The 144,179-nt window shown below is 40.0% G+C and overlaps 1 protein-coding gene across 4 annotated transcripts; it reads right to left on the bottom strand.

Annotated features, from left to right (window-relative positions):
• Positions 1-1,034: 1,034 nt before the first annotated feature.
• LOC132825671 (zinc finger protein 85-like) lies at positions 1,035-93,256 on the bottom strand. 4 transcript variants are annotated; one of them, XM_060841047.1, is made up of 22 exons: positions 93,216-93,256; positions 70,540-70,877; positions 69,916-69,966; positions 63,008-63,091; positions 60,106-60,192; positions 59,912-59,995; positions 48,758-48,814; positions 41,647-41,739; positions 40,057-40,203; positions 35,591-35,677; positions 35,306-35,392; positions 34,151-34,225; positions 32,523-32,618; positions 29,323-29,397; positions 26,783-26,956; positions 26,121-26,204; positions 19,086-19,178; positions 15,021-15,098; positions 13,638-13,811; positions 7,335-7,424; positions 1,329-1,418; positions 1,035-1,132 (listed from the first exon to the last, which is right to left on the bottom strand). In XM_060841047.1, the coding sequence occupies exons 2-21, from the start codon at positions 70,736-70,738 to the stop codon at positions 1,366-1,368; spliced, it is 1,968 nt and encodes a 655-aa protein (XP_060697030.1). In that variant the 5' UTR covers positions 70,739-70,877; positions 93,216-93,256; the 3' UTR covers positions 1,035-1,132; positions 1,329-1,365. The 4 variants fall into 4 exon arrangements, with proteins under 4 accessions (XP_060697030.1, XP_060697031.1, XP_060697033.1 ...); XM_060841048.1 differs by lacking the exon at positions 93,216-93,256 and adding an exon at positions 93,017-93,049; XM_060841050.1 differs by lacking the exon at positions 35,591-35,677.
• Positions 93,257-144,179: the final 50,923 nt, after the last annotated feature.

Raw genomic sequence — 144,179 nt, forward strand, 5'->3', positions numbered from 1 at the left:
GATCTTGGAGTGCAGGTTCATAGTTCCTTAAAAGTGGAGTCACAAGTAGATAGGGCAGTGAAGAGGGCACTTGGTATTCTTTCCTTTATTGGTTAAAGTATTGAGTATAGGAGTTAGGTAATGTTGCAGCTGTACAGGACATTGGTTATGCTATTTTTGGAATATTGTGTGCAATTCTGGTCTCCCTTCTATTGGAAGCATGTTATGAAACTTGAAAGGGTTCAGAAAAGATTTACAGGCATGTTGCCAGGATTGGAGCATTTGAACTATAAGGAGAGGCTGAAGAGGATGGAGCTATTTTCCCTGGAGCATCAGGGGCTGAGCGCTGACCTTATAGAGATATATAAAATAATGAGGACACAGATAAAGATGGACGGACATCTTTCCCTGGGGTGGGGAGTCCAGAACTAGAGGGCATAGGTTCAGGATGAGAGGTGAAAAATTTAAACGGACCTAAGAGCAATTTTTTCATGCAGAGGGTGGTACGTGTATGGAATGAGCTGTCAGAGAAAGTGGTGGAGGCTGGTACAATTAAAAGGCATCTGGATGGGTATATGAATAGGAAGTGTTTAGAGGGATATGGACCAAGTGCTGGCAAATGGAATGAGATTAGTTTTGGATATCTGGTCAGCATGGACGAGCTGGGCCGAAAGGTCTGTTTCTGTGCTGTACGTCTCTTTGACTCTAATACTATTTATTAGTTCCCATCCACTCTTTCTTAACCATCTCATCCCAGCAACTTTATTACTCTATTCTCTCTGCAAATTTTCACTTGTTATTGTATCTCACATTCTATTCTTCATGTTGTGTTCATCCAGCTATTTCACCCCAGGAGTTGTTTAAACTGGCATCAGGTCCTTTTTGTTTCTCTTCAGTGTATTCAATTGAACCATACTTAATTTTAGAGCTTTGATACAGATTAGCTACAGAACTAAAAAAAAGCTACTTTTATCGAGAAGGGATACATGCAAAACGTTGATTCTCCACCTTCTGATGCTGCATGGCTTGCCATGTTCTTCCAGCGTCCTGCCTATCTATTTTGGATTCCAGCATCTGCAGTTTTCTTTTTGTCTCTCAACACATTCCTTCATCAGCATTTATCCGAGAAAGTTCCATGTTCAGGTCCCACATGCTTCAGACGTGCATCATAATAAACAGGCTTATTAGAAATATCTAGTAAGGAAATAACTGAGGGCACTTTGCATGAATGTAACAATGAAACACAATTTTTATTTTCCTAGCAGTATGTGTCTAGCCAAGTCATTGTGACAGAATGCTTCAAGTAAGCCAGTGATTTACACAAGATTCACATTTCTTAGAATACTTACTCTGTGTCACATTATTTCAGTGTTTTTCCATGTGTCTTTAAAATTGCAATTTGTTACCCGATAGAAAATCACAGTGAGTGCAAGGGAATTCTATGTTAAAAAAATGTATAAAGTAAGTTTTTAGCTTTGAGTAGTAGTCATTACATAACCTTTACAAGAAAAAGCATTGCATAAGCAACAAAAAGCATAAAGTCTCATCTAAAACTCTACATAAACACTACAAAACCAGACACCTTAGTCTTAAAAAAAGATTTCTCACTGTTACAACACTGAGGCAGACAGCCCTTCTACCTCCGTATTTGCAATACAGTAAGATTAAACCATCATAGACAACCCCAATAGTCTCTCCAATGGCTCCTAACCAGATTTGAATAATTTGAATAACCAATGCCAGTCTTTGTGAATAATTAATTTCCAGACACTGGTTGTCTTTTGTTTAAGATACAAAACAATACACTAACTTTAGCAGAGAGAAAATTGGTACAACACAGTATTCTAATTAATGTCTGTGCTTTAAACTTGATATTTGTTTTCAGCCCCATTCACGTAAAAGAGAAACTGATAAATAAGATGAAATAATTAAAGTGACCAGATTTACCTAAATATCTTTTATAATATGTTGTTTGACAAATGTACACGTGTACTTCTTGGTTGCTTTATTGGAACTGCCAATTAGGATCATCTCAGTACATCCAGGCAAAAGCAACAATATTGATAACTAGGCTTTGTAGTCTTTGGGCTTCCAAAAGGAAGGGATCTTCAAATCTTTTATGTTGACTTGTCAGCAATCAAGTTGGTTTCCACCAAAACACAGTTATTACAAAATAAACCCTTGTTCCACCCTGTTAGTCGAAACATCTTCCTGAGGTCTCAATTACTTTTCAATGTCTGCCATCTCCTTGGATATAGTCTCTTTCAGACTTGCTGGAACCAATTCCCAGGTACTGAGCTAGTTAACAGCCAACTTTTATCTGTTTAAACGCAATTCTCTATCTGGGGTCACTATGTCTGGTTGTAAGTTTGCTCAATGAGCTGGCAGGTTTGTTTTCAGACATTTTATCACCATGGTAGGTAAAATGATCAGTGAGCCTCCGGTGAAGCACTGTGTACTGTCCCGCTTTTTATTTATGTCTTGGTCTGTTAAGGTGAGTGATATCATTTCCAATTCTTTTTCTCAGAGGTTGGTTAATGGGGTCCAAATCTGTGTGTTTTTTGAAGGAGTTCCAACTTGAATGCCAGGTTCTGTGTGTGTCTCTGTTTAACCTGTCCTAGGATGAATGTGTTGTCCCAGTTGAAGTCATGTCCTCCTTCATCTGTAGTAAGGATACTCGTGATACTGAGTCATGTCTTTGGGTGGCTAGTTGGTGTTCGAGTATCCTGGCAGCTAGTTTTCTGCCTGTCTGTCCGATGTGGTATTTGTTACAGTCCTTGCAGGGTATTTTGTAAATGACATTTGTTTTGCTGTTTGCTCGTATAGGGTTGTTTAGCTTCATCAGTAGCTGTTTGTGTGTTGGTAGGTCTGTGGGCTACCATGATGCCAAAGGGTCGGAGTAGACTCGTAGTCATCTCTGAGATGTCTTTGATGTATGGTCGTGTGGCGAGAGTCATTGGGCGTGTTGTGTCTACTTGTTTGGGTTTGTTGTTTAAGAATCGGTGGACTATGTTTACCATTCTTCTTGAATACACTGTATAGATATTTTCCTTTTGCTACTCGTAGTTCCTGGTTGCTGAAGTGTGTTGTGGCCCGTTTAAATAATGTCCTCATGCAGCTCCATTTGTGGGTGTTGGGATGATTGCTCATGGTAGTTAAATATCTGGTTTGTTGCTTTCCTGTAGATGCTGGTCTGCAGTTCTCCACCAAGTGTTCGTTCCACTGTGACTATGTTTGAGTCCTTTTAATCAAGACTCAGCCTGCAATTAGCCTCCACACCTGTCCTCACAAAGAAACCTTGTTTGGTCTGATCTTTTCCTTTAACACAAGCTGTTTCAAAGTCTACAAGTGATCCCCAGATAACAGTTCCTAGTACACAGCGCCAAACCAAACTGAGAATGAAAAATCAGTGAGGGTTCTAATACCAGTCAAGAACTAAGCTGAAAACTTAAGAGAACAATGCTATAAAAACAATCAGGTGACAATTATTATGCAAAAATATCAATTTTAAATTACAGCAGTTGCCAGTTTGCTAATGAATGATTATCAGTCTAGTTGGGACAACTGGAAACTGCTAATATTTATGTACAAATTTATAAATACTAACTGAAACCATTACTTTTCATGATTTTAAATGGAAAAAAGTATCAGATTGCACTTTCTTCCAATTTTTATTGAATTCTTTGGGAAAAGGGGGTGGGATTTATTGTTGGAATGGCTTGTGATTAACGACTGATTAGAGAAAATAACGTGATTTTCTTGGAGTACTGCACCTAATTTTAAAAATGAATCCGAGTCCAGAACAAAGTTGGGTTCACCTCAAATGTTCACAAGATTGATTGGTTCAAAATTGAGCAACACGAGTTCTGTGTAAATAGGAATAGTCATCCAGTAAGGGATTGTCAACATAAGGAAACAGAAAAGAAAAACTAGTTAAATGGGAAAGACGAGTAAAAGCTGCCTCTGATCTCCTAACAAATCGTAAATGAGCATTATTAAAGAACTTTGAACCCACAAAAAGGTTGAAATAGCGTATGATTGATTTAATTTTGATCGCTTTCAATTGTCAAGTATCTGCATGGGACTAAGCAGCAGTTCTGATCCACAAGGTTTGTGAAAGAGAAATTCCTCAATGAAAGCAACTATTGCTGGATTAAGTTAAAAATCACCAGGTTATAGTCCAACAAGTTTAATTGGAAGCACACTAACTTTCGGAGTGACGCTCCTTCATCAGGTGATAGTGGAGGGCTCAATCGTAACACAGAATTTATAGCAAAAATTTGCAGTGATGTAACTGAAATTATACTTTGAAAAATTGGTTGTCTATTAAGCCTTTCATCTGTTAGAATACAGTGATAGTTTCACTTCTTTGTGGGCGGCACAGTGGCACAGTGGTGTTGCCTCACAGCGCCAGAGACCCGGGTTCAATTCCCGCCTCAGACAACTGTCTGTGTGGAGCTTGTACATTCTCCCCGTGTCTGCATGGGTTTCCTCTGGGTGCTCCGGTTTCCTCCCATAATCCAAAAAAAATGTGCAGGTTAGGTGAATTGGCCATGCTAAATTGCCTGTAGCGTTAGGTGAAGGGATAATGTAGGGAAATGGGTCTGGGTGGGTTATGCTTTGGCAGGTCGGTGTGGACAGGAGGGTTCCCTCCCAGTTGGGGAACACTTCAGTGGTCCAGGACATTCAGCCTCGGACCTTCGGGTGACCATCCTCCAAGGTGGACTTCGGAACAGGCAGCAGAGGAAAGTGCCGAGCAGAGGTTGATAGCTAAGTGTGGTACCCATAGGGAGGGCCTCAACCGGGACCTTGGGTTCATGTCACATTACAGGTGATCACCATTGCACTACACACACACGGACACAGGTACACACAGACACCCACACGCACCCTTATAGACACACATACTCCCACACTCCCACGCACCCCCTCACAGACTTAAGACACTCTGCACTCACTACACACACACATGCGTGCGTACACACACACACACACACACACACACACACTCAACCCCCACCCCAGACAGACAGATACACACACAGACAAAGACCCACATGCACACATATATTTTGAGGGGGGGAATTTGTATTGCAGAGTTACATTGCTCAAAAACTGCATACATTCATGTAGAACTCTGAGCTCAAAAACTGCATGAATTTATGTAAAACACTGTTATCTCACTATTTAATTAGAATCAATCTAAACATCAGGTCATAGACAGAGAACACAGGGGGTTAACACCTTCAACATATTGTCTAGCTATCACCATTGTTAACAGCTAACCTGAGAATGCAACTTTTAAAAAAGAGGTTTTGTGATTTACACATTAAAGAAGTGAAACTATCACTGTATTCTAACAGATGAAAGGCTGAACAGACAACCAATTTTTTAATGTATAATTTCAGTTACATCACACTACAAATTTTTGCTATAAATTCTGTGTTACAATCGAGCCCTCCACTGTCACCTGATGAAGGAGAGTCGCTCCGAAAGCTAGTGTGCTTCCAATTAAACCTGTTGGACTATAACCTGGTGTTGTGTGATTTTTAACTTTGTACACCCCAGTCCAACACCGGCATCTCCAAATTATGACTGCTGGATTAGACACTGTAGGGCTACAAGCATCACATAGCCAAGGGAAAAAGCAACCAACTGCTTAACATGAAAACTTCATTGATATAGAAGAGATCAAAGTGATAAGAGATCAGCAACATAACCAGAAACTTTTAAGTTTGAAATTCAGAAAAAAAATTGTTAGATATTACCAATCATAGTGAACAAATAAATCTCCTTGCCAGTAAATGTAAGGCTTCAGAGGGATCATGATCAATGCTTGCTCAGAGGCAAATAGATTTGTTTTGGATGAAGTCTGGCTGGAACAGCTGCATGTCATTTTCATCTGAGGACTTGCCCAAATAATGGCTAATGTATTTACCACAACTTTAGCTGAAGTTTTAATTATTGCCTGAAAAAATATTTAATACCTTTCATAATAAATGTTTAAATAACTAAAATATGAAGTGAAAAGGCATCAAGATTAACGATGAGAAGATAAATTGACCTCAATCTTAAGTTTAATGGTGCACTAGTATCCATAGCCAAGCTCTAATCAATATTTGAATCCAGTTTAATTCCTCATTCTTTGTTCAGTAAGATAATTTAGTCCATTCCTCTTTCATCATGTGGCGTGAATTGAATTGCCTAAGGTGGGGTGGTGGGGTGGGGAGGAGGTGGTGAATGCATTCTCCTTTCAGCATTCTGGTTAAAGATAATTGGAAATACTTCAGTTTTTCTCACAATGAGGAGGATGGTGATATTTGTGGAAACCTTACCTCCTGTTAGTTGTTCCTTGCCAGTCACAACTGGATTTGGAAAGACTATAGAGCTTTGAACTGCTCCATTGTTTGCAGGATCACTCAACGCTGTCAAATGCTGCCTCTGCTAATTGGCAGTAAATAGTCCTTTCTTGTAACTTCATCAGGAATGACAGCTCATTTTTAAGTTTGCTTGGTGATGCTCCTGGCATGCCCTCCTGCATTCTTCATTGAACCAGGGTTGATCATCTTACTTAATGGGCCAAAAGGATATAGGTTGTGATTGAATATAATTCTGCTCCTGATGGCCCACAGCACCTCAATTAGATGTCCAGTTTTAGCTACTATATCTTCTGGATTCATCCCATTTAGCACTTGGTAATGCTGCACAACACAAGGGTATTTTTGGTGTGAAGACAGACTTAGTCTCCATAAGGACTGTGGTAGTTATTCCCACCAATATACTGTCTTGGACAGATGAATCTGCAAAAGGTTAACTGGTGAGGACAAGGTCCAGTAAGTTTCTTTTCCCTCTTGTTATCTCGCTTTACCACCTGTCACAAGGTCCATTCTGGCAGATTTACCCTTGGACAGTTCAATTAGTTGTATTGCTACTGTGCCATTGTATGTCATGACCATCGCAGTCTCCCACTCTAGAGTACATTCTATGTTCTTTCCACCTTCTGCTTCCTCTAGGTGGTATACAACATGAGGAACACTGATTTAAGGAGAACAGTAAATGGTAATCGATAGATTTCCTTGCCCATGTTCGAGTTAATGTCAAGAATGTTCGTGGGGTCCAAAGTCAATGCTGAAGACTGCCAACGCGATTTCCTTCTGACTATACTACTATGTTGCCATCTTTGAAAGGTTTGTCCTGGCAGTGAGGTAAGACATATCCCAGTGTAGGGAAATAAAATTAAATGCATTTAAAGTACTCATAACAATAGCACACTGTTGGTAGTTATCCAAATGAACAATGCTTTTATTTTTACAAAGCAAAACCTTATTACTGATGGCAAATTTAAGTTTTCTTACTTGGGGAGTGGTACTTTTTGATGTGAGTCTGCAGTGCAGAAGCTGTCTCTGTGTTTCTGTTACAAATTCGACAAATAAAGTTCTTCAAATCTGAAAATTAAAGAAATCTGACATTAAAATACTCTAAATTCTCTCCTCAGTTGCTGCTAGCTTTTCCAACAATTTCTGGTTTTATTTCAGATTTCCAGCTTCTGCAGTTTTCATTTTTTTTAAACTGTTCTTATCATAGTTCATGCCTTTGAAGGACATGCAAAATTAAACAATTAGTTGAGAGCCTAGACTATGTTAAAACCAGCTTTCTGATTGCACTCTAGTCTGAAGGCCATTTTTGTTTTGACCAATTGTATACTTTGCAGTATACTGTGGAAGCAGTTAAGAGATCCTGAATATATTGTACGGTCAATCACCTGAATAATCTGAAAGTGGTAATTATTACCTCATGTTGACTTTCTTTTTTGGCTCCTATATGCACTTTGCATGTCTTCTGTCAAAGACTAGAAATATATTCTAGCACAACTGTGCCTCAGGTTTAGCCCCATAAGTTCCAGAATTATTTGTATGTCTTGCTTTCTGCCTTGTTCTCATCACAATCAGGTGCTGTCTGCAATGGGGCAGGTTCAGTACTTGGGTAATACTATACTATCAACTGATGGAAGCCTGGCATGGACTGGACTAGATGTGCAGGCAGTGCTATTGAGACCAATGATGCCAATTCTCCAGAACAACCAGCTGTTGTTGTTGTGAATTTTGGAAACCTGGATTGTTTGCTTAGATTGTTTGCTCAGATATTTCTATACTGAATGTAACAGCTTGTTTAACTTCATAAAAATGCAATGATTTCTGTAGGTGTTTTTAAATTAATTATCCATGCTATTTCTGAGGTTTACAAATAGCCGTCAAACAGATTTTAGAAAACATCTTACAAGTTATTCATTAGCTGTAACTGGAACTGTGCAAAATTGCCTTTTGGACATATCATAATGCAATCTGGGGCATTCCAATTTGTGCCTTGTACCTAGCATTTTATCAGGACACCAAAATGCTGTTTGCAACTTAAATGATTAGTTTAGTTTTGTGACTGCGAGGGACCTGGTGTTTTTAAAAAAAAATGCAGTATTGCTAACAAAACTGTCTGTATTTGAAAATGTACTTCCTGTGAACCCCTCTGAGCTATCCTGAGAACTCAAAGGTATTCTATGATGCAAATCTGTTTTACCTTTAACTTGAGTTATGACAGTGCTGGCTGTTAATATTTTTTAGTAATCATGTCGAAAGGATTGTGAAAAATCAGTCCATTTACAATACTGAGGAGATACCTTTTTTTTTTAAAATAGAGAAGGGTCACTGAATAGAGACTTTTGAAAAACAAAGTCACAGTTGAACTTAGATATGAGACTTCCAGCAAAAGAGTTTAAGGCTGTCAGGAGTAGTGACTGATTTGTTCTGGAATTCTGTTCACTGTAGCACGTGAAGAGACCTCCAATTCAGCATTTTGCATCTCTCTGATAAATTTCTCTGGAGGACCCAAAGATAGACCTGAAAATTTGAAACACCACCTCTCCAAGTCTTCTGAAGATTTCCTCTTGACAACTTCTAAATGGACTGTTTCTGAAGAGAATTCAGTGACAAGTGAATGTGTCGAGTGACATACATCCATGTATGCAAGGACACCAGACTGAAAGTCATCTGGATCATTTCATATCTTATCATTTTATTCTTTCGCAACTAACAAGTCAAAGTTTTTTTCCAAAATTAAATTCTGCGGAGGAAGTTTCTTTATTTTTACTTTAATGGATGTGTTTGTGTTGGGTTATTTGTAGGGGTAACTTTTTAACTTTTCACACAGCATTTAAAATTGAATATGGATAATATAAATCATTGACCATATTTGTGACACAGTGGAACATTTAATCAAAAGCAAAGTACTGGATTCAAGATGGCGGTGATCTGAATAGATCAGCCTTGCTGAACTCTACACCCCAACCCAAGGTAGTAATAGGTTTCACCCCTACCTTTGTTTTATCATTTAACAATAATTCTTTCCAAACAAAAAACCTATTGTTTAAACCCTTTTTTGAGCATGCGGGAATCACTAAGAGGAAGCAAACAGCCAATTTTCGATACTGGGGACACTCAAACAGCGGACAGGCCCGAGACTGCAATTGGGGAAGCAGTTGCAGCTCCCACAGCAGCTTTGAAAGAATTGTTTGTGCAGCAGAACATCATGGAGGAACTCAGTTATCCAACAGCTGATCCAGAAGATGAGGGAAGAGATTCGTAATCAATTGGAGCCCATCTCAAATATGCTGCAAAAGAATGAGAAGGAGTTGGAAGGGCTCGGGAAGAGAGTTAAAGAGGTTGAGTGGCAGACTGCGGCATCGGAGACAGAGGTCGAGTCTTCAGCAGGGCAGATCCATGCCCTTGAGAAACAGGTTCAAGCCCTGCCTAAGTAAGTTGACCTGGAAAATAGAGGCAGAAGGAAAGATATCCGGGTCATTGGCCTGTTGGAGGGAATAGAAGGTGGACAGCCAGCAAGTTTATTTTTGAAGACCAGTTGACACAATTTGTTGGCTGGGATGCTGAGGCAGACTGGGTGAAGGTTGATAGAGCACACCGGGTTGCGGTGCGCAGATCTGGTCAGGGTCAGCACCTCCACCCAGTTATGATACAATGCTACAGGGGCAAGCAGAGAATCATGGAAACTTCAAGATGATTGGGGAGAGATCCGCCAAGTAAATACTTGGTATATTTGGTAAGGAAGAAGAATGCCTCCCAGACTATTGCTTCTATTAGGGAAGGGAATGGGACTCTTACTTACGATGCTAAAAACATCAATGAGGCGTTTCGGAGGTTTTACTCTGAACTTTACCAGTCTGAATGCTGTGAGGACAGATGGGATAAGATGGAGTCTTTTTTTTCGGAATTTGGATCTTCCTGTGTGTCTGCTGATCAGGCGTCTCTCCTTAACAGCCCAAGAGATATAAGAGGCAGTGAGGCAACTTCAAAAGTGGAAAGGCACCCAGCCCTGATGGCTTGCTCAGTGACTTTTATAAAGAATTTGTAAACGTACTGTCAGGATCGATGCTAGACATGTATAACTATTCATATAGTTGGGAATGCCTCCCATCATCCTTGAGGAGGGCTAACATCTCTCTTATCCTCAAGAAAGGGAAGACCCTGCTTCTGCTTCTTACAGACCCATCTTACTTTTAAACTCCTGATTTTAAAATTTTGTCTGACTTTGTCATTGAGGTTGGAAAGGGTTTGCCCTCTACTGGTAGGGAGGATCAGATGGGCTTTGTAAAGAGTCACAGTTCTTCTAATAATGTAAGGAGACTGATAACATGATTGCAGTGTGCCAGCAATGGTCAGTTCAAGTGTTGGTAGTTTCTTTGGATGGAAAGAAGGCATTTGACTGGGTGGAATAGCCATATCTTTCTTATACCCTAGAGCAGTTTCGCCTGGGTGAAGTGTTTACTAGATGGATAAGGGTCCTTTACAGTGTTCCTCTGGTGGCAGTTCTCATTAATGGTATAAGGTCTGATAATTTTAACATTGGTAAGGGTAGTGAGCAAGGCTGTCCCCTCTCACCTTTGCTCTTCATTTTGATGATTGAACCTCTGGCAAAGGCCACTCGTGGGGACCCTAATATAGCTGCCCCAAAGGTCGGGTCAAAGTTGCGTAAGATCATTATACCCGGAGTTTCGGTGCCCCAGTTGATACAATGTATTAATTCATTTGGCTTTTTCTCACGTTACCAGATCAATGTTTCAAAATTGGAGGCTATGCCTATGGAGGGTCTAAGGGGAATACTGGACGTTGAAGGTAGGTTCCACTTTAAGTGGGCACAAGGAAGCTTTCTTTATTTAGCCTCTGTTACTCCTAGTTTTGATCAGTTGTTCAAGGCTAATTTTGTTCATTTGTTTGACAAGATTAAACAAGATCTTCAAAGATGGGGGAAGGGCCCTTCCAATATCATGGCTAGGTCAAGTTGCTCTTATTAAAATGTTCTTCCTCACTTATTATACCCTTTGCAGATGCTTCCTTTGCTTTTTCCTAGACAAATGTTTCAGAAATTAAATGGTTGGTTTATTTCTTGATAAGCAGCCTCTTATCAAGCTAACAAAATTGCAAATGCCCCAGGGGTTGAGAGGAATGGATCTCCCGAATGTCAGAAGATATCAGTTGAGGTCCCTTTTATGTTGTGAGTGTAACTGGGCCTATGAGGATTCAGCATTGATATGGTGGGACATTGAGGCCTCCCAGGCTTAGTGTCCTCTTATTAACTTGTTGTTTCTGGACAAAATGAGGACAGTTGCGGAACATTACCACAATCCAGTAGTTATTAACACTGTCAAAGCGTGGAGGACAATGTGACAGATGGAGGATAATATGTCTAACACATCTTTCCATTCTCCCATAGTTGGTATGTCAGGTTTCCGGCCAGGGACAATGGATCCTGAGTTTAAGTCCTAGGTGGATAGGAGAGTCTCTTGTTTGGCTGACCTGTTTGAAGATGAAACGTTAATGTATTTTGCTCAAATAACTCAAGTATGGAGTTTTGAGCAGGAACCTCTTCCGTTCTTTTCGGATCAAAGATTCTTTTCTGAAAACTGACTACACGTCTGACTGAGTGTTATTAATCTGATACAAAAAGAGGGTGCTTCAGGCTAAGAGCACTACTTCAGTGAGTACTCTCGATCATTTGTTAGGGGGAGGTTCCTCGGGTGACATTGAGCGACTACGGGAGGTCTGGGAGAGAGATTTCGGGGTGGAGCTCAATCTGGAAACTTTGGAGGACATTTATGAGAGTGCGAGGAAGATTTTGATATGTAATAGGACCCTGCTATGCAGTTAAAGATTCTTCATAGGGCTCACCTGGCCCCAGATTGTCTTGCAAAATTTAAGCAGGGTGCATCTTCAATGTGTCCCAAATGTAAAATAAATACGGGTACCCTCACTCATTGTTTGTGGTCCTGCCACAGGCTCTGTACATACTGGAGCGCAGTGGCAGGAGTCATAGAGAAGGCTTGTGGACCTAAGTCAAGGTGGATCCTGTTTCTCTTCTCCTGGGTTTGCTGAAATTATCTCCCTTAGAAGATAAGGGAGAAAACATTTTTAGCATCCTCACCTTTTGTATGAGGAAGAACATTCTGATACACCCGGGGGTTCTCAGACACCCGCATGTCGGGTCAGCAGAAATTAATTATGGAACACATTCCTTTGGATGTTCTTACAAACATGGTGCACCAGAAAATGGACAATTTTTATAAGGCATGGCAGCCCTTTTAAAATTATTTGGAAGCAGATCTGTCTGCCATTTTAATTAGGACTTTTGTCTAGCCATGGTGGTTTGGTTTAATAAGCTTAATGTCCTGAGAGGATGAATTTCAAGCAAACATGGGTTTAATAATTGATGCTCTTGAAGATTGAGAGCCGAGGTCTTTTATGCTGTGCGTGTTATTTATTTACTTATTTATTTATTGATGAGTAATGAGTGCCATTGTGAGTTCTTTTGTAGAGTAGTATAGTAGTTGGTTTAGTGTCGTTATAATGTTATATTTTCATATTTTTGTAATTTTATAATGTTGTGAAGAAAAATAAAAATATTTTTTTAAAAAGCAAAGTACTACAGATAATAGAAAAATTCAACAGATCTTGCTTCATATGTAAAGGCAGAAACAAAATTAATATTTTGTATTCATTACAGTTCTTATTCAGAACAGAAACATTGAAACATTATGATCAGTGGAATAGTGGGACAGGAGAAATACAATACACTCCTCCAACCTCTGTTGTAACACGTGGTTCATTTAATTTTGGATGTGGGTGTGCAAACAGCCCTGCTCAAGTTCTTACACTTCATCTGCATTAGCCTCAAACAGTAACCAGCATTTTGATGTCTATCCCCTTTCCCTGTGAAACCATACATTCCTAGGATTCCAGCACACCTTTCAAACATCATAGACATTGTTTCCTAACTTTTTAAACCGAATAGCAAGGAACAAGTACTATTCTGAAACTCTACCAGGATTATTGAAATAAATCTGTATACAACAGCAGATTATGCTCTCCATGTTTCATGTTCGTTCCATCCAGGGCAGATAAATGCTGTTATGAATCATAAGATGATATTAGTGAATATTCTGGATGAATAGAGCAGGTAGACTTAATGGTCTTCCTTATTTGTAATTATCTAAAGATCCAGGAACAATTTCTAACCTCTATTAACGAATTCTGATCTAAAGATTTTTTTAAAACTCTGAAGCAGCAAGTCCTAGCGTATCATTGATGAAGATCTACCTGTATGCCTAATAATGATGTGCTTTTGAGCATCAATAGGTCGATTGAAACCTTTTTCACAGTGTGGACACTTGAACTTAAAGGCCTGAAGATGTATTGACTTGAAGTGAATGTCCAAATCCTTTGACTTGAAAAAGCCTGATCCACACAGTAGGCAGAAATGTTTCTTTTTCCCTGCAAGTTAAAATGTATTTCTTAAATTCATACACATTCATAAGCTGTAAACTTGAAGGTTAAAACATTTTATTATTATTATATAACCACATTAGTTCCTTGACTAATGCTGTGTGTGTCTTGGAAACAAGAAAACTAAAGTTTAGTCTAATATAATTTCAGGAGACATAAAAAGTTGATATCAGCTTGACTAAATGTAATAAGTCACTGGATGTATGGTTCATGTAAATTATGAATTACTACTAGAATAAAAAAGTCACAGAGCTCTACAGTACAGAAGAAAGGTTCATCACATCTGCACCAGTCAAAAACAACTAGCTAATATTCTAATCCCACTTTCCACCATTTGGTCCATAGCCTTGTATGCCTTGGCTTCACAAGTGTTATGAGTGTTTCTGCCTCTATTCCCCCTTAAAGGCATAACGTTTTAGAATCCCACCATCCCTCTGGATGAAAAAGTTTTTCCTCACATCTCCTCTAAACCTTCTGCCTTAAATCTCTAAACCTCACATCTCTGCTAAACCTTAAATCTATGCACCCCGCCTTCCCCACTCCCTGTCACTGATTCCTCCACCTGTGTACCCTATCTATACCCCTCATCATTGTACACATCTCAAATCATGGTTCCTCTCAAACTTCTTTGCTCTAAGGAAAACAACCCCAGTCAATCCAATCCCTCTCCATAACTGAAACGCTCCAGCCCAGAGGTCCCATTTTTTACTTTCCTGTCTTTGCTCCGTTTGGTTCATGTTCAACATGCCTTTCTATGGTTGAGGTGTGGCCAGGTGGCCCACTTGCACACCTCCCAGTGCTGACTTTCTTTCAGCTGGTAAGTAAACAATGGCAGCATTGATCTCATTGACTTTTCCTACTCACTTCTAAGAAATTTTAATTCAGCGTTGTGAGGCCTCTGACAAAAACCCAATCCAGTGTTGGGAGTCAATAGTGATAAAACACAGGAGAAAGTTTCAACCATCAACATGGGAGACATCAGATCTCTTTGTTAATCCTGAGAAACCCAGAATCTGTTGAACATATTTTGGGAAGTAATCACAAGAATTCACACTTGCTAAGCTTTCTTTACAGGGTTAGTTTTATTAAAGAAACTAAATGCTGTAAGTGTTTGTAAATAGTGAATTTGCCATTCATCACATCAGCCAAAAATTAATTTAATATCTTAAAAGTTGAAAGATTTGAAGTAAAATGTACCTCCATGCATAAGCCTGTGTTTCCAAAGAGTAGAATAATACAAGTACTTGTTCCCACAAAGGCTGCATCTGTGCACTCCTGAAAACATAAACATGACAGCAAGAGACCATTAGGCTATAGATTCTAAAACAAACATGAAAATACATTCTTGCTGCATCACTCATGTTTGTAAAAATAACATTAAAACAATGCCTTCTTAGAAAATTCAGATTTTAAAATCCCAGTTTTAAATGACATGCAGTCTCCTCAGAAAGGTTTGCGACTCAAACTATGAGGCAGAATAGACATTTGGAGTGAATTGCTTACTCCCTTGAAATTTGCAAATATTGAAGGCCAACTTAGATCATTATTGAGGGTGTACATGGAAGTGCCGAACTGACTAAGATATTCTGCAGGTACAATGAACAGAAAGCGGATAATCAGGCTAAGAGTAGGGCCCATTAGAGATCAAGGGGACAATCTGTGTGGTGCCACAGGTCACTGGTAGGATGTTAAATCAAGCCTGTCTTCATTTTGGGGGAAGGAGGGTGTAGGTACCAAATTCTGGAAGAGGAACTATGAGGTTCTTGAGAGTTTGACGTAGGAAAGGAGTGAAGAGGTCATGGAGGCCTGAGCGATCTTAAAAGTAGACAAATTTCTGGGTCTGAATGAGTTGTATCCCGGAGTGCTGTAGGAGACCAGGGAAGAAATTAGAGGGGCTCTGGCCACAGCAGAGGTACCAGAGGACTGCAGCTTAATGAATGTGATTCTGCATTTCAAGAAGAGTGATAGAGATAGACCAGGGAATTAGAGAATTGATAGTCTCATATCCATGGTAGGGAAACTTTTGGAGAAAATTCTGATAAGCTTGGGTTTTTTATCCTTCACAGCAGAGAAAGGCAAGAGGGGACCTGATTAGATGTGTAAGATTATGACAGGTGGAAAGAAAACAGCTATTCCCCTTAGCTGAAAAATCAATAAGCGACAGCATAATTTTTAAGGTGAAAGGTAAAAGATTTAGATGTTATTGTCATGTGTAGTCGGGTACAGGAGTACAGTGAAAAATGTACAAAGTTGCGATTCTCCAGTGCCATCTTAGTATACAAAAGACAAGATTTTTAAAAATAGCCAAAAGATCACTTCCTGCCTCCACATGAGTCCTCACCACCAGAAAAAGAAAGCCACAAAGTCTATTCCTCAGTCTGTGAACATTCAGGTGCCCCTAGTCTCCACACGACACACAACTGGTACACCATCACCTCCGCCATCAGGTAGTTGGGCCCTAGCCATGGACTGGACCTGTGTTGCCAGTCTTTGGTGCCATCTTGCCTCACCGACGTCATCAAGCCATGAGGCCACATTGGGCTGATCTTGGCAATGCAGCCACTGCTGAATCAGCTGGGTCCCAAACTTGAAGTTGGGCTCACCACACTGAAGATACTAGTGCCTCGTTCAGGCTTACATTGCTATCCCTGTCGCCTCCTGGGACCACTATTTCAGCAAAGGAACCTTCCTCTTAGAGAGGATACAAGGAATATTTATTTAACACAGAGGGTACGAGGAATATTTATTTAACACAGAGGGTAGTGGGAATCTGGAAAATTAAAACTTAATTGGACGAGCACTTAATATCAAAAGATTCAGGTCTATAAGCCAAGTTTTGAAAAATGGGTGTTGTTTAGTTTTGTTCAATGCAGATTCAATGGGCCTTTTCAATACTGTGAGATTCTATGAAACAGTACATATATATTCTCTCAGTGATTTGGGTGAAACTCCTGGAGAGGAAATAGTGTTTAGAAGTTCTCAACATTAGGGATTTGTTCAAAAGAATTCTTGGTAAATGAGACTTTAGATTCTGTACAGGGATGACCAAAGAAAACTGTTCAAAAGATTGCACTGTCAGTGTGGCGCGAGATCAAACAGTGGCTGGATGAAACAAAGGGGCAGAGATTCCTGCAACCTTACTTATTCTTCTGCTTTGTATTTAAGCTTCTGTACCTTGGTAGTTTTGTACCTAAGATGGCGCCGTAAATGGTGACTTGTAAGTACAAGTGATAAAGCTAATTCTAAGTTCACAATCTCAACCACAGTGTGTAGAAACAAAACAGGAAAAGTCAGTAGTCATCAGTGGGGGAAGAAAAATTCTAAGTTAAGCAGAGTCTGCGGTAGCATTCCTCTTAAATGTCACAAGGAGCAATATTGTATTGAACTGGAGTCGATAACTGAACAATGTTCGCGTCAGTTATTCCTTTTTTAGTGATGGAACATTTATAGTTCAGATGGATATTCATTTGGTGAATGAAAGACCAAAGCAGGATATGATTTGTGCATGCTATATAATTTTCAACCTTAACTGAGGAGGCAGCATTAAGTTTAAACTGAGGTGAAGTATTTGTAATCATTAAGGAAGAGCAACAAGTCAATGAATCTTGGGAAACTGTGCTTTGGTATTTTCAACAAGCAGTTCAGGAACAAGGCATTCTCCATCTGCATATTATATTGGGAAATATTCCATTGTCCGCAACTCAACAAAATCAATTTTAATGTCCATAACCCTAGGTTAGGGAAAGAAAACAAATATTTTAGCCTTGTTGCTAAATGTAGAACAGAAAATCATGGCAAGGATGTTGGGGGTCTATCCCACCTGACTGGTACCTCAGATCATCATCAAAAACAGAAATTGCTGGTGAAACTCAGCAGTCTGGCAGCATCTGCTTTTGTTTCTGATCTCTAGCATTTGCAGTTCTTCGTTTTATTTTCTGAAATTTTGTAATAATTTGTAACATTCACAGCATCCTTTTTTCTGTAAATAATTGTAGTTATATGACACAGCATAGGAGTCATCCAGTTTGCCAAGCTACAAGAACAAAGGTAGCTCGAGTTTTGTAGAACAAAGTCTGACACAAAACAGAAAAGAGAAGTTTGGAATATCAAACAAGCAGTTTTCAAAGCAGCAAAATTCAACATATCAGTAACACATTTTTCTGACGCTATCACCTTATCAAAAAAATAATTCATTAATCAAAGTCAGAATGTTGACTTGGCAAAGTAATGTTCAAGTTGATTGCAGGATCAAGCAACAGGTCAAAGGCAGATCCTGACAAATGTAATTCATGATTCCAGGCACCTTGAAAGTCTAATTTTTTTTTTAAATCTACTTTGCTGAAACGACAGACATAAGAAAAAGAGTAACTGGCCAGTTTTGTTGGTTTCTTTGCTGAAGAATTAAGAATGTAGAATTCCCCAGAACAAAATCTAAAATTAGACATCTCTCCATTTGGAAATATTTTGAGCAGGATTTTTTCTTTTATTATTGTTATTCAAGAGATGTGTCTTGATGGCTACACCAGTATTTGTTGCCCATTTCCTAAAAACCCTTGAACAATTGGTGAATTGGCTTCTAAAGCCCATGGTTCATTCAGTGAAGGTACGTGCACAGTACTGTTTGAAGAGAGTTCCAGGAGTGTGACCAGACGATTGTGACAGTAGAGAAAGCATTTGCCAATTTAAATCATTTAATTCCAGTTAAAATAGTAGATAACTAATTATCATATAAATACTTCAGTGTGTTAAATAAAAGCACTAAATAAAATTGAAGACTAATTTAAATATATAGAAGTGATCATCACACAGTTATGCTTAGCAATTTATTAAATCATTTATTACTGGATTAACATTAAGATTTTGTTTGGTCTTTGGAAAATTAACATGAAACATTAGTTAGAAAAATATTTTTGGCCACTAGGTCCTTATACAAGGAAAGGAAAAATCCAGTGACTCTCAATGATACAAAAACAAAGTTCTGGAGAAATTCATCAGGTCTGGCTACTTCCCTGGAAAGAAAAATAAAGACAATGTTTCAAGTCCAACGACCTTTTGTCAGAATTCTGAGTGGTAAGTGTGCCACTGTGGACATTGATAAGGGTACAATTTCAGCTTTCCTGTGATTTCCTTGAAAGCTCAATGGTCTGTCTGGCTTTTTAATGAAAAGTTGCTGCTTAAGCAAATACCAGGGCAACTGCCAGAGAGTTTCAGATAAGGCCAAACTTTGAAGATTGTAAAGAGAGTTGAGAAAATTTAACTTACTCTTAGGTCTTTTGATTGCCTTTTTGTTTCTCTCAGTCCTACTTCGGCCAGTTTTAACCTGATTGATAGCATCTTTGACAAATTTCACTTCATCTGCAGGTCAAGAAAATGTGCAAAGTAAAAATAAAATACTGTAATTAAGCTAAAGAAAATTATTTTGTGTCCTTCCTTTTGAAAAATATCCTGTGTGTTTAAACAAAGCAGACCAAAAACCTACCTGATAATTTCTGTTCACCATTTTCATCGATGTTGGATTTGACCAAAAATGTAACATTATTTATTTGAATCTTGGTGCTGCACAGGGTTGGGGGCAGGGGCGTGGTGTTGGGGGCAGGGGAGGTGTTAGACGGGATTGAGGGGACAGTGTTAGATGGTGTGGGAGAGGTGATGCACGGCGTGGGGTGGGGGCAGGGTTGGGGGTTGGCGCCTCTGGCGCTGTATGCTTCTGCAATCTCCTGAACGAGGAACGGACATTAGAAACTCCGAGGGGAAAAGCATTTAATCGATTATCTGAAGAATGAAATAGAGCCCGCCCATCACGTTAGAATACTCGAAGTTTCCCTATATATGAGCATCACAGTAAAATTCTCAAATGAGCAATAGGCAATGTGTCTAACTCAGTCAGTTCTGATCAGAAGAAAACAATGAAACTCATGGCTGAAGTACTGCTAATGGTCCCACAATTAATCTTCTACAACACAAGAACTAGGAGCAGGAGTTGGCAAGTTCAGCCCCTCAAGCCCGAAGCCTGTTCTGGCATTTAAAATGATCTTTGTAGATCTCATCTCTGAACTCCACTTTCCTGCATGTTCCCCATAACCCGTTAAGCCATTACTAATTAAAAATCTGTCTCCTCAAAATTTATACAGTATCCACTGCAGTGTGGGATAATGAATTCCAAGAGAGAAGTTTTTTTTAAGATGAAATCATCCAAATTAAAGCTAAAATATTGGGTACAGGTTGACAAAACGTTTCTGATTATGTTTACCGAATAATTTGATAGTTGAGGAGCTTTGACAGGACATTGGCAGACAATAAAATCAATTACTAATTGGTCAAACATTTTTTTTGAATACATGTAAGACACTTATTTTCAGAAGCAAGTCTGAAGTATTTCATAGTATATGTTGATTTTAAATAAATGCTGTGTCTTAATATTACACTATCATAATTATCACGACCGCTTTCACCTAAGTTTAAGATAGTTTTGTGAGATTTTAAAGAAGATTTGCTGCTCGGGTTGAGATTCAGGTTACAAGTTTACTCACTGAGCTGACAGGTTTGTTCTCTGATGTTTCATCACCAAGCTACATTTCATCATCAGTGAGCCTCCAGTGAAGCACTGGTGTTCTGTCCCGCTTTCTATTTGTGTCTTGGTCTGTTCAGGTGGGTGATATCATTTCCCGTTCTTTTTCTCAGAGGTTGGTAAATGGGGCCGAAATCTTTGTGTTTATTGATGGAATTCCAGGTTGAATGCCCGGCCTCTAGGAATTCCTAGTGTGTCTCTGTTTAGCCTGTCCCAGGATGGATATGTTGTTCCAGTCGAGTGCTGTCCTCCTTCATCTGTAAGTAAGGATATTAGTGGTAGTGGGTCATGTCTTTTTGTGACTAGTTGGTGTTCGAGTATCCTGGTGGCTAGTTTTCTGCCTGTCTGTCTAATGTAGAGTTTGTTGCAGTCCTTGCAGGATATTTTGTAAATGACATTCGTTTTGCTGGTTGTTGGTATAGGGTCCTTTAGGTTCATCTGTAGCTGTTCCAGTGTGTTGGGAGGTTTTTGGGCTACCATGACGCCACAATGCAATGGGAAAATTTCGCGCCAAAGTACTTTATACATCAACGCGACAGGCCATGTATGGACAAGCACACTAGAACAAGTCATCAGCATCAAACAACAGGAGACCAAGAAAAATTGGACAAGCTCTCACACAAAAAAAGCATCACAAACACTTCAGAAGCTTGGATTAAAAACCTATCGGACCAACCACTAACAGATGCTGACAAAGCCGTCCTCGTAAGAGGGATGATGTACAACTCCCGAGATGCAGACATAAAGGACTTCTTAGCAGCGTTAGAATCAACCCTGAAAGACAACGGACTCACAGAAGAAACCCAGCAGACCATCAGACAGACAGTAGCACCAACACTAAGCAGGAAGAAAGAAGGGAACACCCTCAATACACAGGAAAAGAAAGCCCTGGAAGGACTCAGGGGAGAAAGTGAGGTCTGCAGATGCTGGAGATCAGAGCTGAAAATGTGTTGCTGGAAAAGTGCAGCAGGTCAGGCAGCATCCAAGGAGCAGGAGATTCGACGTTTCGGGCACAAGCCTTTCCTCAGGAATGATTCCTGAGGAAGGGCTTGTGCCCGAAACGTCGAATCTCCTGCTCCTTGGATGCTGCCTGACCTGCTGCGCTTTTCCAGCAACACATTTTCAGCCTAGAAGGACTCAGAAAAGACTATCATTGTAAGCCGACTGGCAGGCAAACAGCACATGACCATCACTCTGAACAGAACACAGTACATAGAAAGACTAACTCCCTGCTTGCAGATACGACACTTAACAGATAGACCTGACTCCACAGCTAGAAAACTGGATCACAGTTGGATTGAAGAAGCTTCATAAATCAGGCCAAATTAACAATACAGATCCCCAAAAAAATGAAAACCAATGGATCCAACACACGCCACTTCTATGGATTACCTCTGGTACACAAACCATGGCCCTCCTCAGACTCAATAGTCCTACTCCCTGGCACACCGACGTACAGACTATCAAAAGAAACTCCACCGCAAACTGAAATATCTAGAAGACTCATGTCACATTGTCCACTCCACCCAAGAATTCCTGAACGTCAAAGACACCAAGCTAGAAGAGGATGAAATAATGGTCTCCTTTACCGTAATAGCCCTATTCACATCAATTACCGTCAGCCTGGCCATAGAAACACTGACTGCACTACTAGATGGACAAACAATCCAAACACCAGACAGCACCAACTTCTTCAGCAAGGACAACATCTTCAAGCTAGTAGACCTGTGCCTCACTACCTACTTCACCTTCAATGACAAGACCTACAAACAAATCAAGAGAACACTCAAGGGATTACCAATATCAGGCTTCTTAGCTGAGGCAGTAATGCAGAGACTCAAAAAACCAGCTCTCCCCACAATCCACCCCAAACTTGTGATCCGCTACATGGAAGACTCCTTTGTCATCATAAAACAGAACAAATTAGAGGAAACCTATAATATCATCAACAACATCCTTACTGGCATAAATTTCAAAAAGAGGAGGAGAACACCAACAGACTCCCTTTCCTAGATTTCACAGTAGAATGGATAGTTAATGGAGAACTGCAGACCACTGACTACAGGCAAGCAACACACTGACCAGATACTCAACTACAGGAGCAATTATCCAACACCCACAAATGGAGCTACATCAAAATATTATTTAAGTGAGCCACAACACACTGCAGCACCCAGGAACTATGAGTAGCAGAAGAAAAATACATACATAGCGTATATACCAATTCAAAGTTTGGGAGAAGATTTGTAGCTCGGGTGCTCGTTGTTGTGGTTCTGTTTGCCGAGCTGGGAGTTTGTGTTGCAAACGTTTTGTCCCCTTTCTAGGTGACATCCTCAGTGCTTGGGAGCCTCCTGTGAAGCGCTTCTGTCATGTTTCCTTCGGCATTTATAGTGGCTTGTCTCTGCCGCTTCAGTCAGGTGCTGTCCGCTGCAGTGGCCTGTATATTGAGTCTAGGTCGATGTATTTATTGATAGAATCAGTGGATGAGTGCCATGCCTCTAGGAATTCCCTGGCTGTTCTCTGTTTGGTTTGCGCTATAATAGTAGTATTGTCCCAGTTGAATTCATGTTGTTTGTCATCTGTGTATGTGGCTACTAAGGATAGCTGGTCGTGTCGTTTCGTGGCTAGTTGGTGTTCGTGGATGCGGGTTGTTAGCTGTCTTCCTGTTTGTCCTATGTAGTGTTTTGTGCAGTCCTTGCATGGGATTTTGTACACTACCATACATCAATGACATCTCTGAGATGACTACCAAACTACTCCAACCCCTTGGCATCATAGTAACCCACAAATCTACCAACACACTGAAACAGCTACTGATGAACCTAAAGGAAATTGAATGTCATTTACAAAATACCTTTCAAGGACTGTAACAAACATTGCATTGGACAGACAGGCAGAAAACTAGCACCAAGATACTTGAACACCAACGGGCCACCAAAAGACATGACCCACTTACACTAGTATCCTTACACACAGACGAAGAAGGATGTCACTTCGACTGGGACAACATATCCATCCTAGGACAGGGTAAACAGAGAAACACATGGGAATTCCTAGAGACCTGGCATTCAAAGTTGAACTGCATTAATAAAAATATTGATTTGGACCCCATTTACCAACCTCTTGAGAAAAAGAACAGGAAATAATATGACCCACTGTAACAGACCAAGACATGCAAACAGAAAGTGGGACTGAACACCAGACCTTCAGCAGAGGCTCACTGATGATGTTACCTACCATGGTGATAAAATGTCTGCGATCAAACCTGTCAGCTCAGTGAGCAAACCTACAAGCTGAGTTTTGTGAGATTTATTCATGTGTAATAGGTTAAACTATAAGAAATAGGAACAGCTTGCTTTGATGTTCCTCATTTCCACTTTCCTGCCCACTTCTAACCAAAAATCCATTTTGCCTTCCTTGGTGGTGTAGTGGTTAGGAATCAGCACGCTCACCACTGCGGTCCGGGTTCGATTCCCGCTGAGGGAGTGTGAGTTTTCCTCTGCTCATTTATCATGGTGACAGTGTTCCAGAAGCAGGAAATAGTGTGTAGCTGTGGGCAGCATGATGGCTCAGTGGTTAGCACTGCTGCCTTACAGCATCAGTGACCCAGATTCGATTCCAGCTTCGGGTGTGTGTGTGGAGCTCGCACATTCTCCCCATGTCTGCGTGGGTTTTCTCTGGGTGCTCCAGTTTCCTCTCTCATTCCAAAGATGTGCAGGTTAGGTGGATTGGCTATGCTAAATTGAACAGAGTGTTTGGTGCATTAATCACTAGGAAATGTGTCTGGGTGAGTTTCCTCGGAGGGTCGGTGCAGACTTGTTGGGCCAAATAACCTGGTCTCCACACTGTAGGGTATCTCATCTATCTCAGCCTTAAACATACATAAAGTATACTACTCCCACAACTCTCCTTGGCAAGGAGTTCTGAAGATTTTCAACCCTCAGAAGAAATTCTTCCTCATCTCAGTCTTAAATTGACATCCCTTTATCCCGAGACCTTGTCCTCCGGTTCTAGACTGCCCCATGAAGGGAAACATCCTCTCAGCATTTACCCAGTCGAGTCCCTGTGGAAGTCTATATGTTTCGATAAGATTTCCTCTTATTCTTCTAAATTCCAGTGATTGAAGTCCAACTGATTTAGTCTTTGCTCAAAAAGATGATTCTTTTTACCAGGGCTCATCTTAGTCAACCTTCTCTGAACCTCCTCCAATGGAATATCTTTCCTTAAATAATTGGACCAAAACTGCTGAAGTACTCCAGATGTGGTCTCTCTAGCACCTTGCACAGTTGTAGTAAGACTTCCCTACTCTTATACTTCAAACCCTTTGAAATAAGGGCCATGATTCCATTTGCCTTCCTGATCACCTGCTGCCTCTGTGTGCTCGTTTTCTGTTATTTCATGGACAAGTAACCCCCAAGTCCTTTTGTATAGCAGCTTTCCTCCATTTAAATAAGTATTCTTTTGTTCTCCTTTCCTAAATGAACTTCACATTTTACCTCATTATGCTCCATTTGCCAAGTTTTTGCTCACTTGCCTAACATATTTCTCAGTAAACTTTTTGTATCCCTTTGCAGCCTGTTTTTCCACCTATTTTTGTGTTGTCTGCAAATCCGGCAACATTACATTCACTTCCTTTCTCCAAGTCATTAATATATATTGTAAATAGTAACTGTCTCAGCAATGATCCCTGTGGAAACCCACAAGTGATAGCTCGCCAACCTGTAAAAGGAATCTTTTATCCCTACTCACTCTCTCCTGACTCATTAGCCAATTCTCTATCCATGCCAAGGTACTATCTCCAACACCTTGGCTCTGATCTTATGACTTATCTGTTTGTGAGGTACCTGTCAAACACCTTCTGGAAGTCCAAATACAACAGGTTACTTTGTTATAACTCCAAAGATAAGGCTTCAAAGGATGCAATAAGGAGTCTGAGAAAACATTTCAGCAACGCCTCTGACTTGAGCAAATTGTCTCCATTTCCAAATGAAACAAACAGAAATTGTTGGAAAAACTCAGCAAGTCTGGCAGCATTTGTAGAGAAAAAGCAGAGTTAATGTTTTGGGTGCAATGACCCATCTTCAGAACCTCAGAATGTTAAGAAGAATGACAGCATCAGAATGTTGAATGTAGGGAACTGCAACACCCATTTGGCACATAGTTTTGTTGATTTTTGGTATCTTTCTATCAACTAAACACTTTTTAATTGTGTTTATTATGGAATAAATACCGGCCAGAGTACTAGGAGAATACAAGTTCTATAACTAATTGCATCAAGGAATCTTTACCTCAGTCTAATGGGGCAGAAGCATTTAAAGACAACACTTTTAATAATGCAACCTCCCATCATTCCTTAGAGTTTCACTCTGGTTATGGGCTGAAATGCGACTTGAACATGAGACCTTCTGACTCAGACAAGAGTGTTACCAGTGAGCCAAGATCACATTTGCAGCTGTGATCTCCAGCATCTGCAGACCTCATTTTTTACTATCTAATGGTTAACATTAGCATTCAAAGATCAACAATATAAATAACAATTTACCATGAGACAAGACACTCACAGACATGTCTCTAGCTGTCTCATTCACACAGGTTGCTCTTTTGAGAGATGCTGCTGTAGGACAGGAAACCCACACAAAAAAAAAATCAGAAAGGCATTGTAAAGATATTACATATAAAAGGTATTCTGCATGCCTTGTAACTTTAAACAAAGCAGATTGGTAACATACCTGGTGATTTTAACAGCCCATTTTCAACAATGCACATGCTTTTCACAGATTTAACATTGCTAATTTGGACATCAGTTAAGCAATCTGTAAACCAGACACAATGTACAATTTTACTCCAAGCTCAAACAATGAACTGTATTAATGATGCAAACCAAATTTTCAAAGTACTAAGTTGCAAAGATAAAACAAATAAATTACATTTAATATTTGTATAAGTCTCTAAAAATTAATTAAATTTAACTTCGGTAACATAACTCAGTTAAGTTTCTCGATGACATTTCAATTAAGGTGATTATTTTTGAATTTAAAGGTGTTAATCCGAGAAACTCAAAGGAAAAATACTTGTAATTAGGATCTACAGGCATTATTGGCTTTTAATAAGGAAATTAATTACCAAACAATAAAACCTTAAATTATTTTGACCTGAATAGAAAGATGACCAATTCTCTTATGCAGGAAAGACATTTGAATTACTAGTTTAAAGTGTAACTAAATTGGGAATAACCCTTTCATTGATGTTTTGTAAAAACATGAAAAAGAAAGACCGTAGAATTGCTGGAATTATTTGGCACAGTTCCAGCATTCACAGTGAATGGAGTAAACTAGCAGAAATTGTTGGCAGAATGTCCGAGATGGACTTTTCTGTTGAAGATGAGACTCACTGTCATGGTGCCGTTCAACATGTCTCTTGAGTTCTGATGGTCGTCGAAACTTTTGATCACACAGTATGCATACATGGGGCCTACACCTCTGATGTACAAACTGAATATGGTCTGCCAAGCCACTCTTTCGTGAAAAGATTACTCCACACAATTGACAGATATTATTGAACTGACCTATAAGGAAAATAATGAATGCGTTAGGCTCTGATTATGGAACACACAGTTTGTAGTGTAATGGCATAGCAAATAGAAACAGAAATCACCGCAGGCTTTTGACCATCTGAGAAAAAGATAGGTTTGCTCAGCATAATAGCCACTACCTGTTCCAAACAGAATTGTTTTTCCAATGTGTTTTGTGTCAAATATCCAGCAGCTGCTATAGTGCTGAAACATGGATTTTCTTTCCAATAAATCACAGGAAAATTTACTCCACATAAAATTCATCACCAGCAGAAAATATACAAGATCACTTGTCATTGGAAATGTATTTGATATGTGTTGCATGCTTCTCTTAAGAACGATGGTATCACATGGCGAGCCAACAAAAATGGAGTAAATATTGCTGAAAAAAAACATTGTGGAAGCTTCTTGTTTGGCAGTCATCAGGACAAGGTGCAAGAATACTAATCTGAAAGAGAACAACATTGTCCTGTCTGAGCAAAGTGTGCTAATTGGTTGGCAAGTTAGTTAATGAATTCAGAGTTAACTGCCATACTATCTTTAAATTTAAATTTAAACCAGGCAAGTTGACTCTGATTTTGCACCTGTTCCAAAGAATGGCAACAGCCATTCTCTGGTTAATTTTTCAAGGCTATTCACAGTCAGATATCATATAACTACGTTCTCCACAGGGACTTCCCCACCAGAAGCAACCTGCAAACATTGAGCTCATTTTGTTCATACAGTATAAAAATGTTGTTCCCCTTTCCATTAATTTTTTGCAAACTGTCCTGATGAATACAAGTTGAAAAGCTTTGACAAAACATATCCTTTGTCAATAAAACAACTACATGAATGCTGGATTTCCAGAGGACACCTTGTGGAGTGGGTTGATACGTGGCAGATGAAATATATTTCAAAAAATAAGATTTCGGTAGTATGAATAAAGAACAACTAAACCAGGTAAATGGTACAATGAGAAGAGGTACAAGCAAAAAGGACACCCTTGTGTATCATACATAAATTCTTGAAGGTATCAGGATATATGAACAATGTAGTTGAAAAAACAGAAACCTAAAGTTTATGAACAAAGGAATAATATACAAGAGCCAACAAGCTTTACTAACCTGGAATACTGTCTCCAATTCTGGTCAAAACACTTCAGAAAATGCATGATGCTTTGAAAAGTATACAGAGCACATACACTAGAATTATTTCAGGGGTTAAACATTAGTTATTGGATAGACTAGAGAAGCTTGGCATGCTCTCATTTGATAGAGTGGGGTCTAAAATTATGAATGGCTTGAATAGAATAAATAAAGTGAAACTGTTCTAATGGTCCACAGGTTTAATAAAAGGAGTACTGAGATTTAAGGTGGTTGGTAAAATAAAAAGGAGGTGACAGAAGGAAAATTGTTTCTTTTTAAATGCAACAAATGTTTAGGATTAGGAATATATTGTCGGGTTAGAGTGGTTAGGGAAGGAAAGGCGAATTTGGTCATAAGGGAGTTAGACCAAACAAGCAGCAATATGCAAAAAGAATAGGACTGGCAGACAACTGGATTGCACTTTGAAAGCCCCTGCACATTCTTAATGGGTCACGTAGTTCCTTTCCATGTAGTACTCTTTTTTGAATCTATGCCTTTCATTTGACAAGCTTCACTGTCTGTTCGTACATGAACCATGGCTATTGTTGTAAACAGCAGAGAGTTGTTTATTTTTGGAAGGTGTTTAAGCTTTGCTTTAATCAGAGGAATAGTTTAAATTTAATCTCAACTTGAATTTGAAATCTTAAGACAACTTCAGTCTTGTTTTGCAAAGTTTGACAAAATTATTGTTTAGTCAGAAAAAAAGCAAAAATCAAATGATAAATTCACTGCTTTTTTTAAAAGTTCATAGAAAAATGTTCATAAATAATAAACTCGCACTTGAAGACAACTGAAAGATTATTTTGCCATTTCAACTGACAATTTTGCTTTCAAGAATTGAAGCCAATTGACTGATTAAAATTGAAATTTTTCTCGCAAATTTTAATTTATTAACTATATTCTCTTAACACTGCATCACTAATAATATAGTCTGAGTTTATAATTGTTTCTGTTGCACTTATACTAAATGGTAACTCGTTAGCTTTTCATGTGGCCTGCAGTGGTCTCACTGCTTTTCCTAGAGGTATATACTTATATATTCAATATACTTTACGTATTCATAATCAGAAGAGAGTAACCCTATAACAACTTTACTGAAGAGCTACCCATGTGTAGTAATTGTCACCTTTCCTAGCAGGGGCTGGATGAAGCAGTTAATGATAGTCATTATTACTTATTAGTATAAGACAGTTTGAAAAAAAAGCTTAAAAATATAAGGAAATTCAACTTTACCTATGGATAAGTCTGATTCACAAATGGGATCGTTGTGAAGCCTGTGCTTGTGGTCAAAATCAAGATGACATTGTTCTGCAATAAAAGCATTATATGGAGAAATAAAAGAACTTGAAGAAAAATAAGCTGCATTTTTTTTATAACTCTTACTTAACAGGTATCACTTATGTAAAGGTAAAATCACCATAGTCTTACCAGACCGTTGGGCTGCTCTCTCATTAACCTGAGGGTCACCAGGAGAGGTTGAGAAGGACAGTCTTTCATGATAACCTCAGCTGGTCTGGGAATTAAACCCGCATAGTTGGTATTACTTTGTATTGCAGACCAGACATCCAGCCAACTGAGCTGGCCACACATATAGCACTTAATCATCTATCAGTTTTCTTAAACTGCAGAACTTTGATTATGTATAATGAGATCATAGCACTAACAAACAGGGAATGTTGAGCAGATACTTTTGGCCTTGCTGCCACGTGGAACCCCTGAAAATACTAATTTAATTCTTCCCACTATCCTGATTAGATATACTAATGACACACCTCTGTGGCAGGTGGGATTTGAACTCAAACCTTCTGGCCCAGAGACAGGGACATTACTATTGCACCACAAGCTTCTACAGTATCCTTTCTGGTGGTTAAATTTAAACAGTATTAATTGGTAAACAGGCATGAGGTAGTCCAAGTAGCTACTTTACCGATGTAATCATTGGAAACCTGATTTAAGGGAAGTTCAAGAATCAATCACTACACATGGTAAAGCCTTGGACCTTTTCTGGATGAAAGCTAGCAATACAAAACATATGCACAAAAACACATCTAAATTTCACTTGTCATTCAAAGATAGTCATATCTAGAGGCCTTGAATTTAGATGGAGAAAGTGAGGACTGCAGATGCTGGAGTATCAGAGCTGAAAATGTGTTGCTGGAAAAGCGCAGCAGATCGGGCAGCATCTAAGGAGCAGGAGAATCGACGTTTCGGGCATGAGCCCTTCTTCAGGATTCCTGAAGAAGGGCTCATGTCCGGAACGTCGATTCTCCTGCTCCTTAGATGCTGCCTGATCTGCTGCGCTTTTCCAGCAACAGATTTTCGACTTGAATCTCGATGTCTGGAACTTGCATTGCTGGTAGCCTCTCAAAGCAGGGATAGAAAATTAGCTGGTTTCTATGAGGCAAATCCTCATTCAAATAGCTTAGACCAAACAACATTTACCAAGTTCCTAAATGTGCAAACACCACAAAACCAAATTGAAATTAGGAATGGGAGTAGGTCAAATAGTATCTTAAGCCGATTCCACCATTTTATAAAATCATGACTGATTTGACAGTGGCCTCAACTCTACTTTGCTGCCTATCTCTTAAACCCTTTCACACTTCGGTCAGTCAAGAATCTAACTCTGCCTTAAAAATATTCAAGGACTCCATCTCCACAATGCCCTGGGAAGGAGCATTCCACTGATTCACAACCCTTCGGGAGAAAAATACTTTCCTTCTCTCAGTTTAAAAAAAAGACATGTCTCATTTAAAACAATGTAACCCCCAAGGTCTACCTTGTCAGAATCGTATATGTTTCAAGAAGATTACCTTTCATTTCTAAACTCCGATGGATACTAGCCAAGCCTGTCCAAGTTTTCTTTAAAAGATAACCCAGTCATCCCAAGAGTGGAGTGAACTTTCTCTGAACCACTTCTGCTTATGTTGTTTTTTTTTAAAAAGTAAGACAACCAAAACTGTACACACCAGGAGACAATTTTTAAAAGTAAGTAGTTTCCCACTTAATCCTCAGAGAAAAATTATCATCTTTGTATTATTAGTCTGTGGTATTCTCTTCCCAGGCAGCAGAGCAAACAGGGTCACTGAATACTTTGAGTCTGAATTAGATTTTCACCAGTTAAGAGAGTCAAAGGGTATTGGCGGTGGGCAGTACAGCTAAGTAGGAACCACAATCCAACCAGCCGTGATTTTGTAAAGTCACCTCCTCCTAGTTCTTATTTTGTTCACATTTTTATGTTTAACAATGCCCTACGCAATTAATGCAAAAATCCCCACTTTTACATTCTTTTCCCCTTCCAATGAATGATAATATTCCAGTTGACTTCCCAATCACTTGTTCACACAAACATTTTGCATTTCATTTACCACAATATCAGCTCCCTCTGTACAGCAGCATTCTGAAATTTCTATTTAAATAACATATCATTTTTCTACTCTTCCTGCCAAAACAGTCAAGTTCACAATTTCTCACATTATGCTTCACCTGACAACTACTTTCACCAATCATTTAACTGATTGATATCCTTTTGCAGACTCTGTTTATTGTCTTCACAACTTACTTTGCTACATTTCTCAGCGCATCTGCAATTGTAGCAATGCATTAGATCCTTTCACCTCAGCCATTGACAGAGATTGTAAATTGTTGGGCCGCTAGCACAGATCCCGGTGACACCTTACCAACATAAATGTGACCAAATATTGTCTATTCACTGCTTCCCGCTGTGCAACCAACTCTATCCATACTCATTTGTTACATCTTATACAGTATTAATGTGGCATCCAAATTTATCACATCAGCAAGTACTTCTTATCTACTTTGCTTTCCTTCAAAGAACTCCAATAGTCAAATACAATTTCCCTTTCACAAAACTATATTGACTCTGCGTGACTGCATTCTCAGTTTTCACCCTGCGAAGCATCCTTAACCTCAACATGATGTCTTACTCCTATACTCAAAAGACTGAGCAATAAAGACAATTGGTTAATATTGTCATTATAATTTGTTTGAAACTGGATTCTTGTGACTTCAACTTGTAATTTTGTCAACTGAGTTTCCAGATGAGATTTTGCTCAAGGCTGTAATATACAGAACAATTGAGTATTAATTGGATTGGATTGCAATGATGCTTCACTGTGTCGGAAGTGAATTTATTTGAGACTACTGATTGATGACTTGTCAATCCCAGCAGAACGCAGCATCAGGAAATGGTGAGAATGAACACTGAGCATTTTACTATGTGAGGCCACTGGGAAATTCCAAAAGGATGACAGTCATCCTGGTCCACTTCATACAAATTCTGGAACTACTCCAAAGTCAGGATCATCCAGTAAGAAAGCTTACCTCTGTACACTGACAGGATGGATCAGACAAAAAGGTGAAATGTGCCTTAAATAAAGAGAGTGATGATGACAATTATTTATGCGACTTACTGTTGGCAGTCTGCACTTGCTGTTTGTCGTCTCTTATAGGCAGCGAATTATAATGTTGGTCATCAATTACAACTTTTCTAACCAATCGTTCAGTATCTGTAGAAGAGAATACATTTAACTATTTTATATTATTTACATCACACCATTGTCATTAAAAAACTGATGAAGCAATAATTCAGTGTCAGCACATGCACAAATAAAACTATTTAATGAACTTAACAATGGCAAGAGGAAGTTACTGAGTTTGCTTAACTGACTTTGAGAGTGACGTAAATCCAGTTTTTGCAGAAATGTAAAAGAGCAGTTTCTAGATGGATCCAATTTTCGGAGAAGTCCCCTTATCACCAGTGAGATTAAATTGGTGTTCAGAGGCAATAAGTTTGCAAACAAGCAACAATTCCCAGTACACTCACTTAAGAACAAAAGGAAGTTAATTTATAGAAATATGAATAATCCATGGAAATAAATAGAAAAGTGAGAGTGAAAAGGCAAATGTGTAACATCCACATGTTTACAAGTGTACAAATTGGAACCAAAAGCTGTTCAAAGTACAGGCCTCTCCAGAACAAATGAACTCTGATGGGAAAATTTGTTTGTTTTGCTTCTGAAGTGAAATTAGTCATTGTGCAGCACTGGTAATTATCAAAAGACAGCAGACATAAGGCAGCATGTAATCCTTCACACACCGTTTGGTGAATTAAGAATTACTAGAAAACGTAGTCTATAGAGCCATACAAAAATAGCACATCTACTTCTCACTGCTTATTACTGTCATTTGACTTACACAGTGAAAACAATTCTCAAAACACAAATTACTCAATGGAGTGGAAGATTGCCAAAGGTTAAGACCCTTAGACCCAATTAAAATCAATTACATTCTTTCAGTTCATTTTATAGTCTGAATTTCTTTGAAAAGTATTTTTCATGACCCTTTTAACACACAGATATTTCTTGGTACACCCTGAGCACTAATCTTCTTCCAAAGTCCAGGTTCTAATCCCTGGTTTCACTTGCTTAAGAAAATCATTCTATGTGTTTCTGAACAGGAATCCAGTATACAAGAGGAAACGTCAGTGAATTAGACTGTGATGATTACATCCAAGAGAATAATATTTTTAATGTTCCCTAGCTATGTCTTAATTTCAATTCAGTTTGCCATAACCTGCCAACATTTTTGCGAGATAAAGTAGAAATTGCTGGAAAAGCTCAGCAGGTCTGGCAGCAACCGTGGAGAGAAATCAGAGTTAATGTTTCAAGTCGAGTGATCTTTCCTCAGAAATCAGAAGTTTTTGCTAGTCTGTACATTATTTATGCAAATGGAGCTTCTCCTAAATGTAATTTTTTAATAAAAGAGTCTGGTATTCTATTTTGTAATTGCAGTTTGGGTATCAGCTGCTTGATTCTTCTATTTTTAGAGCCAAAGAAAATGAAAAACTTTAGAAGTAAAACACTCGGGGAATATCTTTCTTCTGCAGAGCATAGCTAAAAAAACTGGTCTTTGGACAGCTTGATGCTGGCAGTGATGAAGAAAATGAAAAAAAGTGCTTTATTTACCCGCTTTTAGCAAATTACCAAAACCTGGAATCAAATCAGGTCATTATAATTAGTTTCAACTGTAGCAGACTCACTATCAGCTTGTTTCTCAGTCAGCTGTGATCCAGTTATTTGATGCCAGCCTTGATCTGAAACTGTACTATCAACAACTAGAAAAGGAAAACACAGGGATAGTTCAACAAAACAAGCAAAATTTAAGGCAACGTGGCATAGAGTGTTAAACAAATGTTTGAACTATTTTTTCAATCAGCAATTGAAAAATTTACCATGAATCACTTTGTTAAATTGAAGCTGAACAAGACGATGAAGGAATAATTCCAATAAGGAATAAACTAGCATAAATAATGCATCATATACAAACAATATTAAGCATAAAGCTAAGAATAATAATTTTAACATGCACACCAAAATATTTTTCTAGAAGAAACAGCAGCTTCTACTTATTCAACACCTTTAACAATAAAAAAAATTCAAGGTGCTTTACAAACTTTATCAAACAAAATTGGGCAAGAAGCATGCAAGATGATCTTGGAACAAAAAGCCTAGTTAAAAAGGTCGGTTTCAACCAGTTATTAATGGAGAGATTTAGATTAGATTAGATTACTTACAGTGTGGAAACAGGCCCTTCGACCCAACAAGCCCACACCGACCCTCCGAAGACCAACCCACCCAGACCCATTTCCCTTCACCTAACACTACGGGCAATTTAGTATGGCCAAATCACCTAACCTGCACATTTAGGAGAAGACTGCATAATTTAATGCTAAAGCTACACCATAATAATGCTCGATGCCACATTTGGTAGAGCAGCGATGTTGGGGGCAACAGGAGTGGGGACAGTGAGTTAAGACTGGAAGAAAACACAGATAGAAAAGGACAACAGCAAGTAAGGATTAGAAAATCTAGGCAGTATATAATTGGGAACTCATGCAGGTCAGCAAACTCAGACGAAATGGGTAAAAAGGGACTTGGTGTGAGTCACGATATTGACAGCAGTTTTAAATAACATTTGCAGAGGGAATGATGTATAGGTCGGCTAGGAATGATATGAAATCGTCCCTTCAAACATCAAAACAAAATCACAAGCGACAAAAAATAATTTAATAAAAGGTCTCTGATCCTACTGGCCAGAAGTACAATGATACTGCATTATATTCCACCACTCCGTCCTCTTTCTCCAAAATGATTCCAACTCTCCCTCCTTAAAAATTCAAGTGTACCATACTAACCATAGTTTTTATGGTCTTCAATGTGCTTCCAGAAACTGGATTTGTATTTGTACTTCTTCCCACAAAAATCACACGAAAAAAAGTAATCTGAAGAATACATGAATGAAATATTTTAGAGCTGTTACCCCCTTGAATATGCATTTAGAGAGCATATAGCTCTCAGAACGTACGAAGATGGAACATATCAGCTTGTAACCCCAAATAAACTTTCAGAAGACTTTAACTGTGCACACTACATACAAAACAAACAGAATAGAGCGATGTAAGAATTATAGTCTTTATTACCTGGAAGTGGCCTTGGTTGGAATGCAGGGAGATGATCACTTGAGGTAATGTTGAAATTTGATGGAGGACTTACTTTTCCCATTATACCTGGATTTGTAAAAATTTTGATTATCAATCTACACACCTTATATCTTCCACACAGCAGTTAGGGGATCTCATGAAGCAGAGTTCACAGTGAATCAGACCTGAAGGTTTTCTATGATCTGGGACCACCACGTTCCGTTGGAATCCTCTACTGGCTTTTAATGGAACAGAAGATTAATGTCTTTCACCAGTAGCTTTTTCACTTAAACCATTCTCCAAGCTGGATCTTGCCTTTAATTTCCCTTATTATATTCCACATTTCCTCAACAATCTTTCTCTCTATACATTTGCTCAGATAATGTCTTCTTCTCTTAGATAACTTCCAACAAAGTCCCTTTCCCCTCCCCATCAGAATCAGTATCTATTTTTCCCCTTGTTCCCTGCCCAACCGGTCTTTTCCATCCAGTTCTTTCCAATGGGAAGTTTGCAGTAGGCAAGGCCCATGGAGTACTAGTAGAGAACGTCAGGGCAGTATAGACATAAGAAAAGTATCAAAATCGTAAAGCAATGGAAACAACTGATGCTTGGGAAATTATTTATTAAGCTTAATTTTTCAGCTAGATTCAACTTCTGAGTAATGCTAAGGTACCTCTTTGCAATTATTGGGGAGCACAATGGAAAATTAATGTTTCATTTGAATAAGTTTTAAGACACAAGGCTGAATTTTCCCATAGTTAGACTAAATGTTATTTTCAGGGTATCTCACAGCAGCTGTTCTGTCATGGCTCATGAAGACTTTTCTCTTATTAATCTTCTGCTGCTCACCTCATTCATGATGAATCCTGGTTCTCTAGCACCGGTAGTATTCATTCATGCAGCAGCAGAGGTGAGTGTACTCGTCACTGCAGGAACTGTGCACCCTTCGTGTCAATGATGCCATAGTGAAACTCCAGCTGCGCAGCATTTTGAATGGTGCAAGCTGGGAACTGACTGCCACACTATGACTCCAACTTTATCATAAAGGACATGTCCCAGGATGAGAAGTTGGCACCCACTTCGCTGATAAGAACCTAGCCAACAGTGGGGGTGGAGAACAGGGCCATCCTTCTTCCTGTAGACTGGAAAGGAGATCACCCACCTGACTCAGCCAGTTGGACCCAGATAGCGACCCAGGTCAGTGCAATTTTCTGGGCCAAACAGAACTCCCAGCAGTACAGAAAGTTCATTGATTGTCTATTCTCCATAAAGGTAAATGCCACCATCTTCTTTCTGCTACCTTACACTCACTCTAATTCTGCCACTGCACAGTAATATCACCAAGGCTAGCAGATCATAACTCTCACTACGACATGCAGCACCTCCACTCAAAAACTCTCATTCACTTCATCCTCCCTTCCTGACCTATGCACTTCGTACTCACTCACTGGGGTCACCACAACAACTCTTCCACGTCTACACAATTGATGTCTTATTCAATGCTGTTGTCTTATAAAGAGCAAAACCACAAGAAATCCTCTGAGCACTGGTTCCAGATCAGCTGTGAAGCTGTACAGAATGTCAGAAATAGAACAGTATTTCAGTAACAGTACTCCTGATTCCTCATGTCCATTGATATGAAGTGACAATTGATGACATTGTGTGGCATGGAGGCTTCATCTTCACAAGGAGGCAATGGTTCCACATGGATCTCTGAGCTTTGTAAGTTTATGCAGATGTAGTTGCAGATATTTTCACTGGAAAAGTTAATTTCACATCCACATTGACCTTCATAAAACTCACTCCAAAACAAAATACCCATGAACATCACAGACCATGTCATTGCAAAATTACAGCTAGGTGTGACAATATGGCACCTCCAAATCAATGTATTGAATGCCAGGTATATAAAGCAAAGCAGAAATTACAAAGCCAGATCAAACGCTTAAGTTAGAGTCTCCATGGAGTTTCATATCTCACATGACAGGGGCAATTATGCAAAGTATGTAATGGCCACGACTGCTTCACGCTATCAATAATATTAATTATGGCCAAATGAGTAGTCTTTCAATGAGATCCAATTTGAAGGCAGATGGTTGGCATTGCAGGCTCAATGCATTCAGAGCAGGGTGTCATGTGTCATCCCTGAAGAGAAAACCATTACCTTACATCTGTGCACACTACAAGTGTTGCCACCAGCTTGTCGCATTATAACACAACAACCCTCTGCAGTAAAGAATTACAGAGATTCACTTTCCTGTCAGAGAAGAAAATCCCTCTTACCTAGGTTTTAACACCTGCACCAACAGATTCAAGAACAGCTTTTTCCCATTAAAATGATAAATCAACTCTAACATCAAATAATGCCGAACTTGTTAATGTTGATCTTGTCTAACGTATGTCCTGTGCGGTGTAACCTATATGCCTTACTCTGCCCAAGTGTTCTTTTTCACCCTATGGTCTTGCTTACTATGATCTGCCTGTACCACTCGCAAACAAAACTTTTCATTGTACTGAGGTACACATGACAATAAATCAAAATCAAACAATCAATGTGTGAGCCCTCATTTTCAGATTAATCCTTCACACATTTTCAGATTAATACACTCACACAAACGGGAGACAACCTCACTGCATCAATCTTGTTAAGCCTCCTAAGAATCTTGTGTTTCAACAAATTCTTCTGTCATTCTTTTAAAATCCAATAAGTATGAAGCTAACCTGTTCAAACTTTTCTCTTAAGAGAAACCCTTTCTTACCTGGGATCAACCTCATAAACCTCCTCAAGACTGCCTCCAACGTTAGTATATTATTCCAAAATTGTTCACCATATTACAGCTGTGGTCTAACTAGTATCTTATTCTGTTTTAGCAAGACTTCCCTAATTTTAGGCTGAGCATTTACTTGATGAGTTTCATGTTTGTAAGTTCATAAGTGAGTTCATTATTTCTGAGCATATTCTTGTTTAAGTCTGCAGTGAAACTTCCAGCAGAATGAGAAATGTCAGGAGAAATTAAGAAAAGTTCTTCATCATGTTCTAGCCACACAACAAATGATCATTTACAAAGAAAAACAGAAATTGCTGATAAAGGTCTGGGGGGGGGGGGGGGGGGGAGTCACTCCACCCGAAACACTAACTCTGAGTTCTCTGACAGATGCTGCCAGATCTGCTCAGCTTTTCCAGCAATTTCTGTTTTGGTTTCTGATTTCCGACAACCGCAGTTCTTTCAGATTTTCAAATAAATCATTTATTTTCATATGTGCAAAGAATCCTCTAAGTATTAATTTTCTACCTTTTTACTTTCTTCCAAAGGACTATCTTTAAAAATAAATAATTCTATCCTGGTAGAAAGATGACGTGCATGTCTATAGCACCTTTAATGACATCAGGACGTCCCAAAGTACTTTACAACCAATCTGATCATTGTTGCATTGTAGAAAATGTGGCAGTCAATTTGAGCACAGTAAGCTCCCACAATACTTACTCCAGTCACTACTGTGCTTAGAAAAAGGAATTCGATTTTTTTCTCATTTACTGGACGGCTGCTACTGGTACTTTACTATAATTTTTCCCCAATTGTGTAATTTCTTCACAGAAAATGGTTTCATGATAATTTTAGAAAAGTGCAAGGCAAAACATCAAATTTATTCTGGATCATGAATTTTCATTATTGCAGCCAATGCTGACTTTGGCAATTGTGAACGTGCAACTAGCTGAGTCTGGCTTAAACTAGTCAAGCTCATATCAAGATACCCACTAGGTACTGCCGAAGGTGTAAGCAGTCACACTGATCTATGACACAAAACCTTATGCTTTTTTTTCCAAAGAAGCTACAAGATTAGCAAGGATATCATTCTGACCTTATACACTAAGGAGTCTTTCTGGAATGAAATGCAAGGAAAACATGACACATCCAATTCTCTGTTTGCTGAAGAATGATACAATTGGAAAGCTACTCGGACCAAACTTAATAAACACAGAACTAGTCTTAATTAAACACTGTCGAGTACTGTGCACTACTCAAAATTACACATTTGTCCTTTTTATTAAAAAAGGATGTTGCCTTGTGCAAAGGAAAGTGCAACCAGAAAAAAAAAAGTCGTCGTACTTCTTGATTTGTGGCAGTCATTGCCATTGAGGTAAGTTGCAGTCTCAGAAACGTGCAGTGAAAAAATAATTCGGACTTGGGATCACTAGGCATGTGTGGTATTTTATTGTTAACTTGTAGGTCTGTTTCTATTTTAAAGATTTTGAGACAAGTTTTGGCAGTAACGGAGATGAGTGAAAAAGCTGTAGCTTAAGTTTCAGTGCCAAAAATGTACAGCATAAAATGATTTGTCAATTACCTTATGTTTCATCAGGATTTATGGTCCTCAAATAATCCAAAATAGATTATTAACGTCATCTTTTTAAATCAATGCCAATGGCTACTGAACAGAAATTATATTTACTTTATAGAACTTACAATAGGGAATAGCTTCCTCTGTCTTTATAACGGATGGCCTGATGGCCACAGAACTGCATCCTTTGTTGTGAAATTTCTCTTGCCATGAATCTGAAAGAGGCCAATTTCTGTATGAGCAGAAATCAAACTGTGGCAAATGATGAAAATCTGAAAGAAAACCAGAAAGATGGAAATAATTAGGAGATGCACCATCTGTGGTGAAAACAATTAATTAACATTTCAGATGAAAACTCTTCACAGAAGTGACACTTGCTCTTTACAGCTTGCTCATTTTTGCTGTGATGTGTTTTCCCTCTAGCCGAGGTCTGTTTATTGTTCACCATTGTTTTCTCCTAAAATATTAATCTCATCTGTTCGCTTGCACAGATGCCACGTGATCAGTTTGTTTCCTGAATTTATGTTACACTCTGGTGACAGACTAATTTGAAATAGTAACTGGCATAATTGTATAAATGTTGATAAAGCTTTGTAAATTACCGCCCTTAAATTAAAATTTAAAATATATTTTTCAATACAATATCCACATTATAAAAATGAATAAATCACTTTTTGGAGTGATGACAACATCTTGCATTCTCACATAACTATTTAATACAGATAAAATTTCTTAGAAATGTAAAATTTGAAATTAAAAATAGACCCTGTGCCAGAGATATTTGGCAGCCTGAATAAACTTGGGTTTAAGAGTAGTCTTGGAGAAGATGGAGATCGAATTTCAAAGCTTGAGGACTAGACAATTAAAGGTTTACTTCCTGTGGTGAGGCAAAAGGGATTAGGGGGCAATAACATCCCAGAGCCAGAGCATGCTGAACTGGGGACTTGGGGAGGTAGGTCAGCATGGATTGAAAGCTTTTGATGAACAAGGCTGGGTGTGGGACAACTAACAGCAACAATTGAATGAGCTGAAGTTTATGGAAGTTGGGAGATTTGCTCAAACAGAACAAAGTTTCTTTTAAAATGATAATTGTATGGATGAGAATTTTAGCAAGCTAAGGCAGAGATGGAGGAGAATTTGATTCCAGATAAAGGTGGACAATTTGTGAAATGAAAATATGGGTCCATAAGTTCAGCTCAAGGTCAGTTAAGATCCTGACACTACAAATGATTTGTTTCACCCTGAAGGCAGGGAGAAGGCTGATAGAATTGGTGAAGCCATTAACCTTTTTGACATTTCAAATGTTTAGCTGGAGAAAAATGAAGGCAAGGTGAATATGACGAAGATGACCATATATTTGGCTTTCATAAAAGGGGGAGCTTGCAGAGAGGAAGTTGGTTGGTGGGTAGGGTGTGAGATACTAATGCCAAATTCATGCTTCTTTCTAGAGATAACAGTGCAGGGGTTGGAAAAGAAACTACTGCCTGCTACAGCTTAATTGGAAAGACTGAAATGAAGGTATATATACTGAGCTGAGCTGTACAATGGAGGCATGGTGTTGAAGGATGAAATTGTGTCAAGAGAAAATCTTTCAGAAACTGTTGCCTTTCTAAACTGATACAAAGATAGTATGCATTTGACGTAGATTGTGGAAAAAAAATCCGAAGTACCAAGCTAAGGTTTACTGAAATGCAGTTTCAGTTTATGAGGCTTACTGGTGGGATTAGCTTTTTCCATCTTCATCATAAGTGGCTTGAATCCTGACTCTGGGTTAATTTCCCTTTGAGGACATAATCTTCTAAATCTATCTAAAACATGGAAAAAAGATTTAAAGAGGTGTTAAAAAAACAAACTGATAAATATTAGTACCAGCAAATGTTTCTGCACAAGCAGAAATTACTAGACAAAGAAATTCGACATTTCCGCTTTGTGTATTCTAGAGGAGATTAACATTTGGAAAAATAGAACTCCTAACAACTTGCCAAAGAGTTTCTGTGAAATCAAAGCTTTAATACTGGGAGCAGAAGAAAACAGCATTCCTGTTAATAAGTAAATATAAACAGTTAATTGGCAAAGGTTGCATGATTTTATTTACATTTCAACTTCATCTTAATTATATTGAAGGGCAATTAATGAATGAGTGAGTCACAATCTATCATGGGTTGATGCTTCAGATTATGACATGATCCTTGTTACTATTTCGTTAACACATAGAACATAAAACATTACAGCGCAGTACAGGCCCTTCGGCCCTCAATGTTGCACCGACCAATCATACCAATCTGAAGCCCATCTAACCTACACTATTCCATGTATGTCCATATGCTTGTCCAATGATGACTTAAATGTACTTAAAGTTGGCGAATCTACTACCATTGCAGGCAAAGCATTCCATACCCTCACTACTCTCTGAGTAAAGAAACTACCTCTGACATCTGTCCTATATCTATCACCCCTCAATTTAAAGCTATGTCCCCTCGTGTTTGCCATCACCATTCTTGAAAAAAGGCTCTCCCTGTCCACCCTATCTAACCCTCTGATTATCTTATATGTCTCTATTAAGTCACCTCTCAACCTTCTTCTCTCTAACGAAAACAGCCTCAAGTCCCTCAACCTTTCCTCATAAGACCTTCCCTCCATACCATGCAACATCCTAATAAGTCTCCTCTGCACCCTTTCCAAAGCTTCCACATCCTTCTTATAATGCAGTGACCAGAACTGTACACAATACTCCATGTGCGGCCGCACTAGAGTTTTGTACAGCTGTAGCATAACCTCATGGTTCCGGAACTCAATCCCTCGATTAATAAAAGCTGATTCTGAAAGATACCAAGGGCTGCATTTTACCAGATACCAGCTATGTGTCAATTTCATGGAGTTTCATGAAGCTTTTCTCTCTGCTAGCCCTAGGTAGCTCTCTAGCACTTGTGCCATCAAAAACTCACCCCACCAACTATCTCATCGAATGCTAGACCAATTTTCCCACACAATGCAGGTGAAAGTGCTCACTATAGCTGGGATATTCTGAGATCCTGCCACTGGCACCATCTTCAAACTAGAGTAGTATACCCAGTCAAGTGCTGACAGTTCAGGATTGCCCCTCACTGTCAACATACTGGCACAGTTGACACAAACAAATGCTTCTCACAATGTTTCTCTTACAGAGGTGTCATAGTTTGTACTTACAATTGCGCATTCCTCTCCCAGTCGCTATTTAAAGAACAGGCCACATAGCTCAGCTGTCCTTAGCTCATCCTTAGTCTCTCTTACAACCCTCTACAGCATTGCTACTCTTTCTCCAATGCTCATCACAGCCAAGCATCTTATCATTGTTCAATGATAGTGCCTAAAAACTGATTTTCACTATTCACTTTGCTAATGAAACGCCTGACAATTTTAGACTCACCATCTCATACACTCTGGTTGATCGTAGCCATTTAAGAAGGAAGCTTTCCACCACTCTCTCAAGGAGTAATTAGGGATAGGAAACTAATGCCGGCCTAGCCAGCAATGTCCACAACCATAAAGTGAAAAAAAATAAATAAAATTATTTTGGTAAGTAAATAGATCTGTTTTGCATTGCACACAGAAATCTATAGATCATCCTTTGTTCTGAATTGTTAAACACAAAGGGAAGGAATTGGCACAATTTAAGGTTAAGATACTACTAAGAATATTTTTAATGTCTTTATTATGCCTGAACAATCTTCCACATAATATTTGTGTTGCAGACATTTCGTCCCCTGTCTAGGTGACATCCTCAGTGCTTGGGAGCCTGCTGTGAAGCGCTTCTGTGATGTTTCCTCCGGCATTTATCATGATTTGTATCTGCCGCTTCCTGTTGTCAGTTCCAGCTGTCCGCTGCAGTGGCCGGTATATTGGGTCCAGGTCGATGTGCTTATTGATTGAATCTGTGGATGAGTGCCATGCCTCTAGGAATTCCCTGGCTGTTCTGTTTGGCTTTTCTTATAAAAGTAGTGTTGTCCCAAGTTGCTTGTCATCTGAGTGTGTGGCTACTAAGGATAGCTGGTCGTGACGTTTTGTGGTTAGTTGGTGTTCATGGATGCGGATCACTAGCTGTCTTCCTGTTTGTCCTATGTAGTGTTTTGTGCAGTCCTTGCATGGGATTTTGTACACTACATTGGTTTTGCTCATGCTGGGTATCGGGTCCTTCGTCCTGGTGAGTTGTTGTCTGAGAGTAGCTGTTGGTTTGTGTGCTGTTATGAGTCCTAGTGGTCACAGTAGTCTGGCTGTCAATTCGGAAATGTTCCTGATGTATGGTAGTGTGGCTAGTCCTTTGGGTTGCGGCATGTCCTCAGTCCATTGTCTTTCCCTTAGGCATCTGTTGATGAAATTGCGCGGGTATCCGTTTTTGGCAAATACATTGTGTAGGTGTTCTTCTTCCTCTTTTTAGTAGCCACACACTCAGATGACAAGCAACAGGAGTTCGACTGAGGAAAAGGGCTCTGGACAGGATGAGCCAACTGACCAAGGCACCATGGTGCAGAAGGCCATTCAAGAGGGGGGAGCTAATAGACAAATAGTGGTTATAGGGGATTCTATAATTAGGGGGTCAGACAGTATCCTTTGCAAGCCAGATCGGGAGTCTCGCATGGTGTGTTGCCTGCCCGGTGCCAGGGTGCGGGACATCTCCGACCGGCTTGAAAGGATATTGGAGCGGGAGGGGGAGGATCCAGTTGTTGTGGTCCACGTTGGTACTAACAACATAGGCAAAGCTAGGGTAGAGGACCTGTTTGGGGATTACGAAGCACTAGGCAGGAAATTGAAGCACAGGTCCTCAAGGGTCATAATCTCTGGATTACTGCCCGAGCCACGTGCCAATTGGCATAGGGACAAGAAAATTAGGCAAGTAAACACGTGGCTAAGGGATTGGTGTAGGAAAGAGGGATTCCACTTCATGGGGCATTGACATCAGTTTTGGAACGGGGGGATCTGTACCGTTGGGACGGTCTCCACCTGAACTGATCAGGTACCGATGTTCTAGCGATGAGGATAAATAGGGTGGTCAGTAGGACTTTAAACTTCTGAGTTGGGAGGAAGGGAAAGTGAAAGCGACAGGGAGTATGGCGTTAAATGGAAAGATAAACAGCAGGATAGCATGTTTCCAGGCGGATTTAAAATTGAGGCAGACTGAGAATGCAGAAAAAAGCAAGGATAACTTAAGACATCATATGACTTCCAACATCTCTAATGATAAGAAAGTTAGCATTAAGGCACTTTACCTGAATGCTCGTAGCATTTATAACAAAGCAGATGAACTAATGGCACAGATAATAGTGAATGATTATGATGTGGTAGGTATCACAGAGACTTGGTTACGGGGGGTCAGGACTGGCAGTAAAACCTCCATGGTTTTTCAACTTATTGAAAAGACAGAGGTGGGCAGAGAGGGTGGGGTTGCCTTGTTAGTTAAGAACAAAATTAAATCAATGGTATTGAATGACATAGCATCGGATGATGCGGAGTCTGTGTGGGTGGAATTGAGGAACCACAAAGGCAAAAAAACCATAATTGGTGTTGTGTATAGACCTCCTAACAGTGGTCAGGACTAGGGACACAACATGTACCGGGAAATAGAGAAGGCATGTCAGAAAGGCAAGGTCACATTGATCATGGGAGACTTTAATATGCAGGTGGACTGGGTAAATAATGTTGCTAATGGATCCAAAGAAAGGGAATTCATGGAATGCTTAGAGGATGGCTTTTTGGAACAGCTTGTCATGGAGCCCACAAGGGAGCAGGCTATTCTGGACCTAGTGCTTTGCAATGAACCAGACTCTATAAAAGATCTTAAAGTAAGGGAACCCTTAGGAAGTAGTGATCATAATATGGTAGAGTTCAGTCTGGAGTTTGAAAGAGAGAAGGCAAAATCGGATGTAATGGTGTTACAGTTAAATAAAGGTAATTATGAGGGCATGAGAGAGGAACTGACAAAAATAGACTGGAAACAGAGGCTAACCAGGAAGACAGTAGAGCAAAAATGGCAGGAGTTTGTGGGTATAATTGAGGACACTGTACAGAGGTTCATCCCCAAGAAAAGAAAGATTATCCGGGGAGGGATTAGACAACCATGGCTGACAAAGGAAGTCAGGAAATATATTAAAGAAAAAGAGATATCCTATAAAGTGGCTAAGAACAGTGGGAAATCAGAAGATTGGGAAGGATACAAAAACAAACAGAGGATAACAAAGAGAGAAATAAGAAATGAGAGGATCAAATATGAAGGTAGGCTAGCCAGTAATATTAGAAATGATAGTAAAAGTTTTTTTCAGTACATAAGAAACAAACGACAGGCAAAAGTAGACCTTGGGCCACTTCAAACTGATGCAGGAAGCCTAGTGATGGGAGATAAGGAAATAGAGGAGAACTTAACAAGTACTTTGCGGCAGTTTTCACAGTGGAAGACAGGAGTAATATCCCAACAATTAAAGGGAGTCACGGGGCTGAGTTGAGTATGGTTGCCGTTACGAAAGAGATAGTGCTAGAAAAGTTAAAAAGTCTTAAAATTGATAAATTTCCTGGCCCCAATGGGATACACCCTAGAGTTCTGAGAGAGGTGGCTGAGGAAATAGCGGAAGCATTGGTTGAGATCTTTCGAGAGTCACTGGAGTCAGGAAAGGTCCCGGATGATTGGAAGATGGCTGTTGTAACCCCCTTGGTCAAGAATGGATCAAGACAAAAGATGGAAAATTATAGGCCAATCAGCTTAACCTCGGTTGTTGGTAAAATTCTAGAATCCATCATTAAGGATGAGGTTTCTAAATTCTTGGAAGAGCAGAGTCTGATCAGAACAAGTCAACATGGATTTAGTAAGGGGAGGTCATGCCTGACAAACCTGTTGGAATTCTTTGAAGAGGTGACAAGTAGGTTAGACCAGGGAAACCCAGTGGATGTGGTCTATCTAGACTTTCAAAAGGCCTTTGAGAAAGGTGCCACACGGGAGGCTGCTGAGCAAGGTGAGGGCCCATGGTGTTCGAGGTGAGCTGCTGGGATGGATTGAGGATTAGCTGTCTAACAGAAGGCAGAGAGTTGGGATAAAAGGTTCTTTTTCAGAATGGCAGCTGGTGACGAGCGGTGTCCCGCAGGGTTCAGTGTTGGGGCTACAGCTATTCGCATTATATATTAATAATTTGGATGAGGGGACTGGGGGCATTCTAGCGAAATTTGCTGATGATACGAAGTTAGGTGGACAGGCAGGTAGTACTGAGGAAATGGGGAGGCTACAGAAGGATCTAGACAGGGTGGGAGAGTGGTCCAGGAAATGGCTGATGGAATTTAACGTGAGCAAATGCGAGGTCTTGCACTTTGGCAAAAAGAATAAAAGCATAGACTACTTTCTAAATGGTGAGAAAATTAGTAAAGCCAAAGTACAAAGGGATCTGGGAGTGCTAGACGAGGATTCTCTAAAGGTAAACATGCAGGTTGAGTCCGTGATTAAGAAAGCAAATGCAATGTTGTCTCGTATCTCAAGAGGGTTGGAATATAAAAGCAGAGATGTGCTACTGAGACTTTATAAAGCTCTGGTTAGGCCCCATTTGGAGTACTGTGTCCAGTTTAGGTCCCCACACCTCAGGAAGGACATACTGGCACTGGAACGTGTCCAACAGAGATTCACACGGATGATCCCTGGAATGGCAGGTCTAACATATGAGGAACGGCTGAGGATCCTGGGATTGTATTCATTGGAGTTTAGAAGATTAAGGGGAGACTTAATCGAGACATACAAGATAATACATGGCTTGGAAAGGGTGGATGCTAGGAAATTGTTTATGTTAGGCGAGGAGACTAGGACCTGTGGACACAGCCTTAGAATTAGAGGGGGTCAATTCAGAACAGAAATGCGGAGACATTTCTTCAGCCAGAGAGTGGTGGGCCTGTGGAATTCATTGCCACGGAGTGCAGTGGAGGCCGGGATGCTAAATGTCTTCAAGGCCGAGATTGATAGATTCTTGTTGTCTCGAGGAATTAAGGGCTACGGGGAGAACGCTGGTAAGTGGAGTTGAAATGCCCATCAGCCATGATTGAATGGTGGAGTGGACTCGATGGGCTGAATGGCCTTACTTCCACTCCTATGTCTTTTGGTCTTATGGACTGGGACAACACTACTATTATAGGACAAGCCAAACAGAGAACAGCCAGGGAATTCCTAGAGGCATGGCATTCATTCACAGATTCAATCAATAAGCATATCGACCTGGAGCCAATATACCGACTGCTGCAGCGGACAGCTGGAACTGACAACCGGAAGCGGCAGATACAAATCACTATAAATGCCGAAGGAAACATCACAGAAGCCCTCCACAGGAGGCTCCCAAGCACTGAGGATGTCACCTAGACAGGGGACGAAACGTCTGCAATACAAATTCCCAGCTCGGCGAACAGAACCACAACAACGAGCACCTGAGCTACAAATCTTCTCACAAACTTTGAATTCCACATAATAGCCTGCAGAAGTGAGATGTTTCATATGCATAAGCCTCTCTTGATAGTGCCCAAACATTTTTCACTACTCACTTTGCTAACGAAATGCCTGACAATTTCAGACGCATCATCAATTCTCTCAATGAGGCACCTGTGAAATCTGTGATTTGATGTAAAATTGTATGAGAAATGTACTTAAAGTTATTATTAATTATTTGCAACAGCAATGATTTGAAAATGTTTCATTTCCGTGATTTCAGTCTTTAAGTGATTGGGTCTTTCCTTTCAAATTCTTACCAGTAAGGGTAACAGTGTAGTCTTACAATGGTAGTTAGAGCAATACTGTATCCTTGTACTAAGACTCTAAACCTCCAGGAATCTTACCTCCGATACCTTTATTCGCAGCATCAGGTCTACAGCTGAAAGCGGTGACAAGTTCTCCTGCAGATAAAAAAAACTTTCATCATTTTAGTTCCATTGATCAACAGTCTGTGTTACATTGATGTGCAATATTTCATCAAATTCAACATTCAGGCAGTTCTGACAAATGAATTCTACCAATGCTAACAATAATACAAATTACAAAGTACAATTAGAATTAGACAGCCTTTCAGTCAAGAGGAAGAATTCTGCTATAATGTTATTTTATGGTAAAACTACAAACAATTCTTTAATTAAACTTCAGAAATGTTATCCCTTTAAATAACTGAAAATATATTTAGCACTTCTGGGTAACTATGAATCAATTTGAATCAATTCTAATTCTGGGAAACTGATGAACATTTCAGCTCTCAGAACTTGACTTATTGGCTGTACATCAATGAACACATCAATGAACAATGGAAATCATCTTGGAAAATATGAAATTTCTTGTTCTTCTAAAGAAGTTTTCTTTAAATAGTTTTGCTCTTTTGTGATAAATGTTATTGAGAGGTTGATGCAATGTGAAATGACAGAAGGGCGCTGTGGCACAGAAAAGAATTTGCCCTTTATGTCTTGCTTTTCACAACCACCAGATGTCTTGAAGCACTTCACAGAGAATAAATTGTAGTCACTATTGCAATGTGGCAATTATTTAAGCACAGCAAGCTGCCACAATTATGATAATGACCAGATATTCTGATTTTCTCGTGTTGATTGAGGGATAACTATTGGCTAGGATATCAGGATAACCCCCGCATCTCATGATTTCAGTTTAACATCTCGTCCAAAAATGCTTCTTCTGACAGTACGGTACTCCTTCAGTACTGCACTAGCACGTGACCAATAATATCAAACTTTCCCTCTCTTGTGATGATGAAAATTACACCCATTTGATAAGGTGTGGATTATGGTATTGGTAGATGAATCAATTTAAGGGGAGGTGGTGACGTAGTGGTGATGTCACTAGACTAGTAATCCAAAGTTCTGGATAAATATTCTGAGGACATGGGTTCCAAACTATTGTGGCAGCTGGTGAAAATTGAGTTCCATTAGAAACAAGAAGCCTGTTGAGTGGCAACCATGTAACCACTGTTGATTGTTGTAAAAACCCATCTCGTTCACTAATGATTTTTAAGGAAATAAATCTGCAATCCTAAATTGGTCTGGTCCACATGTGAATCCCTATGCTCAGCAATATGGCTGACTCTCAGGATGGACAATAAATACTGGCCTAGTGATGCCTATGTCCCATGCAGGAATAAAATCAAATTGCTCTCTTTTCAATGAAATTCCAAGAATAGTATTTTAAAGTTAATAAAGGCAATTATGAGGGAATGAAAGTATTTAATTGTACAAGGATGGGTGGTAGGTCACAGGCTTGGACAGAATATAAATAACAACAAAGGATCACAAATATAATTGAATACAAAAGCAAAGAGGTTATGTTTCAATTGTACAAGGTATTGTACATGCAACCACAGCTGGAGAATTGTATATAGTATAGGTCTCTTTATTTTCACAAAGATGTAAATGCATTAGGAACACTTCAGTGAAGGTTTACTAGACTAATGCCTGGAATGAGTGCATTGTCTTGAGAGGAAAGGTTGAACAGGTGAGAATTGTACCTACTGGAGTTTAGAAGAATAAGTGATGACTTGATCAGAAGGGTCTCCACAGGATAATTGTGGAAAGAATGTTTCGTCTTGTGAGAAAATCCAAAATTGCAGAACACTGTTTAAAAATAACAGGTCGCCCATTTAAGAAATAGTCTTTGGAGCTCTTCCTCAGGAAAAACAGACTCTTTGAATAATTTTAATGGAGAGGTAAAGAATTTGTGATAAAACAAGAAGGCGAAAGGTTAACAGAGAAAGCAGGAACATGGAGTTATCAGATCAGTCATCATCTTATTCTTCATCAGAGCAGACTCAAAGGGCCAAGTTGCCTACTCCTGCTCTTAATTCATATATTTATATCTGTTACAGCAACCCTGAAACAAGTCCACACCGACCCTCCGAACAGTAACCCACCCAAACCCATTCCCTTACGTTTTTCCCTGACTAATGCATTTAACCTACACATCCCTGAACACTACGGGCAATTTAGCATGGCCAATTCACCTAACCTGCACATCTTTGGACTGTGGGAGGAAACCGGAGCACCAGGATGAAACCCCGCAGACAAGGGGAGAATATGCAAACTCCACACAGACAGTTACCAAAGGCTGGAATCAAACCCAGGTCCCTGGCGCTGTGAGGCAGCAGTGCTAACCACTGAGCTACCATGAAACCTATAGCAACCCCAAAACCCAATTTAATTTTTGCAGTTATAGAACTGGAATTCACTTGCTATCCTTCATTATTACACACTGGTATGTATTGTTTCTTGAAATTTGATTTACTCAAGTTCAATATTACACATCTAGTTTTTATTTTTAATTTATTGATCTATAATAGTACAATGTCCAAAGCTACTATTAGACAGGATTTGAGGTGGTAATTGTGTGACTTTGATGCAAAATGTCAATCAAGTTAGGTAAACCAAAACATTTGTACTGGCCATGCAATCATGTTTCACAGACTATATTCAAAAAAACATGCCAAAGAAGAAAGCTCTTCCTTCTAAATGTTCGCTCCACCCCGCATCACACTCCTCAGACTTGCTCTGCACCAATTTCACCTCCAAATTCAACTGTATGAAACCTTCTAGATAGCACACAAACCAGAATTTCAAGTGTTTCCTCGAGCAGTGAGAATCCATTCTCTCACTCAGTCCTTAAAGTTTTTTGACAGCTACTTCTCTATCCAACTCTAGATGATACAAAAAAGTTATGGTGAGCTTTCAACTTAAATCAGTGCCAAATATAAAGGTTAATAAACCTCAATAGTGTTTGCCATCGAATTTCAAAATGTGATCAGGCAAGGAAAGTACTCTATATGAATTTGAAATGATGGTGTTCTCCAACATTGTCATTCTTTGTGGCAGAAACTCAAGGGGTGGGCAATGCTGGTTTTTTTATATAAAGAAAACCCTTGGAACTGATATGGTGCACCAATTAGATAGTGTCGTACTGTCTGCTCAATGTCCATCCATGGAACTCCGTGCTGATCAACCAAGCTGACCAGATGGTGGCGCTGGCGTGTGGCGTTTTGGTAAACAAACCAGTATATTGCTGCATTATTTCACGTAACATTCAAGATGAGAATTTGTGAACTTCTGAAGTAAAAAATGTCCTTTTGAAATTACAACCATTGATATTCACAATTGAGTTTTGCTTGGTTGAACTAACCACAAGGCTCAATTTACACTTTAATTGTTGTAGGTACTCTTGGATTAAATATTTTTCAATAATTTTGAAATCATTATAGAGTCAAAGAGTCATAGAGATGTACAGCATGGAAACAGACCCTTCAGTCCAACCTGTCCGTGCCGACCAGATATCCCAACCCAATCTAGTCCCACCTGCCAGCACCCAGCCCATATCTCTCCAAACCCTTCCTATTCATATACCCATCCAAATGCCTCTTAAATGTTGCAATTGTACCAGCCTCCACCACAGCCTCTGGCAGCTCATTCCACACACTTACCACCCTCTACGTGAAAATTTTGCCCCTTAGGTCTCTTCTTTATCTTTCCCCTCTCACCTTAAACCAATGCCCTCTAGTTCTGGACTCCCCAACCCCAGAGAAAAGACTTTGCCTATTTATCCTATCCATGCCCCTCATAATTTTGTAAACCTCTATAAAGGTCATCCCTCAGCCTCCAACGCTCCAGGGAAAACAGCCCCAGCTTGTTCAGCCTCTCCCTAAAGCTCAAATCGTCCAACACTGGCAACATCCTGTAAATCATTTCTGAACCCTTTCAAGTTTCACAACATCTTTCCGATAGGAAGGAGACCAGAATTGCACGCAATATTCCAAGAGTGGCCTAAACAATGTCTTGTACAGCCACAAGATGACCTCCCAACTCCTGTAATCAATACTCTGACCAATAAAGGAAAGCATACCAAATGCCTTCTTCACTATCCTATCTACCTGCGACTCTACTTTTAAGGAGCTATGAACCTGCATTCCAAGGTCTCTTTGTTCAGCAACACTCCCTAGGACCTTACCATTAAGTGTATAAGTCCTGCTAAGATTTGCTTTCCCAAAATGCAGCACCTCGCATTTATTTGAATTAAACTCCATCTGCCACTTCTCAGCCCGTTGGCTCATCTGGTCCAGATCCTGTTGTAATCTGAGGTAATCTTCTTCGCTGTCCACTACACCTCCAATTTTGGTGTCATCTGCAAAACTTACTAACTGTACCTCTTAAGCTCACATCCAAATCATTTGTATAAATGACAAAAAGTAGAGGACCCAGCACCAATCCTTGTGGCACTCCACTGGTCACAGGCCTCCAGTCTGAAAAACAACCCTCCACCACTACCCTCTGTCTTCTACCTTTGAGCCAGTTCTGTATCCAATGGCTAGTTCTCCCTGTATTCCATGAGATCTAACCTTGCTAATCAGTCTTCCATGGAGAACCTTGTCGAACGCCTTACTTAAGTCCATATAGATCACATCTACTGCTCTGCCCTCATCAATCTTCTTTGTTACTTCTTCAAAAAACTCAATCAAGTTTATGAGACATGATTTCCCACACACAAAGCCATGTTGACTATCCCTAATCAGTCCTTGCCTTTCCAAATACATGTACATCCTGTCCCTCAGGATTCCCTCCAACAACCTTCCCACCACTGAGGTAAGGCTCACCAATCTATAGTTCCCTGGCTTGTCTTTACTGCCCTTCTTAAACAGTGGCACCACGTTTGCCAACCTCCAGTCTTCCGGCACCTCACCTATGACTATCGATGATACAAATATCTCATCAAGAGGCCCAGCAATCACTCCTCTAGCTTCCCACAGAGTTCTCGGGTACACCTGATCAGGTCCTGGGGATTTATCCACCTTTAACCGTTTCAAGACATCCAGCACTTCCTCCTCTGTAATCTGGACATTTTGCAACATGTCACCATCTATTTCCCTACAGTCTATATCTTCCATATCCTTTTTCACAGTAAATACTGATGCAAAATATTCATTTAATATCTCCCCCATTTTCTGTGGTTCCACACAAAGGCTGCCTTGCTGATCTTGGAGGGGCCCTATTCTCTCCCTAGTTAGCCTTTTGTCCTTAATATATTTGTAAAACCCCTTTGGATTCTCCTTAATTCTATTTGCCAAAGCTATCTCATGTCCCTGTTTTGCCCTCCTGATTTCCCTCCTAAGTATACTCCTATTTTCTTTATACTCTTCTAAGGATTCACTCGATCTATCCTGTCTATACCTGACATATGCTTCCTTCTTTTTCTTAACCAAACCCTCAATTTCTTTAGTCATCCAGCATTCCCTATACCTACCAGCCTTCCCTTTCACCCTAACAGGAATACACTTTCTCTGGATTCTTGTTATCTCATTTCTGAAGGCTTCCCATTTTCCAGCCATCCCTTTACCTGCGAACATCTACCTCCAATCATCTTTTGAAAGTTCTTACCTAATACCGTCAAAATTGGCCTTCCTCTAATTTAGAACTTCAACTTTTAGATCTGGTCTATCCTTTTCCATCACTATTTTAAAACAAATAGAATTATGGTCGCTGGCCCCAAAGTGCTCCCCCACTGACACCTCAGTCACCAGCCCTGCCTTATTTCCCAACAGTAAGTCAAGTTTTGCACCTTCTCTAGTAGGTACATCCACATACTGAATCAGAAAATTGTCTTGTACATACTTAAGAAATTCCTCTCCATCTAAACGTTTAACACTATGGCAGTCCCAGTTGATGTTTGGAAAGTTAAAATCCCCTGACATAACTACCCTATTATTCTTACAGATAGCTAAGATCTCCTGACAAGTTGTTTCTCAATTTCCCTCTGACTACTGGGTGGGTCTACAATACAATCCCAATAAGGTGATCACCTTTTCTTATTTCTCAGTTCCACCCAAATAACTTCCCTGAATGTATTTCCAGGAATATCCTCCCTCAGCACAGTTGTAATGATATCCCTTATCAAAAATGCCACTCCCCTTCCTCTCTTGCCTCCCTTTCTATTCTTCCTGTAGGATTTGTATCCTGGAACATTAAGCTTCCAGTCCTGTCCATCCCTGAGCCATGTTTCTATAATTGCTATGATATCCCAGTCCCATGTTCCTAACCATGCCCTGAGTTCATCTACCTTAGGCCACTTGCATTGAAATAAATGCAGTTTAATTTATTAGTCCTACCTTGTCCCTGTCTGCCCTGACTGTTTGATTCACTTCTGTTCTCAGCTGTACCCGTCTCAGATCGATCTCTTTCCCCACTATCACCGTGGGTCCCAAGCCCCCACCTTACTAGTTTAAATCCTCCTAAGCAGTTCTAGCATATTTCCCTGCTAATATGTTAGTTCTCATCCAATTTAGTGCAATCCATCCTTCTTGTATAGGTCACTTCTACCCCAAAAGAGATTCCAATGATCCAACAATGTGAATCCTTCTCCCATACACCAGTTCCTCAGCCATGCATTCATCCGCTCTCTCCTCCTATTCCTGCCCTCACTAGCTCGTAGCACTGGGAGTAATCCAGATATTACTACTCTCAAGGACCTCCTTTATAAAATTCTGCCTAATTCTTTGTAATCTCCCTTCAGAATCTCAACCTTTTCCCTTCCAATGTCATTGGTTCCAATGTGGACAATGACCTCCTGCTGGCCCCTCTCCCCTGTGAGAACATTCTGCACTCTCTCTGAGACACCCTTGATCCTGGCACCAGGGAAACACCACACCATCCTGCTTTTTCTCTGCCGGCTACAGAAACATCTGTCTGTACCTCAGACTACAGAATCCCCTAACACAATTGATCTCTTGAATGTCGACGTACACCTCGTTGCATTAGAGCCAGTCTCAATACCAGAAACTTGGCTGTTCATGCTACGTTCCCCTGAGAATCCATCACCCCCTACATTTTCCAAAACAGCATACCTGTTTGAAATGGGTATATCCACAAAAGACTCCTGCACTATTTGCCTACCTCTCTTACCCTTCCTGGAGTTAACCCATCTATGTGACTGTATCTGAGACTTTCACTCCTTCCTATAACTGCCATCCACCACAAGCTGTTGCTGTTGCAAATTCCTCATCGCTTCTGTCTGTCTCTCCAACCGATCCACTCGATCTAATAAGATTCACATCCAACAGCATTTATGGCAGATATAATCCGCAGTAACACTTAAACTCTCTTTAAACTCCCACATCTGACAAGAAGTCCATATCACCGCAAAGGCCATTTTTGCTCCTTCACAACCTACAGACCCAGAAAATAACACTGTCTTATTCCTCTACAAACACTGACCCAGGTTAAATTAATAGCTATGGCTTATATTTTAAGTTTAATCAAGAGACTTATCTCCAAAAACATATAATCAAAAAAGCACCCACTGTACTCACTAATACAACCTTTCTCTTGGACAGACTTAAAACAACAATTAACTTATCTGATTTTTTTTAGATTACTTACAGTGTGGAAACAGGCCCTTCAGCCCAACAAGTCCACACCGACCCGCCGAAGCGCAACCCACCCATACCCCTACATTTACCCCTTACCTAACACTACGGGCAATTTAGCATGGCCAACTCACCTGACCTGCACATCTTTGGACTGTGGGAGGAAACCGGAGCACCCGGAGGAAACCCACGCAGACACAGGGAGAACGTGCAAACTCCACACAGTCAGTCGCCTGAGTCGGGAATTGAACCCAGGTCTCCGGCGCTGTCAGGCAGCAATGCTAACCACTGTGCCACCGTGCTGCCCTAAATTCTGTGCTGTGAATTTCGCCCAACAGTTCCTCCAAGATTAGTTGTGAATTTCACTGTTTGTTAATATTCCCAGATGCACTCCGATGTCCAGCGATACACGAATTCAAACAGCAAAGGCGGTAACTGTGCAGGTTCTCTATCTCTCTCTCTCCTGCACTGTTCTCACCATAATAAGTGAGGAATTAAATAAGTTTGTTTAAACATCATTAGTTGCAAAATGCTTTCTGTAAGGAAGAATAGCCAATGGCCCAGGTCAAAAATAAAATCAAAAACATGATGTTTTTATGGTTGTTTTTGGGGCTCAAGCTAGTGTAAACTCAAACTAACAAATTAGAAAATGCTTTGAAGTATAGAGTTTTTATACAGGGACAGCGTTATGTTTTAAAATAGTTTAGTTTTACAACTTAGAGTATGTTAATTTTGTATGGTGATTTTAAGCTTTATGCATTTTGCTGTATTGTGTAATGGTATTCTGTCACTTAAATATGGTAATACAATATGATTCTTGCTCATTTTTGAACAACAAAAGAAGTCTGTATGGCCTTTGTCAATCACCTGAGTTAACTATTTCAGGTATCAATAGTTATTGTGGAGTCACCAATAGTTCTTTTAACTAAAAAAATACTGATAGGCTTTAGAATATTCTCTGAAAGATTACTCTATTAATGCTTTATTACTCTATTAATCTTTGATCTCTAAGCTAAAAAGAAGCTGGAAAACAGATATGTGATTGACATTTCAAGGAACAAATCAGGAGTGGTGGTAAGTGATTAGGTTACTTATAGTGTGGAAATAGGCTCTTCGGCCCAACATATCCACACTGACCCCCCCGAAGAGCAACCCACCCAGACCCATTCCTTACATTTACCCCTTCAGGTAACACTACGGGCAATTTAGCATGGCCAATTCACCTAACCTGCACATTTTTGGACTGTGGGAGGAAACCAGAGCACCCGGCGGAAACCCACGCAGACACGGGAAGAATGCGCAAACTCCACACAGACAGTTGCCTGAGGCGGGAATTGAACCCGGGTCTCTGGCGCTGTAAGGCAGCAATGCTAACCACTGTGCCACTGATCATCACTTTTGCAGAAACAAGTCAAGAATCTGTCAGAGACTGTTTAGATTGATCATGTGCTGTCCAAATGACAAGCCCATTAAAAGCTCAGGATACCTTTGGTCATATAATGGTCGCCAATGGTGACTCTTAGTGGTTTGGTACAGTCAAAAAAACTGAAGACAAAAGGAAAATTTCCAGAAGAGATCAAGAGGGGTGTGCTTAATCAGCCAGAAACTGCAAGCTAGCATTCCACTGAGGTCTGACTCAATCCACTGGTTTCATTGTGTTTTCTTTTGTATGTTTTAACAAACAATAAACTGTATGAAACCTCTGAAAATAACTTTCTTGAAGAAGTCTCGTCAGGACTGGTAAACATTTTGACTGGCTTTCTCAACTTGACTTTAATTCTAATTGACTTAAGTCTTGCAATGTTGCTACACAGTATTCTTAATTGGGTTATATCTATGCAAACTAAATGCAATAACTAAGATGCATCCTATAAGGTGAGCACCAGTTTTCTTAATTGGGTTGTATTTGTGTAAACTGATTTCCTACCTCTGAAACATGCCTTTTCTTTTAAACCAACCTGTTCAGAAATGTTATAACACATATCTGGGTTGGGTGGGATTTGAACCCACACCTTCTGACCCAGAAGTAGGAACACTACCACTCACAAGAACCCACAAGTGCAGAGACAGGATATAAAACAGAAGTTTCTATGGAAAAAAGGAAATGGATGTAAACAGATCTTTTCATTGAGAATATGAAGTATGACACTATATTATCTTTGATTAAAAAACAGGAATTCATTAAATTTGCATAAGTAAGTATTAATATGGTTGAAGTAGCCATTGTCCTCAGAATGCACTCAGGTTGTGGTGAAGCTTCTCTCATCCTGTCCGCTCCTCAAATTTGACTTGCATAGTACTATTAAAACTGTAACTTAAACTTCCAAGTATACTTATTTCTGGTATCTGAAGTGAAGTTTAATGAGAACTAGTATAATCAACAATACAGAGATTCTTGAGCATGGCAATCAGATTAAGTGTTGGGTATTTCACCACCACAACCTGTATATGATTACAAAGATGACAGCTCAGTAGGTGATCTACTCATTGCACAGTACCAGTCCTCTGCCCTGTTCTCATAACCTCAAACTTGACATGGCTGGTCCAATACAACATCTGAAAACTGACTTTCCCCTCTCACCCCACCACCCTAAAATATGTTTAGTGGAGGAATTCTTTAGTGGAGGGCTATCTTTTATCTGAGAGTATCCAGCACTTATACACTTAACATACTGCTTGTCATCCCAGGCCTAGACAATATCCAACTGCTATAACAGGGCACAGATTGCTTCCTATCCAGGGCTCTGTGAATGCCAAACATTGTAGAATTTTGAGCAAATACCCTCACACTTCACATTGTCAGACACAAAAGGCAATTGATAAAACAGCTTAAAGATGCATTAGCCAATGACACATTGGAGCTGTGATTTTTCTTTAATTCACCCCCCCCCGGTTAACTTCAGTTATGTCAGGCTCTTCAATGGCAAAATCTGCTTAAACATTAAGGCAGCTACTCTGATTTGTTATGGCATTCAAGGCTTATACCTGTGTCTGGATTGAAGCAATGATGAGGTCAAAATACAAGTGTTTTCTTGAGATGATTCGTGTTAGAGGATGCCTCTAAATTCAAGTTGCTGTAAATTCTTTAACTGTTCATATGGCTTTCAAATCATAAATAGATTGTGATGCTTCTCATGTTACTGAGACATTGAAATCATTTTCTATTAAAGAGATTAATCAAATAATAAAGGCGAAGAAAAGACTTTAATCATTAACATCTTCCAGTTCGGACGAGGCGCCATGGACCCGAAAGATTCTCATTTTTCATCAGTGCAGCCTGATTCACAGAGCAGTCACCAGCATTTTCCAATCGTATTTCCAGCTTTTGCAGTGGAAGGAAGCCAATCAGGCCAGAGTGATAGATTACACAAATTTACCAGAGATCATTTTCAGCCACTTTACACGTCGTCACAATTCCTTCAATTTTTTTGTTTTGTAGAAACCTCACTCTCTTCCTCTCCTTCCACAGTCACAGGAGTACCAGAACGAATAATTTATTCCAGTCACTGGCATTGTTGCTGTAAAGAGGCCTGCAACTTTAATTGGAAGCATGCTTTCAATGTAAGTACATTACATCAGGATGTATCTGACTGCTCACCTTTTGTTTCATGATCTCTTCTATGCTTCCAGAAACTAGACATGTACTTGTACCTTTTACCACAAATGTTACAAACCATGTCACCTAGAAAGGAAACAGGTTTCTGAATTATTGAAGTAATCTAACAAAATGGGAAACATTTTAACAATTAATAAGGGGAGACAGCAATTCATAATCAAAAGCTTATTTTTAACCTGAATGATGGTTTTGAATTTGACTGTCCACTACTGGGGAATCCTGTAAAGCAGTGAATTGGTAAACAGTAGGCAATTCAGAACTACCTGCAAATGAATTAAAAAAAAACAAAATTGCAATTCATTTTACAGCACCAACAAACACATCATTAAAAAATGTTATTTCTAATCTGTAATACGTTTCCTGCCTTTTATATTTTGTAAACTGGCACTGTGCACATTTCTTGGTCAACGAGATTGATTGCAACAAGGAGGATAGCCTAAGGTCATTACTATAGCAAGCTCCAGGAACTGTCCCAGCTGTCCTTTGGGCAGTGAGTTTCCACAAAGCATCAGACTCCAGATTAGGTTTAAATCACTGAGCATGCTCCATGCAGAAGGAAGGGCATTCATTCTGCCACTACTACAGATCTTTCCAGTTTGGTATGTAATGATCAAGGTAACTTCATGAGGACCATTTTGTTGCCCTTATTTGAGGAATGGTATTAGAACAGGTATTTTAAATGATAGAATGGAGTATCATTATTCTTATTTTGAGCAAAACTGAATAAACCACTTCATGGATAAATATTACACTGTCCTTCATAGATTTATTCTGGAAGAATTATTTATCTTCTTAATGATTTTTAGTTCCTGAAAGTTTACTACTGTTCCTTTTCTTTCTCAGCCTGATAATTGTAATCCCAAAGCAGTCTTTCACAGTATTACTCAAGGTCTTCACTCGAGCACAAGCTAGGCGAATCTTCTAGCCTCATTTTAAGTCCTTATGATTTGGTCTTTTCAGTTCCTGAATGAACTTTCACCCACATTTTGGTGTGCTGAACCATAAACATATTCATCCTTCTGCCATACGCACGCACTTTCAGATGCTAGCAGACCATCTGCATCTGAGAGTTTTCCCAGAATATCTTAGAAATCCTTTCTCTCAAAGCCTATTTCCCTGGCAAGCTGAATCATATTGGACTTGCATCCAGGTAGGCAGGCTGAGTAATTACATTTGAGACCACCAAATCTCTTTAATCTTGGAAATAAATGAACAATTTAAAGAATGATTTGGATGAGAATATAGAAGGCATGATGAGTACATTTGCAGATAACACCAAAATTGGTGGCATAGCAGACAGGCAGAAGCTGGAGATCAGAGTAGAGAAGTGTGGTGCTGGAAAAGTCGGTCAAGCTGAAGGGCTTATGCGTGAAACATCTGCTCCTCAGATGCTGCCTTGCTCGCTGTGCTTTTCCAGCACCACACTTTTTGGCATAGTAGACAGTGAAGGAGGTTTTCTAAGATTTCAAAGGGGTCTTGATCAAATGGGTTAATGGTCTGAAAAATGGCAGATGGAGTTCAATGTGAATAATTTTTGGTACGACCAACAGAGGTAGGACTTATATAATTAATGGTAGGGCCTTGGATACTGTTGTAGAGCAGAGGGATTTAGGGGTTCAGGTACATAATTCTTTGAAGTCGCGGGTAGACAGGGTGGTTAAAAAGACATTTAACATTCTTGCTTTCCTTGCTCAGTTCTTTGAGTATATAGGAGTAGGAAATTCATGTTGAGGTTGTACAGGACATTGGAGTATTGTGTCCAGTTGTGGTCGCCCAGTTATAGGAAGGATATTATTAAGCTGGGCAAGGTTCAGAAGAGATCTACCAGGATGTTGCCGGGTTTGGACAATTTGATTTATAAAGAAAGACTGTTTAGGCTGTAACATTTCTCACTGGAGTATAGGAGGTAGAGAGGTGACCTTTTGAAGCTTATGAAATCTTGAATGGTATAGATAGGCCTTAATGGCAGTTATCTTTTCCCTAGGATAAGGGAACTTCAAAACTAAAGGGCACAGTTTTAAGGTGAGAGGAGAGACATTTAAAAAAGACAAGTGGGGTAACCTTTTTTTACACAGTGGGTGGTTCACATGTGGAATGAACTTCCTGAGGAAGTGGTGAATGTGGACACAATTACAACATTTTAAAGACATTTATGGGCATAGGTTTAGGATGAGAGGGGAATGATATAAAAGAGACCTAAGGGGTAACCATTTCACGCAGAGGATGGTACGTGTATGGAATGAGCTGCCAGAGGAAGTGAAGGCTGGTACAATTGCAACATTTAAAAGGCATTTGGATGGGTATATGAATAGGAAGGATTTGGAGGGAAATGGGCCGGCTGCTGGCAGATGGGACTCGATTAGGTTGGGATACCTGGTCAGCATGGACGAGTTAGACCAAAGGGTCTGCTTCCATGCTGTACATCTCTATGACTCTATGACATTTGGATAAATACATGAATAGGAAAGGTTTGGAGGGATATGGACCAGGAGCAGGCAGTTGGGACTAGTTTAGTTTGGGATTATGCTCAGCATGGACTGGTTGGACCCGAAGAGTCTATTTCTGTGCTGTATGACGCTATAACTGTTAACATCCTGATATTTTTAACACTCTTCTGGGACTGCGGAGGTTCTTAGTCTAACCACTGCTAGCAAATAAGCTACTGTCATTATTTCCAAGTGTGAACACTTTACAGCTTCTTCTCTGTAAAACAATCAGGACCTCCTTTCATCTCTAATAATCAAATCACCCAGACATGCTGACAGGCAAACTTCAGAACAGGTCACATGACCCACTCCTTCAATTTACCTTAAATTTAAAGACACAGTCACAAGAATAATATACACATTATAATTGTAACAAATGCACACTTACAATGCAAGTCTATTTGATGCAAAACACAGATTTTTGTACTGCAAATTCATCATAGTAACACTAAACCTTCAATGGCAAGTAGACTTAGGACCTGGCTTAATGTTATACTCTAAATTAGAAATGCAGGTACAGATCTGATTCAAAGATAGCATAAGAAAATGTTTGCCAATATTAATTCAAAGCTTTATCAGCTTCTTACTGTACCTGACCACAGAACTGGTCCAGATTCTTTAATCTTTTGGTTAACTGCAGTACATCCCCAATCCTGATTGTCTCCATTCACATTTTCTGCAACAGAAAACGGAGTTTCAGATATATTTCAAGTTAAATAGTTATAATTTCTGAAGTAAATGTACCTTAAACCCAGAGCAATCAGCACCTTCTGAATCTCTGCAGCTCTTAACTAAAGTTCTTCAAAGATTTGGCAAACTAGTCATGAAGGTGATTTTAGAACTTTTAATTTGGTTGTGTTTATTTTCCTTTGAGAACAAAAATGGCAATGAAAACAAACGGTGATCCATTAATCAAAGAGAGGTTTTGCGATGCCACGTTTTTATCAGACCAAAACTTTGACACAGAGGGAGCAGGTGAGAGAAAACAGCCAAAAAGTTGTTGGGTTTTTGTTTCGACCTGCAAGCTACAATGGGAAAACTTAGCAACATTAAACTGCTGAAATTTTTTTTTAATAAGAAAAAATCTTCTGTGCTCCAGAATAACTTCTTTGTGCCAAATCTAAATAACTTGTTCATTCAGCATGAAGTGCTGATGACAGTAGATTATAAATATTTCAGAGATAAATGCTACAGTAACATCATTCCACAATTAATGGCATCACCTTGGCCTGCAAGTTCCTTTCCCCTTTGAAAGGTACGTTTTAATTTGTACTGCAATTACTGGAATAAATCATACTAATAAGACAGACTACATTAAACTTGCATTAGTTTCAACCAACTCTTTCCCTTTAATGAAGCATAAACTCATCTTCAATTTAGGAAGCCCCTCAGTTCTTTTAAATAACATACTTGACACATGAACCTTATTTTAAAAGAATTACCTGCTAACAACTGATTCAACTATCTAGGATTATTTACTAAAACATCATGTCTGATATTGGACTGAAATATGACACAGATCTTATTTCAGTGGGAAGATAATGACACCGTGGTATCTTAGTATGTATTGAGCATTTTTGATGCTAAAAATCAAAACCAATTTCAAAATAATATGGAAATTGATGGGTTACTGTCCAAACCAGTCATTGATTAATTCACAAGTTCTTAAATTTACACGTTTTCATTGAATAATATTATTCAATTAGTTGCATTCCTCAGCCTTTTATTTGCTGTTCTCACATCCCAAAGTACATTTTCTCCATATCGTACATAGCAAGTGCATATTCTCAGCCCTCACATAGCTTTAGCTGTCCTTCTCCCCCCATTTTTTTACAGCAGGATGGAGTTAGATATTTCCTGGGCATTTTTCATCGCTACAATAAAAATGGCTAGAAATAATCCAGAGTGCCGAGACAGATTCTACTACTGTTAAGATGATCAGATTTTGCATCTTGGGATTCTGCGTTCAGTTAACATTTAGAGTGGATTCTGCAGACTCAGAGACCTGAATCTTCTATGCAGCTGCAATGCTGGGTACATACAAACATGTTTGTGTGCAGCACCTGACACCATTCCACATTTCTCCCATGATCTTCCAACTTCATTTGTCAAAGAAACATGCAGCAGCCCTGGAGAACATTACTGAAGCAGAGTGGGAGTTGGAAAAGAGGGAACACTCCTCAGTTTACCAATTGCCATATGAGCTCCAGAGTTTTAGGTGGGTTGTGGAAGGAGGCAGGGATGAGTCAGTTTTGTTGTTACTGAGGTGTTAGACCAGGTTTTACACCAGTGCTTCCAAAACGTTTTTTCTACTATAACACCATTTCAAGGCTTGAAAATTGTCACCACCTCTCAGTGAGAGTGAAAGGGCAAGGGATTGTTAGATTAAGAACAAGGCTGTTGTAACTCCTAATCACGGCAGCTATTATTGTCACAGATCTGGAGGCCCTAAGACCTTTCCTTACAAATCCACTTGGGAGTTCTCATTGTAAATCATCTAATATTTTCCTGGTTAATTACACAGGTGAGAATTGCAGAGCTTCGCCCCCACCCTCCCCCCAGGTCTCTGTCTCTAAAGTCTTTAAGACGTTCATGGAGGGTCCCAGAGAGAAGGAAAATTATCAATCAGAAGTTTAAACTTCCCAAGTAATTTCCACAGAGGTCTCCACACTTGCATTAGCTCCTGAAGCGCAGTTTTGGTCACATAAGAACATAAAAAACTGGAGCAAAAGTAGGCCATTCAGCCCACAAGCCTGTACTGCTACTCTATAATATCATGGTTGATAAAATAGGAAATCCCAGTGTTCATCAAAATCACTGCATCTGCACAGGGGCAGCACAGTAGTTCAATGGTTACCACTACTGCCTCTCAGCACCAGAGACCCGGGTTTGATTCCAGCCTCAGACAACTGTCTGTGTGGAGCTTGCATATTCTCCCAGTGTCTGCATGGGTTTCCTCCCACAATCCAAAGATATACAGGTTAGGCGAATTGGCCATGCTAAATTGCCCATACTGTTTAGAGGTGTGTAGGTTAGGTACATTAGTTAGCAATAAATGTAGGGTAGGGGAATGATTCTGATGGGATACTCTTCGGAAGGTCAGTACGAACTTGTACTGTAGGGATTCTATGAGATCTTGTGTGAAATTATATCGAGGCATCATTGCTAAATGGGTGGGTCCTCTTTATTAACTCTTCATTCAACTTGACATGAAATTTATACAAAGATTGATACCAAATTAGTTATAAACCTTTATGCCACAGAATGCCAAGCAGAGCTTGATGAAATGAATTTACTGCTTCTGTCTAGATTGCATTTTTCTGTGTTAATGTTCCATTGACATTGGCTAACATCTGTATCTTGTTCAGTGGCCACCGGTTATGCTTAAGCTTAGACTGAGAGAGCCAACACTTATTATGAGAAATGTTTGAGGACTCTGGCTCTATACTCTGAGTTAGAAGGATGAGGGGGGATTGACTTGAAGCTTACAGAATACTGAATGACTTGTTCAGAGTGGACGTTGGGAAAACGTTTCATTAGCAAGAGAGACTAGGACCCACAGACACAGCCTTCAAGTAAAGATAAGGCCCTTTAGAATGAAGAATAGAAGAAACTTCTTCAGCCAGAGAGAGGTAAATCTATGGCACTCACTGCCGCAAAAAACTATGGAGGTCAGGCCATATTTAAGAGTATATTTAAGAGAGAGAGTGAGTGACAGATTCCTAATTGTCAAGGGGACCAAAGGTTACAGGGAGAAAGCAGGAGAACAGGGTTGAGAGACCTATCAGCCCTAATTGAATAGTGGAGCAGACTCGATGTGCTGAATGGCCTAATTTCTGCTTCTATGCTTTATGTTCTTATTAACCGTGTAAAATATACTGGTCATATGGACCCTGTTTCACTCCGCAACATTCATACATCTGTATAGATCACTCACTAGTGATCAGGAGTGAAAATGTTGCCTATCAAATCCAGAGAAGTTACATTCAACTCCAGTTCTTTAATACCTTGGGGAGCTGCAGTCCATGTGGTGCACAGCATACGCTGGTGCTGTTAGAAAAGGAGCTACAGGACTTTGACTCAGTGATAGTGAAACACAGTGATGTATTTCCAAATCTACTTAGCTTATGGCTTGGAGAGAAACTTGAAGGTTATGGGTTTTTCCATGCATCTGCTACCAGTGCTCTAAGTGACAGAGGTCTTGGGTTTGTAGGATGCTGTCTAAGGAGACTGAGTGAGTTATTGGATATTCATTTTATCTTTTTATATAATAAGCTCTAAATATAATATAAATATTAATTCTTAACTCTAACACTAAGGGGTAGATAGAGGTGACAGCATTGTGGTAATGTCACTGGATCAGTAATCCAGAGGCTTGGGCTCATGCTTTGGGGACATGGTTTCAAATCGCATCACCGCAGGTAGTAAAAGCTGAATTTAATAATGCAACAATAACAACAACAAAAAATGGCTTAGTCAATACTGTCTACAGGCTATGAAATACTTCTGAAAAAGGCTCCATTTGATTCCATGGAAATAGCCCCAGAAAACACAAGTATAAATTTTCCAGTGTTTTCATTTTGACATAGCTTGTCAACTTTCTACTACACTCACAGTAGAAAAGATTCACATTCAGGACTTGTGTCTCTCTTTGGAAGCAGTATGAATCCTCATTTATTGGTAGCAGAGACTTATTGTAAAGTCCTTTCTGATAGTAACAAAACTAAACAAAAAGCACAATTGCACAAACTCCCAACCTACTTTTCAGGTAACCAAGGGACATTTGAAATTGTCACCTGAAATACCTATTAAAATCAAGCACCGGGCAGTCAGAAATATTAATACTGGAACAAGTCAGTATGATTAAAAAAAACTCAGTGAAATTTATGACACAATGGTGAAAATAATTTAAAATTGTACATGGCCAATTTTTGCAAAACAGTTTTTTTTTACTTTAAAGATTTTGAGCCCAGACTTTTCAGGATACGTTTAAGGAGGACTGTCCACAACTTCAGAATAGGAGATTCATGAAGATTAGGACAGGAGTCTTAAAATTGCAGTCTGTTACTCAATTCTGATACATTCTGCACTGTCCCCACAGACGATGTAATTGTTGAAATTACTGCGAACTTCATTTTCCTATTCCCATAGCACTGTTAGAAACCCTTAATGAGTTGACAAAATCTGAACAGTCAAGCTGGCCCTGAAAAGTTTTCATTGTGGAGTGAGGTTAAATTATGAATTAATAGATTTTAAGCTAATTTGTTTGTAAACACGTTGTTGGAACATTTTAAGTTTCTACCTACACCCAATATAACTGATCTTCTTTAAAGAAAAAAAGTGATTTCATTTTTCTGGTTTTGGTTTCCTGTTTGTGCAAATTCTTGAACGTGATTAGTTTCTTTGACAGGTTGATGACATCTCTATCGCTTCTTGCTGGGACTCCCTTGTACAGAACACTACAAATCGATTGTTGTACTACTGTAGGGTGATAGAGATGAAATTCTGACCAGACAGATTGCTTGAGCCAGCAACATGCTTAGTTCAAATGTGAGCATGGGCACTCTTATTTGGCCATTGACAATAGACTCTGGGCCATAGATTTCAGTGAGATTTTAAATACAAAGGTTATTAGAAAAAGCTATATACATAATAGTGACTACCTTTCATTGAAAGTCCAAAGTGCTTTACAAAGACTGTGATAAGTGTTTTAAAAATGCAAGTTGTTTTGTTTCACTGAACAATTTAGCCCAATGTTTACTCAAGTTCTTCTGCAAAACATTATTCTAATAATGCTGTTGACATGAGTTGGTTGGTGTAAAGATGTAACATTCTGTAAAATAAACAGTTTCATTTTGTTTCACAGGAAGGAGAATAGAGATTAGACTGTGCAGTGCAGACATATATTTTCAACAAAAAGGTCTTATCTTCAGTTGAAATAGTTAACCATCACTTTATGCTTAATGCATCAGAGTCATGTTTTGAGCACAGGTACTCTTCCCAATTGTTGCATCTTCTAAAGAAGAGTAGCCTCTCTTTGTTATAGTCTAGATTTTTCAGCCTATAATGCACATATGTATATCATATACTTCTTTAGTTTAAAATCATTTTCTGAATAGACATTTAGAAATTCTCTGGGTGAGACCGTAAGTTAAAGTCCAACAGGTTATATGAATCACTTGACACTCAACCACTTGACAGAGGAAATACCAAGTTAAAAATCACACAACACCAGGTTATAGTCCAACACGTTTAATTGGAAACACACTAGCTTTCGGAGCGAAGCTCCTTCATCAGGTGATTGTAGAGGGCTCGATCGTAACATAGAATTGATAGCAAAAATTTGCAGTTTGATGTAACTGAAATCACGAGGAAATACCAGGTAGCCTTATTGTGGCATGTTATCTTATGCTGGTTATTCACTTAGGACTGCCTCTTTCACAACACTCATTGTCCACAGCACATCCTCCTTGATAATGTGAAGTGCTATCCTCGGGTACAGTGGTTGTGAATTCAAACCAACTTCGCCCATTTTCAGATGCAGCAGCAGCATCTGCGAGTTGCAAGATTCATGCTCTGTTATTTCACCGTATTTCTGGGCCTGCATAATTTTACCTGGCAATGTATATCTGCTGTAAATGCTGGATGCACCCCTGCTAAAATCCCTGTGTATTTTCACATTTGGTTCTCAGTGGGATATGATGACAACTCAGCATAGTTTTCAGAAGAAATGGAGTTGGAGACTAGGAGGTAATTGGATCAGTAAATAAATGCAAATATCATAGAGTTCTCATTTTTAAACCCACACATTTGAATATTTCTATTATAAATTCCTGCATCAATATTTAGATGTCAACTTTTCTCAGTATTGATGCATCCCTCAAAAAATTCATATGTTCTGAATTTAAAGTGAGCTCAAAGTCATGCATCCTGAAGAAGTCATATCAGATTTGAAACATTAACACTGTTTCTCTCTCCCCACACATGACTTGGAGGTGTCAGTATTGGACTGGGGTCACATTCCCAGTTGGTTGTTGCTGTTCAAACAAAAAAGTGAGAATTGGAAGTGGGTTGCCTTTCAGCCTGAATTTTCCAGGGTGTTTCCTGGGGTGCGAGGAGGACGGTATGGCTGGGTGTGTTGCTGACTCAGTCCACTCATCCACCTCCCAGCCACTCACTGGCCTCACTGTCTCCCACCCCACCAATCACTAATTCACTGAACCACTGCCCCTCCATGGAGAGTCAGGCAGACTTTCATTCTCTCTCAGCAGCCTGGTCATCATGTGTCCACATGCTCAACCCCACCCCCAAGTCAATGTTTTCCTGAAAATCTCCTCATCCCCATCACACAGACTCACCGCCATGGCCGCGGATCTCAGGTTAAATTGAATCACTCACATTGCACTATTCCTCCAATCTGTGTTTATTTCTCACCTGCATTCGTATACAAGAGCTGCACTTCCAGTCAGAGATGATCAAAATTCTTCCAATTATTCTTACCTATATTTTGCATGATGGCTGGGTGTGGTAGATAGGACTCCTTAGCCAAGCCTGGTTTAAAGAAAATGGTTAACAACATTTAAAATAGCTACTTGGAAATTTGATGTAAATAAGCCAACCAGTTCACTGAAAAAAAAAGCAACCCAAGGAATTTCAACCTTTCAGTGGCAGTCACTTTCTCTGCCCCAGTATTTCTTTTGATCATAAAACAGCTACTATTTGGAAGCAAACAATTGGAAATGTCTTCCTATATTGTCAGCCTTTAATGTAAAATCATGATAGATTCCTGCACACATGAAGGAATAGGTGTAAAGGAAAGTGATACCTAATTAAAAAGTAATTACATAGTATGAACAAGCCCAGTAGGTCTAAATTTCATTGCATAACATAAACAGTAAGCAAAAGATTACTATTATTTCATTGCCAAATCACCTAGGGACTAAACAATAATACATATCACTAGATGTTATCTTCATCAGTTAAATACAATTGTGCACTGAATCTTTCTGGTGTTTCCCAGTGTAGGCTATGGACAAGCTTTTGCCACCACATTATAGTGGACAACAAAGAATGTCAAACTGGTATCTATACAAACTTACAGTTCAGTATTTTGTTTTTACAAACCATTTCTATGATTTTGGATCCCATTTTTCTGTATGAGTCTGTTCTCAGGATTCCAATCCTTATGGCTCTCCTCTTGAAGGGAATGCAGTTGTCCATCTTCCCCCACCAGAAAAGCAATTTCATTACATTCAACAGAATCATCCTCTGTGATGGGATGGGTATCCTGGCTCCTTGCTTGATGGGGTTCTTGAGAATTCATTACTTCAAATACAGTCACGGCAGTTCCTCACAATTTGCACATTTAGAGCGCAATGTTAGAGAAACAAGTATTAACTTTCGCTGTGAAATTTTGTTTTTCTTTCTGATCTCTTAATGTGTCCCTCTGGCATCTACAACACCTATAAACAAAATAAATCTATTAATTATTGCAGTTCTAATTATATTTAAAATTTATCATTGAAACAAAGCAGGTTCCATATTTAATGGCAGCTCAAAAAAAATCAAAGTTTTGAAACATACATATGGATGGGTTTGTCAACTGTAATTTATTCTAATTACCAGTAGTGAGATTTTTGAGTGGGAAATCTGCATAATTTTTAGAAGACTCCTACAGTTGTTATTTTCTCCTCGATATTTTTAACTCAATTTTCCATTTATTACTAAGTGAAAACAGCTTTAGAGACAATTCAACATTTATATACAAAACAAAATATTAAAAAAAACGCTTGTTCACGCAACAAGACATTTGACAAGATATGTGGAATGAATCTTATGGATTTTTGGAAAAGTGTGAATTGAGAGAGTTTGGCGGAGTGATTCTTGCTGTGAGACCAAACAAATTTTCTCGCAGTGTCTTACCAAACTCTCCGCATTAATTGGCTTTGGAGTCTTCATGGTGAGAATCACATCTTATTTCTCCCAATCTTACCACGCACTGTTCATGCAGTAACTCACCCCTCACTGGATATCCCAGAATGACCAGTACCCCTGCTGCCAGCCTCCTACTTAAAAAGGACATTGTGCACCCAGACAAACACTGTCAATCTGAAGCTGCCCCGCATTGTTACTGGTATCAGCCCCAGACATGGCAGACAGGAGGAAATAGACCCCAGTTTTTAAGCATGATCCTGGAGCTCCTGTAGATAGGGGTGTGCACAAATAGGACTCTCTCCTTTTTCTTGGACCAGCAGGACAGGCCATGACACCAGACCATGCCAGCATGCTCTGAGGTTGCTCCCAGTCACCTCAGCTGGGTGGAAGAATTACCTTCTTCCTCCCAGTGTTGGGCAATGCCCTTCGCCACTCCATCAGTGTCAATGTCACCATTTCCTCTGAAACTCTCACTCAGCCCCTCTACGCTACAGTATTCACTTCCTAAGTCTTGTGCTCTAGCCCTCTTAGTGTTCCCTCACCCACCTCAACTTGAGACACCATTGGCCCTGCATATCCTCTGCCCTGCCCATTCAGTCCCCTGCACCAACAGCAATAGCTGTATCACCCACTTTCAATTTTCATAATACCAGCTTCTCCCATTCAACAATAAAATGACCCATAATAGGGCAGAAAGAGTCAAGATGGTAAATGTGCTACCTGTCATTTAGCTCCTCCCCCTTTATGAGGGAAGGGCCCTGACACTCTGGCTACCAAAGCAGGGCATGGACTGGTACGGGAGGCTGCCTTTCACTTATTGTACCAGGATACCTTGAGCAAAGGCTATTCCCCTTGACTGGACTGAGTACTGTCGACAACTGTGGCAAACTTTCTGGCTTTGTGTTTTTGTTAAAGAGCATAGCAAAATGGTAATAATATTAGCTTGTTATCTCTGGTTGAGCAGGTAATGCACAAAAAAAAAAGGCAGGGCAATATAAGGCTTGGGTACTGTGAGCTATCAGGTAGGCAAAAAGTGAGTGAAACCACAACAGCACATTAAAACCCCGCAGATCCAGCCTGGTCCAGTCCATAAGCTGGGTGCATGCCCCTGCCACAGCATTACAATGATAGTTGCCGGTGCAGTCTTGCTGCACCAGAATTGCTCTAGCCTAGAAAAGATATAATTTGCTCATATTAAGGTGTTCATTATCAGAAGTTTAAGAACACTTTGTGCTAATGATTTAAAACAAAATTGCAATAGAACCACAATTTACAAAGCATGATACCATTCAATTCATCATGTCCGAGCTAGAACAATTTCAAACTAGCCACAATGCCTGCAGTCTCCACTACTGCTATAAGAGAGACTGAGTAGGTTGGGACTATTTTTACTACACTACAGAAGGTTGAGGGGTGACCTTACAGGAGTTCATGATTTTATAAAGGGCATAGATAAGGTGAATAACAGGAACAAGGGAGTTCAAAACTAGGGTGCACAGTTTTAAGGTGAGAAGAGAAAGTTTAAGAGAGACTCCTGGGACAACTTAAAAGGCATTTAACCTTGACAATCAGGCCTCCATTTTTCAGGAGGCAGCAAGGAGAGAGAAGCAGGGGCTGCCAAGAGGTAAGTTTCCCACTTGAAAAGGGACTTACCTCGAGAGTCAGATCTTTTTGTTTTGCAGCAGTAACAGCAGGAGCGACAACCGGGGAGCTGCTGGGAAGGAGAATCACTGCTTTAAAGAACTTACCTCGTGAATAAGGAACTACTGAGTAAGTAAAGTAATATATTTGGGCGGTTGCGTTACCCGAACACTACTTAAGTAGTGTCTCCCACCCATCCTCCTCCTCGAACAAAAAAAAAAGGTCCTGTGCACTGGATTGGTAAGGTGACTAGTATTTTAAAATTCTTTATTTTTCATTAGTCTCTTTTGGAATTTAGAATAGTGAGAATGGCAGTTAGGGCAGCCAAATGTTCCTCCTGCCGAATGCGGGAGATAAAGGTCACCATTCGTGTCCCTGCTGACTGCATCTGTGGGAATTGCACCCAAGTCCAGCTCCTCGAAAACCGCATTAGGGAACTAGAGCTGGAAATGGATGAATTTCGGATCATTCGGGAGGCAGAGGCATTTATTGAGAGGAGTTACAGGTAGGTAGTCACACCTCAGCTAAAAGAAAAAGACAGAGGAGTTACAGTCAGGGGACGGAAAGGGAACTCGTAGGCAGTGCAGAAATCCCCAGGTGTCAGATTTGGAGGTAGGTGAGCACTTTGGTGATAGTGACTACAATTCGGTTATGTTCATTTTAGCCATAGAAAGACATAGGTATATACCTTAGGACAAGAGTTATAGCTGGGAGTAAGGCAATTATGATGCAATTAGGCAAGATTTAGGATGCTTAGGATGGGCACAATTGAAATGTGGAGCTTATTCAAGAAATAGCTATTGCATGTCCTTGATAAGTACATACCTGTCAGGCAGGGAGGAAATGGTCGAGCGAGAGAATTGTGGTTTACTAAACAAGTTGAATCTTTTGGCAAGAGGAAGAAGGCGGCTTACGTTAGGATGAGACATAAAAGGTGCAGTTAGAGCATTGAGAGTTGAAAGCTAGCCAGGAAAGACCTAAAGAGAGAACTAAGAAGAGCCAGGAGGGGACATGAGAAGTCATTGACAGATAGTATCAAGGGAAACCCTAAAGCTTTCTATAGGTATATCAGGAATAAAAGAATGACAAGAGGAAGATTAGGCCTCAATCAAGGACAGTAGTGGGAAGTTGTGCATGGAATCGGAGGAGATGGAGAAGCATTAAAATGAATAATTTTCATTAGTATTCATACTGGAGAAAGAGAATGTTATCAAGGAGAATACGGAGTTACAGACTACTAGACTAGATAGAACTGAAGTTCACAAGGAGGAGGTGTTAGCAATTCTGGAAAGTGTGAAAATAGATAAGTCCTCTGGGCCGAATGGGATTTATCCTAGGATTCTCTGGGAAGCCAGGGAGGAGATTGCAGAGCCTTTGGCTTTGATCTTTATGTTGTCATTGTCTATAGGAATAATGCCAGAAGACTGGAGGACAGCAAATTTTGTCCACTTGTTCAGAAGGAGGGGAGTAGAGACAACCCTGGTAATTATAGACCAGTGAGCCTTACTTCGGTTGTGGGTGGTGTTGTAAAAGGTTATAAGAGATAAGGTTTATAGGCATCTAGTAGAGAGGAATACGTTGATTAGGGATAGTCAACATGGTTTTGTAAAGAGTAGGTCATGCCTCACAAACCTTGAGTTCTTTGAGAAGGTGACCAAACAGGTGGATGAGGGTAAAGTGGTTGATGTGGTGTATATTGATTTCAGTAAAGTTCCCAATGGTAGGTTATTGCACAAAATATGGAAGCATGGGATGGAGGGTGATTTAGAGGTTTGGACCAGAAATTGGCTAGCTGAAAGAAGGCAGAGGGGGTTTGTTGATGGGAAATATTCATCCTGGACATCAACTACTAGCGGTGTAGTGCAAGAATGTGTTTTGGTCCACTGCTGTTTGTCATTTTTATAAATTACCTGAATGAGGGCATAGAAGGATGGATTAGTAAATTTGCCGATGACACTAAAGTCAGTGGAGTAGTGGATAATGCTGAAGGATGTTGCCGGTTACAGATGGACATAGATAAGCTGCAGAGTTGGGCTGAGAGGAGACAAATGAAGTTTAATGTGAAAAAGTGGGATGTGATTCACTTTGGAAGGAGCAACAGGAATAGAGAGTCCTGGGCTAATGGTAAGATTCTTGACAGTGTAGCTGAGCAGAGACACCTCAGCGTCCATGTACAGAGGAACCTCAATTATCCGAATATCAATTATCCTCATGAGATCAAGATCCCGATAAAAACATTACATCAAAGACATATTTCCAGCACTAACCGTGTCTATTGTTTACAGTGATTAAACAGGCACTGTCTCCAAATGATTGACTTCCCGTCCTCTCTCTCCCCCCACAGTTTCCCTGGAGTTCTACACAGGGGTGTGCCCTAAACACCGCTTCCCCAAATAATCTCTCCAACGTTGCCTGTACAGGGCAGAGGTGGAACCTGTCAAAAAGTTGCAGTGAAAAGGTGTGTGTGTGAGAGAGAAAGAGTGTGAGTGCTGAAAATGTGTTGCTGGAAAAGCACAGGTCAGGCAGCATCCAAGGAGCAGGAGAATCAACTTTTCAGGCATGAGGCCTTCTTCAGGAGCCCCTGCTCCTTGGATGCTGCCTGACCTGCTGCGCTTTTCCAGCTCTGATCTCCATCATCTGCAGTCCTCACTTTCTCCTGAGAGAGTGAGAGAGAGAGAGAGAGAGAGAGAGAGAGATGCGTGCATGTGCACGGGCAGCAGCAGTAGTCTTGTTGTTGGTGTCCAGTCTGGCTGGACGGTGTTGGATGGGGGTGGATTGGGGGGCACGGAGGGCAGTGTTGGGGGCTGGGGTGGGCTGTATTGAAGGGGAGCATGGTCAGGGGCAGGCAGTGATGGACAGGGTCAGCGCGGGGGGGGGGGCTGAGCAGAAGAGCATTGCTAGTTGGGGTTGGGGGGCAGTGATGGATGGGGTTGCAGGGAGCAGTATTGGTCAGGGGCTGGGGCTGCAGGCAGGGAGCAGTGTTGTACGGGCGCAGGGGGACAGGCGGGGAGGGGGAAAAAGCAGGGGCTCACACGTGGTATGCTGCTGCCTCATCTGAACAGGGAGCAGACAAAAAAAGTCTCTGAACCCCAGAGGAAAGGCATTTAATTGATTCACCAAATAAATCAATTACCTGAACGAAATAGTGCCCGCCCATCTCATTCGGATAATCAAGGTTCCTTTGTACACAGATTCCTGAAAGTTACCATCCAGGTTGATAGGGTTGTTAAAAAGACATACGGTTAGATAGCTTTTATTGGTAGAGGGATTGAGTTTCAGAGCCACAAGGTCACGCTGCAGCTGTACAAAACTCTGGTGCGGCCGCACTTGGAATATTACACACAGTTCTGGTCACTGCATTATAGGAAGAATACGGAAGGTTCAGAAGTGAACTGCTAGGATGTTGCCTGGTATGGAGGGAAGGTCTTTGAGGAAAGGCTGACGGGCTTGAGGCTGTTTTTGTTAGAGAGACGAAGGTTGAGAAGTGACTTAATTGAGACATATAAGATAATAAGGGTTAGATAGAGTGGACAGTGAAAGCTTTTTTCCTCAAATGGTGATGACCGGCACAAGGGGACATAACTTTAAATTGAAGGGTGATAGATATAAGACAGATGTCAAAGGTAGTTTCTTAACTCAGAGTGTAGTAGAGGCATGGAATGCACTGTCTGCAACAGTAGTAGACTCACCAACTCTAAGGGCATTTAAATGGTCATCGAATAAACATATGGATGAAAATGGAATTGTGTAGGATAGGCTTCAGACTAGTTCCACAGGTCGGCGCAACATTAAGAGCCAAAGGGCCTGTACTGCGCTGTAATGATCTATGTTCTGTACAATGTTTTCATACAGAGGGTGGTTTGTGTGGGGAATGAATTGCCAGAGCAAGTGGTAAATGCAAGTCCAGCTATAACATTGAAAAGACATTTGAACAGGGACAAGTATAGGAAAGGTTTAAGAGGGATGTGGACCAAACACAGGAAAATGGGGGTAGTTTAGTTTTGGAAACTTGATCGGCATGGATGAGTCAAACCAAAGAGTCTGTGTCCGTTCTGTTTGACTATAACTCCCTCCACCTCAGATCTTTATCTGCTGTTCCCTAAGACTCAAGATCTCTACGTCAACCAGTTCCTGGGGCAAAGCATTCCACCTGCAACACATTTCTGACACTTGAAAAGATATCAGCCAAACACCACCTACTTTCCCAAAATTGTCAGTATGCAGGACATCAGATGCATAAATTCCAGTGAACACAGACTTGCACCTCGAAACATCCAAATGTCTTGCAAGTTTTGCATGCAACAAACTTTGTTTTGAAAGCTAGTTTCAATAATACAGAATAACTTTTTCTGAAGATTAAGGTGGTTTTCTACATTCGTTTAAAAACCACTTTTCTGGATTTTAAAATGAATCCTCTCACAATAGTAACTCTACAAATCACCTTTGCTAATTAAAACTAGAGAGCAATTTGTATGAATAAAAACTTCTGCCACAGACTACAGTAAGTGCAGGTTTCTTCTGAAGTCTTTTCATAAGGACTCAACACAAAAAGTAGAGCCAACCACAAATGAAAACTGTCGGCCACTCAATCTCAATTTAAGAATTTGTTCACTTTATTTTCCTTTGGGAAAGATCAGTACTCTGTGGGAAAAACAGGGAAAAAAAGATTTTCTCATTGGGACTTTCTTTATCCATTGAATAGTTTCACAAAAATGCTGTTCAAGCAAAAACATTTACTTGCTAAGTTTGTTTTGCAGAAGTCTCCTTTTCCGGATGTAGTGTTTTTCTTAGATACTTTGGCTCTTTCACACAGGAAAGAACAAAGGAAGATGGGTGAAAGTCAGGAAATGACTGGCATTAGTTGATGAGCTGTTAAACTTTTTGGAAGCAAGAGAACAGTCCAAATGCAGCCAAGTTCAACTTTCTATCACATTGCTTAGTACTTTTGAGAGGCTTTTGAAGCACTTTAAACCTAACCCGTTGAGAAACTGATGGGATCAGTTGCAATTCTGGTTCTACACCAAGCACAATTGTAATGTTAACAGATTAAATTTGAATATCTCTCTGGAAATTAATATTATATCAAACTGCACTGAGTGAACATTCTGGAAGTGGAATGCAGGAATGTGAATGACTCCCATTCCAATTAGACAGTCATTTGCTACTACTTCCTCTACTATGATCAAATTAAACTATCATTCAATCTCTTCCATTCAGAAATGCTTTCTAGCCATCCCCTGAAGCTGGGAATATCACATCTACATTGTCTGGGGGAATCTCTAAGTCAGGAAATCATTTGCATAACAATTCTCCAGGATTAGAGCATTTACATTATCTCTGAGGATGATCTCATCTGACCATTGTACCTGGGGTAACACGTGACTGTGAGGGAGTGACTGAGGGTTGTCTTGAGTGGCATGTGACAGTGGGGGAGCGGCCAGAGTATCTGTGAGAATGACCAACTGACCTGCATAAAGGGAATGTGTTTTCTTTGTTTGGGGCCTCAGTTGACTTGACTTTGCACGCCTGCAAAGAGGGTCAAAGGGGTCACCCAGCTTATACAGGCTTTAATAAACTTTAACTGTTTGTAAACGTTGGTGTGTGTGTGTGAATCCTTGGGAAAAGAACCAAACATATCTTGGCAGCAGTGGGATTCCAACATACATGGAGCTTCCAAGTGAACTGAATAAACAATTGTCTGAGTGTTGGTTGCATGAGACGGATAGGCCCACAAGGTAAGCTTCACCTTGATCTCACTCTCTCTAAACCTATCACGCAGTCGACACCTCATCTCCTGGGACTCGGTGGTGATGGAATCTTTAAGGTAACTCGCACAATTGCACATCAACAAGTCGCCTTACACAAAGAGGGTTAAATCTGGGTTAGAGCCCGATAGTTACATTGAGGGTAGAGTCCCCAGAGTTAACTCAGGGTTAGAGTTCCCAGGGTTACATCAGTGTTAGAGCCCCCATTAGAAGTAAAGTTACAACTGTCAGTGTGAAGTTTGCACATTCTCCCCAGGTCTGCATACATTTCCTCCGGGTGCTCCAGTTTCCTCCCACAGTCAAAGATGTGCAGGTTAGGTGAATTGGCTATGCTAGATTGCACATAGTGTTAGGCGCATTAGTCAGGGGTAAATATAGGGTGAGGGAAATGGGTCTTGGTGGGTTAATCTTCAGAGGGTCGGTATGGACTTGTTGGGCCAAAGGGCCTGTTTCCACAGTGTAGGGAATCTAATCTAATCTTAAGTGAAAAAGGGGTTAAAGTCCTCTTGGGGAAAAAGAAGTTTAAAGTCATCTATGGACACAAGGTTTGAGGGTCTAGTTCATAATAAAAGTTAGAATTTGGTACTACTTAGAATTATTGCCTTTATGCCCCACACCTCCCCTTAGAAGTACTTTTAGGACAACATGGTGTCACCGGGAAAAGGGGAAAAGAGTGGAGCTGGTCTGCTCAGATCCTGACAGTAAAGTACATTAACTACTAGGGAAGCTTTGTCTGGGTTTTTGATGTGGGAATCTCAGTTTCTGAGCTGTGGACTCCACTCTGCGAGTCCTTCTTCTGGGGAGAAGGAGCTCGGACTGCAGCGCCATGTAGTCCGCTGCGAGGCTTTTCTCTTTGTGGGTGTGATTTCATCAGGAGGACATGGCTAGTCTTTTTAAATTCCCTACAGTATGAAAACAGGCCCTTCGGCCCAACAAGTCCATTCCCTTATATTTATTCCTGACTAATACATCTAACACTATGGGCAATTTAACATGGCCAATTCACCTGACCCGCACACCTTTGGATTGTGGGAGGAAACCTGAGCATCCGAATGAAAGCCAAGCAGACACGGGGAGACTGTGAAAACGCCACACAGACAGTTGCCCAAGGCGGGAATCGAACCAGAGTCCCTAGTGTTGTGAGGCAGCAGTGCTAACCACTGAGCCACCGTGCCGTTCCTATTTCCTTTGCAGCCTCATCCAGTGGTTGGGTGGCGCTCCTCATTGCGGTTTCCACCAAGGTAAGGATGTTTTAGTGATCTTTTTGTGTGCATGTGCCAGGTGCTTTTAAGTAACTGTTTGCCTTGTTTGAATCCGGATCTCAATTCAATGCATTTTGTGGACTGTGTAATGGGGCAGATTTTGTTTTTACATTGAAATTGTACAACATTATATCCTAAAATTATCAAAATTGTAACATTAAAACAAATTGAGTGAGTGCCTCGAGCTCCTGATGTGTTCGAAATTCTACAATGCCTAATTTAAAAAAATTGTCAGTGGTCATGCTTTCACCAAATGACAGTACTGTATTAAAATATCTTGGCATTTTTTTAAAAATGCAGAGTGCTCACAAAAAGAAGAGTGCATTTTAAGTTTGATGTTTTGCTAAGATTTTAGCGAATATTAGAACTTGAGGCTGAGCTGTTTCAGTTCTATCAATTATTGTTAAGACTTCATTAGCCCCCTTCATAATGCAAATTCAAAAAAATGTTGATCTCTACCAAAGTTGTCAGTGTAATTCCGACTGTTTTATTTGGGAAGTTTCATTTAGAGAATGTATTTTAATATATTCTGCACTTAAATCTGAACTGAAACTACCTCTTAAATGGGTTAAGCACAGGAAACATTTTGTTGTTTCCTTGCTGTTCCAGATTTTAGAAATATTTTTCTTGACAGCTTTCACATTAGCCAAGTCTCAATTTGTTAAAGGAAAATAATTTTTGAATAACCTGAATGAGATACCAGAGGGTTTGATGTTAGGATTGCTGTTCATAAATGACTGAATTATTTAGGCAGTACAATTTAGAAGTTTATGGATTGTATAAAACTTGATAATGTCATAAACGGTGAACAGAGTAACAGACTTCAAGATGACTGAGAATGTTGAAATAGGCAGTCACAATTTAATGTAGTTAAACGTGTGGCTGTCTTCATACTAATAATCACCTTGGCAAGGAGGGAACGAGAAAGGAAATGCAAAGATACTTTCAGCAGCCAGCACCATCTTTAAAAGTTTTTCCATTCACAGGTAAATTCACTTTTAGACCACCATCCACCCCTCCATGACCTGATCCAATCAGCTCCTCCGTCACGAGCACAAAAGGTAAAGCAGCTAACAACGATGAAGAGGAGGTCCATATGCTTTCTGTCAGTGGCCTTCCTATGGATATTAAACCATATGAGCTTTACCTTGTCTTTCGATCATTTAAAGTGATATGCAGGTTCAAAGTTTGGGAGAAGATTTGTAGCTCAAGTGCTCGTTGTTGTGGCGCTGTTCGCCGAGCTGGGAATTTGTGTTGAAGACGTTTCGTCCCCTGTCTAGGTGACATCTTCAGTGCTTGGGAGCCTCCTGTGAAGCGCTTCTGTGATCTTTCCTCCGTCATTTATAGTGGTTTGAATCTGCCACTTCCAGTTGTCAGTTCCAGCTGTCCGCTGCAGTGGTCGGTATATTGGGTCCAGGTCGATGTGCTTATTGATTGAATCTGTGAATGAGTGCCATGCCTCTAGGAATTCCCTGGCTGTTCTCAGTTGGACTTGTCCTATAATAGTAGTGTTGTCCCAGTCTAATTCACATTGCTTGTCATCTGCGTGTGTGGCTACTAAGGATAGTTGATCATGTCGTTTTGTGGCTAGTTGGTGTTCATGGATGCGGATCGTTAGCTGTCTTCCTGTTTGTCCTATGTAGTGTTTTGTGCAGTCCTTGCATGGGATTTTGTACACTACACTGGTTTTGCTCATGCTGGGTATCGGGTCCTTTGTTCTGGTGAATTGTTGTCTGAGAGTGGCTGTTGGTTTATGTGCTGTTATGAGTCTTAGTGGTCGCAGTAGTCTGGCTGTCAGTTCGGAAATGTTCCTGATGTATGGTAGTGTGGCTAGTCCTTTGGGTTGTGGCATGTCCTCATTCCGTTGTCTTTCCCTTAGGCATCTGTTGATGAAATTGCACGGGTATCCGTTTTTGGCGAAAACATTGTATAGGTGTTCTTCTTCCTCTTTGCAGTTCTGGTGTACTGCAATGTGTTGTGACCCTTTTCAATAGTTCTTGATGCAACTTCTTTTGTGTGTGTTGGGGTGGTTGCTTTCATAGTTCAGGACTTGGTCTGTGTGTGTGGCTTTCCTGTATGCCTTTGTGGTGAATTCTCTGTTCGGTGTTCTCTGTACCATCACGTCTAGGAATGGGAGTTTGGTTGTCCTTTTCTTCCTCTCTAGTGAATCGGATTCCTGTGAGTGTGCCGTTGATGATTTGGTGTGTGTTCTCTATTTCTGTGTTTTTAATAATTACAAAGGTATCATCTACATATCTGACCCAGAGTTTGAGTTGAATTTGCCGTAAGACTGTTTGTTCTAACCTTTGCATTACTGCTTCTGCTAAGAGTCCAGAGATGGGTGAGCCCATAGGTGTGCCGTTGATTTGTTCATATATTTGGTTGTTGAATGTGAAGTGTGTTGTGAGGCACAGGTCCAGTAGTTTGAGTATGCAGTCTTTGTTGATAGATTCAACGTCCTGTTGTCTGTTCTGTATGTCCAGCAGGTTGGCTATTGTTTTGTCGATAGAGGTGAACAGTGCCGTTACATCGAATGAGACCATGGTATCTTCCTTGTCTATGTGTATATTTCTGATGATGTCCAAGAATTCCTGTGTTGATTATATGAAGTGTTTGGATCCGCTGAACAGGTGTTTCAATTTCTGTTGTAGTTCTTTAGCCAGTTTGTGTGATGGTGTCCCTGGTAGTGATACTATGGGTCTGAGTGGGATGTCTGGTTTGTGCACTTTAGGTAGTCCATAGAATCTGGGGGTGTTGTTGCTTTCAGGTTTCATTCTTTGTAGGTCAAACCTGGTTATCTGTCCGTTTTTTTTGTAGGTTCCTCAGTGTGTTGTTTCTCCTATTGATGAGCTGTGGGTTGGGGTCAACCTCCCACTTTTGGTAGGTGTTGGTATCTGCAAGTAGTTGTGCTTTTTGGATGTAAATCTGCTTTGTCCAGGATGACCATCATTCTGCCTTTGTCTGTTGGTAGTATGATTGTTATTATCGTTTCTTAGTGACTTTCGTGCTTCCCTCTCCTTGGTATTGAGGTTGTGTTTGTCTTTTCCTTGTTATCAGGGGTATGATACTTTGTCTCACTGTTTGTTGTGTCTCTTCTGTCAATCTATTGTTCCTGAGTGCATTCTAGTGCTGCTAGGAAGTCTGCTGTCTTGGCAGCCCTGTGGTTGTAGTTGAGTCCCTTGGCCAGTATTGTTCTTTCCGTGTCTGTGGGAGAGGTTTCTAACCCAGGTGTGTGTTGTGGTGTCCTCTTTCTTGTGTGTTAGTTTGGCCATTTTTTCTCTTAGTGCCTTTTTTTTGCGGTATGTCGTCCTGTTCTGTCCTATGGTGACGGCCTGTTCTATGGTCCGGGTCCATTCCTGATTGGTGGTTTTTGAAATTAACGATTTTTGGCACGCGATTTCTTGTCTATTTGTGACGTCTGTTGTGAGCGTCTGTAATCATTACCTGGATCATCCTGAATCCATTCTGTCTGGCTGTGTCCCTGGCCTGTGGGTTGTTGACTGGTGGTCTCTATCTGACACATATTGGAAGGATTCGATTCTTTTGGCATTCATGCAGGAACCGGTGTTGTTTGTATGTAGTGCTTAGGCTGTTGGCACAGGAAGCACTGAGGATGTCACCTAGACAGGGGACGAAACGTCTTTAACACAAATTCCCACCCCACAGCTCACCAATAGGATAAACAACACACTGAGGAATCTACAAAAAAAACAGACAGATATCCAGGTTTGACCTACAAAGAATGAAACCTGAAAGCATCAACACCCCAGATTCTATGGACTACCTAAAAGTGCACAAACCAGACATCCCACCAGGGACACCATCACACAAACTGGCTAAAGACCTACAGCAGAAACTGAAACACCTGATCAGCGGATCCAGAAACTCTATACACTCAACACAGGAATTCTTGGACATCATCAGAAATATACACATAGACAAAGAAGACACCATGGTCTCATTCGATGTAACGGCACTGTTCACCTCTATCGACAAAACAGTAGCCAACCTGCTGGACATACAGAACAGACAACAGGACGTTGAACCTATCAACAAAGACTGCATACTCAAACTACTGGACCTGTGCCTCACAACACACTTCACATTCAACAACCAAATATATGAACAAATCAACGGCACACCTATGGGCTCACCCATCTCTGGACTCTTAGCAGAAGCAGTAATGCAAAGGTTAGAACAAACAGTCTTACGGCAAATTCAACTCAAACTCTGGGTCAGATATGTAGATGATACCTTTGTAATTATTAAAAACACAGAAATAGAGAACACACACCAAATCATCAACAGCACACTCACAGGAATCCGATTCACTAGAGAGGAAGAAAAGGACAACCAAACTCCCATTCCTAGACGTGAACACCGAACAGAGAATTCACCACAAAGGCATACAGGAAAGCCACACACACAGACCAAGTCCTGAACTATGAAAGCAACCACCCCAACACACACAAAAGAAGTTGCATCAAGACACTATTGAAAAGGGTCACAACACATTGCAGTACACCAGAACTGCAAAAAGAGGAAGAAGAACACCTATACAATGTTTTCGCCAAAAACGGATACCCGCGCAATTTCATCAACAGATGCCTAAGGGAAAGACAACGGAACGAGGACATGCCGCAACCCAAAGGACTAGCCACACTACCGTACATCAGGAACATTTCCGAACTGACAGCCAGACTACTGCGACCACTAAGACTCATAACAGCACATAAACCAACAGCCACTCTCAGACAATTCACCAGAACGAAAGACCCGATACCCAGCATGAGCAAAACCAGTGTAGTGTACAAAATCCCATGCAAGGACTGCACAAAACACTACATAGGACAAACAGGAAGACAGCTAACGATCCGCATCCATGAACACCAACTAGCCACGAAACAACACGACCAGCTATCCTTAGTAGCCACACACGCAGATGACAAGCAACATGAATTAGACTGGGACAACACTACTATTATCAGGCAAGCCAAACAGAACAGCCAGGGAATTCCTAGAGGCATGGCACTCATCCACAGATTCAATCAATAAGCAAATCGACCTGGACCCAATATACCGACCACTGCAGCGGACAGCTGGAACTAACAACTGGAAGCGGCAGATTCAAACCACTGCAAATGCTGGAGGAAAGATCACAGAAGCGCTTCACAGGAGGCTCCCAAGCACTGAAGATGTCACCTAGACAGGGGACGAAACGTCTGCAACACAAATTCCCAGCTTGGCAAACAGGATATGCAGGTTCACTGGTCAAGCAAACATCAAAACAGCCAGTTGGCTTTGTTATATTTAACAGCAGAGCAGAAACAGAAGCAGCAAAGAATGCTGTATTCACCTACGCTGCTGCTGCTGCACTGCGTGGTCAGATGCGCTGAAGCATCTTTGGAAGGATGGAAGTCTTGTCAGCTTTGTTAAGTATTTAACTGCCCTTATCCAAGAATTCAGATTTCTCCATGGAGTTATGTAGGAAGACAGAGTGGACTTTACTGAAGGAGGTTTTGGATAACTGGCTCATTTCCTCTCGACTTGGAGGGGATGGAGTGGTCACTAAGGACTGTAGATTTAAGAAGTTCACTGGTGAACTATTTTTTCCATGTGGGAGGATCTCATTTACCACATGGACTAGAATTTTTTTTTGTTTTAATCACTGCATGATGTATATCAATAACTTGCTTAAATACTGACTGTCAGAGTCTTATGAAAGCTGGTAGTGTAGTTTCTGTCATCATAGAATGATAAAAGGGAGGAATGTCATGTTAGAAGATTAAATGGACATCAATGTAATATTAAAGGGTTAAACTGCACTGAGTGAACATTCTGGAAGTGGATGGGAACGGCAGTCATGCAGGAATGAGAATGACCCCCATTCCAATTAGACACAGTAATTTGCTACTACCCCCCCCCCACCACTATGATCAATTAAACTATTATTCAATCTCTACCATTCAGAAATACTTTCTAGCCATCCCCTAAAGCTAGGAATATCACACCTGCATTATCTTGGGGAAATCACTGAGTTAGGAAATAGTTAGCGTAATGATTCCCCAGGCTTAGGGCATTTACACTTTGATTATCGGAGGATGCTGTCATTCTACCATTGTACCTGGGATAACATGTGACTGTGAGGGATGACTGGGGGTTTTCTTGAGTGGCATATGACAATGGGGGAGTGGCCAGAGTATCTGTAAATATTACCAACTGACTTGTATAAAGGGGATGTGTTTTATTTGTTCAGAGCCTCTTTGACTCTACCTTGCATGCTTGCAAGGAGGGTCATTGGGGCTCACCTAGCTTGTACAGCTTTTAATAAACTTTTAACTATTTGCAGAAGTTTGTGTGTGAGAGAGAATCCTCAGGAAAAGAACCTAACAACTTCTCTTTCATAGTTGGATTCAGTTCTCAGCATATTCCCAGTTCACAGTCAGAGGAATGTGCTGGCAGAGAGCAAGCTGGTTTGAAATGTGTCTACTTCAACACCAGAAGTATCCTAAATAAGGTAGGTGAGCTTGGAGCATGGATACGTACCTAGGACTTTGATGTTGTGGCCATTTTGGAGGCATGGATGGAGCAAGGTGATGTTGAGGGTTCCAGGGTTTAGATCTTTCATTAAGAACAAGCAAGGTGGTAAAGAGGGGGAGGTGTGGCTTTGTTAGTCAAGGTTAGTACAACAGTGGCTGAAAGAACTTTTGATGAGGACTTTCCTACTGAGGTATTGTGGGCTGAGGTTAGAAACAGGACAGGAGGTCACACTGGAGGCTTTTTTTTTAAAAAAACTCCAAGCAGAGTTCTAGGGAGGTGGAAGAGAGGATTGGCAAAATTATTCTGGGTAGGAGTGAAAGGAACAGGGTGCTCATTATGGGGGACTTTAACTTTCCCAACATTAATGGAAATGCTATAACTCTAGTATGTTGGATGGATCAGTTTTTGTCCAATGTGTACAAGAAGGTTTCCTGACACAGTATGTCAAAGGGCTGACAAGAGTGGAGGGCACACTGGATCTGGTGCTTGGTAATGAACCAGGCCAGGTGTTTGATTTAGTTGTAGGTGAGCACTTTGGAGAGACAGACTATAATTCAGTTATGTTTAGTTTAGCGATGGAAAGGGATAGGTACATGCCACAGGTCAAGAGTTATCGTTGTGGTAAGGGCAATTATAATGCGATTAGGCAAGAATTAGGATGCATAGAATGGGATAGCAAAAAGGGGATGCAGACCATGGAGATATGGAGCTGGTTTAAGGAACAGATATTGCATGTCCTTGATAGGTATATCCCTGTCAGGCAGGGAGGAAGTGATAAGTAAGGGAACTGTGGTTTCTACTGAAATTGCATCTCTTAGGCCTCCTCCTTCTGCTTATGTGTTAATGAGGTGATGGAGAGTTATAGATCAGCTAGGGAGGATTTAGAGTTAAGAGCAAAGAGAGGACATAAGCAGTCTTTAGCAAACAGAATGAAGGAGAACCCTAAATCTTTCTATAGGTATGAGGAGTAAAAGGATGACTAGGGTAGGAATAGGGCCAATTAAAGACAGAAATGGGAAGTTGAGTGTGGACCTAGTGGAAATCTGAGACATGCTAAACAAACATTTCTCTTCGGTTTTCACTCAGGAAAAAAGGAGAATATTGTAGAGGAGGAGAATGCGGTATGAGATATTAGACTAGAAAGGATGCAGGTTAGTTACGAACAGGTGTTATCAATTCTAGAAGGAGTGAAAGTAGACAAGTCCCCTGGGCCTGAAGGGATTTATCTGAGGATTCTCTTGGAAGCTAGGGAGGAGATAGCAGGTCCTTTTGGCTTTGATATTTGAGTAGTCATTGTCTACAGGTTTAGTACCAGAGGACTGGAGAATTGCAAATGTTGTGCCCTTCTTCAAGAAGAGCAGTAGGATGACTCTGGTAATTACAGACTAGTGAGCCTTCTGTTGTAGGAAAGATTTGGGAAAGGATTGAAAGATAAAATTTATTATAATCTAGCAAGCAACAATTTGATAGTCAACATGGTTTGTTAAGGACAGGTCATGTCTCAAACTTCAGTATTTTGAGAAGGTGACCAAGCATATAGACGAGGGTAAGGCAGTTTGTGGTATACATGGATTTCAGTAAAGCCTCTGATAAGGTTCCACATGGTAGGCAGTTGGAGAAAATGCAGAGGCATGGGATTGAGGATGATTTAGCAGTTTGGAATAAAACTGGTTTTCTGAAAGGCAGCGAGTGGTGGTTGATGGAAAATATTCAGCCTGGAGTCTGGTTACTAGTGATGTGCCACAAGGATCTGTTTTGGGACCACTGCTGTTGGTCATTTTTATAAATGACTTAGACGCAGGCATGGGTGGACGGATTAGTAAGTTTGCAGATGGCACTAAAATCAGTAGAATAGTGGAGAGTTTGGAAGAATGTTGCAGGAGGACTTGGATAAACTGCAGAATTGGGCTGAGAGGTGGCAAATGAAGTTCAATACAGCTAAATGTGAGGTGGGAAGAATAACAAGAAGGCAGAGGACTGGGTCAGTGGAAAGACTCTTGGTAGTGTGGATGTGCATCCCTGAAAATTGCCACCCAGGTGGATAGTGCTGTTAGGGAGGGATATGGTGTGTTAGGTTTCATTCCTAGAGGGATTGAGTTCCAGAGCCACAATATCATGCTACAACTATACAAAATAGTGTACAATTCTGGTCCCCATCTTTCGGGAAGGATGTGGAAGCATTGGAAAAGGTGCAGAGGAGATTTACAAGGATGTTGTCTGGTCTGGAGGCAAGTTCTTATGAGGAAAGGCTGAGAGACTTGGGTCTGTTCTCATTGGAAAGAAGGTGGCTAAGAGGGGATTTCATAGAGACATACAATATGATCAGAGGATTAGATAGGGTAGACAGTGAGTAGTTTTCCTAGGATGATTAAGTCAACTTGTACTAGGGGGCATAACTACAAAGTGAGGGGTGAACTTTTGTCATTTATGTAAATGATTTGGTTGCAAGCATAAGAGGTTCAGTTAGTAAATTTGCAGATGACACCAAAATTGGAGGTGTAGTGGACAGCGAAGAGGGTTACCTCCGACTACACAGGATCTGGACCAGATGGGCCAATGGGCTAAGTAGTAGCAGATGGAGTTTAGTTCAGATAAATGTGAGGTGCTGCATTTTGGGAAAGCAAATCTTGGCAGGACTTGTACACTTAATGGTAAGGTCCTAGGGTGTGTTGCTGAATAAAGACCTTGGAATGCAGTTTGATCGCTCCTTGGAAGTGGAGCCGCAGGTAGACAGGATAGTGAAGAAGCCGTTTGGTGTGCTTTCCTTTATTGGGCAGAGTATTGAGTCCAGGAGTTGGGAGGTCAGGTTGAGGCTGTACAGGACATTGGTTAGGTCACTGTTGGAATACTGTGTGCAATTCTGGTCTCCTTCCTATCGGAAAAATGTTGTGAAACTTGAAAGGGTTCAGAAAAGATTTGCAAGGATGTTGCCAGGGTTGGAGGATCTGAGCTATAGGGAGAGGCTAAACAGGCTGGGGCTGTCTTATGGAGGCTTAAAGTTATGAGGGGCATAGATAGGATAAATAGACAGTCTTTTCCCTGCGGTCGGGGAGTCCAGAATTAGAGGGCATAGGTTTAGGGTGAGAGAGAGGAAAGATATAAAAGAGACCTAAGGAGCAACTTTCACGCAGAAGGGGTACGTGTATGGAATGAGCTGCCAGAGGATGTGGTGGAGGCTGGTACAATTGCAACATTTAAGAGGCATTTGGCTGTGTATATGAATAGGAAGTGTTTGGAGGGATATGGGCTGGGTGCTGGCAGGTGGGACTAGATTGGGTTGGGATATCTGGTCGGCATGGACGGGTTGGACTAAAGGGTCTGTTTCCATACTGTACATCTGACTATGACTCAATGATGGGCTTAAGACAAATGTCAGAGGCAGGTTCTTTACTCAGTGGTAAGGGCGTGGAATGTCTTAACTGCCAATGTAGTTAACTCAATCACATTAGGAAGGTTTAAATAATCCTTGCAAAAGCACTTGGATGATAATGGGGTAGTGTAGGGGGATGAGCTGAGAATAGTTCACAGGTCGGCGCAACATCGAGGGCCGAAGGGCCTGTTCTGTGCTGAATTGTTCTATAAATGACAAGGTAGCAATCATCAGTAATTATGAGATTAAATATATTTCAAAATGATGGTCATGCAAATAATGCAGAGCATTTTCTAGAAGGGAGAAAGGGGTGACTTCAGATAAAGTTTACCTTCTCTTTTTCAGAATGCTCTGATTAATTACTTTTAATCTCAACTGTTTTGGAGTGCTTTCATTCCAGCTAGTGTTCTGCTCCACCACTGGGGTTAGCTCTGGTCTGTCCTGTGGATAAAGTGAAGGCTGCAGTTGCTGGAGATTAGAGTTGAAAAGTGTGGCGTTGGAAAAGCACAGCAGGATGGTCAAACTTTTGGGTACAAGCTCTTCATCAGGAAAGGGGTTGTACCTGTACCAAGCCTGATGAAACGGCTTATGCTCCTCAGATGCTGCTTGACCTGCTGTGTTTTTCCAGCACCAAACTTTGACTCTGTTCTTGAGTGCCCATCATCCTCTGGATAATGCAGTTTCATTGCTTTCTATTGGCCACTGAGACCACAAAATCAGAATTCCTCCATTATTCGTTTCTGCAGAGTTAACTGGATTCCCGTTGCTCCCAATCTGTCCTCCACATCTCCTACACTTGCACGGATCCTGTTCATTTGACTTTCACTTTTCCCAGGCTGTATGGACAGTATTGCTTTTTCTCCTTGTTTCATATCCACTGTTCCTCACTCCTTTTGCTGGCTTACCTGACCATCCATTCCTTTGTCCCCTCTGCTTTGAGTTGTCCAATAAAAGGTTCTCAAGAAACTCCCATTTCAATTTTTTCCAAACTTGGACACTGCTTCATAGTGCTCCACATTGATTAACCGGTCTAGAAGTCAATAAGTATAATCAAACTAGAGTCTTTTCCTTTGGTTTTCTCAGGATATCTGAATCCCTGCTGCTCACATCCAACTTGTACCAATCCTAATCACCCATCTTTCCTTCTAAATGCTGCCATACCCTAACTCCCAATACCCAACACTTCAAAATTTGAAAGTCTAATTTAACTTCCTTATGAGTTACCCCTCCTTAAAATTCTCATTGCTGTGCTAATTTCAAACAATTAAGATGGTGGATAACTATCAAATATTGCACTGAAAAATGAGTCTGTCCCCCTTCAAAAGGATATTTTTGAGAAATATCTGGATACAAATCAGTGGTCTATTCTATGATCAGTCATTACTACAGAGACTATGGTAATTGCATGCACAAGATACATCAAATGGAAATAGTGTTTAATCAAAAAATGAAAAATAAACAGGAAAAAGATGATTAACTTTGACTGACATTGAGAATGTTTTGTTCTTGTTTAATAACTTTCCTGCATTTGTTTATGTACTGAAAATAATGCTCACTGAATTTAGTGCAAATGACATTGGTGGTACCAATCTATAAACATGTGATCTTCAGGAGATTGTTTCCACTGATTCAATTTAAATGAGTATTTAACCTATATTTCTAATCAACCAGTTCAGAGATGTTGTTGTTATTTACACACCCCTGGGGCAGATTTATTAAACACCTGTAAACAGGTTATTTCAGCCCTAAACAATCATTTCACCTCATTGTTTATTCCACTGCAATTTCAGATAACAGGAGAAAAAAATTGCAATTACATATCCTTGATACAGTGAAAGGACTGCCTTTAATTTTAATTAATTTAGCCACAGTATGGAGAGAGTGTAGAAAAGACTTCACAACAAAACAAAATTGATAAATGCATATTATCACTTACAGAAACATCAAGTAACAGCTTGCTAGAGACTGCTGCAGTATGACAGTTTAAGAAAAACTAGCAACTCTTATTGTGTATTTAACCACATTTTCCATCACTATATTCAACTCAGAGATCAGGAACATTGAGAAACAATTTGGCCTCCATCTCAAGATTCAGGAAATATCAATTGGCAGTCTAAATGAAATGTATTTCCAAGCCAAGTTTTAAGACAATAGCAAACTTGCCTGTATTATTTGGACTCCAGTTCATGAGATTCTAAGTATAGAATCGGGAAGAAATTCTGCAAATTGGAAAGGATGATGGAAGGATTAAATATCTTCCAGAAATACGTTGGTCACCCAAACACAAATCTCCAAATTGAATTCAATCAGCACTAATTTGATAATGAATCCTGTCACTGTTAAAACATAACAGCGCAGGCATTACAAGAAACTCAACTTCCAGTCTCTGACAAAATGCCTAATAAATTTTTCACACACATGGTTCCTTTTAAATCAACTTAAGTATTGGCAAAACTATGCAGCAAGAAGAAAAATTAAGGTGTTTTACTTTCTGATAATAACAGAACCATTGAGCTTTTCCGCACCTTATTCATCGTGTCTGCATAGCTTTTAGATGGTGCAACCAAAAAGCTAATCCAACTACCGTGATTGTTTCTGAATCCGTGTGCTTCCAATATGCAATGTGTCAAACTTCAATATAAAGCAAAAATAGTAGGAATATAGAACAACATCTAGGCTCCTATTCTTCTGCGACATTAAAGCTCCGAATATAATGGTGAATATTCAACACAAACTAAAATTTAATTCAATTAAAATATAAACTAAGTTAGTTATTTGATAACTAATCAGTGCAAAAACGGAGTTAAGCATTCATTGTGGATTTGACAAATACTAAAGTGCACAGTCCTTCAGACTGAGCTAAGATTCCCACTTCTGACCTTGCAGTCCAATTTAATCCAACTGTTTCTCAATTATCAATGTTGGGGTTTCTGCTTTCAGGTAACTTTTACTGCAGCTGACCCAGATACAAACCGCAGCTTCCAACCTATCGTGTTGGTGTATGTGTACATAGTTTATAAACTATAGTTTTTCAACAAAACATACACCAGCATCACAATAAACAAGGAGGACATTCCCAGAGCTGATACCTGCAGCCACTCTCTGTCTCGGGCATTGTCCCCCTCGATGGCCAAAATCCAACCGTTTTAACTGACCTTTCACCACCAACCCCTCGAATATCTCGCGCCCTCTTCAGCCCAAGTACTTTTCTTTTTTTTCGACATACATCCGCCCGTGAACTTTATTGTTTCTTTTCTTTCATAAAACACCTTTTAAATTTCTTTTTACCTTGCAGCAATTTTTTTTGAGCCGACGTAAAATGCCGTCCTCTCGCGAGATGGTTGCCCGGGCGATGATTGACAGGCGAGTGCTGGTCGCTGCAGCTTGACCAGTGCAGTAGGGGGTCAGGCAGCTTGTGCAAGGTGCAAGCTGGTGCTGTACTGTCTGTGCCAGGAGATGGGTTTACCCTTTCTGATAATCTCCATTATTGTCCTGTCTGATTTTTCTCAAACTTTTTCATTTCTCCTGATGATCCCCTATTCAAATAAGGAGATGCCCTTCTCAATGTATAATTTCAGTTACATCACAGTGTAAACTTTTGCTATAAATTCTGTCTCTTACAATTGTGTCCTCCACAACCACCTGATGAAGGAGCAGCACTCCGAAAGCTAGTGCTTCCAATTAAACCTATTGGACAATAACCTATGTTGTATGATTTTTAACCTTATCAGATAAGGCACTAATCACTTGAACCTACACCAATTTCCTCAAGCTAAAACTCACCTTGGCAACAAAAAAGACTTGAGGTGTAGTGGTAGTGTCCCTACTTCTGAGCCAAGTAGCCTGAGTTCAACTCCCACATACTCCAGAGGTGTATAACCTATCAACAGGTTTTCCTTTTAAAAAGTCCAAAATTCACACCAAAATGATGTGTGCATAAAATGATTAATAATTGTTATAAGATAATGGATAATAATCTATGCTAATGATGTGATCGTGCCTGCTTCTCACTTTAGTGTCTGTCGATCCTTGATAGAACTGGAGTTAGGAAATACAAGGCAGCAGATTGTGAAATAGGAGGAACCTGGGAGAGCAGGAGCACTCAAAGTATAATCCAACAAGAACAGGACATTGGAATAATTAGGAATAATCTAGGAATAATTATATTCATGCATTTGGATATAAATCACTCATTATAACACATTATAGTCTGTCTGTCAGCCACACATGGTGTGATTTGATGAAACTCCTAAGTTGTGATTATTTCAAACTTCTGGGAACCACTAGATATAACAATAGGGAAAACACCAGCATAAGGGAAGGATAGAGCACTTGGAGCAGAACACTGAGAGAACAGGAGCAATGGTAAAAGAGAAGCAGTTCATTGGCTACCAATCTTACTTAGGCGTAGCATGTATACCTGGAGCAGTCACTCATTTATAAGGTCAGTGGATGTCATCTCTTGTATTATCAAAGGTCAATACTTGATTGCATTTATTAAGCACTACCCACTGTGATAGTGCCATGAGGACATAGCTGAGAAGAGAGATGAAGTGGGATCTTGTGGAAGACAGATTGAGGATCAGTCCTCTCAGTCTTTGTAGTAACATATAGCCTGTTCCTATAGTTGTGGAAAACCAATAAACCACATCTCATTTACTCAAATTTTCCTGTTAGATCAGAAAATGGCTAGCCCCACATACCAGATCATGTTAGCCCCTGTGGAACACCCATACTGAAAGGATGGCAGTTCGCATAATGTCATGGATCTATTGAAAAATGCCTGTTTGAACTTTTGGTTATTGAATGCTAGCTTTTATTTAAACAAATCACACTGGAATCTGCTAATGGTAACTGAAAAAAGTTTATATTTATAAAGCATCTTTCATAACCCAAAGACGTCCCAAAATAGTTTACTGACAGTACAGTATTTTTGAAGAACAGTCATTAGCTGCTTCATTTCCTATTTTGCAACAATTTGTATACAGCAAACACCCACAAACTGCAATGTGATAACCATGCACCAGATAACATGCCTAACGTGTCTTTGTGATGTTGTTTGAGGAATAACGTTTCATCTGGGATATCTCTGTTCTCCTTCAAAATGCTGTTCTGGCATATTTATGTCCATCTGAGACAACAGGCAGGACATTTGTTAAACTTTGTTACACTTACAACAATTAATACTGTATCAGTCTTGCCTTTATCTTCAACTCCTGGAGAGGGACTTAAACCCAAAACCTTCTGACACAGGCACAGGAGCTTCCAAAGGAGCCACATGAAGAATGATATATATATTAACAGAAACCTACTTGCAATTCCCTTGGCATTCATCTTGTTTCAAAGTCAAGTGGGTGGTTTTCAAGGGTAAGAATGCCTTGAGGTTAGTCTAGCCCAAGGTAAGTCATGACCATCACATTCAGTTTTAGTCAGAGGATTTTCTAAATAAATTTTATAATGCTCTGTATTCGGTCAACACTTTCAAAAGTGCATCCACTTCTGGTTGTAGTTACAGCTGAGATCTGTTTAAATACTGCAAGTAATGTAAAGAGGAGTCAGAAACCTGATCCTGAACTATCAGCAAAATTGGGAAAAAACTTTTCAGCTTAGGAAGAATATGTCTGACAAGAGATCTTATTACAGGCATGAAGGATCGTGAAAGAAGTGAAGAGACAAAACAATATTCGTCATAAATTATAAAACCTGATAAGGACACAGATCCAAATTAGTAAGATGTAAATTTAGCCAGATATCGGGATGCCCTTCTTCTTCTACAATGTAAACCACAATGGAATAGATTTCCAGAGTGGTAAAGATAGGACAACACTGAAATAATTCTATGAACCAACTGGATGGAGCAATGGACAATGCAGTACTTGTGGTTAGATGGATGCTGCTACATTCCTCTTGACCGGTTCTGAGGACCTATTTGGTTTACAGCGACAGAGGAGTAATCACTAATAAATCTCAACAAGAAGAGGCTTTGTCTAAGTAAGATTTAATTTATTAAGGATAAAAATTAAGTGAGTTAAACAATGTAACTCAGACTATTGGGAGATAGGTCACACAGCAAAATCCTAGTCAAGATCCAGAACTATTGTCACCACATCATTTTCCCATCCAAGACTGTATGACATTATTGGATAAGTTGAGCTTATTGCAGTCTTTAACATCAGCGCTTTCAGAATCATTACCTGAGACAATAGAAGAATCTTTAGAATTTCTCAGGAAGGATAAATTAAGATGGGTCAAAAATCTTCTCAATCAGCAAAAACTGTGATATTGAATAGAATATCTTAGATTCACCACAATTTTAATTTTTATTAAATGCTAATGGATCTCTAGTAATGTTGGTATTAGATAAAATGATTACATAAATCTCAGTGCACTCATACATCCCAGATACATAAAATAAAACTTGTCACCAAGGCCAGTTACAGTCAAATGGGCAGCTCGAAGGACTTTGTGTAGTGATTGAAACTATTGACAAATTTCAGAAATGTATAAATATATAAAAAATGATTACATTGGTATGATGAAAGTAATGATATTCCAAATATTTACAAAACTGTATGAATAGTTACATTTTTAAACTTGGACTGAGTTTAAAGATTGCTTTCAAATTGGACTCTGAGGATTACCTGACCTTTTGTTTGTGCATTCAGACCAGAATCACTTTTGAAGAGACAAAGAGAAGATATTCTCAAACACACATATATAAAAAGACATTTGAAATTCAATTAGCTTTCTACAAGTATGAATAAAAGACTGTAGTTTTGGTTTTCCTTCAAGCTCCAAGACCTTAATTGGGCCTTAAACTGCGAAAAGCTTAGGCCACCTTGATTGCACATGGTAAAAAGGCTTTGGAGTAATAAAGGGGATTACTACTTAGGTAAAATAAATTGGCAATTTGTCCATGTCACATGATCCAGTGATCATCTTTGCTAGCCTGCCAAGAACTTAGAAATAGTATGGCAAGTTGCCATAAAATAGAAACATAATGAGAGAGACATCTTGAAACAACTTCAAGGAAAGATAAGAACTTTAATTAAGACAGAGGGAGTGTGTGTGTGTGTGTGAGAGAGAGAGAGAGAGCGCCATCCAAAAACAGGTTGTGGTCTGTTGTAATTATATGGCAGCTGAAAGCTAATTCATCTCCTGCAGAATCAGAGAAGCAACATTACCCTTCCTCCCTTTTATATTCTGTTCCAATGGCAAAGCTAACTTCTGAAAGAAACCTCTGGAAATTCATCTATAGAAATCATCACAGCTAATGAGTCTCTCCTGAAATTCAAAGCCTACAATTCAAGCAAAGTTACATTTTGATTTTAAAATATCAGGCTTACTTTGAATAACAAGACTGAACTTGACTAAGTTTTTCTAAATAATGAATCTATGTCTGCAATTAGTCAACGTCTGTAAGTGGTCCATTTTCTTTAGTAAAAACAAGACTGTGAAATAAATTAACTTTCCCTGAGAAGCACAAAAGGTTTTGCTGCCGTTGTTATTTAAAATTGATTCATGTTCTCCAAGTGTAAGAAATATACATCACATACAAATACCTTCAGCAAAGTTCAGGTAATACTTTAAAACTGTCCATGACAATATAAACAATGGTTAATATGAAAAGGCCATGAGATTCAGCCTGGCTGACCCACAAAACAGTGATGCTTTGTGTGTCACAATAAATGCATACTCTTTATTCAACTTACAGAAGAATTCTTGTCCAATCCCTTCAGGTGCTAGAAATTAGATAAGGAGACTATGGATATTAGAAATATATATAAACTGTAGTTTATTTAGAATCTGTACCTGTACAAGGAGCACATTATGCTGATCTAAATGTATAATTATATGAAATAACATATTTAGACAATTGTGTTAGATTTAAATCTAAATATTGAAAGTCTTATGCATGCATACTCAATTTTTGGACACGGCTGAAAATGTGTTGCTGGTTAAAGCACAGCAGGTCAGGCAGCATCCAAGGAACAGGAAATTCGACGTTTCAGGCCAGAGCCCTTTTCTGGCCCGAAACGTTGAATTTCCTGTTCCTTGGATGCTGCCTGACCTGCTGTGCTTTAACCAGCAACACATTTTCAGCTCTGATCTCCAGCATCTGCAGACCTCACTTTTTACTCAATTTTTGGACAGGCTTCTATGTTCACATTTAGCTCTGGAACTGCCAAAATAAACTTTTGAAGTGGAAGTCTTGTATGTAAACTGTTACCTGTAATAGTGGAGCTTTACCCTTTCACCTGTAAGCAGGGTTATGGTGTTGAATTTAAAAACGTTGCTCTCAGCTCTTGTCACCTTTTTGCCTGTGTAAAACAAAACTTTGATTTTTCAGTGAATGCCACAGGCATTGCCACAGATGGAGGAAGAAGATATTGTGGTTGAGAAAGAGGCCAAGATGCAAGCGAAAGCTGAGGAGGAGCAGCTCATGTTGGTAGTGGTGAAGGCCAAGGAAGAGGTTTAGGCAGATGAGATTGAGAATGTGGAGGAAAAGGTCGAGGTGGAGGAACAATAGGCCACATTGGTGGAGGAGGAGGTCCAGGGAGATGTGGCAACAGAAGATGATGTCAAAAGTGAGGAGGTTAAAACAAAGAAGTGGAAGGAGATTGTGGTGGCAGAGGAGGGCACGTTGCAGGATGGGATTGAGATGGACAAGATGGTCAAGATGAAGGCAGAGATTAAAAAGGATCACATGGAGTCTGAGAAAGAGGTCAAGGCAGAGAAAGAACAGTTTGTGACAACAGATGAGATTTGAGTAGCAGGAGCTCAGCAACAAATGAGATCAAGGAGAAAGTTGAGATTAAGGAAGATGTTATGGTGGCTGTGGCATTCGAGAAGGTAGTAAGAAACTGGGCCAACAATAAAATGTACTCAGCTGTGAGGATTGGGGACAGTACAATTGTGAGTGCATTTCTCATCCCTGGGAGTTCCCTGTCCAGATCTGTGTTAGCATTATTGTGATGGTACTGTGCCTTTAAAAGGAATTTGTTCTGTACTGTTTCACATGCAGAGAAGTGTTGCCAATGGTGATAGAATGTCTACTTCAGAAGCAGTGGCTAAACAGCTTTAAGTTCACTGAGTGTTTTTTTTATTAGACTAAAGAAGCATAAGTGGTGGAGTCACACTCACACAGACCCAGGGTTTTAGTTTTGCTTTCAGTTTAACTTGACGTTTAAAGCTGCTAGATAAGCTCTTTCTCATGCAGTGAAAAGCTTGAGTTCATTCTCAGATGTTGGATTCATGCTTTCAGTGCTATTTTCTCCTGCATTGTACAAGATAAGAAATTAGGGAAATCTGTGTGTTGCTGAATTAGCCTTTGGCAAAGGTGTGTTTGGGGGATGCTGCTTTTTGGAACAGTTGATGATTAATGAGTAAAATATATATTATTTTACCAAGTATTTTAATAAAGTTATACCAATTCTTTTCTTGTTTGTATGTTCACTGTGTTGTAAGAATAAAGTGTGATTTGCTTAGAGCTTAATAGTGGACCAATCAAATCACATGCTTGGAATAAGGTGAAAGTTAGGGTCGACGCTACCTCCTTGACATATTTTGAGAAGGTTTTGTCTGGTCATAACAGTATTCTGGCTGCACTGCTCTTGCCTATGTCGCTGCAATTGTATGTATCTTAATTCCTCAATTTAAGACCAGTCCACAATGTTGCTGTTCTGAGTTTCCTTCTAGTTCTTATACTTCACTATTTTCTCCCAACTCTCTGTATTATGTCTAAGACATTGTCTGCAGTTTATTTGCTTTTTTGCACTAGTGTTACTGCTTCCATGCAGCTACATAAATGACATATAAAAGATAAATTCCAGTTCCACTTTGATTTTATTAATTAATTCATGGAAAGTGGCATTGCTACTGAGCCAGCATTTGTTGCTCATTTCTATTTGCCCTTGAGAATTTAGTAAAAACTATGATTGTGCGTTTATTCCAATTTTACGTATATATGTGCTTTTACAGCTATTAATTATTTTGAAATCAACTTTGTGAAGTTGGAAATCACAATTAGTCAGCCACATCTGTTAATTTAAATAATCAACATGACTCATCAAGTACCTTACCAAAAACAGAGCTGTGATATCTGTTTGCTGAAATCCATGTTGCAGATTTGCATGGTATTCATTACAGAATTTGTATAGAATTCTTCTGATTAGTCATTGTGAAGGTGAATAGACAAAAGCCATTCTTTTGGTAGAGGAATTCACAACAATTAAGAGATGAAGACTGTCCTGCTCTTCTGATGCTGCTTGACCTGCTGTGCTTTTTCCAGCTCCACGTTTTATTGATTCTGACTTCCCAGCATCTGCAGTCCTCACTACCCCTAAGGTTACAGTTAGGCTAATTAGGGGTGAAATCAGGAAACAATTGCTCATGAAGGGGTGGTGCAAACATGGAACTCTCCTGAAACAAAACTGTCGAGACCTGGGCAGTTGGAATATATACACAGTCCAAAAATGGGGAAAGGGAACAATTCAGGATATGCTTTTTTTTTAACAGAATCACAGGGTGATTAATAATAAACATACCTTCTATGGCCATTTCAACGCGACCAAAAAGAGAGTCGTCACATACCTCTTGAACTAAAGTATTTTGCTGTATTATGACCTAGAATTCCAAGCCATAGATCTGGTCTTGACTTGCCAGGACTGTCACGTTTGGCACAGGGACGGGGTTTCAAATCCAGAACCATCTACTGAGGTAGGAAAGCAAACATCAAGCCAAGTGCTGACTCCTACTCTTCGGTCATCTCAAGCACTGAAGTGAGAGTATAATCTTATATGGAGTACAAAGATATAATGTTTTTAGAAGAATCAAATCTGTTACTATACTGTAGAATGAGCATTTTTGTATTTCAGCAAATGTTGTAAATGTTCCTTGTTCTGATTAGTTTAAAAGATTTTTGTCAGAACATATTTTAGGATACTTTATTATGGTAAATGAGGGTGACCATGCGATCTTTGAGTTCTGCCAGGCAACAAATTTTAGTGGTTTGATTGTTAGAGATTAAAGGAGGCCAAAATTGTTTCATTGAGAAGAGGTGCAAGGTGTTCCCACTTAGAAACATGACAGCAGCCTAGCTGCTAAGAGTGGATAATTGTGAATCCCCAAAGTCTAGGAAAAGTGTTGAGAATGTTGGATTATAAACAGTTGTGCTTTCAACTGACCATTTACTTCCAAGATAAAAGAGTTAGACTTACAAGGGTTATTAATCAGCATTTCTACTGGCTACGAGGCCCACATAATGCAGATTTAAAAAGGGAATGATTTTTAAGGTATCCCTGAAAACTCATCCTAGTAGTCTGCTGAGATCCACGAGAGGACGACCAACTATAGACAGGAAAACACTGTGGTTCACATGTGAGTGGGACCTTAGTCAGGGATCAGAAAGACCAAATATTCAGGGAGTTAAAATGAGACTGCAAAATATTTCTACCTTTTAGCTCGTTGAGAAATCTCCAGGAAACATGTTGTCCCTGTCAGATGGTTCTGCTGCCCAGGAAAAGATCAAAAGTTCAGAATCATCATCCACAAAAAACCTTTGTAGTTTAAAATAAAAGTTGCACAGAGAAATAATGTTTAGTGAATACTGCTTTTAATCTGTTACAGTAAACACCTTAATGCATGAAATATCCATTCTGCTATTACCTAAAATTTGAACTTCCTTTTTAATGTTAATCTTCTCGAAGGAGAATTTGACAGCCTTAAGATTGAAGTGAAACACACTTCTAGTTAGACTAAAAGGTATGGGGTATAAACAGGTACATATAGATCTGAACATGATTTTTTCCATACAATACCTGCATACTAGTAATATGCTAGAATCTATCAGAACAGACTATGTTGAGAAAGGTCTACTAGACTTTTTGATACTTTATATCCTTTTCAGTTTAAAAAGAAGTGACCAGATATCAGTGAGATTAAGTTAAATTCTTGTTAGTTAGATTAAGTTAAGTTCTTGTTAGTTTGGAAGTGAGGAGGTGAGGGTGGGGATGAAGGTAATAGGTCAGGGAGGAGGGTGGGGTGGATACCTGTCTGTCATGAGGGCAGTGCTGAGCTGGAAGTTTGTAACTGGGGTGAGGTGGGGGAAGGGGAAATGAAGAAACTAGTGAAGTCCAAATTGATGCCCTGGGGTTGAAGTGTTCCGAGGTGGAAGATGAGGCGTTCTTCCTCCAGCCGTCGGGTGGTGAGGGAGCGCGGTGAAGGAGGCCCAGGATCTCCATGTCCTTGGCTGAATGGGAGGGGGAGTTGAAATGTTGGGCCACAGGGCGGTGTGGTTGATTGGCGCGGGTGTCCCAGAGATGTTTCCGAAAGCGCTCTGCTAGAAGGCTTCCAGTCTCCCTAATGTAGAGGAGACTGCATCGGGAGCTACGGATACAATAAATGATATTGGTGGATGTGCAGGTAAAACTTTGGATGTGGAAGGCTCCTTTAGAGCCTTGGATGGAAGTGTGGGCGCAGGTTTGCAATTCCTGCAGTGGCAGGGGAAGATGCCAGGATGGGAGGGTGTGTTGGGGGCGTGGACCTGACCAGGTAGTCATGGTCATTTTTTACAAACACACCGGCTCCCACAGCTACCTGGATTATACCTCTTCCCACCCTACTTCCTGCAAAAATGCCATCCCGTATTCCCAATTCCTCCACTTCTGCCGTATCTGCTCCCAGGAGGACCCGTTCCACTACAGAACACACCAGATGGCCTCCTTCTTCACAGACTGCAATTTCCCTTCCCACGTGGTTAAAGATGCCCTCTAACGCATCTCATCCACATCCCACACCTCCGCTCTCAGACCCCACCCCTCCAACCGTAACAAGGACAGAACCCCCCTGGTGCTCACCTTCCACCCTACCAACCTTCGCATAAACTAAATCATTCAACAACATTTCCACCACCTCCAAACGGACCCCACCACCAGGGATATATTTCCCTCCATACCCCTTTCCACCTTCCGCAAAGACCGTTCCCTCCGTGACTACCTGGCCAGATCCATGCCCCCCAAACAACCCACCCTCCCGTCCTGGCACCTTCCCCTGCCACCGCAGGAATTGTAAAACCTGCGCCCACACCTCCTCCCTCACCTCCATCCATCAAAGTTTTACCTGCACATCCACCAATCTCATTTATTGTATCCATTGCTCCCGATGTGGCCTCCTCTACATTGGGGACACTGGACGCCTCCTAGCAGAGTGCTTTCGGGAACATCTCTGGGACACCCGCACCAATCAACCACACCGCCCTGTGGCTCAACATTTCAACTCCCCCTTCCACTCAGCCAAGGACATGGCGGTCCTGAGCCTCCTTCACCACCACTCCCTCACCACCTGATGTCTGGAGGAATAATACCCCATCTTCTGCCTCAAAACACTTTCAACCCCAGGGCATCAATTTGGACTTCACCAGTTTCCTCATTTCCCCTTCCCCCACCTCACCCCAGTTTCAAACTTCCAGCTCAGCACAGCCTTCATGACCTGTCCTACCTGCCTATCTTCCTTTCCAGTCCACCCTTCTCTCTGACCTATCGCCTTCATCTCCACCCCCATTCACCCATTGTACTCCATGCTAATTTCTTCCCCACACCCACCCTCCTCTCATTTATCTGTCCACCCTTCAGACACTCTGCCTCTTTCCTGATGAAGGGCTTTTGCCCGAAATGTCAATTTCCCTGCTCCTGAACTGCTGTGCTTTTCCATCATCACTCTAATCCAGAATCTGGTTTCGAGCATCTGCAGTCATTGTTTTTACCTAGTGAGGAGGTGAGGAATTGTTGGGTAAAGTTGGTCGGCTGTCATGTGTTACTGCCTTATCCTCCTACACATGACATGGATGGTGACAGCAACAGCTGCTCAAAGGGAATTCTCTGCCCGAATGATCAATCAAAAATTGAGCGTGTGGATGTCAACTGGGGCATGAGAGTCAAACAGGGAGAGGATCACATGTCTGTCTGCCAGTAAGTATCCATAGCTACAAGCTGAATTTACTGATTGTTTGAACTTTAAATAGTAGTAGCTATGGGGAATGTTTAGATTAGAGTGCAAGATTTGAGTTTTATTGGAATTCAAATGTAGAAATATTAGAAAACAATAGGTTTGTTTCTTTCCCAGTGATCTTTGTGCCAAACTGCTTGATATAGGTATGGAACAACCATTTAATCCTCTAATTTTGGGAATCAAAGTGCATCGTTATGAATTTTGAGTTGCACTTTTATAGTATGGAAATGGGAACAGACTATTTGACACCTTAAACCTACACCCCTCACCATTCAATAATTTTATAGCTAATATTGTGTCCTAATTCTATGAAACATTTTGTCCCATATTCCTTAATACTTATCTTTTAGTTCATAGAATTCAGCTCTAAAATTAATAATTAATCAAGCATTTTTTTTGTGGAAGAAGATTCTGAACTTCTAGCACAATTTATGTAGAGTAATAGAGATGTACAGGACGGAAACAGACCCTTCGGTCCAACCCGTCCATGCCAACCAGATATCCCAATCTAGTCCCAACTGCCAGCACCCGGTCCATATCCATCCAAACCCTTTCTATTCATAGACCCATCCACATGCCTTTTAAATGCTGCAATTGTACCAGCCTCCACCACTTCCTCTGGCAGCTCATTCCATACACATACCACCCTCTGTGTGAAAAAGTTGCCCCTTAGGTTCCTTTTATATCTTTCCCCTCTCACCCAAAACCTATGCCCGCTAGTTCTCCCCCACCTCAGGGAAAAGACTTTGTCTATTTACCCTATCCATACCCTTCATAATTTTGTAAACCTCTAAGGTCACCCCTCAGCCTCCAACGCTTCAAAGTAACCAGTTCCAACCTGTTCATTTCAAATCCTCCAACCCTGGCAACATCCTTGTAAATCTTTTCTGAACCCTTTCAAGTTTTGCAACATCTTTCCAATTGAAAGGAGACCAGAATTGCACACAATATTCCAACAGTTGCCAAACCAATGTCCTGTACAGCCGCAACATGACCTCCCAACTCCTGTACTCAATATTCTGACCAATAAAGGAAAGCATACCTATACTATCCTATCTACCTGCGACTCCACTTTCAAGGAGCTATGAACCTGCACTCCAAGGTCTCTTTGTTCAGCAACACTCCCTAGGACCTTACCATTAAGTGTATAAGTCCTGCGAAAGGTATTTCCTAATTTCACCTCTGAAAGGTCCAGGTTTAATTTTGAGACATTGCATTGCACTCCCAGACTTTCAAAAGAACATCAAAAGTTGTTGAAGATGGTAAGAGCACATGGTTATTATATCAACATAGATAAAGGGTTGATTGACTAACATTAACTAAGAGAGGAGTGGAAAAATGGGTCTTTGTCATGTTGGCAAGCTGGGCAAGTGACTGAAATGTTGGTGGGGAAACACTTTGGGACCAGTGATCATAATCCTATTAACGTTTTAAAAAAAAATCATGGAAGAGGATAGACCTGATCAAAAAGTTAAAGTTCTTAGTTGGAGTAAGGCAAATTTTGATGGGTATGAGACAAGTACTTTCAAAAGTTGATTAGAGTAGACAGTTCACAATTAAAGGGATGACTGGCAAGAGGGAGGCTTTCAAAAGTGACAAAACAAGAATTCAGAGACAATACGTCCCTGTTGAGTGAGGGGTAGAGTATGGAACAATGGATGAATAAAGATATTGAGGCTCTGGTCAAGAATAAGAATGAGTTGTATATTAGGTGTAGGCAACTGGGATCGTGAATCTCTTGAAGACTATAAGGTGTGTAGGGGCATTCTTAAGAGGGAGATCAGGAGGGCAAAAAAGGGATTTTAGATTTTTTTGGCAGCTAACATTAAGGATAATTTAAAGAGACTCTACAAGTAAATAAAAAGCTACTAGGGATAGAATAGGGCCCCTTAATGATCAACGAGGTCACCTATGTATGGAACACTAGGAGATGGGAGAGATACTAAATGAATATTTCTCTTCAGTTTTTACTGTGGAGAAATAAGTGGAGGCTAGGGAACTCGGGGAAATAAATATTGATGTCTTGAAAACAGTCTACATTACAGAAGAGCAAGTGTTGGAGGTCTTAAAAACACAAAAGTGCATAAATTTCCTGGACCTGATCAGGTGTGTCCCAGGATGTTGTGCAAAGTTAGGGAAGAAATCATGGGGCCCAAGCAGAGATATTTGTGTCGTTTACAGCCACAGCTGAGGTGTCGGAGGACTGGAGCATGGATAATGTTGAGAGTGTGGTACTGGAAAAGCACAGCAGGTCAGGCAGCATCCGAGGAGCAAGAGAATCAATGTTTCAGGCAAGAGCCCTTCACCAGGAATGGCTAATGTTGTGCCATTATTTCTGAAAGGCTGTAAGGAGAAGCCTTATAGACCGGTGAGTCTGACATCAGTGGCGTGTGAGGTGTTGGAGGCGTTTCTGAGAGAAACACTTACATTCAATTGGAAGAGCAAGATTTGATTAGGGATAGTCAGCGTGGCTTTGTATGAAGGAAATTATGATCACAAACTTGATTGAGGTTTTTGAGGACATAACCAAAAAGATTGATGAGAACAGAGTAGTAGACATTATCTACACTGACTTTAATAAAACCTTTGACAAAGTTCTGTATGGTAAACTACTGAATAAAGTTGGATCACATGCGATTCAGGGAGAGCTTGCCAATTGGTACAAAATTGGCTTGAAGGTAGGAGATGGAGGGTGGTGGTGGAGAGGTGTTTTTCAGAATGGAAGCCTCTGATCAGCAATGTTCCACAGGGAGCGGTGCTGGGTCCACTTTGTAATTTATATAAATGATTTGGACGAGAATTTCGGAGACATAGTTGGTAAGTTTTCAGATGACACCAAAATTGGTGGTATCGTGGACAGTGAAGAAGGTTATCTAAGATTACAAAGAGATCTTGATCAATTGGGTCAATTGGCTGAGGAGTGGCAAATGAAGTTTAATTTGGATAGATGTGAGGTGTTGGGTTTGGGTAAAATAAATAAGGGCAAGACTTGTACAGATCATGGTAGTGTTGTAGAACAGAGTGACCTACAGGTTCAGGTACATAGTTCTTTGAAATTTGCATCGCAAGTAGACAGGATGGTTAAGAATGCATTTAGCACACTTGCCTTCATTGCTCAGACTATTGAGTATAGGAGTTGGGAACGTCATGTTGAGTTTGTACAGACGTTGGTGAGGCCACTTTTAGAGTACTGTGTACAGTTCCTGTTGCACTGCTTTAGGAAGGATATTATGAAGTTGAGTAATGTTCAGAAAAGATTGACCCTAGAGAGGCTTATAAAATCATGAGGGGCATAGATAAGGTGAATAGCAAATGTCTTTTCCCTAGTGTAAGGGAGTTCAAAACAAGGGGGCAAATTTTTAAGGTGAGAGAGAAAGATCTAAAAGAGACCTGAAGGGTAACTTCTACACACAGAGTGGTTCATATTAAGAATAACTGCTAGAGAAAGTGATAGATGCAGGTACAGTTACAACATTTAAAAAATATTTGAATAGTTACACCATTAGGAAAGGTTGGAGGTATATGGGCCAAATGCAAGCAAGTGGGATTAGTTTGGTTTGCGAAATTTGTTCAGCACGGACTAGCTTGACCAAACGGTCTGTTTCTGTGCTGTATGATGCTATGATACTATTCCTTTAAGATTTCTCGTATCTCACTTGTTTTATTAACAACCTACCCTGCGTTTATGTCACCCCTCTTGCCCTCATGATTCTAACCCCCATCTGACCAAACGTGGTTCTCAGAACAACTCCTCTCTCAGTTGATGTCTGCCAAAAAAACTGGCATTGCAGGTTCCTGCACCATCTTTAAAGGGCTGCTAAGCACCCAGACAAACATTGGCAGTTTGACATTGCTCCATACTGGCAGTCATGAAGACATGCTGGCACTCCTGCACAAAGTCCCATTCTTTCATTGTAATTGCTGTTTAACCATCAGGCCACACACTTTACCTGTCCTTACATTCATTTCATGGATATACGCACTCTGAGTCACTGATACTCTCCACAGTGTCCACTGGATACCTCCATTCTGCCATTGTCCAGGAGGACAACATCACGTACGGGCTAGCAATTGGACAAACATGAGTTTTTATTTGAAGTCAGCAGAAGCAGACAGATGAATTGAGGATGTTGAGCATCCTTACATTGCAAGCCAAAGGCCATGCATGATGGTTCTGCTGCAGCCAGCTCTTATTGACTGGAACTGGGTATCAATGAAGTTCTACCTGACTTGTAGTGTCTGATACGAGTGGGCTGTTTCATGCATAAAGAGGACTCCCCTCTCCTTATCCTCTTCTTCAGAAGATCACTCTCATTCCACCATCTCCTCAATATCTATAACATCACCTCATTGCACAACACATCAGGATGATGCAGCACACTCTGTCTGTGTTGTAATGAAGGACCCTCCAGTCCAGTTTATGCAGCAGAAATGCATCTTCAGCTGCCCCACGTCTTCTCCATCATGAAGCATGGATTACACTGTATCTCCCTGAACAATCTATCTCTCACAACCCCATCCTGAATTCTTCTCCTCTTTCCCCATCCCAATTCTCCCATCCCATCCATTCTCAATCCATCTCACTCACCTGCCTTATGACCCATCAACCACCCTACCATCACAACCATTTAGCGCATCCACCTTATCTCACATAGTTATAGAATATAGAACAGTACAGTACAGCACAGTACAGGCCCTTCGGCCCATGATGTTGTGCTGACCTTTTATCCTCCTCTAAGACCAAACTAATGAACATACCCTTCATTTTACTTTCATCCATGTGCCTATCCAAGAGTCACTTAGATGTTACCTTCTCTCCATAGCTTTTTTTAAGACCTTTGAACTTTACATACCAGAATGCAGCAGCTAATGCTATAAGAAGTGACACAGCATTTAGGCAGATTCTCTGCACTGCTCCCTCCAACTGATTTGGCTTTGAATGCCTTTTCATCAGTAGATGTCTCAGAAAAGCTATGGGAAAATAAACGTTTTTTTTTCCTGATCAGGGTCAAAAACAGAGTTTGCAATGTGGATGAGATGATCTGGGCCAATGAATTCAGGTCCATTTTGACTAATTATTCAGCACTTTACATTGTTTATTCCAGTGCGTGCCCCGTCTAAAACAATAGAAACCTGTAAAGTAAATAGGGAAGACAAAGAAAATTTTGTGATCATTTTGCTTCCCAATGTTTTGTTAAATTCTAACTGTTGAATTTGCAAATTAGTATTATATAGAAACATAATTCTAGAATTAATATTCCATGATTAGATAAATGGAAAATTCATTTTAAATACTTCATTTGCAATGTTGTGTTCATTTATTCTCATTTTTAATGGTTTCAGATGAAATGTCAAATATTTATGGTATTTTAATTGGAATTATATGATTAGACATCTGGAAAAATCTACATAAAATATTAATTGGCTATTGTAAGTGTTGAATCTGTATATTGTTCCCATTTGTTCTCCATTTTAGTGGTTTTAGATTAAATGTCAAATATTTATGGAACTTTAATTGGATTTTTAAGCTTGAGGACTCAACATTTTCTATTTCCTGTCTCAGGAGTACTCATTAAAATGATGAGACTGTGAAATAAATTTTGTGTAATTTTATAAAGATGGAATTTAAATATAATAAAATAGAATTCTGAAGCTGCCTTGCAACTGCTTGGGATATCAATTGAACACTTATTCCAAAAAAAAAATTTGGTCCAGAGCTGCCTCAAAGTTCTTTAAAGATCCCAGAGAAACAGTTCCTAGAGAAATGCCTTCTGCATCTAAATTGCTGTCACCTGCAGGTTTCAGATGCAAATTCTTAATACTCAAAATTCTGTTCTACCTTTTGAGTTCTCACTATGTCCAACAGCAAAGTGAATACTGACATCACATGGATTGTGAGAGTTCATGAAGGCAGTTCAACCCTTCTGCCTCAAGGGTAATTAAAGATGGTGAATAAATATTCTTCTTGCCAACAATGGTCTACATGAATTTAAAAAAAAGTGTCAGGCTTATTGCTGCAGAATCATATGAGCAGGCAGCAATGATTGGGAAGTGTTATTTGATGTGTTTTGACATTGGTCACTAAGCACGAAAAGCTATGTACTGTCATTAATTATTGGCTGATCCCAGCAGGATAATTGGGACCAAGCTGTCCAAAGTAGAGTTGTCTTCTTTTCTTCAGGGAAGAGCTCATTATCCCTATTACCCACATGCTCGTTGCCAGTAGCACACAGATGAGGATGGCTGAACTGACCTGACCTTATTACTGGAGAAATGCAGCATAGCGTGGGAAATTCCAAAGTGAGAGAAATATAAACACATTATTGCGACCACTACTGGAAGGATGAATATATTCCTCATGTTTTACTCCTGAGGTTTGTATGACAAAGTTTGAATTTTTAAACATGTGCTTTTTGCTAATTCAATATCTCCTTGAATAGGACATTGAAACCAGTGGAAACAAATCGGATGAATCTCTTTGATTCAATCAAGATTATGGAGTTGGTTTATTGGAGTAAAGATTAAAACTTAATAAAAAGGCAAAACCCGTCATGAATCCTGTGTCATTCCCTTACAGACACACGTGTGCAAACAAATACAGTTGGAAGGAGGTGGAATTGGCAAAACAAATCCTGTTCTTAAGTGAAGGATTTATATGTTCTGATGTTGATTTTCCTGTTATGGTTGGGTTTGCAGCTAAGCTAGTTGTTCTCTTGGAAATTATCTCTTTCAACTCCAGTCAGTCCTTTTCCAAAGGTGTCTTAGCCTTGAAGTGCCTTTTATTTCTAAAGACTGCATCACTGTGATCACTTCTAACAGAAATAGGGCCTTAACCTGAGAACTGTAAAATGAGAGCATTGTTCTCACACTCTGTGAGGAGTTACTGTATCTTGTTTGTTGTAACAGAAGCAAAAGCATAATCATGGCTTCTCCTAGAAGGAGTTTCAATATGTACATACTGGCTGTTGGCCCACAATGGGAGCCAACATTTTTAAAATATATATATATATCGATGGTCCATTGTCAGAATTTCCCGTTTATCGTTCAATATGTAGAGAAGGAGATTCCATTCTTCTTTTTTTTAATGCGTTTCAAAGAATGGCCTTTGTTCCAGCAATGCCTGTATTCAGGAAGTCTCATTTCCAAAGGCATTTGAAGGTCTCATTTGGATAAAATTTTTGGGATGCGGTAGACAGTTTCAGGAGTGTTTCTAAGCATTCCTTTGTAAATTCTTGTTGAGCTTGGTTCTTCAGGTCAGGTAATTTTGATAGCCATTTTAAAGTGTCCCAACTTATTTTTCAACTACTTTCTCTCAATTCAAAGTCCAAAGCTTTTAAGTTAGTTGATGAGTTTTAAAGATTGGTAGTCCGCCTTTTCCATCATCATGACAAAATATTTAAAATATATACTCTGATTCAAACATAACTTAATGCGCTAACTTGAACTTTGCTTAAGAAGTGACATCTATAATGTCATGATTCCAGCTGATGTTATTACTGGACAAGTCAGTTGCCAGACTGAAATCTGGCTTGATAGCTCAGCTCAGTTTTTTTTAACCAAGGTGATCTTTCAGAACAGAATCCTACAGAATCATCTTTAACAATAAAAGAGAAGTTAATTATGCAAAAGGAAATGAAGATAAAAGAAAGTAAACTCAAGTATTAACACATAACTAGGAGAATTCCTGATGAATGACTTATGTCTGAAACATCGATTCTCCAGCTCCTCGGATGCTGCCTGACCAGCTGTGCTTTTCCAGTACCACACTCTTCAACTACTGACTTATAACACAAAGTTAAAGATTTCAACATTTTTATTTTAAAATAAATCTCATTAATGCCAAAAATCACATTTTACATCTCTAAGGCATAATTTAGCTGTGGCTTTGATTTTTTTTTTCTTGAGAATCTGATAGCCTCTTCCTGGTTCCTTCATGTGACTGATTTTCTCAGCTTCAAATAAGCCTTTCAGGGTTTTAACCAAGTAATTCTCATCTGTAACTTTTAAACTAAACTAAACGCCAGGAAATTGTTTCCGTTAGGTGAGGAGACTAGGACCCGTGGACACAGCCTTAGAATTAGAGGGGGTAAATACAGAACAGAAAGGCGGAGACATTTCTTCAGCCAGAGTGTGGTGGGCCTGTGGAATTCATTGCCGCAGAGTGCAGTGGAGGCCGGGACGTTAAATGTCTTCAAGGCAGAGATTGATAGATTCTTGATGTCTCGAGGAATTAAGGGCTATGGGGAGAATGCGGGTAAGTGGAGTTGATTGAATGGCGGAGTGGACTCGATGGGCCGAATGGCCTTAATTCCACTCCTATATCTTATGGTCTTATGGTAACATTTTGCTTGACCTTTCTGAATCATGTCCCTATCTCAGGAGCGATTGTTTTGCATAACTATCTTCAGCAAAGACTCCTGAAAACTGCCCCAAACTGAAACGGAAAAGGTTTTCTTTTTGACCTAAGCTTTGGGTGTTTCCTCAAATCAAAAGAAAATGTTGGTCTCTGACTTTCTAACTAAGTGTCAAATGTACCACACTATTCATTTTGGGCACCCATAAACTCTGCAAGTGAAAACAATTTAGCATTATTGAATCTTCTACTATCAATATCCTTGGGGTTACCATAGACCAGAAACTGAACTGAGCTAGTCATATAAATACAGTGGTTGCAAGAGCAGATCAGGAGCTAAGAAGTCTGCAGTAAGTAATTCATCTGCTAACTCTCCCATGCCTGTCCACCAACTACAAGGCTCAAATCAGAAAGGTGATGGAATACGACCCACTTGCATGGATAAGTACAGCTCCACCAACACATAAGATTTATATATCCAGGATAAAGCAAGCCATGTGAATGGCACCACATCCATAAACATCCACTCCCTCCACTATTGATGCTTACTAGCAGCAGTATATACTATCTACAAGATGCTTTGCAGAAATTCACCAAGACTCGTGAGACACCCTTTCCAAACTCATGAACACTCTCATCTAGAAGGGGTAACGGATACATGGGAACACCGCCGCCTGTAAATTCCCCACGAAGCCATCATGCTCCTTCAGTGTCACTGGGTTAAAATTCCTAGCCTCCCTCCCTAAAGGCAGACAACTGAAGCAATTCAAGAAAGCAGCTCACCACCACCTTCTCAAGGGCAGCTAGGAGTAGGCAATAAACGCTGGCCCGGTCTGCAATACCCACATTTAAAAAAGCAACAGCACAACATCTCTCTCTAATACTTTTTAAACAAAATCACAATGGCTACAGAAATATGTTAACTATTAAATGTCTTTATTAACAACAAACCAAACCAACATAATATGATTCAAATGTCAAATTCTAAAATAATTGATATTAAAATATGTACTAATATATATTAGTCACACACCTTACATGGCAATGATAAGTGATAATACTAGGCAGCTAAAAGTAATTTAACATATTAGCATTTCAGAAACAACAACAAGGTGAAGCTGCTTAAATTGTTAAGCTAATGAATCTGAAAATCTGAATAGTAACATTTCTGCTATTAAAGTAAGCTAAATTTTGCACAAACAGCTTTTCACAACAATTAATGAAGAGACCAAAAAACGTTGTAGTCAATGTATAACTCAACCCTTTACTATGTGCAAAACTAAATTTTCCCAAAGCAATGATTCTGTCTTTCTCACAGCCTAATATGTTGATGTATTTTTGTTCATTATTAAAATACTTTGTGAAAACATGAGAAGTACTGATATAATAAATTAGTTTGACCTGCTTCAGGCTTATAAATCCCAGACCTTGGAAGTAATTGTCTAAAAATAAATATTCTTCTGTCAGCTGGTTTCTACATATGTATTTGCTTATCTCATTCAAATTTGTATAGTTGTAATTGGTTTATTAAAAACAAATTATCACCAAACCCTGCAGCAGGGAGAGTCACTCCATGACTAGTGGCTGGCATGGTAACTATGCCATGGCAACTGACCCAGCCGAATTTTGCTTTCACAACGCAGGGATTGTTTTTAACCCAAGAAAACAGTCAGCCCACCAGACTTCAGGAACAAAATGAGGCCCGGCCAAAATTAGCAGCTTCTTGTTCCTGTGTGGATTGTGTGATCATATTTGAGAGTAACTAGTGAGAAGAACTTGTTTTTTACCTGCAGTCAACGATCTATCACCCACTCACCCCCTCCCTCCCTGGTAGCCTGAGGGTATAGAGAGGTATAGGTAAATATAGCTAGCGTAGATTTATTTTTGGTATGATCCCTATTCAGTCGGAAAGAAAGGGAACAGATACAAAAAAGGAAAAGCAGAATAGTAGGGGTGAGGAATGAAGCAAGCATGAGCTCCCACTTATAATGGCGTCCCTAAATTCACAGACATTATTATTTTGAATGCCAAGACCAACGCCATTGTTATAAAGGACAACACAGTGGTCATGCAGTGCACAGAAATATTCCACAACAGCCATGAGATTAATTGTCTACTTATCTGAAGAAGGGTCACTGGGCCCAAAATGTTAACTCTGCTTTCTCTCTACAGATCTGCCAGACCTGTTGAGTTTTTCCAGCAATTTCTGAGTTTGTTTCTGATTTCCAGCATCTGAAGTTCTTTGTTTTTTTACAAAGTTATCCAATAACCTCAGGTTCTGAACCATCAAATCTTGCGCAGTTTCCAATATTGTCACAGATTCCTTGAGATTTTGCCAGTCTTCCCTCTTCAGTGATGAAACACCCAGTGAGAGAAAGGTGAGAGCAACTGATTTATTACTTGCTTAGAATATTCCATTGCTTGCTTACTCACTCACCACCTGGCTGTTAGAGCAGTGTGTGATTGTAGTAAGTATTTTTACATTCATCCATGGGATGCGAGTCTTGCTGGGAAGGATAGAATCTGCCTTTCTCAAATTTCCCTTGAAGTTAGTGGTTAGCCACTTTCTCGAACTGCAATAGTCCATGTGGTGTGGATACACAGAACGCTGTGAAGAAGGGAAGTTCAACCCCATGACACTGGAGAAACAATGATGTAATTGCAAGTCTGGATAGTACAAGGCATGGAGAGGTAGCTCTGCAGCTGGTGAAGCATTTGCTTTTTTTTTCTGGGTGATGCAGATTGTGAGTTTGGAAAGGTTTCCTCTTTTTAGTGATTTATGAATTTGGGGCCGAGATCTCTTCCCTCCTCTGTATATTCTTATTTTCTGAGCAACACTTGGGTTGATCAATTTTTTTTTAATCAGTTGTGATTTCCCCCCTCCTACCTGTGTTGAAATTAATTTTCCAGATTCAAATACATTAACTGGAGCCATCAACTACCCAGGTTAGGAACAGATGGACTAACACAACTGTTCTTACAGCTGCAGATCAATAAAACCATGTATTAGGTTATTGCATAACATGCCAAATTTAAATAGAACTTTCAGATATGTTTTGTGCAAAACAACATGATTGATTGATTTTAACGACCACAAACCCAGATGGATGTAGAGCTTTAAAAATGTCCTAGAGTGTGTTGTTGAAGTTCCTGATAGGATTGGGTAGAATTGGAACAACACGTTCACAAATTATCCAAGGGGACAAGTTTCCCACACAATTTAAATGTTGAACATCCATTATTCCACTTGAATTGGGCAAAATCTTAACAGCTGGTAATGACAATAATACCCAGATGATTAAGTATAGGAAAGTTTGATGGAAATTCAGAAAGAGTTCCCGATGAGCAAGGAATGCTGTCCTGTTATCGTGCCAGCGTTCATATCTCAAACAACACTGGCCAATCAAAGAAGCTGATGATTAATTTGTATTGCTATTTGTCACACTTTACCATGTGCAGTATTGTTGCTGTGTCTGCTTATAAATCAACTATAGGTCATTTGGAATTGCAGAGCTTGAGTGTTGCTGAAAAAAAGACACATTTTTTTGAAACATTGATAGTAAGTAAGGTTTCACCAATGCCTTAACCAATCAGAGCCAAACTGCCTGGTTTAAATTTAAACAAAGTTTGGCTGTTAACTGCCAGGCATCAACCAACTGGTGCATCCTCCATGACCAGGACTATACCAATGAGAATCCACTTAACAACCAATCAGCATTCTTGTCTTATATGATAGTGTCATGGTAGAAAGTCACAGGGTCATACAGCATGGAAACAGATCCTTCGGTATGACCAATCTATATCGAACAAAGTCCTAAACTAAACTAATCTCACCCACTTTCTCCTGGCCCATATCTCTCCAAACCTTTTATGTTCATGTACTTTGATAAGTGTCTTTATTCTTGCAAATTGAGTGCAAGATGAAAAGCTTCAGCAGAATGTGTTTTTCTTACAGCAATATACACTTCTATTTTCCATCAAAATAATTCAGTGTATATAAAATGCCTTCAAATGATTCTGGGAAATGAGATAAGATAAAATGCTATATATAAAATTGTAAAGGAGAATTAATCTCTTCCTTCACCCTAATTATTATAACACCACAGGGAATCCTGTCTGTGAAGTACAAGTTGTCTTTATTCAAATTTCAAAATTGTGGTTTCATATAGATTTTCTTTTAATCTTTTTAATTAAACATGTAGGGAATAGCAAATGATTTGTCTGAACTGGCCAGAGGTTAAATAAAGAGAAAGATACAGCATGTGCTCGCTTTCACAATTCTTTTGCGTTGAGAATCTTTAGAAAAGCATGCCTCTAGCAGCCAGCAGCAAAATGTTTTTTTTTAATTTCAGGTGCCTGATGTGGCAGTGCTATAAGTTCTGTCCGTTTGCCAGTGATGAGAAACTTTTTTGAGAATTCTGATCATAGCCGGAAAAATAATTTCTTGGATTTCCTCAGTATGAGTTGCAAGGAGAAAGGGGCCAGACAATCAGAATAGGTGGTGACGTGATGGAGTGAGGGATGCGATTGTGGCAAAGGTGGAGGTAAAGGAAAGCTGCAGACCAACGAGCAGAGTAGGGCAACTGAGAGAAGTGTGGGGAAGTATGCCTGATTTATTCAAGGCTCAAACAGATGCCACCGCGGAGAAAAGCACCATCTGCTATGGACTCAGGACGATTTAAGCAGAATAAATAAGGATATGTAAATCTGGCGGCAAAGTGTCACAGACATGGGAGAAAAATAGTGCAAAATGAGTTGAACTCTATACATGACCTTTTTTAAAACTGTTAAAACATACAAGTTAATCATATATATTTATAAGTTGTTCTGGTAGCCTAACTAAAGTATTTTTTTCTCTGCTAAACACACAGCATTATCCCATCCTGAGGAAACACAATGACATAGTGATAATGTCAACAGACTAGTAATGCAAAACACCATGCTAATGTTCTGGGCACTGGGTTCGGATCCCATCTCACCCGTGGTAAATGGTGACATTTGTAACCACTGTCATTAAAAATCCACCAGATCCACTAATGTCCTTTAAGGTAGGAAATCTGCTCTCCTTACCTGGTCTGACCTTCATATGACTCCAGAATCAGTGCAATGGAGTTGAATTTCAATTGCACTCTAGGCAATTAGAAGTGAGTAATAAATACTGTCCTACACGCTGTGAAACAATACTGAAAAAGAAATACAAATTAGAAGCAGAGATGATTTTGATCTTCTATCTCCATGGTAACACTGTCAGTTCTTTAAGGAATGCGCTCCCTCTGCACCATTCATTTAAACATTTGAAAAGAGCTGCAAGATGTTTAGAATATCAAGGTCATTGGTTCTGCAAGAGTAGTTCAAGATTTACAGCTGTGTTCATGTCCGATGCACGACTATTCGCTGCTTCATAACAAAATGCATTTTATCAAGCAATAGATAACAACAAGACACTGCTTCATTGATAAACTTTCACAGGAAGATGAAAGCCAAAATCTTTTTGATTATGTTCTCATTTTAAAATGGGCCATATTTCCAAACCTTAGCATCTGAATATATTGCAGCAATACTGTCCTCAACCAAATGTAACCTATTTAAATGTATGAACAAATCTAATGAATATCGTTGTAATTGAATAATTGAAAAGCCACTGATCACTTTACAGGGCTCTGTTTGACACTGGTAACCACCATGTCAGTGCATTGCACTAATTGAAGCTAGTATCTAACTTCCAGTTCAAGTGAGATTCAGCGTTAGATAATGCACTGTGATGTTTCAGGGCCAGATAACTCCCTAGTTTAATTGCATCTAGATAAGAGATGACAGTCACTAGGTTGTGTGACACATTTGCCTCTATAGCTGAGATCGTAAATTGCCAGAGCAAAGTATGAAAGCATTCTGACTGTGCAGGTCTTAAATTTAGTTAATGCAAATCACTGCCAGCTAGTTCTTTTAATTATCAGTACACTTTATCATTTATAAATCATCATAGCGCAGCACTTGGAAGAAACATTCACCGAAGTCTAACCACAGGAGATAGACTGAATTGAGTGCTTTTAACCTCAAAATACTTACTTTGAATTCAACATTGAGTTAGAGGTTTCTGGTAAACAATTGAGTTATAAATAGCCTACATTTTCAAAAAGTACTCACCATTTCAGTTTGTAGATCTGAGTAAGAAAGGGCTGGAAATTTGCTCAGAAATGTCCCTCACCACACCCCTCCATTTTTGGAGTTTCTATTAGATTGAAATAGATGATTTAAGTGTAAGAGAGTAACATTTGATGAGAATACCACTCAGCTCGATTTCCTCTTAGGTGCCTGTTTGAATTTAGGACACGAAGGACTCATAGTTTGACTCAAATATCCAGCAGTCAGATCCTGTGCAGATATTCAAAGCATTGACCTAAATAAACACTGTGAGAAATGTAGGATTCTAAACAAAATATTAGCTCTGACCCCTACATTAATGTCCTGAAATACCAACCCGAATTCTGCATTCAAATCTATAGTTGCACAAGAATGCACAACCTTCCTATTTAGATAACTGAACCAAACTGATGCTAATATAATGGAGGACACTCAACTTCATTCAGAGGACTCTTTTACGAAATCCTAGCTGTGCTTTCAGTGAGGTCAGTGTTGTTCAGTGCTTATTTTTAAGAGAAGACTAAAAAGTACTCAAGTGCTTAATGAACCTGAAGTCAACTTTCTACAACAACCTGGGAATTCCTCTGTCTGGAGCATGGGGCTTGGGTTCAGATAGAATGACATCAGAGGATAGTTGAATTTTTGAGGTATATTGGGATTCAGCAGCAGTACTTAGATGGGAATGTAAGCTGATAGTCTAAGCACAAGGTCAAATTAGTTTTATTAAACTATCACCCTCACCTTGACCTCCTTCCACCTATCACATCTCCATCGCCCCTCCCCCAAGTCCCTCCTCCCTACCTTTTATCTTAGCCTGCTGGACATACTTTCCTCATTCCTGATGAAGGGCTTATGCCCGAAATGTAGAATTTCCTGTTCCTTGGGTGCTGCCTGACCTGCTGCGCTTTTCCAGCAACACATTTTCAGATCTGATCTCCAGCATCTGCAGACCTCACTTTCTCCTCAAAGATTTTATTAAACATTACCAACTATCTTGAATATACCAGTTGTCAACTGGGTCTGTGGTAAGTAAAGATAGGGATGAATTTCTAAATTAGACGATCTCCAAACCTATTTGTGAAGAATGTACTGAGACCAGAATAACTAGACATTTAAGCACTCTGTTAATGAACCAAATCAAACCAAATAAATAATAAAATAAGGCAGATCCTTAGGAACAATGTAACTTAAAACAAAACTTTTAAAGGAAATTTCAAAACAAAGTGTTGTTGTATAGGGTAACAATGCATTCAATTCCCCACAATGTTCAACAGTTATGAAAAATGTACATATATACAATTAATTAATTGATACTCAAAAAACATTTATCTTACTACCATCAGCTACCAGGTTGTTAACATCCACCAACAGAACCTACTGGATGTTAACAGATTTGCCTGTTTTTCCCCAAGGTAACTTAATAAGAGCACAAAAATAGATGTTTCATAAGATGTTAAATAATAATACAGCTATTATGTTACATTGATCTGCAATATATTCCATATATTTCCTTTGTCTTGAAAACAAGAGGAAAGTTCAATAAGACCACACGTAAATATCTTCATGTTCTTATAATTTATTATATAGGTAGTTCTGATATAATGCGTATTTTGGCAGCGCAATTTGCCTATAACGTCACTGAAGAATTAGGGAACGGTATTTTGGAGAACGCTTACCTCTGTTGGCAATAGCGCAATTTCAGCAGGGTTCGGTTTGCATGTTTTGTTCTGCGCATGCGCCGATATGTGCACTGAAATCTCCATGCAGTTCTACACATGCGCCGGTCTTCTTGCTGTTCTGCGCATGTTCCGGTGTCTGTGCATGTGCGATGTGCTGTTCTGCACATGCGTGATGTCAGCGCTGATCTTCGTGTCGTTCTGCGCATGTGCCAGTGTCAGCTGCTGATAGAGCAGCTTTCAGTGAGAGGTACTGTATAGAGTGCAGGTTTCTCACATTTCTTAAATGTATTATGTTAAATTTACTTTTGTTAATAAATATGATTTCAATCTTCATTCAGACTGTGCTATACTTTGTGTTACACTTTGGGGTGATTTTTGAGTGATCGTGAGTGATATTTTTTGCTGTCTGTCCTGAACCCCACATTTCCCATAGGTCCCATTATTGCTGGTCTGCCCTGAACCCCACTTTCCCCATAGGCCCCATTATTGCTGGTCTGTCCTGAACCCCACTTTTCCCATAGGCCCCATTATTGCTGGTCTGCCCTGAACCCCACTTTTCCCATAGGTCCCATTAAATCTATTAAGCGATTTTCTATTAAGCGAGGTTTCGCTGGAATGCAACTATGGCATAATAGGAAAACTATCTGTAATACAAAGCATCCCCTTTCAAGAATGTCCAATAATCACTTCTTTTACGCAAAATAATCTAATAGTTGGTGACCACCATTGATCCATTTCACTTTTGAAATAGTCTTTCTTTCTAACATCCCTTTTATGATCACAAGATAAATCCTAAATTTCTTTCCTGTGACTCTCCTTGTCAAGTGGACATTGTCCCAGAGTGAACAATTGTTGATTTAGCATCTATAAACATATTTTATCTTGATTACCTCTTCCTTTAAAATATTCAATAAATATGTAGCGACTTCTGCTAACACAAGTTTATTTGCAGCTAAGATACTTTAAACTAATCTCTTTATTTTTAACTTAATCATGTGGAATGGTTTGACTATCATGTTTCAAGATTAATGTTTTGTCATCAATGCCTATCAATTTTCCTGGATCTCTCCATTTCTTTTTGCCCTTCCTTCCTATCATATTATACATCCCCAGAATTAAAATGCTTTTCTGACCACCAGAAAGCTCTTGTGATCTTTTCAGATACCTCTGCCTTAATAAATGCTTTTCTATCTGCGTGCATGGCATACAAATGTTCTCAAAAAAAAAGCAAATTTTAGATCCTTGCAAAGCTGGGGAATGATCCCATATTAATGAAGGTATTTCCTGCCAGAAACTAGTTGATAGAGATCATTGCCCCAATCATTTGAAACATATTCTTTGCCTGTACTAAAGCCGGACCTGCTGTGCTTTTCCAGCGCCACTCTAATCTCGACTCTTGATTTCCAGCATCTGCAGTCCTTGTTTTTACCCTGTACTAAAGCATTTGTCAATTTACAGTTCAGTTGATCAACTAAAATCTTTCAGAATTTTTTGCCAATAATGGTGCAATTTCTCTCGCAAATCCCATATCAAAAGTGCTTTTTGCTGATGTGTGTTTTGCTGCACTATTCAGATTCTCACACATACTCATGATTTCCTCATTGGCAAATTCTTCTCCACCGACTGTTAGAAAGTTAGCCAAGGCTCCCAGACCCTTTCCTGTCCATCTTTCTATTTTTTTCCCAATAATTACATTTTACCCTTAATTAAAAATTGCCATTGACAGACTAAATCTAGACCTTTGGCCAATCCATTTGCCAAATAGTTATTGGTGTCATGCAAAAGGTCAGGCACAGCAGACTGTATGTAACCAGTAATTTTCTGCATTACTGAGGGAACACTGCACAGCTTTAACAAAAAAAAGCACTCTTTTCTCAGCTGATTGCAAATGATATCACTATTATTGACATAGGTAAGCAAGGGCTTTTTCATAGAGTCTTTATCAACATTTATTCTTCAGACAACAGTTAAAACATGTTCTGGTCACCTGTTGCTGTCTGTGAGACTTCGTGCACAAATTGCATACTATGTTTCCTACATTACACCTGTGACTACCTATTCAAAATACACCCTTGCTTGTAAAGTACTTAGGGATGTCCTTAGATCATAAAAGATGCTGTATAAATGCAACCTATTTCTTGTATTTTTCTAGAAGTGTTGAAAATGGACTTATTTGACAGATAGCTAATAGGATTGATCAAAAATGATGCAAGTCACTCACATTAGTGCGAGTGAAAATGCCAATTTTCATTTTTGAAAATTTAGTTATTTACATCAAATTATGTTGTTTAAATTCTGAATGTATAGAATTAGACATTGACATAGATACACAGTCAAAATAAAATTGAACGGAAAGATTAGGAATCAGCAGCTTTTGTTAATCTCTTGAAATTTCATTTTTCTCCCATTAATTGTTAACTTATGTGCTAACACATGTTACAGTCCCATTAACTACAACAATTGCTGTTGAAAGAAGCATCCTGTCTCCTGGATAGGAGAAGGTCAAAGTAATTTCAGCAACAGGTGTCTGCTGCTTCCCTATTATATTCATGTATCTGCTGTCATCACCTATAAACACTCACACATTTTTCCCCTTCATTACATATTTTATTTACATTTTTGTCTGTTGGCTGTATCGGTTTATCTAAAAGCACAGATGAAGCTGTTCTTTGAACACCGGGTTTACTTGTGTCATGGAAACTCAACAAGAGTTTTGAACAGAGAAGAAAGACTTGGATTTTTTTGGATTTACATAGCCACCAGACATCTCAAAGCTAGAGCCAATAAAGTAATTTTGGAAAGTAGCCACTGTTGTGATGTAGGAAACACAGCAGTCAAAGTTTCTTGTAAAGATTTGTAGCTTAGGTGCCAATTGTTGTGGATGTGGTATGTTCCCCGAGCTAGGAAGTTGATTTGCAGATGTTCCGTCCCCTGTCTAGGTGACATCTTCAGTGCTTTGGATCCTCCTGTAAAACGTCGCTGTACCATGTCTTCTCGAATTTATTTGGTTCCATTTCTGCTGCTTCTGGTTGCCAGTTCCAGTTGTTCGTTGTAGTGGCCAGTATATTAACCCAACTAATACCAACTAGCCACTAAACGCTATGACCAGCTGCCCCTAGTAGCCATGCACACTGATGACAAGGACCACAAATTCAAGTGGGACAACACAATGATCAAAGGACAGGCTAAACATAGTACAGCCAGAAAATTTCTAGAAGCGTGGCACTCAGCCACGGACTCCATCAACAAGCGGAACGGGCAACCGGAAGCAGTAGGAATAGAACCAATTAAATTCCAGAAGACACAGTATAGTGGCGCTTCACAGGAGTTTCCAAAGCACTGAATATATCACCTAGACAGGGGACGAAATATCTGCAAATCAACTTCAGTTTGACAAACAAACCCACAACCACAACAGCAAGCATCCATAAGCAGCAGTGTAATAATGACCAAGTAAGTTTAATTGGGTGATGTTGACTGAGTGGCTGGTCAGGACCCCAGAGATAACAGTACTGTTGTTCTTCAGAGTATTGTGATGGGATATTTTATGTCCACCTAAGTAGGCAGATGGGGTCTTAGTTTAATGTCTCATCTGAAAGACAGCACCTCTAACAGTCCAGTATGCCATCGGTTGATTTTTATATTCAAGCCCAAGTATGGGACTTCTCAAAATGGAAACTGGGTTTAATTCCAGTCTCATATGACTGTGTGGAGTTTGCACATTCTCCCCGTGTCTGTGTGGGTTTCCTTTTGGGTGCTTCAGTATCCTCCTACAGCCCAAAAATGTGCAGGTTAGGTGGATTGGCCATGCTAGATTACCAATAGTTTTCAGGTATGTGAAGGCTAGGTGAGTTAGCCATGAGAAATGCAGAGTTACAGGGAGAGGGTAGGAGGGTGGGTCTGGGTGGGATGCACTTTGGAGGGATGGTGTAGAGTCAATGGTCCAAATGGCCTACTTCCACTGGAAGGGTTCTATGAGTCTATTATGATAGCGTAATGTCTCTGCTAGAAGCATATTATAAAGAAGGCTCACAAGCAGCAATGTTCTGATAATTACTGGTGATTATAATTATGAGCTACTATGCCAGAATTGGAGACACCGGTGTTGTACTGGGGTGTATAAAGTTAAAAATCACACAACACCAGGTTATAGTCCAACAGGTTTATTTCCAAATAAATATTGTTGGACTCTAACCTGGTGTTGTGTGATTTTTAACTTTGTACTATGACAGAGGAGTGCTACTTACCTTGAAGTTTACTGACACTACCTGCTTCTAATTATAACAAACTACCGCACCTGAGTGGTCTAGAGCAGTAGAAAAAATAATCTGGTCCAACTAAATGAGTACCTGGTAGTTAACAAGTTTATTACATGTTAGTAAGGAAGTGCACATTACATTGCTATGGTAGATATTGTTACAGAGAATTTGAGGAGGACCATATGCCAGGCCTTACTCCATTGAGATCCAAAACTGTTCCATCCTCAAGTCCACAAGGCATCATCAAAGCAGGTGGTGCTTATGGTAATCCTTAGTACAATCCTTTCAGATATATACCATTGTAGTTTACAATGGCTGAATTTCTCATCATGTATGGAATTCTGTGGTGGAAAGAAATCGGGATTAGTAATTATGCTTGGTGTTAACATAATCATTTTAAGAGGATAAATGTGAGCATTAAACATCACATCAAGGAATATTATACAAAACATGAAATGTTCTTTTGTGCATATTGTGAAGTATAATTTTTAAATGAAAGTGAGAAAATTACAAATTCTGTCACTGGAGTTATATGGCTGTATTGAAGAAGCAGTGATGTAAGAGTGAATTCTAAATGCTCTTAAGTCTATTTCTCTTTTTCATGGTGTACATTAGTATAATATAAAGTATATGGTTCATCTATGTTTTAATATTGTCTATTTTAAAGTTTGGATTTGAACTAGTGGCATGTGGATTTCGTCTGTATGTCTGAAATGTTTAATGAGCAACTTGAAGGTATTTCTGCTGTTGTTGCTTTCTTTGAATCAAAAAATAGTCTGTGAGAGAGTTAGTTCTTGGAGGCAAATAAGAATTTATATACATTGGGAGTGTTTGTATGAGTAAATGAAGAAAAGAGTAGGATATTAGGCTTTCAGTTTACAAGCTTCTGGAAATTGTGTTTTTGTTTAGCTTAGAGCCAAAACCCATAGCTTGGAAAAAGCTTTTGTGTTTTGGTTTTTTTTGTAGTTCAGCAGAAGTCTTGGCTGAAGGTTGGATGTGCAAAATAATTGTTCCTGATGAAAGGAAATGGTATAGAACAGGTAAGAAATAGGTTACCTTAGTGTAAGCAGCTTAAGTTGAATGTTCCAGACCAGAAGTGGTTGGTAAAAATCCTGAAGGAGTTACTAGGATCTGAGAAAGTCTATGCTCAGTTGATCAAAAGCTCAAGGAGAGGCTATTAATTCATAGGGCTGGGAATTGAAGCCAATCCCAGATGTGATAGAGAAAGATATTTTAACTCCTTTTTTCAGTCCTGAATTGGGGGTACTGTTAAGATTAATGGGATTGTAGTTACCTGTGTTTCAAAATCTTTCAGCTTGTGCTATATGTAAATAGCTTGATTATTCTTTTATTTTATATTATTTATTTTAGTTTCATCGCTTTTGCACATTAAATTGTTTTGTTGTTAAAATTAAATTTGCAGTATTGCATGTTTGCGTTTCCCAAAAAATACAATAAGAGCTAGCATGCCAGATTTCAGTCTGGGAACCAACTTGTCTGGTAATAACCCTCAGCTGGGACCAGGAGAGTTACCCAAAAGTAATAAAGGACAATAAATTGAAAACTACAATTTTTTCATGAATTTCTTTAATGCCTTAGTGAGGACCGACTTATATGGGATAACCTCAATGTTGTATACGTTATTAAGCCATGATAGCAAACATGATATTGCAGAAAAACAATGTTTATTAATATGATTACAATATTGTTACATTTACCTGTGCCATTGTTAACCTGAAGTAAAACAGCTCCGTCTAGGAAATGTTTGGTACTTGATAAACCACAAGATGGCAAATTATGAACTCGGAGCACTGCTTTAAAAATCCATTAATTTTTTAATTATATTTTCTAGCTCCATGGCTATTTGACACTCTTGAGTGTTAATGAAACATTTAAAAAGGTTGTTGCTGTAGGTAAGAAATTTGACTGCTAACTGCCCAAGCCAGGGACAAATAGTCTCCTCTAGTTCCTTGTTAGATCTACAATTTGTGTTTACCAGAGACTTTTAATGTAGTTTTGTTATAAATCATTAAAATTTTGAATTTTACCTGAGGCAAGGCTGGAGATTGAGTGGAGCAATAAGTTATTCTCAATCCGCACAGCTGAATAAATAACTAAAATGTATTCAATGCTATAAACTCCCACATGAATGATAGAAGCCCAGAAATTATCATATGCTATCAACCTTGAGTGTTTTAAATTGCTGACTTCATTTTCCTGATGTCATAAACAAAGATCTGTTTCTTGAGGCAAATCATCTTTGATTAATCAAGTTCACCAGGAAGTAATACAAGGTTCTATCACTCATGATAAGGATTAATATATAAGCTAGCTTTTTTTTAATATATATATATATTACATATGTATTCCAGTTGTATAGATTCAAAAGAGTTTCTAATTCCAACAATAAAGTGTTTAGTGAACCTTGCAAGAAGGAACTCAGACAATTACAAATACCCTGTAAACTATGATCAGCCCTGCAACAATGGTCTCAAACATATATTTTCTGGTGTCTGGACTGGCAGACCATACAACTGAAGATGTGTGTCAGGATCCTGTGGAATTCTTGATGCAAGGACTTGCAGGAGATCCCTCATTTATGAATGTTTGACTTACAAATGCCGGTACTCACAAACGAAATCCCACAAACAGTTTTAATTTTTAAATACCTGAAATGCCAACATTTCCTGTACTCACGAAAGACTGCTTTCCGTTCTCCTGCATTGGGTTCCGACTTGCAAACCAATTGTTTTGTGAATAGACTTCAGAACGGACCCAGTCTGCCACTCGGGTAACTACTCAGGAATGTTAAGCTTTCTAATGGGCAATGCCCTAGTCCCCAGGACCCCCAGCAAATCTCTCCAACCTTGAAGTAACGTTGAGACAGATCTGTGGTACTCACCGTCAAGGTAACTCCAGAAATGTTAGAATCAAATCAACTCTGCCACCTAGATACTTTCACGACCTGAACACCCAAGCCTGCCTAACTACCTCCCCATTGACCAACCAGACTCACCCCGACCTATCACACTCATTTATTCTCTAACATTCAAAGACTGGACCTTCCCACATGGCAGCTAGTGCCATGAAAAGGGGGTATGCCTCTTGTATACAGACCTATATACCAGGCCTGCCACTGATTCTACTTCTGTCCAAGGGAGTTCCCAGGGAGTGAAGTGGCCCACCAAGTCAAAGTATCTTCAAACATTGCAACAATGCATCCACAATTGTTGCTGCTAGGAAGCCTTGGTAGCTTTTCCTTCAAAGTAGTCACGATGTGGAAGAGCTGGTACTGGACTGGCATGGATAAAGTTAAAAATCACACAACACCAGGTTATAGTCCAACATGTTTATTTGGAAGTACTAGCTATCGGAGCGCTGCTCCTTCATCAGGTGACAACCGCCTGATGACGAGGCAGCACCTCGAAAGCTACTTCTTTCAAAAGAAACAAGTTGTTCACAATCTGGTGTTGTGTGATTTTTAACTTTTTCCTTCACAGATACTGGTGGTAGCTGTCTTTTCCCTAGGATGGGAGATTCTAAGACTAGGGATCATATTTTTAAGGTGAGAAGAGAGAGGTTTAAAATTCACATGAGGGGCAGTTTTTTATACAGAGGGTGGTTCATGTGTGGAATGAACTTCCTGAGGAATTGGTGAATGCAGGCATAGTTCAAGTGTGTAAAAGACACTTCGATCAGTACGTGAATAGGAAAGGAGGGATGTGGGCCAGGAGCAGGCAGATGGGACTAGTTTAGTTTGGGACTATGTTCAGCATGGATTGGTTGGACCGAAGGGTCTGTTTCCCTGCTGTATGATTCTATGACACCTCTAGATTTTTCCCAATTATTGAACTCTATATCAGTGATTAAAGTTCTCTGTGATCTAATCATGGGATATCTTCCTGAGAACTCTTGAGAGTTAAACTTAGAAAGTCTGAAGGTGCAGACAGAATTCCAGCCAGGCTAATCCAAGCTTTCGCACATGAGTTTAATATTTCATTATTGCTTCTTTTGTTAAGTGAGTACATCTTATGTCAATGGAAGCAAGTGATTATTGTTGCCTACTGAAGCAACACCAGACGAACAAAATCCTATTGTCTTGACAGGTGAACTCTCTAAAATTACAGAGTAGTTCATGACTAAGAGGCTGTTATCTTATGCTGATCCTTGAGTTAACTGCCTTCAGTTTGGGCTGGAAGACCAACAACCCACTGTCTGGTAATGTTGTGACTTCCTTTCATAAAAGTGTTGCTTCTTTACAACAGCCTCAACCATTATTACAACAGCTTTCTCAATGGCAGTAGATCAGTTGATCAAATGGTTGTGGTTAAAAGTTGTTGATGTAATTAATGAATGTGATTTTCGTCATGGTGTCAAATGAGGTTCAGAAACTTCACGACGTTCAAATTGAATGACAAGACGAAAACAATGTGCAGCTAAATGCAACCAGATGTAATGTCATGGGAATAGCCTGGCTAAACATGAGCAAATACCCTTGATGTGATATTAGGTAATTAGACTGGGGCACACCTGAAAGCCTTTAAAGTCTTAGGCATGCACATACTCGCTGACTTGATTTGAGATGACCAAATGGACAGTATGCTTTTCCTAAAAAAAGAGGTTGTTTATTCTCAGATCCTTCATTTTCTTTCAGTCTTCCCTGTCCATGTCCTTTTGTTGGTCTGCACTGGTTAACTCTGTCCCTTGATTGAGTACACCTTGCCCTCTGGCACCCTGACACATACTGTACACACATACTACCCAGATTCAAAGGATTCAAAACACACATCAAGATTGATCGATGCCCCCAGTGTTCTTACCTCTCATCTCACAAAGCTTGAAGCTCCACATACAAGAGCTCAGATTGATCCTAGGTTCGAAAAAACCCTTATGCAACCTACCAAATTTCAGAGCTGGTTTTACTAACACACCCAGGGAAATCAAGGCTACTCAGATTAAATTAAGTCTATGCTTGTAATATGTAATGGGGAGAGATACCTATATAGCCCTATTCCTTATGTGGTTCAGGTCTTCAGTGAAGTGAAGTGATGAATTCGATGCGTACTTCAGCATTTAAATAAAGGAAAGAGGTATTGGCTTATGTGTTTAATATAATCATAATTCTTTATTCCTTCTTTTAATATCTCACCCAGCAGTAAGTTTAATGTGGATAAGTGTGAGGTGATACACTTTGGCTGGAGTAATCGGAATGCAAAGTATTGGGCTAATGGTAGGAATCTTGGGAGTGCAGATGAGCAGAGAGATCTCTGTGTCCATGTACACAGATCCCTGAAAGTTGCCACCCAGATTGACAGGGTTGTTAAGAAGGCATACAGCGTTTCGGCCTTTATAAACACAGGGATTGCGTTCTGGAACCAGGAGGTTATGCTGCAGCTGTACAAAGCTCTGGTACGGCCACACTTGGAGTATTGTGTGCAGGTCTGGTCACCGCATTATAAGAAGGATGTGGAAGTTTTGGAAAGGGTGCAGAGGAGATTTACTAGGATGTTGCCTGGTATGGAAGGAAAGTTTTACGGGGAAAGGCTGAGGGCCTTGAGGCTGTTCTCTTTAGAGAGAAGAAGGTTGAGAGGTGACTCAATAGAGACACACAAGATAATCAGAGGGTTAGATAGGGTGGTCAGGGAGAGCCTTTTTCCAAGTATGGGGACGGCAAATACGAGGGGAGATAGGTATAAGACAGATGTCAAAGGTAGTTTCTTTACTCTGAGACTAGTAAGGGTATGGAATGCTTTGCCTGCATCGGTAGTAGATTCACCGAGATTAAGTGCATTTAAGTCGTCATTGGACAGGCAAATGGACGTACATGGAATAGTGTAGGTGGGATGGGCTTCAGATTAGTATGATAGGGTGGCGCAACATCGAGGGCTGAAGGGCCTGTATTGTGCTGTCGTGTTCTATGTAAATCAACACTGACTTTTACAATCTGCAAAAACTTGCATTTGAGAAATATGGAGATTTGGAAATCAACAGAAGTCATGGCCTATAAGGCTGCTTTGTTGACACTCTTTTCTATCGCAGCGAAACCTGGGCTATCTGCCAACACCACATTAAGATTCAGAGAGCTTCCACTGGCAATGTCCATGTCAAATCCTGGGGTTTAAATGGGAGGACCACCTGACCAACATTAGCTTCCTCTATGAGGCTACATCTCCCAGTATCGAAGACCTCCCATGGAACTGACTCCAATGGACAGATCTTTGCATCCAGGTGCCTCCCTAAACTGGTTCTCTTCTCCCAGTTCTCCATAGTCCAATACTAAAAGGGTAGAAAAGGAAATGGCATGAGAATCACTTAAGGTCATCCAAAAGTATGAAGGCATTGACAACTCTGACTGCTCAACTATGTCACTATGATTCATCAAGGTGCAAGCTACCTCAAGGTTCAACATCTCAACAGAAAGGTTTTGGGTGGGGTTAGAGGGAGAGTTGTGAGGTAGGGATAGATGAACACAGAAGGTAGAGTTGGTTGGTTGGTTTTTGGGAGGAATGAATCCAGTTGGTGACTAGAAGAAAGGGTCAGTAAGTGGAATGGAAGGGGGGAGGAGGGGCTAGAAGATGAGGTGTTATTCCTCCAGTTTGTAGTCCGATTAACTGTGGCAATGGAGGAGGCCAAGGATGATCATGTTGGAGAAGGAATGGGAAAGGGAATTGAAATGGGCGGTGACTGAGAGGTCATGTTGGCTCTTATGGGCCCAGCTGAGATGCTCATCGAAACGTACCCTGAGTTTATGTTTGGTCTCACCGATGTAGAGAAGACCACATCGGGAGTAGTGGAAACAGTAAACTAGGTCTGAGGAGAGGCAGGGAACTGCATTAATATGAAAAACTGTGGATACTGGAGATCTAAGATGTTCACAATGTGTCTCTTCTACATCATGAGGATGAAACGTAGATTGGGTGACTGGTATACCTACGCTCACACTCTGTCCTCAAAACTAACCCCAAACTTCCAGCTGCCTGCCTTTTCAACATATTATCATGTTCCCTGCCCAACATTTCTGTCACAGGCCTGGCTGCAGTGTTCTAGCAAGCCCAGCACAAGCTCAAATAACAGCATCTCATTTTCTGCTTGGAGACCCTGCAACCTCCAGAACTCAACACTGTGTTAAAAAGTTTCAGAGGCTGATTCTATCCCTTCGTGTTTTTTTATCCACCCCATTCCTGGCCCTGTTATGACACGGGGTTCTCTTATCATGGTCACCCATTCTCATCTATTCCTCGACCCATTGTCACATTATATGGGTTGTGTTCAGCACAGCGAACCCATTTTCCCATTCTCAGCTCTTATTATCTCTTATTCAGCTTTTCTTCTATCCCGGTCTGCTATCCATAATATTCTTGTTACCTATTGCTTTCATAAATCTCTCTCTCTCTGGACTCTATCTCCACCAATCCCTCCTCTCTCCTCTCTCCTGCCACTAGTTCGTTTTCAGCTTAAAGATGACTTTTATCCAGTTCTGATAGAGTCACCAGTGTCGAAAGGCTAACTCTGCTTTCTTCCCCCAGATGTTGCCAGACCTGCTGAGTTTCTCCACTAATTTCAGTTTTTAAGTTCTTTTACAAGATTAGTCAACATGCGGACAATTTGATTGCAATGTTGATTAGGCCATTCAATCCCTCAAGCCCTCTCTATCACTCAATAGGATCATGAATGATCCAACATTCCTCATGCCCACTTTTCTGCCTTTCCCATAACCCTCACTTCTCCTACAGATTATGGACTTTATCTATTTCAGCCTTAAATACACACAAAGATTCTAAGCCCACGACTCTCTGTGGCAAGGAGTTCCAAAGACCCTCAATTCTCTAGGAGGTGAAATTCCTTCTCATCTCAGTCTTAATTTGTCATTCTTTTATTCTGAGACCATGCCCTCTGGTCCTAGCCTGTCCCACGAGAGAAAATATCCTCTCAGCATTTACCTAACAAGAATCTATTTACCTCCACCAAGCTCTTTAAGAATCCTATATGTTCCAATAAGATCACCTCTCTTCCTCTATACTCCAGTCCCAAACTGTTTAGCCTTTGCTTTTAAGACACTCTCCCCACACTGGGGTTATTCTATTGAATTTTCTCTGAACTACCTCCAATGAAATACGACTTTTCCTTAACTCTGACTGTACTCTGGATGTACAATTGCAGTAAGACTTCCAAACTCTTATACTCCAGCCCCCTTGAAATAAAGACCACCATTCCATTAGCCCTTCGTGATTACCTGCTGCCCCTATGTGCTAGCTTTTTATGTTTTGTGCACCAATAACTTCAAGTCCCTTTGTGTTTCAGCTTTCTGGAGTTTTTCTCCTTTGCAATAATATTCTGTCCTTTAGTTCTCCCTTCCAAAATGAACAACTTTGCATTTTTCTCTATTTCCTATTCTATTTTCCTGACCTATCAACATCTCTCTGTAAAATGTTTCTATCTCTCTCTCAACCTGCCTTTCCACCTATTTTTGCATTGCCTGAAAATCTGGCAACAATACATTTGCTTCCTTCCTCCAAGTCATTAGTATATATTGTAAACCATTGCAGTCCCAATACCGAACGCTGTGGTACCTCACTGGTCATGGGTCACCAACCTGAAAAAGAACCCCTTATCCCCACTCACTGTTTCCTGCCCACTAGCAAATTCTCCATCCATTCATTAACATCGTGGGTGTTCTGATTGTAACCTCAAGTCCACACTCCTACCGAGCCCCAGTAATCCCTCAACCTTTTCCTTAACAAGGATCTATCAACCTCTGCCTTAAAATATTCAAGGTTTCTGCTTCTGTTAGCTTTCCAGTGAGGGTGTTCTGAAGACTCACAAACCTCAAAGACAAATAACTTTCATCTCATCTCTGTTTTTAAATGGGTGATCCCTCATTTTTTAATTATCCCCTCGTTCTAGAATCTCTACTTTAGGAAATCACCCTGGGCTCGTGTGTTATGGGTTTTGCAAGGTAGCATGATAATAGCGTGATAAAGTAAAAATACTTTAAACAGTCTAAGCAACTGCACAAAAGTGCATTCCTAGAAAGGAAATTTTGAACAGTGAATATAATATTCTTTAAAATGCTCACATTTGACTCCAACAGTCTTGCCCTGCAGGGTTCAAATAAATTGGGCTACTTTCCTGAAAACCCATTTTGCGTTAACCAATTTCTTTCACTACGAAGCCAAGCTGTGAGAACATTCTTTGCAGGATTCTTTTAATGGCATAGCACATCTATTTCTTTTTCACAACCAGATAAACATTGTTATGCGTTTTTGCTAACCATAAGATTCTGGTAATTAACATTTTATAGAAGCAATTAACCTATCCTTTCAAGTGATATTAATTCTTGTGCCAAGTGGTGCTCTAAGCCCTTCTTTCGCCAGCAGTAACTAGAATGACATGCCCACTACTTGGCCAGCTGCCAAATTTACATTAGGAAAACTCTTATGATTAAAAATGGTAAACCTTTGATCCATTGCAACTGTTGTTTGTCAAAGATAAAAGCACAAACTCTGGAAACGCATCTGTCTTATTTCTGGACTTTTCTAATACTAATTTCACACAGAACTAATCTGAATTGAATTACATTTCAGTGGAATATGTTAAATTAAATAGAATTGAAGCAAGTGAGAAATCTATTTGCTGCAGTGACAGGGACAGTGGCTTTATTTGTCAATGAAACAGGATACAAAGAAGTGTATTAAAACTAGATAAACTATTTTGTGGAATCTTGTAACTCACAGCCTACTTCAGTCCAGTTATGAACATGTGAATGTACAAATTAAAGAGCGGGAGCATGCCATTCAGCCCCTCTTGCTTGCTCTCCCTTTCAAAAACATCCTGGGTGACCTGACTGTAACCTCAAATCCACATTCCTACTCACCCCTGGTAATCTTTTAACTCTTTCCCTAACAAGAATCTATTTACCTCCACCATCAAATACTCAAAGGTTCTGATTCCATTATCTTTTTAAAGAGAGAATTCCAAAGAGTCACAAACCGCGAAGAGAAATAACTTTCATTTCATCCCTGTTTTTAAATGGACAATCCCTCATTTTTCAGTAGTGTCCCTTGTTCTACATTTTCTCATTAGAGGAAGCATCCTCTTCACACCCACCATGTTAAGATCTCTTAGGATCTTGCATATTTCAATGTGGTTGCCTCTTAGTCATCTAGTGGATACAAGGCTAGCCTGTCCAACCCTTCCTCATAAGCCAAATCCACATTCCAGGTAAGTGTCTAGTAAACCAATTCTGAACTTCCTCCAACTCATTTGCATTCTTCCTTATAGCAGGTTACCAAATCTGTACCTGGTACTCCAGCTGTGATCTCATTGGTATCCAGTATAACTGAAGCATAACCTCCATACTTTTATATTTAATTTCAATTTCACTGGCAATTAATGATAACTTTTTATTTGCTTTCCTAGTTATTTCATGTACCTGCATCCTAACTTTAGCAATTCATGCATGAAAATACCCAGATATCTCTGCATCTCAGAGCTCTGCAATCTCTCGCCATCAGAATAATATGCTTCCTTTTTATTCTTCTGTCAAAATGGACAATTTTGCATTTTCCCACATTATACTCTATTTGCTAAGTCTTTGCCCACTCGCTTAACCTATCTATGTCTTGTTGCAGTCTTCTTGTGGCTTCTTTAGGTCCTTAGCTAGCTTTGTGTCATTAGCAAATTTGGCAACCATGCCCTCTGTCCCTTCATCCAAGTCATTTATATAAATTTTAGACAATTGAGATCCAAGCACTGATCCCTATAACAAAGCACTCATAATATTTTTCCAACCAGAGACAGACCCATTTACAGCAACTGTTTCCTGTTAGGCAGCCAATCTTCTTGCCATTTCAATACATTATCCCTTTCCCCATGAGCTTTAATTTTCTACTATAAACTATGATGTGGCAGCTAATCAAATGCTTCCTGGAAATCTATGTACAGTACATTCACTGGTAACCCTTTATCCACAGAATCTGTTGGCTCCTCAGTGAAGTCAAATAAATTGGTCAAATATTTAATTGAATCAGTACAGGCTGATTTTCAGGATAGTGCCATTCACTTTGAAGATAGCAGCAGATGTTTCTTGGGTTCTACATTCAAAGTGGGGAATAAATCATTGGAAAACATATGGGAGGGACCGTGATATGAGCATTCCTTACCACAGAGTGTCATGATGCATGAGGCTGTCTACACTATTGTTCACGATGAGTTGAATTTACTACTACATTCACTTTTAGAATAAGGATCTACAGAGGCAAAATAGTTCTGGTATGATAGTGGAAAATCACTTTCTCATCTAACAAGAAGAAATTATACTGATATGATGGATACTGTTCCAGAGATTTTGAGTGAGATCTGAGTATTATGTTTCATTCCTTCCTAATCCAAAGCCAGTTCCCTACCAAGTCCGAATGGCAACAACTGGTGCTCAAAGCTGGCTTCAATATTAATTCTTTCAGACCCTTACACGCTAATACAACAATAGAGACGCTCCCGTTTTCTGGGGGACAGCAGACAGGAAGAACATAGATAAAAGTAACCAATGGTCTAGTGTGCTATTTTAAGAAGAGAATGCTTGTACATACTAAGCCTAGGTTTGATCATGATCAGATGACCAAACAAGAAAAGTAAGCTGTAAAGAGCTTGATGTGAATGTAACCTGAATTAAAGTTTACTTTTTGATGTTATACTGCTGCTAATCACATTAATGCTCAAGGCTTTTTCAATGCAGTCATCTTAAATTGGACCATTTTTTCAGAATAAATAGAAAGGTAATTGGAAACCTTCATCAATCACCTAGACCTTGGTGAGTTCTGATAATCTGGAATAGTTTAATCTGATAGTCTGTATGACTTGGGTGTTACGATCATTCAAAAGTTCCATGTTTTATATGTGGACAGCCAATGGCAGAAGTCTAGGAAAGGAACAGCTTAAGAAAGAATTTTATTTTTGCTTTTACAGGTCATTCCGCTATACCAACCATTTTAGTAAAGCAAATTCGCTGTAACGTGATTGACAATTTGGGGACACGTTTTAAAAGTTTGTGCTTTGGAAACAATGTTTTGGCTGTAACACTGTTACATTGCCAACACTTTAAATGCTGTTTCTAAAACACAATTTTTCTGTAACACAGGGTTATACAAAAATGTAGCCATCATGTTACAGAAGAGTTATTTATATTCACTTTTAGATTGTGGGTGTCACTGGCTGGGCCAGCGTTTATTGTCCATCCCTAATTGCCCAGAGGGCAGTTAAGAGTCAACCACATTTTTCTGGAGTCACACGTAGATCAGACCAGCAAATTTCCTTCCTTAAAGAGCTTTAAAAGGATAGTACAAGCAGATTTAGTATGAAATACAATGAAGACATGTAGTTACAGCTCCTGGTATGTCTCCCAACATTGTTGAAAATGTGTTGCTGGTTAAAGCGCAGCAGGTCAGGCAACATCCAAGGAACAAGAAATTCGACGTTTCGGGCATAAGCCCTTCATCAGGTTTCCTGATGAAGGGCTTATGCCCGAAACATCAAATTTCCTGTTCCTTGGATGCTGCCTGACCTGCTGCGCTTTAACCAGCAACACATTTTCAGCTCTGATCTCCAGTATCTACAGACCTCACTTTCTCCTCCCAACATTGTTGTCTATGTTATTCCATAGATTGTTGAAAAAGCCACATCAGAAATGGAGATATCAGCACTAAAAAGAGAGTGACGACTTCTTTGGAGCCATCAAGTTGGGTGGGGTGGTGAAGAGTGTGAGGTAGGCCAGGTACATTGAATACAATATAAAGTTGAAAACCAGGACATAGAAACTACTTTTAGGAAATTGATAGGAAACTGGGGCATTTAATACAAAACCAAGACTTCTGGATGCTCTATGCATGACTTGAAAGGACAGTGGAAACAGATTCAATGCAGACTATCAAGAAGCAATTCAATAAATACTCAGAAACAGAAAGTTGTAGGGACATGTGGAACAAGGAAGGGAGAAGCCCAAGTGCAAATGGCTATGTTGTGTGCTGTATTGTTCAATGACATTTAAGCTGCTAACAAGAGAGATTTTCCTGTTCTCAAAGTGAGAGACAAAGCAAATTCATTTGAAAAGATTTGTTTCTGATTATTGCTCTGCATCTTGAATTGGTCTCTGTGAAATAAAGTAGCCCATCTGGCAGTGTCTCAATAAAGTATTTTGAGTTTGCCAATGAAAAGGTCAGGGAAGTAGATGCTTCAATCCATAAGAGAATATCAACATAACATCTCCAAATAAAACTATTGTACAATTAGGTATTTGTAGGTACAGACACAATCCTAAATTTTAAATGTTCAAATTCCTTCTGCTGAAGACAAGCTGCTGAACTTGGAAGACCAAAAGCAAAGTAGTGTGATACCGGAGACCTGAAATAAGAATGGAAAGTGCTAAAGAATCTCACCAAGTCTGGCAGCATCTATTGAGAGAGAAAAAGGATTCATGTTTTGAGTCTGATACAACTCTTCTTGAGAACTTGAATGAATGTTGAGAGCAAGCCTAAAGTTTTGGTAATACTTGAAACTAAAATACTTACATTTGGGTTTGAGAGACAGGCTTTTCATTCAGTTGAGGACTTCTGTTATAACATATTACATCTCTTTTGAGGTTTTAATCAATGGTACTCTGAATACTGTTATGGATTTTCTGCTCCATTATACAATATGTTTTTTTTATTTCAACATGCTGAAAGATTTGGATGGTTGTGAACTGTTTGCTTGGCTTCATTTACTTTTCAGTTGTCCTCCAGACTGTTCCTGATGATGAGTGATGGCTGAAAATGTGTTGCTGGAAAAGCGCAGCAGGTCAGGCAGCATCCAAGGAACAGGAAATTCGACGTTTCGGGCATAAGCCCTTCATCAGGAATCCTTGGATTCCTGATGAAGGGCTTATGCCCAAAACATCGAATTTCCTGTTCCTTGGATGCTGCCTGACCTGCTGCGCTTTTCCAGCAACACATTTTCAGCTCTGATCTCCAGCATCTGCAGACCTCACTTTCTCCTCTGAGTGATGGCTGCTGAGTAAATACTGAGCAGTACGGGCATGGCTGGAGAAAGCGTGGGTAGCATCACATCTGACCTGTTGAAAAAAATCTCCAACACAATGACCTAAAAAAGCAGCATCTAAATGTCAGAATAAGTTGCAGGGAGGTACTGGGACATCCAAGCAGTTCACCATGAATGATACAACTGGATGGAGAAAATGAAAGGTCAGACATGATGGGCTAAATAGTCTCCTTCTGTGATGTAAGGATTCAATGATTCTGTACAAAAAAGGCTGTCACTATAACCAAGAGAAAGCATCAGAAAGAAAATAAAACCAGTTTCCATATCTTTAATTATAGGAACTTTAAACGGAGTCACACTTGATTTCAACAGGTGTCCAGACAATTTCCTTTCAAGGGTTACATAAATTATCTGCAAAGCAAAAATCAAATATCCTTAGATGTTAAGTTAATGCAGTGGTCAAAATTGCTGCTGATGATTTGCTCCACTTGCCTAATGTATATGTAGACAGCCATGTTGTATCTTTGGGTAGATTAGATTAGATTACTTACAGTGTGGAAACAGGCCCTTCGGCCCAACAAGTCCACACCGACCCGCCGAAGCGCAACCCACCCATACCCCTACCCCTACATATACCCCTTACCTAACACTATGGGCAATTTAGCATGGCCAATTCACCTGACCCGCACATCTTTGGACTGTGGGAGGAAACCGGAGCACCCGGAGGAAACCCACGCAGACACGGGGAGAACGTGCAAACTCCACACAGTCAGTCGCCTGAGGTGGGAATTGAACCCAGGTCCCTGGTGCTGTGAGGCAGCAGTGCTAACCATTGTGCCACCGTGCCGCCCTTATGTGGCACTTAGCTGAAAATGTCTTCCATGTAAATGTGTAGTACACCCTTTATTGTCTGCAGTGATATTTCAAGAGGACTGTTTCAGTTTGGTTTTAAGTAGGCCCTCCACTAATCCACAGCTAGACCTCTCTGGACAGCAAAATCTCCGGGCACGTCATAGACTATAGTAATCCTGAAGACCTTAATGGAAATGTATCACAAGATGTCTCCCTAGCTATTTATGCATCTGAAGTGTCACTTCAAAGTTATTGCAGGGATTTGAGAAAATCTTATACAATTGCCTTCTTTCTTTATCTTTGATGTTTCATTGTGTCAGTCATGTCAAAGGCTTGGTTTGGAGATGCCTTGCTCGCCTTGAGAACATTTTTAACTTTTGTTTCTTGTTTACATAGTGCAGAAAATTATCTTAAAGAAAAGACATTGTGATGCAGTTTTGGCCACCAGGTTAGACCCTGTGCAGTCCCCTGGGCTCGACTAATTTACACATCAATGCAGTGGAACTGCTTTCATTGTTGAAAGGTATGAATCACCTTAGAGGGTAGCAACATGGATGACACCAATATTGTAATTGGTGTTGGGAAATCCTGCAAGGCAAGAACTTATCCAACATTTTGCCTTCTGCTCCCGAGCTTCTTGGAGCAAACTGATGAATAGGTAGATGCTCCATGAAATCATTGTTCACCTGATACCATGGCCCAAAAGCTCATTCCAACAACCACGGCAACCAAAGCAAATCCTTCAGAATTTCAATTAATATCAGATAGAAGATAAAAATGTGAAACACAGTTATTTCCATCAGAGGGAGCTACTAAACTTTGTATGTATTCCGCTGTGGAGTATTTAACGTATAAGGACGCTGAAGGAAGTAGGGATGGAGTTTGCAGAGGTAATTGTTTTCAGGTCTTCCTTTTGATAATGAGGGTGGCAGTAGAGGACTGGAAAATTACAAGAGGATTCAAGGCTGGTCCCAGTAACACCTCAGGGATGCCCGGACCAACCAACCCAACCACCCTGTGGCTCAACACTTTAACTCTCCCTCCCACTCCACCGAGGACATACAGGTCCTTGGACTCCTCCACCGGCAAAACATAACAACACGATGGTTGGAGGAAGAACGCCTCATCTTCCGCCTGGGAACCCTCCAACCGCAAGGGATGAACTCAGATTTCTCCAGTTTCCTCATTTCCCCTCCCCCCACCTTGTCTCAGTCGGTTCCCTCAACTCAGCACCGCCCTCCTAACCTACAATCTTCTTCCAAACCTCTCCGCCCCCACACCACTCCGGCCTATCACCCTCACCTTGACCTCCTTCCACCTATCACATCTCCATCGCCCCTCCCCCAAGTCCCTCCTCCCTACCTTTTATCTTAGCCTGCCTGGCACCCTCTCCTCATTCCTGATGAAGGGCTTATGCCCGAAACGTCGAATTTCCTATTCCTTGGATGCTGCCTAACCTGCTGTGCTTTAACCAGCAACACATTTTCAACTGTGATCTCCAGCATCTGCAGACCTCACTTTTTACCCAGTAACATTGGGCCAGTAATGGGAAAGCTTATAGAAAGAATAACCCGACCAAATGAACAAACTGTGGTATAAAATTGACTTAATTAAGGAAAAAGAACAACCTGGATTTCTTAAAGGTATATTACATTTCACCAATATCATTGAGTATGTTGATGAGTTAACAGTGGGAGTTGATGAGATACCCATGGGCCTCTGAAAGCTGATGTGCCAAATAACAGACTTGTCAGCAACACTGACGTCTATGAAATAACAGAGCAACTGGCAGTGTGGATGAGAAGTTACAGGGAACAGAGAATCATTGTGATCCTGGAAGGAGGTACATAGTTAAATCCCCACAGTTAAGTATTCAGATCACTGCTTTTCTTGGTATAGATCAAGTGCCTGGACTTGGGCGTAGGGAGCACAGTTTCAAAGTTTGCAGATGACACAAGTTTTAGAAGGATTGTGAACTGAAAGGAGAACATATTTGATTTTAATTGGATATAGACAGAATGATAGAATGGACGGACATGTGGCAGATGAAATTTATTCCCCAAGAAATGAGAAATTATTAAAATAAAAACTGAAAGAACTGTGGATGCCATAAATCAGAAACAAAAGCAACAGATATTGTTGGAGAAGCTCAGCAGGTCTGGCAGCATCACTGGAGGGAAATCAGAGTTAATGTTTTGGGTTATAGAGTCATAGAGATGTACAGCATCTTCGGTCCAACCCGTCCATGCCGACCAGATATCCCAACCCAATCTAGTCCCACCTGCCAGCACCCGGCCCATATCCCTCCAAACCCTTCCTATTCATATACCCATCCAAATGCCTTTTAAATGTTGCAATTGTACCAGCCTCCACCACTTCCTCTGGCAGCTCATTCCATACACGTACCTTTCCTCAAGTTATTAATTTTGTTAGGGAGAAGAAGCTATATAAGATATATTAACAAAACTATCGGAGCAGGGAGACCTGGGGAGTATGTATGTGCACAAGTCTTTGATGTTGGCAGGGCAGGTTGGGAGCGTGGGAGGACAGACAAACAGGATCTGGAGCTTTAAAAACACAGGTATAAGGTACAAAAGCAAGGAATTTATCCTGAACCCTTACAACCTGCTCGGTTTATCTTAAATAAAAGTGCCAGATTCTGGGCACTTTAGGAGGAAGTGACATTTTTAGAATAATTCAATCAGGAACTTGAATTATATGAATGGATTGGAGAGCTGGAGTTGTTCTCCTTAAAAAAAAGGAAATTTTGGAGGAGATTTGATGGAAGTATTCAAAATCATGCAATCCAGGCAGCGTGGATAGAACCATTTTGTTTCCATTAGCAGAAGGCACTAATTTGAGGTGACTGGCAAAAGAACTAACAGATTAACGTCAAAAATTGTTCTTCCATGATATTGCGATTCTAACTGAAGTGAATACATCTGACAAGTCAGATGCCAGATTAAAAGCGAGCTTGATTGATCATATTTTGTTTTGTTTAATGAGGTGGTCTTTCACTGAAGCATAAGCACACAGTCACGCTAATTTGGTTTTAATGATAGAACAGAAGTTAATTATGCAAAAAAAAGAGACCCAAACCCACCTCATCCCTGGACACACTGCATTATCCATGACTAACTCACCCATTCCTGTCTGTATAGGCCATTTCACATGGCAAATCCATTTCACCTGCACATCTTTGGATTGTGGGAGGAAACTGGAGCAGCCGGAGGGGAGCCACACAGTCACGGGGAGAATGTGGAAACACTACATCGTCACTTGAGAGTGGAATCAAACCTAGGTCCCTGGCATTGTGTGGCAGCAGTGCTAACCACTGAGCCACCATACCACCATACTAGTTTTTTCTCTCTAAACGAGAGCAGCGTTATGCAAATATGTGACAAAGAAAATATCATCAACAGTAGCAAGAATAGCAATTATGTCACCAGATACATTATTGTCAATGTCTTTGACTACTTGTAAGTTTTGATAATATAAAACATGGTACCAGCATACCTGTCCTTTAACCATATATCTGAGAGTTACCGAGAATAGAAATATCATTGAGATGATCCAAATGATAATTAAGGAAGAATTTGCAAATGACATTTAACATCATTAGATTTTTGTTAGTAAATTTGGAAACTGTTGTATATTTCCTGGAAGCCAGAGGAACATCCTGCTAAATGTAAATAGCAAATAAAAGCCAAAATGCATTTTTGCTGCAGGCATTTTGCAGAAAGTCTGACAGACTAGCTGTAATCTTAGACTAGAAGCAGCGTTCTTATTGGCAGAATCGTGGGATCAGGCACTTCAAAGTTCACAAAGAGGATCATGGACAAAGTTGATAATGCTTCCTTGATTCTGAAATGACTGTTTTACAAATAAATGTAAGAGGCAAAAAAAGACTGGAAGGATCACCTCCTCTGGTTACCAGCTGTAACTACATGTAAAATGAAAACAAATTATTGTGGTGCTGGAAATCTGAAATAATACAAAAAGAAAATGATGGAGAAACTCAGTAGATCTGGCAGCATCTATGGAGAGAGATACAGAGTCCAGTATGACTCATTCTCAGAAGTATAGTTACATATCACAGGAGCAAGCTGGGCGGCATGGTGGCGCAGTGGTTAGCACTGCTGCCTCACAGCGCCAGAGACCTGGGTTCAATTCCCGCCTCAGGCAACTGACTGTGTGGAGTTTGCACATTCTCCCCGTGTCTGTGTGGGTTTCCTCCGGGTGCTCCGGTTTCCTCCCACAATCACAAAGATGTGCGGGTCAGGTGAATTGGCCATGCTAAATTGCCCGTAGTGTTAGCTAAGAGGTAAATGTAGGGGTATGGGTGGGTTGCGCTTCGGCGGGTTGGTGTGGACTTGTTGGGCCAAAGGGCCTGTTTCCACACTGTAAGTAATCTAATCTAATCTAATCTAAAAAAGTTATTGCAAATGCTTGAATCTGTACTGAAAACAGTAAATGCTGTAAATTTCATTAGGAAGCTAATGTTTCGAATCTAGCTGACCCACTGCTTGAGCCGCTGTGAATTCCAGCACTTATTGTTTTCATGACATATCATTTGGTTTGGTTGTGATACTTGAATAAAGTTAACAATCACATATTGATTGATCATTCTGGCAACTGCACTAAAAGAAAATAAACTGCACCCATAAATTGCTGTATTTACTGTGCATTGACTGTGAAATCTTTTTGAAATCTACAATCCTTACCTCATGTATTGAAGGGCTCTGGCCCGAAACGTCGAATTTCCTGTTCCTTGGATGCTGCCTAACCTGCTGTGCTTTAACCAGCAACACATTTTCAGCTCATGTATTAATATTCATACCTCACTTCAGTTAACTACCTTCCAGAGACATATGCCTGTAATATTGCTTGGATTCACACAAGTGTATCAGCATAAACGATTTTCATTTCG

The sequence above is a fragment of the Hemiscyllium ocellatum genome, chromosome 21 (assembly GCF_020745735.1).
Source record: "Hemiscyllium ocellatum isolate sHemOce1 chromosome 21, sHemOce1.pat.X.cur, whole genome shotgun sequence".
Taxonomy (NCBI): domain Eukaryota; kingdom Metazoa; phylum Chordata; class Chondrichthyes; order Orectolobiformes; family Hemiscylliidae; genus Hemiscyllium; species Hemiscyllium ocellatum.

What these genes read in the sequence shown, in the direction of transcription:
- LOC132825671 (XM_060841047.1), bottom strand. Translation starts at nt 70,738, where the DNA reads ATGAATTCTCAAGAACCCCATCAAGCAAGGAGCCAGGATACCCATCCC. An exon ending in AGAGGAAGCTATTCCCTATT is followed by an intron (nt 35,678 to 40,056) that starts GTAAGTTCTATA and finishes TTACAAATCCAG; the next exon opens with GTATAATGGGAAAAGTAAGT. An exon ending in TGGGCTGTTAAAATCACCAG is followed by an intron (nt 19,179 to 26,120) that starts GTATGTTACCAA and finishes CTTGACCTGCAG; the next exon opens with ATGAAGTGAAATTTGTCAAA.